Raw genomic sequence first — 121,896 nt, forward strand, 5'->3', positions numbered from 1 at the left:
AATAGCCTGGAGATAGACATGCTAGTTTTATCCAGGCCTTGTTCTTGCATACAAATGTTAGACTGTTTGGTCCAATGTGATTTACTGCAATTATTAACAGGGCCTCAAAATTGAAACTTTTCTTTTGCTGAAAGTGGGGGGTAAATTTGATATGAATCAAACATTTGCTTGAAAGCTAGCAATGCTTTTTTTCCCACTCTTTTATCTCCAGTTTTGCACTATATGGATACATGTCATCATGTACAAAACACAGCTATTCCTAAATACATTGCAGATTGTTTTTTGTACCTGATAGCTTGTCATCATGAGTTAACAGCCAATAATATTTTGGACACAAGAATGCACCATATACAATACTATAGGTCGATTTGCGGTGACACTTCTTTTGAAAACACAGCATCAAGTTTGGTTTAGGCCTGCACTTCAGAAATACCATCATGACCCATGCACTACTGCATGTGGAGCAGACTATCCATTTAATTAACAGCTTGACGCTTGCTTAGCATCCAATTTTTGCTCTTTCTAACAGCTGTACTCTGGTTTGCACTTCCTCAACATATTACATGATAATAATAATAATAATAATAATAATAATAATAATAATAATAATACGCTAATAAATGATACGTCATAAAGTGGTTCACAGAAAAAAAAATTGAAATGTGAAAAACACAAAGCACAAAAACCCATTAACAGGTTATGAGAATGAAATAAACAATGCATACAAGAATATCAAACATTCACATGTGGTTTCAGTGTGCATACTTCAACCAGAGTCTGTTTTCTACCCACAACTCCCTCAAGTTTTCTTTAATTAAAATTAAAATGTACTTTGCCAGAATGTCCCTCCTGTACCCATTCAACTCTGCTCAATTTTGGTTACACTATTGCCTTCCAAAAGAATGACAGCGTGGACAGTTTATTGGTTGATTTCCCCTCTATGTCTCGCTAGACTTGACTTAATTATAACCTCTTTTGATCCACAAACTCTGGCTCTCTCTCTAGTGTTTGTCTCTGGAGGTTAGCTGTCCCTCTCTTGTGCCTGCATATCATCGTTGTTGTGCGGAAACCTTGTATGTCCAAAACTGTTTTCAGGAAACGGAAAAAATAACATGTGTTCCAAAGGGTCCAATGTGTTATTATTTAGTCACAAGCTCGTGTTAATATTTTTCATCGGTTAAATATTTATAAAACCCACAGATAGACCATTTTCAACCATGTCATTAGGCTTTGTTGGCATGGTCTTCTGTGCAGATGCCTTTTTGCCTGCATAACACAAGCCTGCCCCAGAGAATCCACCACTTTCCATCTTTGTCATAGAGTTGCCTTCATAGTTGTGGTCTCTTACCTTAATGCCACCTCCCAGAGACGTGCTACCTGCATTGGCGCGTGAAATTGTGAAATTGCTAATGACATTTTCTTTGCATAATGGCATCCCCCGGAATGGTGCTTGAGGCTGCTGTTGATTTGATTGAGAACTTAAGGGGTGTAAAAACATGCTCAAGGAAGCATGGCCTCCATTTCTCCACTTCTCTGAAAACCCATATTTCCAAATGTGCTGAGCGAAGACTGCAAATCTAATCCAACACCGTCTGAGTGTGGCTTTCTTTAATGCCACCCGTTGGATTTATTCCTAACTGTCTGAAAAGCGTGCCGAGCAAAGACCATAAATCTGATAAGATGCCTATACGTATTTCTTTAATGCCAGCTTTTGTCATTTCATTGACTTTGGGCTCAATCTGTTTTCGTCAAATGAGTGATGTGTTCGTGTTCAAACACAAGGCCTGTCTGTATATTCAAACCTTTGTTCGTGTGTGTGTTGTTATTCATGCTTGTAGGTTTGTGTTGTGCACTGTGAATTTATTTCACTTACCAAATATAAAATGTTTCAAATTCTGCTTCTGAACATGAATAATTTAGATGAAAAGGAATGAAAATCATATCTTTGCGCTCCGCTATACTGAGATGGCAGCAAGGCTAACACACTCTGTTCATTGTAGACTAAAGTGTGTCTTGTGTACTGTAAGCGTCTGACCATGAACAAAGCACTGAAGAGAACTCAGCAAACCAAGCAGAAAAACACATTGGACCATAAAAGTTTCATTCACTTACAAAATTAACTGCTTCTATTTCAGTCCCTGTGTGTGTGTGTGTGTGTGTGTGTGTGTGTGTGTGTGTGTGTGTGTGTGTGTGTGTGTGTGTGTGTGTGTGTGTGTGTGTGTGTGTGTGTGTGTGTGTGTGTGTGTGTGTGTGTGTGTGTGTGTGTTCGTGCACATGCAGAAGAGCCCTGTTGTTTTTCCAGTGTTGTCGCGGTGGACCGTGGCCTTGCCTTGGGCCATGTCAGCGGTGGGTAGCCCGCTCAAAGAGAAGCCCCTCTTTACATGAATAATAATTAGAAAATTCTGTGCCAGTTGACGGAGAACTCGGCCATCTGGGTTCTGTGTGACCGGCTTCACACAGTTCCCGCAGTCTGTCAACTGTGTATTTGTCTGGTGTGCTATAGCAGCAGGGCAAAACATGTCCATAAGTGGGCTTTTTATAGACAGTCGAGCTTATTTTGGGAAACTTATTTTGATGGTTCAACATTATCTACTAAGTACAGACGGCTCTGTGTCAAGTAGAAAGGGGTCACAGTAAAGCTCAAACACGCAAGCACACTGAAGCACACATGCGAACGGGACAAATGCATGCATTACGAGCCCACACGCTGGCATCCATATTTTGGGCTCGTCTCATGCGAACCTCTTCAAACGTTTTCCAAAATTCTTGAAAACAAAAACAAAGCTAGAAGCTAGAACAGCTGATCTACAAGCTCACAGCATGTCACAATGTGACATGATGTGACACGTTGTGCGTTTGTACATCCCTGATTTTCGCTAGTTGTACGACAAAGTATTTACAGCAGGGCTTAAGAGTGGTTAAAGAGGGAAGTTGACAGGGAACGAAGCTATTTTTTGGTGTTATAAATAAACAGTTTCACAACCAACAGCAAGTGGTATGCCATCAATTACTATGGCAGTGGCTCGGGAAGTATAGAGCGGCCGCTTAGGAAACGGAAGGTTCCCAGTTCGATCCCGGGCTCCCCCAGAGTTGGTGTTGAAGTGTGCTTGCAAGACCCTGAACACTAATTGCTCCTAATGAGCAGGCTCCATCTGCTGTAAGTGTGAGAATGTGTGTGTGTGAATGGGCGAATGAAATGCACACTGTAAAGCACTTTGGATGCAGGCGCTCTATAAAATGCACCATTTACAACATTGTGACCTCACTGCTCTGTAGTGCTGACCTCATCATGTCTGACATGTCATGACAACTGGATGACAAGTGAGCCCAACACTCTGTAGTGCTGACGTCTGTGCAGTGGTGGACAAAGTATAGATACTCCTGGTCAAATAACAACTCATCTACAATTGAAAGTTGCTCTGTCAAATTTGGACTTGAGTTAAAATACTGAAGTATGCTTTTGATAATACTTAAGTATTAAAAAGTACAAATTGCAAAGTATTTTTAATTTTTTAATATCAATGCATTGCTTGACATTTATGACATTTTCAAAGGTTTTCCAGAAATCTTCCAGAAATATCAATAATGGTGAAAATAGCAGATCTGCAAGCTCACAAACACGCCGCATCGTAACACATTGTGAGCTCGTATCCAAAAATACAACTACTCAAGTAAAGTAAAGATACTCCAAAAATTGCAGTACTCAAGTAAATGTACTTTGTTGTTTTAGGCCAACTTCTTACTGCCCTCTGTATTCATGGCATACAGCCCCTGATTCAACCAATACACAGACAATTCCCCTGTGGAAGACATCTCAACCTTCTCTCTCCAAGAGGTCTTGACTGAAGACTCCCACTCTCTGCCTGATTAAAATTCACACCTGCTCTGTATTCGATCTGAATAAGGAGCGATAAATTACAACTGTAAGCCTTCCCTCTGTATTCATGCCATGCCTTGTTATTTAACTTCAGTAAAGTATCACCCCTGAAAGTGACAACCCGCTCTCTCGGAGAGGTCTTTCTTTATCTGTCCCAAGGAGACAGCAGTTGAGAATAATAATAGAGGACTATAAAAGTCATTCTTGGCTCGATTCATATTCACACGTTCAGGGAATTATTTTTATCAGGACATCAGTCGGAAACTGTGGGTCTGTGGACCTGGCAAATGAAGATAGAATGTGTTGCTGTTGGGCAGAAACCTTGTATCTCCACATTTCAACTTTTAATGTATTTTTCTTTCGTGAATTAATGCCCTACTTCTCCATACAAGAGAGTCACTCAAAAGTAGTGAAAATAGCAGATCTACAAGCTCACAACGCGTCGCATGAGCTTGTAGATTGGCTATTTTCGAAATGTTATAAAATGGTAAAAAAAAATAAAGGAACGATTTTGAACATAATCAACATATGAGGTTTCCACTCGACAGCGACAAATTATTTTGAGGTGACACAGTAGCAGAGTGCTGATTGGCTCCGTGCGGCTGTTGGACGTGATGGATAGAGACTGTTGGCACTTGGCAGTGGATGAACTGGATCAATGTGACAGTGATCCTGGTTTATAACGGCAATAAGCTGCCTCCCAATCACGATTTGCCGTCTCTCGCTCTCTGTCCTCCTGCTCGCACTCACACTTCTCTTCTCTTCTCTTCTCTTCTCTTCTCTTCTCTTCTCTTCTCTTCTCTTCTGTCTTGTTCTGTCCTCCTCTCCATGTGTGAATATTTTGTTCTCCCTCCTCTCTCACTCTCCATTGGTACCCCCCCCCCCCCCCCCCTCCCCTCTCTCTAATAAACAGGAACACCCCAGTAATGGACAGTCTGCCGCTTGTAAAGCCAGCAACAGCTCACACAAAAGGCTTCCAGTACAACACAGTATATACCATGACTCTCTATGGAGGAGTTTTGTGAACTAGTCTGTTAATTGCATCTTGTATTGTGATTCCATAATGTGAGAGCAGGATCTACAGTACATGTTTGAGCTAAAAATAAAGCCGTTTCACACAAGCATTTTGCTCACACAGAATATAAATTATGGATACATTTATTTATCACTTGGATCTCCCCAGGGCTTTACGGCGTATACTGTGTGTGTGTGTGTGTGTGTGTGTGTGTGTGTGTGTGTGTGTGTGTGTGTGTGTGTGTGTGTGTGTGTGTGTGTGTGTGTGTGTGTGTGTGTGTGTGTGTGTGTGTGTGTGTGTGTGTGTGTGTGTGTGTGTGTGTGTGTGTGTGTGTGTGTGTGTGTGTGTGTGTGCGCGTGCGCGCTTGTGTGTGTAGTGGTTTTAAACCACATGAACCCTAGCGTCCATATTCTGGTGGGAATATTCAGCAAAAATTGCATATCTATAAGCTCACAACATGTTGCCAACTGAAGATCTTTGCTGTAAAGGAAAAAAAAAGGAGGGGTCCTGGTATAAACCTGGTATAAACCCCTGGGGGGCTGTGTGTGTGTTTACAGTGGCTTTATTAACGCTTTAATCAGAGTGTCTAATAACGTGTGTGTGTGTGTGTGTGTGTGTGTGTGTGTGTGTGTGTTAGCCAAAGCAAGACAGTACAGTACGTGTGTGCATTCAGGCACTCTCCACCATTGCAGAATATCCATTGATGACATGTTGTGACGGGAACCATTCAGCTGGCAAGTCTCCAGCAGGACATTCATTACTGTTGGCATAATGTGCAACAATGCGGCCCCGTCTGCAACTGTTGTTTACATATAGGTTAACCTGCCATGCATGACAAATTATGTATTGTTGACCTCGAATGTTGGAGCTGAGGAAGTTGTTATGGAGACACGAGACACTATGTAATATCGTCTCTGTCGGGTGGAAACCTCATAATGTCCAAAACTGTTCCCTAACCCTTTTCAGGATTCAAATAAAAAAATTCAAACGCGTTGCTTCGCGCAGCGTTTCGAGCTTGTGGATCTGCTACTTTTGATGCTTTTGTGTGACACTATAGTATGTAGGGCATTAAAGGTAGGGTAAGTGATATTTTTTGGTTAAAAGGTTAAAGCACTATATTCTGATAGTAATCATTGCTATAGAGTGTTTGTTCAGTAACAGGAATCTCCATGTTTCTCCTGCTCTTTATTAAACAGACAATATATTTTCAGGTAGGTGACAACATGTCAGCCAATCAAGAGAGAGTACCCATTTATCAGCTTACATTTTTATAGTGTTCCAGTTTTAAAATTGTCTGCTAGTTTTTTTGTGTCATCACTTCCAATTTCACTTGTTTAATCTGTATCCTGACTGAGTTCTCTATCCTGATTAGATGAAATTGGTATCCTGACCAGAAAACGTATTTTCTGTTTAATATAGAGCTGGAGAGACATGGAGACCCTTGTTACTGAACAAACACTTTGGAGAAATGAGATCAGAATATAGAGCTATTTAACACTTATTTAACCAAAGAAAATCCCCTACCCTACCTTTAATTTACGAAAAAAACACAAAACGTTAGAATATGGAGATTTGTAGTTTCTGCGCGATAGCAACGATATACAGTATATATGTGTATAAATATATATATATATATATATATATATAAATACCATGCAATATAGTCTGTGTTGTATTGGGTGATGTAGAAAGGCCCCCAATTCCTCTGAGGCCTGTCTCTGATTTAAAGACCTGGCAGTATACATGCAGGACCACCACCTATTGGTGGTTTCAAAAGGTGCATAAATCACTCTGACTGTGCCCGCCATGGTCTTTTCACAGAAAACACCACGCATGCCTCAGGGAAATAACCTAGAGTCTAGAAACCCATATCAACATAAATTCACATGCATGTTCTACAGCAAGTAACACCAATCAAATGAACATTTAATTTAATGATATAATATAATATATAATTATGATATAGTCCACACTCCTTTGTGGTATTTGTCACTGTATATTTGCATATATAGTGAAAAGACGTATCTGCATTGAACCCATCCTAAGTATCAGGAGCAGTGGGCGCTACTGGGGCAGCGCCTCTGGGAGCAGTTTGGGGTCAAGTGTCTTGCTCAGAGACACTTCCGACACATTGCTGAGACCTCTGGCTTCCCAGGTGGGCTCTCTAACCATTCATTCATTCATTCTAACCTTGTAGTGTTCTCATGCAGTGTAGGGAACTGTCACTAAACACCAAGATAAACCGCAGCCAATGAAAACAGAGTCGAATTAAGATTTGACCATTTACTGTTGCTCTTCCTCATTAACATGACGGTGAAAACTGTAAAATAATAAAACAATACAAACATTCAGTGTCTCTGTTCTTAATTGACAGCATTGCAAACATTTCACAGTAAAAAGAAACCAGGTCATTTGCAAAATCACATACACACTGTAGCTAAATCACATAGACACACTTCAAAGTAATTAGCAAGATGACATACTTGTATTGTGATTTGTACTTCCATGTACTGTAACCATGTCTTTCTAAATAAAGTATTCAATCAATACACCTGTGCACTAGGCTACTATGCTCTGCAGACAGCAGCAAACATGGTTCAAGAATTAACTTTCCCAAATTCCAAATAAACATGTACAAAAACGTCACAAAGAGGTCACAGAAAGCTAACATACCGTATGTTATGTTAAAGTTAACATAAACACAAACTTCATATTTAATTCTGAGAGTATACTGTTTGTAACCAAACCAACCCGTTTTTAGAACCATAATAAGACCAATATATAGTTTACGGTAGTGGCTGCTGAACTAGCAGTCTCATATCCATAATATATGTTTATGGGTTTGGTAAGAACCTAGGCAGGAACTTAGCAAATGAGGTTGAGTGACCTCAATCTCCTGGAATTGAAGTTTGTTAGAAATAGGGTACCGGTTCAGCCTTATACTGAAAGAAAAGAACTCTATTTACACTGTGTGTGTGTGTGTGTGTGTGTGTGTGTGTGTGTGTGTGTGTGTGTGTGTGTGTGTGTGTGTGTGTGTGTGTGTGTGTGTGTGTGTGTGTGTGTGTGTGTGTGTGTGTGTGTGTGTGTGTGTGTGTGTGTGTGTGTGTCTCTGTCTCTGTCTCTGTCTCTGTCTGTCTCTCTCTCTCTCTGTGTCTGTCTGTCCTGAGTTCCAACATTGCTGCGTCGGTTCTACGATCATATCTGTGCTGTCGGCAGAGGAAGCAGTGCTTTAAGTGTATCTAATGTAGCAAAGGCACCCTGCGGTACCCCAGCATGACGCCATAGCTGGAGGGTGGATCTCTGCTTGCCAGCGACCCAGATGTTGCTACTATGAATCCCAGGATGAGAGACATGCCAGTTAGTTAATAGCCGGTTACAGCTTAGAGTTGCGGTTTTCTCTTCCTCCCATGGACTTGGCGTGGGATATTGTCGGTGTCTAAAATAAGCAATGCCTGTCAAGTAGGCCATAGGGAGCAAGCCTGTGTAGGGCATTCGGTCGGGGTCACTGTGCTGTAGAAGGGCGAGGAAATCCAGTCAAATGCGAGAGGACAAACCAGGAGGGCAGGCTGTTGTTGCGTGCTGTTCTGTTTATTTGCTTTAGTTAATGGTTCTTGCGGCTGTGTGCCTTACACGTGTCTGCACATTAAAAAGGCTGCTCCCTTAGGAGAATTGGTGCCCCGGTGCTTGGGTAGCGTATTTTGTTCTGCACTTCAGAGAGTCCCAGAGATTTTGAAAGAAGCCCAGTACACCACCACAGCAAATTATGGCCTACTATTAGCTCTGTGTCTTACTCTTATCAGGGCTAGTTGCCTGTGGTGCTTACTCCTTTTTCATCCTACACAGGAAAATCCTCAGTGTTAATCGATCTCTGAGAGTGTACGAATGTAACCAAATGGACCATGGGTCCATTTGGTTACATTCGTACACACTCAGAGTTACAAATGGATAGATTAGCACTGAGGATTTTACTGTGTAGATCATCTATGACCTTTTCTGTTCTCCTTTAATTACATCCTCGGGTCCATTCTCTATCCCACTGGGTAATAAAAACCTACATATGAGTTTGACGGTTTCTTTTTATATTTCACTTAATTGGACTTTTTTTTTTCTTCTTTCACAGATAATTGCTTTCATGGCGATTTAAAAGCCAAAATTGACAAAGATCTGGCAAGCATCCTCTCTTTGTGATCCAGTGAGGTCTGTCTTTGGAGAGGGCCAGACTGCAGCACGGCTTAGAATGTCCATAGCCATTTTGTTTATGCCTTCCCCGTGAAAGCTGTGATGTTATCAGGTTGTCCATCTGTACGTCTGTATGCACATCCCAACCTTGTGAACGTGATATCTCAAGAACACCTTGAGGGACTTTCTTCATGTTTTGCACAAACGGGATTAAGGATGAACTGATTAGAATTTGGTGATCAACGGCCGGCCATCAGTCAAGGTCACTGTGACCTTCACCACATATTCTATACTACTAGTGCGGTCGCCATAAGCTATGTGGAACTCCATATTTGGGCGAGACTGACATAATTTGATCTTCCTGGAATACTATGACATCATCGATATGATGTCAATCTAACTCATGATAACAGACTATTGTCACCTTGTTTCCATCAGTCCACTCAGTGGAGTGAGTGGAGTCTATATGGTCGTGACACTGGCAACAAATCAGACAGACAGACAGATTTGTGGAATTTACTGTATAGATAAATATATGAGGCTGGACAGACATGGATCAAAACTTCAACTAGTGTCGGATGCATACAATTACGATGCAGTGTTTCTAGTTTGAATCTTGTTGCAGTCGAGCTCTCTTGTGAGCCTCTTATTTTAGCATCTGTAAATAGAGGAAAAGAAACATGTTCTGCCAAAACCCTGGAAGGCATTTCACTGCAGATATAGGAACCTTGGTTTGACCTTAAATCTCTCATGTACATACAGTGTATTTAGGCACATATTGGGTCAAAGTACTGTAAGTCCTGTTGCTAACTGAGTATTGACTGATGTTTACTGTGGTTTTTTTTTTTTGTGTTTTAGCATGTAGTGTATTTAGCTTTTTAGATTTTCTGTGCAGCACTTTGGTAACCTTGCGTTGTAAAATGTGCTATATAAATAAAGTGGATTGGATTGATAGGTAATATCTTTCCAAGAATTTAAATTCTGAACCCTGATTTCCCTTCCTTTCTTCCTTTCCTGTGCTGTACTGTGAGGTTGGAACCATTAACATTTTTGTCAAAAGGCTTTCTGGTATTTGAAATTGGGGCATGAAAAGTCGGGGCATTACAAAGAGGATCTGCTTTTGCATTTTGATGTAAAAAGCAAAACTAGCCGCTCGCAACGCGTCGCGATGCGAGGCATTGTGAGCTTGTAGACCCCCCTCCCAGTTCTCATAACAGACCTGTGTCAATATGTCAGTTTTAATGAGACTAAAAATGCCTATTCGTTTTGGGTTTAGAAATTATTTTGGTCTATTTTAAGGCTCCCTTCCAGTTTAAGCTGATCTCGGTTTGGGATGTCGGTTCACCGGAATCCATTGGACAATGTCTTTGTAAGCTTATAGTGTCAGTGTGCCCATGTCCTGTATTGAAGCTGCTGTTTCTGCTTTCTCTGCAATATTTTCTATTATGCTTTCCCATCTGCTCTGGCCCTCTTCTTTACCTCTTTGTCTAGTGCACTGTATGACTTCTGCAGCTTGGCCTTCATTCTTTCTGACTTAGTGGTTAAAATCGTCTTTTTATTCTCTTGTTCCTCACTTCATATGGAAGATTTACCTCACGGCTGGATCTTTTAACTGCTACATTTAGTGGTGGTTCCCTTTGATCTATTTTCTTGGTCTTTCTAAGTTTTAACTTTATCTTTGCTATAACAAGTGCGTGGTCACTACCAAAATCTGCTCGTCTTACCACTACAACGTGAAGACTGCTTCTCCACCTGTTGTTAATAGTAATATGGTCTATCTGGTTCTTTGTTTTACCATCCGGGGATGTCCAGGTTAGTTCACGGATGCTCTTGTTGTTGGATCTAACCTTGGCATTTAGATCGCCCATGATGAGGAGCACATCGTGCAAAGGTGTTTCATCTACCAGTTCTTGCAGTTGGTCAAAGAAGGTGTCTTTTTCCATCTCTGGTGAATTCTGGCTTCTCCTCTATATGGTTGTCTGTTCTTCGATGTTATTTCCATCTCCTTCATTACTTGAGCTAACTTCCCTGTCTGGAAGAGTGTTCACACATTCCAGCAACAAACTCTACGTGCTATTTTAGGTCTGAGGATATCCACCCTTGAGATGCTAGCTTCCAGTTGGGTTTGGCTGTCATCTGTCATCATTTCAGTTTTGTGATGTACATCTATCCTCCTCCCAGCATCTGGTTCATTGGTTAGGATTTCTGTAGCAAGGTCTTTTACGTGGCAGGGTCGCTGGCCCTGTGCACAACCCTCCACCCTCCCACAACCTCCTAAAAAAGTTTTATTCTAAAAAGATGCATTATGTTAACAGTGTTGAGGTCAATTTGTTTAACTTGACTCCAATTAATAGTAATTCATATTTACCATTTTAGTAAATACCTGCATTCCATATTCCAGCCGTATGCACTCAAATGTTAAATGTTTATAATGTAACAGTGAATCAGTCTGCCGTGGCCCTTGAGTCCCTATTTATAACCTAATGCAATGTGTTTTATCAGCGACCTATGGAGTGGTGCATGTCAGACAACTAAATAATATATAAATGAATAGGCTAATTTAAAAGTTGATTGTTGTGGTTTGTTTTATCTAAGTAATTGTTTCATTGTAGCCTCAGAGTACACCAGAGTGACCCAGTACAGCTGTAAGAAAAAGCCAACATTTTGTACTAGAAAATGCTAATTGTGTTGTGAAGCAAGGACCCAAAAGAAATCAGTCTACAATGTTTTTTTCACAGGTTTCAAGTTTCTATTCAATTGTCCAATGTGTGGCCCTTCGCTCACTTTATATGCTGCCCACCCCAGCTCTAGGACAAGCTGCCCGGCACGTCAAGCCCAACCAACTCCTGTTACCATGTATGTGTTTTTTTGCTCCCAAGTTGGTGCAAAATTCCCACTACTGGCAACGTGAGACTGTCTTGGCTCGCTGGCAGCGTGCGGAAAAAGTGTGCACACACACGCACGCACACGCACGCACACACGCACAACACAGGGATTCACACAAAGCTCCGCCCTTGCTGTTTCGGCCAGGGATAACAAATCATAATCTGTTGTCGCTTATTACTGTCAATGAATAGATGGCGCGTGTCGAACTGTTGTATAAAAGTAATATCGCATTGGAGGTCATGCTGTCATACAGTATATCAGCACAGCTGTGATTACCTTCAGCACTGGGCATGTGGCCCCGTGCCGACGACCGAATGACAGCCGCGCTGGCAATAGCACTCCCTAATCCCTATTGCCTAATTAAAACATAGGCTACTACTTCAAATATGAGCTCTGATTTGGGTTAAATTCTCAATTTTTATATTCAGTTCATCCCCAACAATCCTGCAATGTTCCTTTGTCTGAATCTGTAAAACATAAACAGCTGCTCTCCCTATTGCTTTGGAACAATAATGTAATGTAATCAAATGTAACAAAAGGCCTTTTGCTCTCACTAATCTCTAGCCAGACCCGATTCCAGAATTTATTGCATTTGAATACCTGTTAGTTCAATGAGAGAAAGGAGAGAAATCTCTCCAGTGGGTGTGCAGGTGGCAGGCAATTGGGATCTGAATGGCGGGCCACAAGAGTAAGGGGGAGGAAAACATTGTTGCAGAATAACATTTCTAAGTCATCTTAGATGTTTATAATAAATACAAATATATATTGTAAATAATAATACAGCTGATCATTGCGCACACCATTAAGCGGTTGAAAGTATCCAGCACCTATTTTCAGTTAGACCTTTCAGATTCATTTATTTTTAAATGCATTAAAAAACAATAATTACATTCAAATAAAATAACTTTAAGTACATTATGTTTTGGAAAATGGTCAATAGTGACGTCAATAGTTGTATTCAGTGGGCTAAACATGCCAGACCATCAGGTCCTTTAAGATACTCAAACCTATCCTTTTTCCCCCATACTTTACTATTGTGTGTACTATAAAGTATGTATTTTTGGAGCTTAATTTAACCAGCCAAGATTCACTTCAGCCCACTAGGATAGTAGGAAATACAGACTTCGTTTAGAACACATATGTCTGAAATTCATGCTGTTGCCATGGAAATCAGAAGACTCATAGGTTGCAGAGAAGCCTTTGTTTTATTAAATGCCTGTGAGGAATGACAAAATGCAAGTGGGCGTTCGGCATGAAGGATGCTCGATTGGATTTTGATTTATTCACAGGGCTCTTGTTGAGGCACACTTTATAATGAAGATGAATTGCTATGAACAAGGAAGTACATTTACTTGAGTATTGTACTTAAGTAAAGCACAGATACAGAAAAAATAATACAAATACGTATGTATCCCAAAAATACAAATACTCCAAAGGCAAATATTGTACTTTTGACTCCACAGCATTTCTAGGAAGTACATTATGAATTAACCACTTAAAGGGATAGTTCATCCCCAAAATTACTTTTTTCTATCGATTAGTCACCCCATGGAGACTTGAATTCATGGATATTTTTGACTAATTGATAGGAAAAAAAGTAATTTTGGGGGTGAACTATCCCTTTAAGCTCTATTTTAAATATACAAAATAGCACATATACAAGCGCACTTGTAGATCTGCTTTTTTCACAATTATTGATATATTTTTTTAAGTTTCTGGAAAAACTTTGTAATTTCGAATTTTGAATACTTGAGTTGTTTTAAAAGCATGTACTTTTGATTACTTAAAGCAAGTAGCCTACGCAAGTGCTTTAACTCAAGTACATATTTGACAGAGCAACTTTCACTTGTAGTAGAGTAATATTTGACCAGGAGCGAGTATCTATACTTTGGGGTTGAGTACTTTTTCCACCACTGGTTGTTGTCTCCGCCAGGCCGAAAGGCATGGCGAGAGAGTATGTTTTACCCCCTGTCCGTCTGTCCGTCCGTGTGTCCGGTTGCTGCGAAACTGTGCACACACACTCCCTGGAAATTTTCACATGGGCCTGTTATAGCGCCACCAGGAGGCCGATTTGTGCAAAACCCATTTACTCCTACAGATTTTATCCAAACATCATGCAAATCGGTACACAGTATCTCTATAGTCATGTGATCAAGACGGATCTGTCCGATATTTCATATTCCATCCTGATTGGCTAAGGTTGGCTTCCAAAGTTTGCAGGATTGGTCCGTTTTGAACAAAATGTCTCAAATCATGAACAGAGCGTGCGAGGAAGAAATGCACCCTTTTCACATTGGCCTATTATAGCGCCACCAGGTGGCCACAATAACCTACCTGACCTGGCGGAGACCTGTGCTCCGAGGAGCACTTTTTCTAGTTTTGTATTGCTTCCTGAGATTCAGTTCTTTTTTGTTCTTTTTTAGACACAGTTGAGGTTTTGATGATCTAAAGTCAAGAAAAGTGAATGCCTCCCCGGGCATTTCTGCTTGCATTACATGGCTCGTCCACGCATTTGCCTGTGTCTTCTGCTGGAAACTAGAGCCATCTGTAATAGCCAAACCCCATCCACTTGTGTGCCTGTCAATAACTGTTTTGTCGTCCTCTGTGAATGAGAGACCAATTGTTTTTGTGCGGCGGCTGTGTGTGTTTGTTTTTGTGTTATCTAGGCTACAATGTGGCAGGGAAGGTACTTAACAGGGCAATTCAGAGGGAAAGAAAAAAGAAAAAAACTGCAGGCGTATTATGCAGTCTTTGTTCATTTTCCATTGATGTAAGAAAGAAATGGCAGATTCATTAGGGTAAGAGCCACCAATGCATGGTGCAGAGCAGTTAGTGCTAACTTCTGTCTGCTGTCTTTTTTTAAAGACATCATTTCAGGCATCAAGCCAGCCTCAGACTTAATCATTAGTATTAAGAGAGCCTTGTGAATGTTCATTGTGCCTAATTACTTATTCTCACTTTTCATAGACTGGTGCTTTTGGCTGTAGCAGTGAACGTCTGGGAAGGAGATGTTCATTAAAATAGTTTCAGTTAAAAAGTAAAGAAAAAGAACATTTTATCTGGAGACAGACAGTCATACTCCCTTTCCTACAGAGATAAACGCACTCTTTCATAGGAGCTCAAGGTCTCTTCTTAGATATGGAGAGAGAGTGTGAAGCACCTGCCTGTCATTCAATCTCAACATGGATAAAAGCATTTTTCAGGTGTGGGTAGATTCTCTGTGTAGACATTATAGCCGATATGTAGGACAGTCAGATATTGTCAATTATTTACTAAATCATTTGCTGGACCAGATAAATGTATTATCTCTGGCGGGCCAGTTCTGGCCCATGGGCCGCCTGTTCCCTACCACTCCTGTATAGGGCTAGCCTGACACTCAGCCTGAATTTTCATTTAGTTTCACTCCATTATTAGTGTGGTTGCCCGAATAGGGCAACCAGACTATAGTACTCTTCCGACTTTATTATTCTAAATACATTTTTTTCTGTCTCTCTATTTCTCCCACAGTTTATTTTTCCCACACTTGTGCCATATGTCAAATTGACCGGCTTCACCGAGTATAGACTGCTTGTACTTTGCTAAGAGATAGGTTGCATAGTTTAATTGATATTGATTTATTGGTGCATTAAATTTCCCCATTGACTTTTTTTTCTCGGAAACCGTAAGGGCTACAGTTACAAGACTTGGAGGGGAGGTTAATAGTTTATTACAAAATTATTTAAAAAAAGAATCACACCAGTCGGCCACATGGTGGTGCTATAACAGCCCACTTTACCTTTTGGCCTATAACTCTTGAACCGTAGGTCGTAGAATAAAAAATATTATATATATATTTTCCCCTGGATTCCTTGGGTCATGACGCAACTCCCCATATAGGCCACAATCGGTACACATGATCTATGGACCTATGCGATAAACATATCCAAGCGGAATTTTGATAGTCCATACCGTTCGTCCGTAATTGGATTCCAAAGTTAGCGGGAGGGGCCCGTTTTCTGAGGTGGGGGCGTGGCCAAAGTGTGACTCTTTGGCGATTGTTTCATACTGGATTATCCCGATCCCGATTCGTCGTACAGATTTTCAACCGAGAAACCCCCGCCTTCGACACCGTCACCAGACCCTGAATGCGAGGCAAGCGATTCAGGGGGTGGAGCCAGGCTAGTATAGGGCTTCTCTGATCATACACAGTACATTCTTCAGTGTTGATGTATCCATTTGTGACTCTGAAAGTGTACAAATGTTTAGGGGTCCATTTGGTTATATTTGTAGTCTCCCAGAGTCAAATTGTAAGCAGCACAGTACATTACTCTTTATAGTTCTCTGCCCTCATCAGAAGAACATGCAAAGGGGGAGGGGGGTTGATTGAAATGAAGGGCTCTGTCACCCTCTTGGCGTCTGGCTATGAACAGGCTATGAATAAAACATGCAAAAGCATGGTGTGTGGAATGAGAGCTGAGAGAGCTCACAGACAGACAGCATGGGGTGGAAGGAATGCAAACACACATACTGTGTATACAGTAGGTCTCCTCAACTTCATTCACCCAGCTAGATTGAGTCACACTAATTGCCAAGCCTAAAGAGTCATCACCGACAATGGTGTTAATGACTTGAACCTCATCCATATTCTGGGGGAACATTAGGCAAAATTAGCTGATCGCGTTGCGACACGTTCATTTGTACACTGAAAATTTGGTACAGTATAGACCTAAAAAAGTGGATCAAGTACAGAGCCAACTCAGGTCCAATTGATTAAGTCTAGAGGGTTTAAGTGGTTAAATCCTATATACTTAGTAGACTAAGGTGTATATGCTAGGCCCCCTCTTTTTCTCCCTCTACACCAAATATATTCGCTGAAAATATCTGATTTACAGGCTAAATGTTGGCCCCCAGTATAGGGATGCGAGAGTTCATGTGGTTAAATGACTTTGAATAGGTTATAATTGCTTATCTATCATGCAGATGACAACCGTTGTTAATGAGCTGTCATCCAAGTCCATATTCTTTGATCAATAGTATGATAATGAGTTATAATCATATCACACCATATGTACTTTGCTTGCTGTGTTCCAGTATGGAACACTTTCTGTAGAGGTGAACATTTTTATAACAATCATTGCTAATATCACATTCATTGCAGTATGTTTAGATAGGTCTAAGCACATGCACATCCGCGCGCGCGCGCACACACACACACACACACACACACACACACACACACACACACACACACACACACACACACACACACACACACACACACACACACACACACACACACACACACACACACACACACACACACACACACACACACTTGAAATATGTATTTATGTCCACATAATAAGAAGTACAGGATGTACAAAGGTCATAAACACTGCCAGTGCAGTCAGATGAAGGGAAAACAGCCAGTTACAAAGTGCATGTAAAGCAGAGCATTGTTACATACAAAACAAAATATGATATACTTGTCGAACACAGCGGACAACAATCATGGGTAAAGGAAGCAACGCCTCCTCCAAATTGAGCGGCTTCCTATAATAGCTGATATTGAGCAGTATCTTGCTAATTGTTTAGCCCTCCTTTTGGAGAGGCCGGCCATTTGCAGGCCCCTCACAACCGACTTGTGCACGTGTCCTAGACTACCAAAGATAAAAACCAAAAGTTTACATCTGTAGCCTAGCTGAGAGACGGTCTGCTCTAGCTGATGATATTTTAGCACTTTGGTTAGGAAGGCTTCCTCTAAGCTGTAATCAAAAGTACAGCCGACCTCGAGAATGAACACCTCCCTATGGTTTTCATTAACAACAATGACATCAGGGGTGTTAGCTGAAATGTTAGAGAACACAGAATCATCGTTACTCAGGTTAAACATGCTCGGCTTCACAGTAGAATGCTTCTACAGCATGATGGAGGACCTGAAAATAGAAGTGATGTCTTTAGATATCAAATCCACTATTCTGTCATGCCTACTTATGTAGAGTCCCCTGTATACATGGCACCCATTTAAGATGTGGGACATGGTTTCAGCTATTTGTTCATGACCATGATGTATACAGTGAGGAGCATGGTTGCCTGGAAACCAGATGGAGAGGTTAAGTTTAGATGGTAAAACCTTCAACCTCGCTTTCAGAGTAAAGACAACAATGCCACAAAATCATCCTGCACATCACTACATTAACGACGGTAGTTACGACGGGTGTGTTTAAGTTGCTATAAAAACAACATTAGCGTGTCACCGGTGCTTCACCTCCGTGTTCACACCACCTACTCCCAGCATGCCCCTGACACACACACACACACACACACACGCACACACACACACACACACGCACACACACACACACCTTTTGCCAGTGTCTCACCGGATGACATGACTTTGGAGAAAATCAGTCCAAATGCGTAAGCAAATAAGTGTGTGTGTGTCCACCATATTTACAGAGATTAGCTCTCCACCGGTAATGAGGTTTCTCTGCATGGGTGGGAGGTAAGCAGTGGCCTCAAACTCCAGATGAGAGAGGCAAACACCCACATGAAATCCCACATACGGTGTTGTTTCTCTGTAGACCTACACCGGGGTGATGCATTGCTATGCGCACGGTGTCCCTTGATTTTTAATTAACTGGGACCGCAATGGAACGCACCGCGCATTCAAACCCGCAATGAACTGCATCCCCTCCTCTCCTCCTCGCTGTCATCATGGCAAGAATGATGCAATTCATGCAATTTTATGATCCACTGAATGCAATTACTGGACCTGTCAGTGTTTTGGGGTCTTTTTGCCCGTGATGTATGCACTCTGCACACTCAGCCCCTCTGATGCACTGTTTACACTCTCAATCTCTCTCTCTCGCTTACTCACACACACATACATATAAACATGCACATACTGTACACAGATAAGGATATGCATATATACTGTAGTGTTGGTGAGGATGAAAATGAAAATCTACCCTCGCTAGCTTGCATTATTCATGTGCGACACATCTGTGCGCTGGTTAACATATGCTGAACAGTCTGTGTGTGTGTGTGTGTGTGTGTGTGTGTGTGTGTGTGTGCGTGTGTGCGTGTGTGCGTGTGTGCGTGTGTGCGCGTGTGTGTGTGTGTGTGTGTGTATGTATGTTTTCTTATGTATGGGCATTATAATCTCAATCTCAAGTATCTTAACTATATGCTGTGGACTTGACCTTGACCATGATGTGTACTTCACTCCTGTCAGTCGGTTTGTCAGTCAGTCAGTCTCTCTGTTCCGCATGGTTCTCCTCAGTGGATTGAGCAAATGATCTGATTCTGAACTTGCACACAGGCATTGACCATTAGCATATGCAGACAGTGACAAATACCGTTTTTCAACACTGGCGGAGACAACAAGTGAATTTGGAAGTGATGACTCAATTCAATACAATCTTAATTTCAGACCAAGGGAGATCCATATCACAATTGAAAACACAACACAATAAAATAACATAAAGGAAAAGAAAAAGAAAATGCAAATAGCCCACATTGTTCAGTTTCTGACATACAAACATGTACGCCAATGGTTCCACAGTCTAGAGGAGAACCTGACAGTGTAGGGTCTGTTAAGACAGCGATGATGTCATTTACTGACTCAGATGCCCTACACATAAACCTGTACATAAGGTTACGTAGCACAGCAGAGCAGGTGGGTATCCCGACACTAACAAACATCTGGCTTGCACTGGAGCTTTTTGGAGCTCTCAGCAGCAACCTCATTATAAGCCACTGTCTGTTGTCTGATGCAGTATACAGTGGTGTACAAAAAGATCCAAAGAGAGATCTTCACAGGTACTGAGCACATGCTAAATTTGCGACACAGCATGTTCGCTTGGGCATACAGCTTCCGCCGCTGTCTAGAGATGTCCTTGTCATCTGAAAGGTCATTGGAGATAATATGGCCCAAATAAGTCATCTCACACACACTAAGGGCAGTGCCAGCCAGATAGAAGCCAGGAATGGTTGATTGTCTGTCTTCCTTATTTCGGACAATCATGGCCTTACTCTTTTTAGCGTTGTATTTTAAATTAAAATCAAAGCCATATACTGAGGTGTACGTGAGCATATACTCAGAAGCTGTTGGAGACCAGCACTATACGGACTAAAGATGATCAAATCATCCGCATACATAAGGTGATTAATTAACGAGTCACCAACCCTACACCCTGTACCACATGCATTTAAAATCAATGATTAATCATGCATATAAACATCAAAAAGACAACACAACAACACAAAGAAATGAGCGGACAAAATTGGAACTAGCTAAATACCATACTTTCTCCTGATTGGCTGAAGATTGGCCACCCACCTTATTTTCTGTTTATTAAAGATCTGGAGAGACGCTGAGACCCCTGCTACTGAACATACTGTACACTCTATCAATGATTACTATCACAATATAGTGCTTTAACCTTTTAGCAAAAAACGTTTTGTTTTAACCCCAAAAATATACCCTACCTTTAAGTAAATGTTTTTGAGTATCTGTACCTTACTTGATTTTATTTTTTTGGGATACATGACTCTCACTCTACTACATTTAAAATGCCAAATACTTTTGACTTTTGACTCCACTACATTTCTAGGAAATGAAAAAGGACATTAACCACTCAAGCCCTAGTAGCCGATCTACAAGCTCACAACGCAATGCGATGCGTACAGCTGGGCAAAATAACTCCCAGACAGCGAGATAAAGATGAAAAAAGAGGAAAGTGTCCCGATCCAATATCTGCAGACTGACAGACGTGGGACAGCTGAGTCTTTTCCTCTTTCACACAATCCAAGGTGTGAACCTATTTGGAAACACAGTGGGTGGTGCTGTTGCCTACTGACGTTTTTATCCCCATCCTCTCCTCTCCTCTCCTCTCCTCTCCTCTCCTCTCCTCTCCTCTCCTCTCCTCTCCTCTCCTCTTCCTCTGGAAATGTGTACATCACCCAAGCAAAGGAAACAACGGGGGCGAAAGAAGTGGAAATAACAAGCTATATTGAACAGTCCATCTGAGAAGCAGTGTCAAGGGAGACAGAAAAAAAAGAAGAGAGAGAGTGTGGGAGGGGGTGCTATTCAGATAAAGAGAGAAATAAATTGATATGATTGGGGGAAAGTATATGACTATGAGGCTCAGAAATGGCACATTTAATGGAATATCCAAATAGTTGTTATTATTATTATCAATAGTGTAGTTTTTCTTGTCTTGTATTTGTTTTAGCATTGTGAATGTTTACCTGTTACTGTATATCAAGCACAAATAATTTAAATTGGAATTTAGGTGTGTGTGTGTGTGTGTGTGTGTGTGTGTGTGTGTGTGTGTGTGTGTGTGTGTGTGTGTGTGTGTGTGTGTGTGTGTGTGTGTGTGTGTGTGTGTGTGTGTGTGTGTGTGTGTGTGTGTGTGTGTGTGTGTGTGTGTGTGTGTGTGCGTGCGTGCGTGCGTGCGTGCGTGCGTGCGTGCGTGCGTGCGTGCGTGCGTGCGTGCGTGCGTGCGTGCGTGCGTGCGTGCGTGCGCGTGCGCGCGCATGTGTGGGTGGGACATATACAACGAGTCGGGGGGATTAAAGCTAGGAGGATATGGTGGATAGGCTTCATACTTCACTTTGGAGGGTTCCCACCAGTATAAGGTCTCAGTTCCCGGCAAAGAGGGTGAGTTAGTGTGGGTGGAGGACTGGAGAGGCAGGAGTACACCGCAGGTATCAAGTAACCAGGTGATGAAGTGGGCGGTGAGGAAAGACGGACCACTGTTTTGACCTGAAGTCATTATTCTGCATGCGTGTGTGCGTGTATTTGTGTGCACACGCAGGCTTGTGAGTCATAAGATGAGGACAAAAAAGGTGACGATGACAGTGTGCGCCCCTCGGCTTCACATTCTCCACAAGGAGCCCCCTCTATGATTCAGGAGACGTAGGCAGGAGATAGGGGAGGGGGACGCTGACTAAGAGAAGGGACTATTGTTAACATAAAGGCAACTGTCTGTCACTGAAACTAAATATGGCCCCGGCCATTAAGGGATAAGTCAGAGTTAAGTTGCACAGTGGAAGAAAGAATGCGACAGAAATTCACAACCAAGAGTGGAAAGCCGAGTCCAGATTAGTTTTTAAACCTGTATTGGAAACTGTTGAATGCATTTGCTGGCATCGTCACTTTTCACTATGGGCCCTGTGGCCTGGATTCATTTACAAACCTTACATGTTAAAAGAAAACAGCACATTAATCTGCCGCTTTTGCTGCTTACCTTGGCAACAAAAGCGCAACACTGAGAAATGAAGAAAACGTTTCCGTGTAGGCTGTATGCCAGTGTGTTTCTCTGTGTGTGCATTTGTAATTGTTGTGACAAAGGCAAAACTTTGACAGTTGATCTTGTGGCAGGTGACAGCCAAAGGCATGGCCTGTCAGCTTCTCATGTTTGCGCAGCGGCTCTGTTGGAAGATTATGCAGCGATATGGTTGGTGAACGACTGGCTTCCTCAAATAATGTGTGCGTGTGTGCTTGTGTGCGTGTGTGCGTGCGTGAGTGCGTGTGTGTGAGAGAGAGCGAGAGAGAGAGAGAGAGAAAGAAAGAGACTGTGTGTATCGCAGTGGTGTAAAGTAACTAAGTACATGTACTCAAGTACTGTACTTAAAGAGGTGGTGCCATGGTTTTGCACTTTTTCTGTTTTTCATGTGTCTATGAGGTTGATAGAACTTCATTAAGCACCCTGGTGGTGTTTTTTATGGTGTTTTATGTCTTCTCTGACTATTTTGAGTTTCTTCCTGGAGGCTGAAACCTTGAGGGTCAAACATGCCAATAGAAAAATAGCACTTTAATGACACAGTAAAATTATACCCTCCCCCTCATTATCATAACACAACAGGTGTGGGCATGAGGAGGAGGAGGGACTAGGACAGGTGGGTGGTGCTATGGTGGTGGAGGAGGTACTAAGGTGAGAACCAGGTATACTTAATGAACTGGAGGCGTGTCCACATAAAAACATAATTTTAACACTTTCTGTACACTTTTTTGAAAAAAATCTTCCTCCTAGTATAACCATAATACCTGATGATTATGTTTTAGTGGGGGGGAAATCACTGAAAATCACGGCACCCCGTCTTTAAGTAAAATATTGAGGTACTTTTACTTTACTTGAGTATTTCCAATTTCTATTCTTTTACTTCTACTCCACTACATCTCACAGGCAAATATTGTACTTTTACTCCACTACAATTATTTGAAATATTTTGATTATTATTACGAAACATACATTAACATAATATGTCTAATAATTAGACATATGACAACTTGTGAAATGGGACATTCCGCATAATGAGTACTTTTACTTTTGGTGCTTTAAGTATATTTTGATGCCAATACCTTTGTACTTTTACTCAAGTGAATTTTAAATACTGGACTTGTAACAGAGTGTTTCTACATTGCAGTATTGATACTTTTACTCAATTAAAAAAATAGAGTATTTTTTCCACCACTGGTGTATGGCGTGCACACGCATGCATGTTTGCGCGGTGTCGTGTCAACACCCACTGAGGGCAGACGGTTTGCGGCTATCGCTCAGACAGCCAGAGAGTCGGCACTGCAGTGCAAACACAGACACACCCTGAGGAAATCTGCCCCCTCACATCCTTCACGCCTGATTTATACCCGGCTGCGTGTCAGTGTCGCGCGCCTAAAATAGCGGATCTACAAACTCCCAACGTGTCGCAGGCGTGACACGTTGTGAGCTTGTAGATCTTCTATTTTAGGTGCACGACACCCATGCGCAACTAAGTATGTAATCAGGCCTCACTCGTTCACCGCACCCGGCTCATGTGTCACCGCCGGCCTGTCCACGTGTTGCCCAGTGTATGAGACTACAATAACAAACTGTAGACCGTGGGACTGTGACAATGTAATGTGTTTTGATATATACTGTGGGCAAAATGTTATGGCAAAAGAGGTCTGTTGGTGGGCAGTGCTGAAACCACACTGAGGTTTACTCATTTTAGCAGGACAGGTCAGAAATCAGAAATGCTCCGTTGCTATTTGTTTTGGCACTTTATGCAGAAATGATGAATGCAGGACTAACAACGTATGGATACAAGGTACACACATTTAGCGCAGCCCGACATTTTATACATCCCATCCCATCCCATCCTATCCTATCCAATATTGTCTACGTCTAACAAAAATAAACTTTTCACCCGTAGTACCAGATCATCTGACTTCCCACACCCACACAGACTGTGAAGATGAATATCCCTGAGGGCACAATAAAGACTATTATTATTATTACACTATTATTATTATCGTATCGTATCGTATCGTATCGTATCGTATCGTATCCTATCCTATCCTATCCTATCCTATGCTATCCTATGCTATCTTATCCTACTTACTAATTAGAGAGACCATTTTTTGTGTGAATTTGCGTGTTCCTGTTTATACTACAAACCAGTAGTCCAATTGCTTCCATACTCACCACAAATATTGGTCAGCGGTCAGGCCTTTGCACATGCTACCTCTTTCTCTTTCAATGTGCATATCATTCGTGCACTTTGCATAAACAGCCCATTATTGATCCGGACTAGGGCTGGAACGACGCATTGACATCATCGATTATGTAAGTATGTTGATTTGTGTGAAATGCGTCACTGTGTCACACTGTTTACTTGCTGAAAATTAGACTTTATCCCAAAAAGCCCGGACCCCACTTTGAGAACCACAGCTTTAAACAGAGACTTAATAAAATGGTGCTCAGCACGCCTTGCAAAAAGGCCTTGGAAATGGCCTAGCACAGCAGCATAAGTGCTATATGCACAAGCATCTCTAAAGAAAACATCCTGGGGCCTCTCTGACCTCTGTACGACGAGACAGCAAGCGCTAGTATAGTATTTGACCTATTACAGCAAGTTTTGTCTGATCATTGGTTGGTAGCCAATGCCTGGGAGTCGTTGTAGTATCTGTTGTGTTTCAGACAATAACTGAACAGAAATTCTCTAGAGCAGATACCAATGGCTGTTATGGCAGCATAATTTTGCAGAGCTTTTGCAAGTACTTTTAAAGTCATGAATCCCTGTATCACCCCGCTAATGCCCCTTTATTTCATCACTTACAGTGAAAGGATATTAAATCACTCCCATCCACGTAAAATAAAGCATGCAACATAAAACAGGAAGAATATTGTATGGGTTCAATCAGGTACGGCAACTTCTGGCAATAAAAACGCTATACACGTGACTACATATCCCAAAACCCCAAATGGAGAGTCATATGAGGGCATCAAAAGCAGAGCCATGGACTTCCTCCATCGCCATTAATATCAGGACACGCTTTCTGTCAAGGTGAAGATTTGCACTCCACTGAGTGAACCTTTCTAGTTTGACTGAACAAAGACAATACTGGAACGTTGTAACCACACATGGTATCAGAAATGATGAACAATTGGTAGATTTTGTTTTAATCTCCTTGGAGTATCCTATTGGCAAATATAACTGGGAAGTACAAGGAGAGATTCAATGCAAACTAGAAAAAGTGCTCCTCGGAGCACAGGTCTCCGCCAGGTCAGGTACGTTATTCTGGCCTCCTGGTGGCGCTATAATAGGCCAATGTGAAAAGGGTGCCAACCGTTCTTGCATTGACACTGCATTCATGATTTGATGCATTTTGTTCCAGAAATGTGTTTTGCTAAATTAGACCTGCTGGTGGCACTATAACAGGCCAATGTGAGAAGGGTGGCATTTCTTCCTCGGCCTAGTGGGAATGTGCGTGTGAAATTTCACGGAAATCGCAAGCTGTGCGTATACTTTGAGGCTTTTTGTTCAAAACGGACCAATCCTGCAAACTTTGGAAGCCAACCTTAGGCAATGAGGATGGAATATGGGAAATCGGAAATCTGTGTTTATCACATGACTATAGAGATACTGTGTACTGATTTGCATGACGTTTGGATAAAATTTGTAGGAGTAATATAAAAAAATGGGTTTTGCATAAATCGGCCTCCTGGTGCCGCTATAACAGGCCCATGTGAAATATTTGGGGCAGAGGTTCTGAATTGGCATCCAGGGAGTGTGTGTGCACAGTTTCGGAGCGACCGGGCCAACGGTGCCGGAGATTAGCTGGTGACAGACGGACACACACACACACACACACACACACGGACGGACGGACAGGGGGTAAAACTACTCTCTCGCCATGCCTTCGGCCTGGCGGAGACAATAAAATATGAATCACGTACACCTTCATGACTTGGGAAACTGGACCTGAGTTGGCTCTGTAGGCTACTTGGATTTTCCGTCTACACCAAATCTCACAACAAGGCTTCAAAACCTGGCTCTGGAGAAACGAATGGGTGACGCCATGGTCCCTTTGTCCATTTCTTTTTTTTACAGTCTATGGTTTGAACCACAACTAGCACAACTAGTATTTGATTTGGTCATTGATTTCACGCACCCACCCACACACACACACACACACACACACACCCCCCCCCCACACACACACACACACACACACACACACACACACACACACACACACACACACACACAGACACACAGACACACAGACACACAGACACACACGCACGCACGCACACACACCTCCTTATGGAGTGTTGATGACAGTATCTCCCTACATGACACACACACGCACTTCCTTGTGGAGAGTGTTGACAGTTTCTCCCTACGTGACCCTCATACCACCCGCCAAGTTGCAGCCCCCCTGCCTCAGCGCCCAGCACGTCCCCTCTCACACGCAATGCACAGTAATGATGTGAACTTTCACAAGGTCAGGCCTTGTAGTTGTACCTACAGGAACAAACTGTAGGAGGACACCATGAGACAAAACAGTTAAATGTGAGGTAATTAGCCAGGACCACCTGAACATGACAAGTGCCCATGTTGTACCACCCTGTCATTGTGTGGTTAAAACCGGGGAAGCGTCTGTGTCATTTTAGATTTTAGCTATATATATACTGTGTGTATATATATATATATATATATATATATATATATATATATATATATATATATATATATATATATATATATATATATATATATATATATATATAGCAACAAGTTTTTCTTAGGATTTAGAACATAAAGAACAATACACACCAATAGAGAACCTATAGAACAGCGCGGTTCTCAAAAATAGCAGATATACAAGCTCACAGCGCGTCACTTCGTGCCTTGCTGCGAGATTGTATATATCTGCTATCTTTGAATTTTTTTTTTTAAAGATCTTCTCTTCAGGGGGTCCCTGGCACAAAACAATTTCAGGTGGGGGGGGGTCCGCGGCCAAATACATTCCCACAAGGAACTATTGATTTAGAAGGCATTTGTAGAATCGGCCTTGGGTCTTTAATGTGTTAATAGCATATGTGCTTGTTTCTCTCTCCAATGCCTGTGCGTGCGTGCGTGCGTGCGTGCGTGCGTGCGTGCGTGCGTGCGTGCGTGCGTGCGTGCGTGCGTGCGTGCGTGCGTGCGTGCGTGCGTGCGTGCGTGCGTGCGTGCGTGCGTGCGTGCGTGCTCGTGTGTGTGTGTGTGTGTGTGTGCTGCATAGACACACACATAACACGCTGTGTGTGTCACGCAGATGGCACCCTGGATGAAAGAAACAGTCAAATACATGATGAAAGTCACAAATGTGGTGTGTGCTGTGGCTGTGGTATAATGACTATAATGATCATCATCAAACCTATGACCATATAGAGCATTATGCCCAGTGGGAGCACTTAAAAAGCAGAAATCAGGGGTTTATACTCTTGCCACTGTTTTCAGCCTCAATGGTCATGGTTGATTTATATTGGTAGTTTAGTTTGATTCATATTCTGCACAAACGCACATTGGACTTTCCATTTTGCGTGTATTGCCAAAAGATAGATAATACATCACCGGCTGTCTACGGTGCGAAGAAAGAAAGAAAGAAAGAAAGAAAGAAAGAAAGACAGAAAGAAAGAAGCAAAACAAAAGCGTGATGATGGTGTTAAGTGATAGCACGTTAAAAGGTCTAGTTTAACCCACAGAGAATACAGATCAGAATGAGGCCAGATGCATTCATCTGTGGAAAGTGAACCTACTGTAGACCATACCAAAGTAGACTTCACCATTGTAGTGGACAGAAGAGACATTGTGATTATGCCCTTTAGTCTTTTATTGAAGCTTATTATTAACGATACGTACTTATATTACACTCTACAAAGAAACAAAGTTTAAAGTAAATAATGCATTGAGGTCATGGATTTAATGTTTAACCACATGAACCCTATAGTGTCCCTAATAGTGTCCCTACTCACTATAGCGTCCCTACTAGTGTACCTACCCTACGTCATAACAGGCAAACATTCAGTGAAAATAGCCGATCTAAGTATACCCTGGGGACCCCTGTCAACGAAGTATATAGTGTAGAGTTCAATTGGTTAAGCTAAGCTAGGCATCAAGATTACAACTTGCCTTCTGCTGTCTTCCTTGTTCGACCTGGCTGTAAAGAATAGCCCTCATTGGGAAAACATTTGGTGAGTCAGAGCTAATGTACTCATAACAGCCCATCTGAGCTCTGACTAACGACCTCGGTTGCATCAGCATGTATGGTAATTACTTAATTGCACCTGAAACAGACGTTAAGTGAATGTCTAATTGCACTGCAGAAAATGTAATGTGTGCCAAGGTCCACGATACTTCACTCTGTTTGATTTGTATTGAATCTTTCTTTGCATGCAAGTTGAGCAACAGGCTGAATGGGCTTTAAGAGGATAAAAGAGCAACTAAACAGCCGGTGAAAGAGAAATGTAATGAATTGCAAGGTCAAAGACATTTAAGTGCTTAAATCAGACAACTCAGTTTCTTGGCGTGTATTGGACTGAAGGTTGGTGTGATAGCTTTGACCTTCTTTATAAATGTTACAGTTGAGTCTACTTCTACTTAATATGTTATTAGGGTCCGATTTGTGGGAAAATAGGGGATACATTTTCTCAACCACTTAAAGAAGCGCTTCACCCATTCCAATCCTATCTGTAATGCTTATAAGATGGCGCCATTTATGTTTACTCTCTCTCTCACAGTATTTTGTTTTAAATTGATGCCAGTACAATAGCTTCCCTTTCATCATGTAAACCTTCCAGGAAGAGAAAGGCTGCAGTGTCCAATAGCTTGCAATCCCCACCATGGTCATTGTTGGAGGAAGTTTTCTGAACAATGTGTGTTAATCATCAGTGAATACATGCTCTAAGGATGTCAATGTCGGTCAGTTCAAACAACAGAGGTTTCACATACTGTATATCTTCATATTTACAGTAATGTATTTTCTGCTAAATCATGTCTAATAGGTCCTGCTAACAAAATGTTGTTCTCTCTTCATTATCAAGATTTAGGTTGTGTGTTAATATGCATACTGTACATGAATTATTCAGATACCAACTGAAATGAAACAATAACTGAAAGCTAAATGTATTTAATCTAGATTAGACTGTATTTGACAAGGGTTGATATAGAGACGGTTTACAGACAGACACGCTCTCTGCCCTGGGAGAGCAGTGCTGTGCAGAATGGACACAAGGTTAATATCTGTTGACAGACTACGGTGCTCCAAGGCCATTTTCATTTCAACCCATAGAAAAGCTTCGAATTCTGTGTGATACTGACATTATTATTCCATACAAAGGCGAGAATGGCCTCATAAAAGCTACTTTCAGGGCTCATAAAAGCGCTGGCCTATGGGGCTTCGCGTGATGAGCTCCACAGTTAACTCAAGCAGCTGCATAATGCACCTTGAACTCTTTCCGTTGCCATCAAAGCAGCTAAGGATGCTCGGGATAATGATCCGATTAATATTCCCCAGGATTCTATGGCTTTTCCACTGCGGCCCCCCCACCCCACACACCCACCCACGCCCAGTGGGTGTGGTGTGACCCTCATATCAGCTCTTGCACTGTGGTTTAATTAGCCGCTAATGACGGTTGAAGGAACATCTCCGATCGCTCAGGCGCCTCAGGCCGCGTCCCTGCCTTATGAAGTTGTCCTCAATATGCACCGTAAAATCCTCTGTGTTCATTTAACTCTTGAGAGTTTACAGACAGAACCAATGGACCTCGCAACTATGAGTGAGTTCACTCACTGTGTTCACTTCACTCAGGGTTAAATTAGCACTCAGGTCTGTTGGGGTGCACAAAGGTTTGCGGCAATGACCTAGAACTGTTGATGGTTGTTGCAAACCCATGTTTTTGGTAATTAAAAGCTAAAGAAAGGGATGAAAGTAATTGTTTATAATTTTGCTGACTTAGTTTGTACTGTCATTGGTTGGTGACATGCAGGGATTCCTCACATCCTCACCAGTGCAGTGATAAATGCTAGACAAAAATAAAAGACCAGAATGTTCAAGCGACTTTGGGTACTTAGAAAAGCACTATATAAATTTGCGCTATTATTATTATTAATGTTGAGAGCTTTGGGGAAAGCCAAAACATATGGGCAAGGGTAGCAGAAGACTGCTGCACTGGAATCAACAGATGTGTTTTGGAAAGACAAGCTTCAGATAGAGGGATATGGAGTTACATTTGTGTCTTGAGCCTACTTTATGTCCCACCTTAAGTTGGGTAAGACCAGAGGTGGTAAAAGTCCTCACATTGTGTACTTAAAATAAAAGTATCAATACTGCTATGTAGAAATACTCTGTTACAAGAAAGAGTCCAGAATTCAAAATGTACTTTTATTGGCATCAAAATATACTTAAAGTACCAAAAGTAAAAGTACCCATTATGCAGAATGTCCCATTTCACAGGTTTAAGAGGTAGGGATGTTTGCGCTCTAAACTCAAGGCTTACTATCGGGCTGAAAACTGGTGCGAGAGGCCTGCATAAAAGTACATAAATAACAAAAAGGCTCGCACACTGAAAGGACAACTGAGGTTCTTTAGATGCAAAACATTTTCCTTTACTTACAAAAGTGCAAAAAGTCCATGTCGCCATGCAACGCGTTGTGAGCTTGTAGATCAGCTATTTTCAAATAGCCAAAGTTTCAACAGGGCTGAAGTGGTTCATGTATGTTTTGTAATAAAATCTACAAAGTAACTAGGAACTAAAGTTTTCTAATAACTGTAGTGGAGTAAAACGTACAATATTCAACTTTGAGGTGTAGTGGAGTAAAAGTAAAAGAATAACAAAATTGAAATACCTAAAAATGTTACACTACTTGAGTAAATGTACTTAGTTACTGTACTTTCCACCACTGGGCAAGAGCATATGTCTGGCACAGATTGAAGATGTGTGGACTCTAGCCAGTACCTCAAGCCACTCATCATCTGTTAAGCTGATAGCAAGATCTGCTTGCAGTGCCAGGCCTCTCCTAGTTTGTCACGGTGGGACACACACAGATAATAAAGAGGATAGCTCTATGTATAGATTGAATAGCATGCCCTTCAGGGCTGCATTTGAAGAGAATAGATGGAAGACATTCCTTTGTTCAGGGAGCAGAGGTAATGAGGAACATTTCTTGCAGACATGATCACAAACTTGCAGATATCTACAGAATAGTGTATAAAAGTGCATATTAGTTAAGTTAAATTTTGAAATTGACTCTAGAAAGGAAACAAAACCACCAACAATAAAACAATATTTGCGTGAAGTGATAACCCTAACCCTTGTCTTGCCATTGCCAAACTCTCTAAGGCATGGGTAAAATGCCCCCTCCCAGGCAAAAGTTTTTCAAGGCCCATCAAAACTGTCTCTTAAAAGTAGGTATGTAACACATTCTAATAAACAATATAATGATTATGAGCATCACTTTAAAAACAGACATTTCTCAATGCAGAATATTTAAAAGTTCACATTTAACTAAAACATTTACCCCATTAATTCTGTCAGTATGCAGTGTGCATTGCCTATAATGTTGCTGTACACAATTCTGTTGATAGAAATAAACTACTGACCTAATACTCGGGGACCACGCAAGTTGGGAACGATGCAAGTCAGCAACGATGAAAGTTGATAATGCATGCCCTACCACCCACCTAAACTGTGTTTTGGGCACGTTTGTGATGCCCACCGTCCACCGTCTAGCATCCACTGTACTCCTTTGTACAATAGATCTACAGTATAAGGTCACAATGTGTGCGACACGTTGTGAGCTTATAGATCTGCTATTTACTGTCTGCAACCTCGTCATACGACAAATTATAAATTTGGATTTACACAACTGGGGGTGGCAGTCGCTGGCTGGCGTATGGCCATCTGTCTGAGGAAGACCTTAAGACCTCAATTATACTGTCAATAAAAAAAAACTGATTTAACCCAGACAGCTAGCTAGTTAGCATGTTTGTGAGCAGCTACACTTACAGCTGGAGAATCGATATTGAAACCAATGATGTGTATTTGCCATTTTCTGTCACTGTTGGCGTTGGAGCAGCTTTGTACTTTGTTCTGTGGCACACAGTGGCAGGCAGTGTCAGCAGACACCTGAGATGCAGGTGGGCTTTTGTCAGAAAAGATGAGGCATTGTTTAAACTGAGACAGCTGCCAGGCTACATTGAATACCTGTCAAACATATTGGAACCGTTTTGGGAGTTTGTCATTTGCAAGCACGGTAACTGCGTAGGTGTGGTTTTGGTTTCTATAAATGTGTTTGTCCTATATGACACATAGCCTCTCCCCTCTATGATTCAACATGCTAAAATGCACTTTAAAAAACGTTGAACTGGTGGACACAGTAACAATACATTTACTTGAGTACTACTTAAATCAGGGTTTTTTTTATATCTGTACTTTGCTTGATTATTTGTTTATTTTTTTGGTAGCTGACTTTTACTCCACTACATTTAAAACAAATATTGTAGGCTACTTTTGACTAAATTTCTAGGAAGGAACTCCTAACTAGCTATTTTACATATAATGTTTGAAATGTATTAGAATTTTGAGGAAAATGTCTATATTTCAGTACAGAAATGCATTGATATTGAAAAGAAAATGTATTTTGTAATTGGTACTTTAAAACATGCACTTTTGAACTCATTGAGTGCCAATGACGTCTTTTGACGGCCGTTTTCAGTGTGCCATTAGTGCCAATGACGTCTTTTGACGTCACCTAAAAAAGTTTTTTTTTCAAAATATATATATATTTTTATTTTATTTTTTATCTCAAAGGAACTAGGAGAAAACGATTTTCAAAAAGTTAATGCTCCATCCACTTCAATGTTAAAATGTAAACGGAGCAAAAAATAACTTTTTTCCATTTTTCCTGCCTGTGGCACAGCACAGCGATCAACAAGCTTGAAATAAGCCTGGCAGTGAATGAGTTGTTAAGTAGTTTTTTTTAAAGCAAGTACTTCAGTAGCCTACATTAACTCGAGCACTAAGTTGACTTGAAGTTGAGTAATATTTGACCTGGAGTATCTATAATTTGACCTGACCTGGTTGTACTAAGTCCGTACAGTGGAGGGTTACAACAGATACTGAAAATTTGCTCTAAGTATGGCACTGACCATGACATTATATATAATGCAAAAAAAAGTAGTGTCATGATTGTGAGAAGTAAGGATGACAAGAAATTGGTTTTTCCAGCCTTTTCTTTAAGTAACAGTCCTTTATCATTGTGTCAGGAAATTAAGTATCTGGGCCACATCTTTACTGACAACCTCCAAGATGATAGAGATATCTCTAGGCAGTGCCGCATACTTTATGCCCAGGCCAATATGCTGCTTCGAATGTTCAGCATGTGTTCTGATCCTGTTAAATGTGCTCTATTTAAAGCATTTTGCACTCCCATGTATACAGCCTTCTTGTGGTGCTCTTACAAGAAGGGTAGTAGGCTCAAGGTAGCATACAATGATGCCTTGAGGATTCTACTTAAGGTCCCAGATGGCATAGTGCCAGTCACTTATTTGTGACATGTGGTATACACACACACCTGTGAGGCTCTCTTAAGGCACGCCACTCATGTCTCGCCTGGATGAGTCCAGGAATAGTATTATTGAGGATATAGTCAATCCTGGGAAAAGCTGTCTCCGGTACTCATCCAGGCTACGGAATCACTGGAGAAATAGTCTTTATGTGTAATTTGTATGTAATAGTATGCCCTTGTTTGTATGAAGTGTTTTTATCTATTTTAATTTTTTTACTTTCTTAAATATTTGTTTGTTTTTATCTGTATGAAATATGGACCCCCTGTGTGTCTGGAATAAAGTTTGAATTGAATTGAATATAATTTGCCTCAAGTATAGCTACTGGGGATGAGTAATTTTTCCACCACTACTTTGTTCAACATTGACGTACACATGGCCGCATTTCCCCCTACAGTTATAGTTCAACATTACAGCTCCTCCTGAGATTTATAAGCAAACTGCACCGTAGTCTACGTTTTAAAAATGTCATTGATACTGTAACTCTGGAGGCCAATACAAATCTGCTTTGGAGGAGGAAAAAACTCAATGCTGTTTTCCAATTACATGGTAAATCTCCTGAGAATTATACAAGCATGCAACTCAGCAGAAAGCCACCTGAAAGCAGCAATTTATGTACATGGTTCATGTGTTGTGTTGTGTTATGTTGTAGAGTGCTAAAGGCTGATTAGGTGAATTTCACACTTTTAATTGCCTCTAGATGCCTTGTGGACCCACGTATCTTTCGGGCTACAAGGAGGGCAAATAATGACATTAACCACTAATGCCTACACTGTATACTTTGGCGTACAACAAATAGCGAAAATAGTTGATATACAAGCTCACAGCATTGCAATGAAATGTTTTTTTGTTGTTGTAGTTTTTTTACCCCAAAATATGGACACCAGGTTTAATGTGGTTAAGAACAGGAGACTATGGTTTCATGAAAGAATGTGCAGGGAGGATATTGGTATAATTGGTATCCACAGGTCTCAAACACATGGCTGTACAAATATCCATGGGATTTCAAATTGGAAATAGCACTTAATAAAGACTGTGACTCGTGATAAGAAGTAATAACTCATGCACAGGTGGGAACATGAAGCCAGCATAGCTGGTACATCGGTCAGTAATTTGTATATATTACAATGCAGGCAGACGGAACTCGTCGTAACGCACATTATATAAAAGATTAGGCTGCGCTGCTATGTTCAGAGAGCAATATCTTCCATGTCTTCAAACCGGAGCTCGTACTGCAATTATATATTAGCCCACAGCACTATTGCGCTTGGCAATATTCAGAAGGAAATTGCAGCTGGAGGAGCTGTAACATGATAGAGCTTAAGGGACAAGCTGTATGCTGAGGGTCTTTCTTGCTCCTCTCTGGAGCTGGTAAAACAACAGTCCTGACTTCCTCTCTAACAAATATCACCACATGCATTGCGGAATGTTATTTTATTTATGTTTATTCTCTTCTCAGTCAAGTCCTTCACGAGAACCTCGTCCCCTGAACTCGCATCTATCTGCAATCAATTTGTCTCCAATATGAACAGACACCAAAAAAAAGCCCCACACACAGCTGCTGAGGATTAAGTCACCATCAACATTTCAAAAACGCTTTGAAATCACTGTTTATCTGATGTATAGTACATGGCTCAACATTTTCTCTCTTGCCTACTCTATTGAGCAAATTATACTTGTTTAGATGTGGAAAAAGGATGAAAAGCCTGTTGTAAACAACAGCACCCCTCCCACCCCATCTGCAGCATTCTGGCTTAACTGACCGCCACGCTGGGCACTGTGAGTACTGTCATCTGATTTTTAATTGCATCTGCAGTGGCTATAATCAGGTCTTATTGGAATGTGCCCAATGCAACATCAACACAGACGGTTTAGAATCTAGTCTGTGAGTGACAACCAGACATTGATTCAACCCCCCACCCCAGCCGCCCACCCACACTCAAATTATACAGGGGATTGATCCTGTCTCCGTCCCCATCAGAGGACAGAGACAGAGGATAAAGAGGATAGATCTATCCTCTATCAAAAGCAGAGGCGATCCATGCCTCTGCTTTTGACCGGACCCTCTGGTCATTCATGTTTAGGGCCGGTGGGGATATGTTATCCCTGCTAGTTTCTGGTCTGGTTTGATATTTATGTGTGATAATATCACAATTCAACATAAAAAAGGATAATGCATGTTAACCACATTAAAGGAGTAGTTCACCCAAAAAAAATACTTATTTCCGATCAATTACACACCATATTCTTTTGTTTTTGTCGCATTCCTAAGCCAATAATTTGATGATCAGCGGAGTCTCTGGTAGGAAACTCAAAGGTAGGAGACCCTACTTCATGCGGTGTGTAATTGATGGAAAATAAGATTTTTTTTGGGTGAACTACTTCTTTAACCACATTAACCCTGGTGTCCATATTTTGTGCAAATTTGTCAAACTAGACTGGTGCCTGGTTTCTTGGGGACCATGCAAGTCGGGAAAGTTGGGAATGCATGCCCCACCTGGTTATGCAATACCCGTTGTGTCTCTGTCCCTTTTATGCCCATACATGGAGATTTCAGTACTTGTCTGTCTGTGGTCCCTTTGTGTGCTTGTGATATCCAAGCCCCCAGAACCCAGTGGTTTCATTGAAGCCAATTGAACATGCTGGCCATTTGAGGTATTGCAGGTGTGGCCAATGTATGTGAACGAGCCCATGGGGCTTCAGTGACGTCACTGGAGCCCCAAATAGGCCGCGCCCATCACATTTTCCAATACGTTTCCAACCCGGAAGAAGGGTTCAATTGAGCCCATGCGCTGGGTGAGCAACTCAATGCAAGTGGATGGGAGGCGATATCCGGTGCCCTCTCTATTATTTTTAACTCTATGGTGATATCACAAAGAGATGTCAGAACATGACATCATCAGTGACACTAGCTAGATTTATATAACAAACTGTCCGAGCGCCAGAATAGTCTCCATATATGGGCATGTTATGTTTGTGACAGGGAGATTTTCAGGCCGCCGTTTGGGACATTCTCAGGCCACTTCACAGCATGAAAATCTTCTTTTGGGTCATGTTACAATACCCATTAAAAGCGGGAAAGCATCCGCGTCATTTTAGATTGAGCTAAAGCATTATTTTATACTTTGGCTATTCAAAAATAGCATATCTACAATCGCATAGCGCGTCACTTCATGCCGCGCTACAAGCTTGTAGATCTGCTAATTGTGCAAATCTTTGAATATATTCTTTTAAAGCGAACATTTTTAACTCCAAACTTTGCTTTTGGGGGTCCATTGAACAAAATATTTTGAGATGTGGGGCGGTCTTTGACTAGTTTGAGCACCACTGATATGTTTTTCAGAAAACTGATTTAGAAGACCTTTATAAAATCGGCCTAAGGCAATTTTAACATAGGATTCGTCAATTACATTTTTATTTGTATTCTTTCAAAAACAATTGTGAAAATAACAGACAAACAGCTATTCACGCTATTTGTCATACAGAGAAATATATAGGGTTTAAGTGGTTAAGAAATTGTCCCTCCCTCTGTGTTTTTTCACAAATCGAACCCTGGTGACAACAAGACATTTGAAACCCCCCCGGCCCCCCCACCCACCCAATTATACAGGGAATTGATAGAATTCTGTCGCCTTCTCTGCTCTCTCTTCCTTTCTGTCTGTCTCTCTCATGTTATCTCCCTGTTATCAGTTGTCACTCTAATGAGCTGCAGGATTTGGGGGAAGGGTTCTCCTCTCTGAGTCCGGCCGCGGGCACAACCCTGTGATTAACTGCCATTGATTAGTTGGCCAGCCGTCTCAGTCCGACAACTCAATTGCAGTGCAGTTCATGCTTTGATATTGGATGACAGCATAAGTAAATGTCCGCAGAAATAATGAGGTTGCCTCCGTTCTCCCTTTCGTCAGCACCATCTCCCAATCAATGTGAGTTGGTAAACACCCAGTAAAATGTGTGTGTGTGTGTGTGTGTGTGTGTGTGTGTGTGTGTGTGTGTGTGTGTGTGTGTGTGTGTGTGTGTGTGTGTGTGTGTGTGTGTGTGTGTGTGTGTGTGTGTGTGTGTGTGTGTGTGTGTGTGTGTGTGTGTGTGTGTGTGTGTGTGTGTATGAAAAGCTTTATCTATGCTTTGAGAAAGTGTCGCTCAAGAAGAATAACGTATATCTTCAACAGAAAAGGGTGCAGATGTTTTTTTCAAAAAAGAAAATTAGATGGGAGAGAGAGATTGTTTTATTTCACACTTGCTTTTGGCAATGTAAACATACATTTTCTCATGCCAATAAAGCCCCCTCTAGACAGAGAGAGGCGGGCGAGAGAGGCTAAATGAGAAGGTAGTAGGACATATCAAATTCTTTGCCACTGGCATAAAGATCTGTCTCCAGATGATCTGTAAACTTTGCTGAACTTCTGTCATCTCTGTGTCCCATATTCAAATATGGCTGACAGAGTTATCATCTGATATTTCTATCACACCCACTTGGATTCACAGCTTATAGGAAAGACAGAGATGGACTGATCGGTAAGCAATGTGGGGGGGGGGGAGTTGGTGCCTTGATTAATAACAACTGGTGCAAAGATATTAAAGTCCTGAACAGCCTCTGCTCACCAGACCTCAAACTTTTGACGATAGCCTGCAAGGGCTTAAAAGGGAGCCGGTCGTTGAGAAGGAGGTCCGAACCTGGTCTGAGGACACAGACACTATGCGACAATCCTGTTTTCACCTGACTGACTGGGGGATGTTTAAGGACGCCGCTGGGAATAATGTCAATGAACTCTCAGACTCAGACTCAGTCTTATTCTCTGTCTATAGTCTTATTAGTCTGGTTTTATCAGTAAATGCATAGTGCAAATGCAACTTCCAAAGTTTCATAGTTCCAAAAAAGACTTGTTGGATAGTTTGGATCTATCCGAATCAGAAACCGTGGATGGACAGCGTACGTGTACAGCTACATGAACGGGACGCTTGTCTCAGATCCGGCGACATGGCAATGCGCAACGCAACTTGCGTGGCCCTAAACAGTGCCATCAGGAAGGCGAAAAAGGCCTCCACTGCAAAGATGGAAGACCAATTCAGCAGTTGTGACGTCAGGGCATGTGGCAGGTGGTACACACCTTGACGGACGGCAAAAGCAAAAACCAGAAGTCAAGTGAACCCGCCTGTCTCCCTCCCCAGCGAACTGAACACGGCCGGTTCGAGACCAGCTTCAACCGCGGCAGCCAAGCGGGGCCATCAGCAGCACCAGCAGAGGAGACCAGCCCTCTAACCATCTCGGAGGACGACGTGCGCCTTCACACGGGTCAACATCCTGAATTCACCAGGATCTGATGACATCTTCAACCTCTTCCTCTCCCAGACTGTGGTCCCTGTAGGTTTCAAAATGTCAAACATTGTGCCCATCCCCAAAAAGGCCAAAGTGACATGCCTGAACACCTGGAGACCTGTTGCTCTCACCCCGATAGTCAGCAAATGCTTTGAGAAGCTGGTGAGGGAATACATCTGCTCCACGCTACCTGCCTCGCTGAACCCGTGGCAGTTTGCATACCTCAAAAACAGACCCACCGATGACGCTATTGCCATGGCTCTCCACACTGTCCTCTCGCACATGGATAACAAGCTGCTGAAGGACAAATATGTACGTATGCTGTTCGTGGGCTACAGCTCAGCATTCAACAGCTCGGAGACCTAGGGCTACACCCAAGCATATGCAACTGGATATAAGACTTCCTGTCAAACCGACATCAGGTGGTGAGAATGGGCAGCATCACATCTGACCCTCAACACTGGAGCACCGTGTTGAGTCCTCTCCTCTACTCCCTGTACACGTACTGTATGAGTGCACAGCCACACATGACTCCAGAGCTCCCCGCGCTCCAGGAACTATACAAAAAGCGGTGTGTAGTCCAAGCCCAGCGCATCATCAAGGAAAAGCACCACCCAAGTCACAAACTGTTCAACCCCCTACAACGACCACGGCCGGGCAAGGGGGCCTACCGCAGTATCAAGAGCAGCACCACCAGGTTCATGAACAGCTTCCACCTGGCTGCCGTCAGACCTGTGGATTATACCAGGGACAAGTGACTTGATTTTTTCCTTGCTCTTCCTCATTGACCTACTTGCGGATTATACCAGTGTCAATCTACTTTATGTGGATTATGCGGTCGACATTTTGCACCTTAATCCCATGTACAACGCACATACGTTTGTCTTTTTTTCTTATCCCACCTAACGTTCATAAGTATTTCATGCACAGTATACATCTGCTGCTATTCTCACACACCTTATATCTTATTCAGGTACAGTACTATGTGTAAATATGTAGATAATTTGTTTGTTTTCTTTGATTGATCTCCCCCCCTCTTCTTCTTCCCTTTCTGTTTTTTCTATAGAAATAACAACACGGTGGGAATTATGCACGAAAACGAATGTCACCCACTTTTTTACTTCTGTAAACCTGTGATGTGACAATAAAGCTGATTCTGATTCTCCCGGTTAATTAGGAAAACCATAGCGAGCGAAAATGCTCTTTATGAATCATAGCGGTTTCTTTCTTCATTATATTCAACACTGCATACTTTCAAGAGTGATTGTATTAATTACTATGGTTTCAGCCAAATGCATTTGCATTTAAAGGCTTTTCCTATTGCATTTGGGATTTCATATCTTCAGGGGATGAAAGATAAATCTTTTTTTAATACTTATTACTTGCCCTCATGTAATCTTCCTTTGAAGTCTATGGGGTATACTTGGTATTGTTAACCCTAGCCTAGGCCAACATGAGATTGTATTAAGTACCTTAAATATACACAGTATGCATTAGATATCAGCGGTGGAAAAAGTACTCAAATGTTTTACTTAAGTAAAAGTATCAATACTGCAATGTAGAAATACATTGCATACTAAATGTATAAAAATCTTTTGAAAATAGCATATCTACAAGCTTGTAGATCTGCTATTTTCAAATGGCCAAAATGTATATAGGCCTGAAGTGGTTGTATATTTTGTATTTTGTAAGTTTGTAAGTATTATTGATTGAATATTGATTGAATACTTTATCTAGAAAAGACATGGAAACAGTACAATTCACAATACAAGGTCCTCTAAACTGGATCGCTCATGGAAGCACAATGGCTTGACAATGGCTCACAATGGATTATTAACTAAAGTTTTCAAATAATTGTGGGGGAGTAAAAGTACAATATTTGCCTTTGAGATGTAGTGTAGCAGAAGTAAAAGTACTGAAAATTGGAAATACTCCAGTAAAGTCAAAATACCTCAAAATTGTACTTAAGTACAGTACTTGAGAAAATGTACTGTTCATCTTTTGCTTCTTTACAGAGCATGTCTTTATGATGCACTACATACTGTTTACAATATAATACATATTTTCTGACCTCTCTGACTTTACTGCTGTAGATATAATTAGAATGAACATTTCCATTCGTAGCAATACTTCAATGTCAAATCCAATGAATCTGAGTCTGTCTGCCTAAATCTGAGTGAAAAATAAGATCTAAATATCATATACAGTATATCGGCGTTGTCAAACTGGTGTTTCACGGGCCATTTCTTTATTTCTTTAAGTTTGGAGAAAAAATACTATTATATACCGAGTATATAATAGTTTTTTTTCTCCAAACTTAAAAAATAATAATACATATCTTTTTATTATATTTTTTCATTTTAAAATACAAGAAACTCTTTTACTGCCATGGACACTTTTTCGAGTCAATTGGGACTTGGTCCACATGGCCATTGACGCGTTAGACGCGTTTGGAAAAAAAAAAAAAAAAAAAAAAAAAAACCCTCAGTGATTTTTCACACAGAACCAGAGATAACGCGATCCGAAGATTTACTGCTCCATTCACTTCCTGGTTAACTTAATACTTAAAAATGCTGTATCTCGGCTCCTGTTTTTGTTTTTACTATGTATTTTTGGTCGAGACATAATATTTACAAGGCGGACAACAAATGTCAACGAGGTCGCGACGACCTCGTTGACATTTGTGAAACCACACAGTGAAACCCTCAGTGATTAGCAACCATCAGGGGATCGATCATACTGGAGATAAATATTCTGTGACTACTTGAAAAGGTTATAAAACACAAAAATCGCTGGCAGTGGGTGAGTTTATTAATGTATATACTGGCAGTTAAAGAGCTTGTAGATTGACTATTGTCGCAGAATAACAAAGATAATCGAAACCAGGCTTCCTTTTTTTTTTGTCTGTTACCTGGAGACCACTGTCTTACCAGCAAGGACATTCCCCCACCCACGCACACAACCAAACATCTATGACACCTGAACCCCCGGCTTACACACACATACACAGACACACACACACCCACACACAACCCATGCACACATACGAGCACCACACACCTGCACACTTACATGCACGCAAACACACACACACACACACACACACACACACACACACACACACACACACACACACACACACACACACACACACACACACACACACACACACACACACACACACACACACACACACACTGGGTGTTTACTTCAGTTTTAAGCACTTTCAACATGAATTCCCTGTTTTGGGCTTTTAAATGTTCAACAAAAAACTAAAATCAAATCATTTAAAATGTTGCTTTTTTATATAGCCAATCTACAAGCTCACAAACGATCACTTCGTGATGGGGGTGTGGTGTCAGCCTGGGGCTAATCTCGCAAATCGCTGGATCAATCACAATCAACAAATTACGTTAATGTGTTGTTGCTTTTCCTGTTAGTTTTTGGGCGGTGAAACCGCCCCTATAAGTGAGGTTTGGAAATTTGTACAATTATCCTGCGCTGTGATTGGCCAAAAATTTACCCGCCTAACCCTGCACCGTGATTGGCCAATCACAATCTATTCAGGACTGTGATTGGCCAGTGTCACATGACACATGTGCATAGCCCTATATAAGAAACCATAACTTTTAAAAAACCATAAATTGTTTTGGTTTCGTCCATCATAAAGAGTGTTTCAATAAATGTATTTATCTTTTGTACATGATTGGTTGACTCCATTCAGTATTGTGATTAGCTAGCAAGACACTGCCCACTTCACACAGGGTGTGATTTTTTTTAACTAATACACAAATACAGGTATTATGTTGTCAAGTCAACTTCCATCACATCCCTTCACATCCTCTCCGTACCCGCCCCTCGCTCGATCCCCTTGGGGTGACCGAGGCACGATTCTTGGCTCTGTAATCCAAGCGTCCTCGATCGAGCGGCTGACATTTTGTATTGTGCTGACCCTCCGTCCCCATGAGAGCTGGCCTTTGAGAAGGGAGGCCGGGCCGTCGCGAGCCGGGCGTTCCAGACTGCGCCGCCTGACAACCACGCTGTGAACTGTGAATGAATACTAAAGACGTCTGCAAAGTGTCACCTCCTGCCCCCCTGCAGCTCCCCGAGGCTCTCACCTTGCACTTTGCATTCTAAATACTCCCAGAAATTTGCCAGAGGTCATCTGTGCCAATGCTGGCTCTACAGCCCTGCTTATTGAAGCATTGGAATTGAGCCTATTTCGTATTTTGTCGTCCGGTGGTGTCACGCTGCGAAATTAGCTGATCTGACGGTGTATGACAAAACGGCGATCTTGACTTGTGAATATATGAATCAGGTTCATGTATGGCCATAGTCAGGCTAATAGACATCCAGACAGGGGAATATTCTATGTCAATGTGGACTTTATCATAAATATTGTTCTAGACTATGACTATACTATGACTATCTATCAAGAATTAACTGAAACTAGGGTGAGGCCCGTTGGGAACTCACGCTCCTCCTAGGACAGTTGGCTCTGTCTCGTCTCTGTGATCCTGAAGTTGGATCCCTCCTGACTCTGTAGGTGTCTGCAGCAGACGAGTCTCGTCTGAGTTGGAGATGTGCGGCTGAATCTTAAACAGACAATACCAATGAACTCCAGGTGGTCCTTGTGCACTTCCCATACAAATAGTGTGGGCTGTGGCCTAAGAACCTTAAGTTCTGAGGGGAAACTAGCACTGCAGCTCTCTCTATGGGTGGAAGACGAGAGCTGCATTTCCAAGAGCTTAATTTATTTTGTAATATCATCCAAACGACAGGATGAAGAACGTGAATGTATTGGCATGTGGTTGAACACTGAGTCGAGAAACACCACAAATGATTGAAAATGATCCGCAGAAATAAAAAATCTGTGCTCTTGAGGATGTTTTCACATAATAGGACAATTCACACTTGGACACTTCCGGAAGTGGATATGCACAATCTTTGTGCATTTGTGAACACGTGAAAAGAACCCAGACCCCTCTGAAGTGAACCATATTAAGACCACCTCGATAGGCGGTCTGAGTACGGTTCACTTCTAGTCCACTTTGTGTTCACAATACACAGGTTGAGCGAATCACAATATTGTGATTCGCTTAACCTGTGTATTGTGAATACAAAGTGGCCCAGGTACCCTTTACCATTGTATTTAAGCCCTCTAGGCTCGCCGTGGACAGATCACCTGCTGAGCCTACTCTAAAAAAAAAAAGGCTCTAGTTGTGAACAGAAAGTGGACTGAGGCCCCATCAGAGTTGACGTTGACCAGAAGAGAACCGAGTCCTCTTTCAAATGAACTGACAGTGTGAACGCATGTGAAAAGGCTCAAAACTGGAACAACAGAAAAGGGTCTCTTTTTGTGTTCACATTTAATTTAATTTGAAAGAGGACTGTTTTCTTTCTGGTCAACTTCAGCTCTGATGGGGCCTCAGTCCTCTTTCTGTTCACACTATAGTTCATTTTTAGGGTTGGCACTTTGTGTTCACAATGCACAGGTACTGATAAGTGAACCATAACGCGGACTAGAACCGTACTCAGACCACCTCCCAAGGTGGTCTGAGTACAGTTCACTTCAGAGGGGCCTGGGTTCTTTTGAAGAGTTCACATATGTTGCAAAGTTTGCTGAGTCATGGTCTAAGTCCATGTCAGAGGCTGAAAGGGCTCTGCAGAGCTGACGCATCAAAATGAAAGAGTGACTAGAAACGTTTGCTCCTCTGAGCACAGGTCTCTGCTAGGGTCATAGCCAATTAGAGTGGGATCTGAAATCAGAATCAACTTTATTGTCACATCAAAGGTTTACAGGTGTACAACAGTGGGGGAAATTCATTTTTGTGCAAGCTCCATCGTTTTGGTTATTTCCATAAGAACAAGGGAAGAAGAAGAAGGGGGGTCAAGGTGAAAGAGGGAGAGAGATCAATGAAAACAAACAAATGATCTACGTATTTACACATCGTATATATACGTACCGTATATCTATCAAGTGCGGTAAGTACCTGAGGTAAGACATAAGGGTGCGTGAGCATAGCAGCCAGCAGACATGTACATAATATGCTAAGGTGTGAGAAAAAGGACGGACAAAAGACTGCATAGTCCACATAAGGTAAATGGCACTGGACTATGTGGTCAACACGCACACTCGGGGGGGGGGGACACAGAGAGTGTGTGTGCGTGTGTGTGTGTGTGTGTGTGCGCGTGCGTGTGAGGGAGAGGGGGTGGGGGACGTGAAAGGGAGAGAGAGTACTTACAAAATCGGTGTCATGGTGGTAAAAGTTTGGTTGGAGGTTCTTCCATGGCCTACTGGGAGTGTGCGTCCAAAGTTTCATGCCGATCGGTCCAACGGTGCTGGAGATTAGCTGTTCACGGGCGGACACACACGCGCACACACACACACACACACCCACACACTCGGACGAACAGGGGCGAAAACATAGGCTCCGGCCTTCAGCAGTGTAGCCTTCGGCCGTCCGGCCTGGCGGAGACGATAATGAGTGATGTTTGAGGATTCCTGGCAGATCTGGTTAGGAGCTGAGGGCCATACCAGGGCATGGAGAGCAGACACACAGCTGTGTCCTCGTTATGCTCTGAGGCCTCTCTGTCTGCACTCTGTTGACTAACTGCTTCTCATCTCACTGAACAGGATAGTGGTGGAAGAAGTATTCTGATTTCAAGTAAAAGTAATACCACAACATAGAAATACTCTGTTACAAGTAAACGGTCCTGCATTCAAACCTTTACTTGAGTAAAAGTACAAAAGTATTGGCATCACAATATACTTATACTACCAAAGTAAAAGTACTGAAATTATAGATCTACAAGCTCACCATGTTCACTGAGCTTGTAGATCTGGTATTTTTGAAGTATAAAATAGAGTTTCAGTGGTTAATGCATGTCAATGATCTAGATCTACAAAGTAAGTTGTAACTAAATTATCAAATAACTGTAGTGGAGTAAAAAGTACAATATCTGAGATGTAGTGGAGTAGAAAAGTATCAAAAAGACTAAGTACCTCAAACTTGTACTTAAGTACAGTACTTGCGTAACTTGACTGTCTGCATGCATGTGTGTTTGTGTGCATGGGTGTGCAAACCTTTGTCTGCATGCATGACAGAATACGAAGTTATGTTCATGGCTCGTTGACTCAGCTGAATGGTACACTGCACTTCCACAGGGATACATATACTTTTGATATCCCCCCTCGCCCTCTGGTCATTCATTTTTGTGGCCGGTGAGCATATGTTTTATCTGCTTGGTTAAATACATGCATTCACTCTTGGAAAATGTAGACTGATATATTTTGATATTTAGGTTTGATAATAAAAGAAAATGCATGTTTGTCAAATTTGTCAAAATTTGACTTTTCATTTTTAATCAAACATTAGCGATAAGAATAATAATGATAGCAGATATACAAACTCACGACGTGATGCATTGTGAGCTTGTAGATTAGCTATTTGTAATATGGAGTACATAAGGCTTAAGTCATCACAGAAATGTCCCTTTTTCTTTTTCTTTTTTTAATCAAATGAACCCTGATGATGGTTATGCCAGAATCAAGGCATCCATATTACCATGCATGCTTGAAGCCTTGAATACTGAATGACAGATGGTACAGTGCACCCCCTAGTGCTCGAATTCAGTTATTTTATGCATATTTTCCCTAACTCTGACATTTGTTTTGCAGATTAATCTGATTTCAGATCAACGCTGAGTGCATCTCAATCCATGCCCGTCCATCTACATGTGACATGCAACACGTGTTATAGATATGCCTTTTCTTGTCTGCAACCATACATTTATTAAAGGTAGGGTAAGTGATATTCTTTGGGTTAAAAGAAGTTCTTAAAGCACTATATAATTTTTTCCCCTTTGTGTGAACATTGTGGATCTAGAAGTTCACAATGTGTCGCAGCGTGATGCGCTGTGAGCTTATATGTCACAGGTAAATTGGCATTCCAGGGAAATTGGAAGTGGAGCGCTTGTTTTTAGGCTCGGGGCGGGGCTGCGATGCGATGCGAGAATGAGGACGACAACATGGATATACAAACATATCGGCCTCAGTGGCGCACTTCGATAATCATTGGACTCCCCATCCACTATCACTGGGAGTCTGGGTTTGACTACCGCTTGGGACATTACTTTTTCAAACAACCGCGGACTACTTTGTTTTCGCAGATAAAGTATAGTTTTGGACCATGACGGAGGCGCGCACGCGCGCGCGTGTGTAGTGTGGGACTCATGTCTGGCTTGCATTGCCCTCTAGCGTTGGTTTTACAGAATTGCCTGGGGGGCGGTGAAAACAAGCGCTTCTTTTCCAATTTACCTGGAATGCCAATTTACCTGTAACATATACACTATTTTTGCTATTTTGGAAATGGGGCATAAAGGTAGGGTAAGTGACATTTTTTCATTAAATTGTTAAGTAGCTCTAAAAACAAAAACCTTTTGGTTTAACAAAAAAATATCTCTTACCCTTCCTTTAAGTGCTTATTTATTTTTGCCACCCTCAATTTTTTCTGGAATGACACCTCTCTCCTCTACATAAAACACAAAGAACTGAACTGGTATGTCACAGAGACATCAGCTATACATTCTATATATCAAAAATAACCTGTCTTCCATTGGATCCAGTGTAGTTATTATTTAGCCACAAGCTCTTGTTTATAATTGCAATTAGTTAAATATGTATAAAACCCACAGACAAGACTTAACCACTTTCAACTTGGCTTCCCTATTTTGGGCATGTCATTATAATTTTCTAAATGTTAAACAAATAGCACAAAATAAAAACCTTGATGTACACGTTCTGAGCTTGTAGATCGGCTCTTTTTGATATACAATACAGTATAAAATAGGGTATTCATTTATGAAAAAAACAACAGGTGCCCAACAGTGCCCAACAGCGACAATGTTATAAATGAGTTTCTAGCTGCTCATCTTTATATCTTCATATTGTTGCTCATCTTTATTTGTCAATTGTCAGTAGTTGAATAACTGAGATGTTTCTATATTCACTGTATGTATATATGCATCAACTTTGCCAAGACAAATTCCTCATATGTGCAAAAATGCCTAGCAATACAAATTATTGTGATTCTGATACTTGTCCTGTGTCCTGATGTCTCACTAACATTTCACCAATTAAACCTGGGGTCCCCTCCTCTATTATTTCCCTCTACACCAAATATTTTTTGTTTGCTATTATGACTTACCCAAAATAGGGATGCTGGGACGTTAATTCCAGGTTAGCTTGCTGTGCTGTCATTTTAAATGAAATTAGCTAAGTGTAGACAATGTGATAAATCAGAGAGAGATAGTATAACATTTTATTACATACTTATTTTTCCTGGGTGAGGGGGTAGAGAGGGTGATAAGCTTTGCGCTGATTGGTTAGCCCCTGTACCTTCTGTCTGGGTTATACAGCAGCTGGCCAATCGGTGCAAGCTGAAGCCATATCTTCAATGCAGTTCAAATTAAAACATAAAACACATAAAACACATAAAACATATGAACCGTATGAACTGTATGGACCGTAATGGTAATATATTAGCATTCAATTGTTGATAAAATGCCTAAATGTCAAACCATTCCTTTTTTGTTATTATATCAAAAACATTTAAAAGTAGTGAAAATAGCCGATCTACAATCTACGCGACGCGTCGTGAGCTTGTAGATCTCCTACTTTCACTACTTTTGTATGCTGTATGATGAACTATGGCATTTATTTACAAAAAAAACAAACAACACTTATAGTGGATATTTGATCCATTCAATAAAAAAAAAAGTCATACATCTATGATCTTTATTGGTTGAAAACACAAAATCTAAAAAAGGATTTCACAGACACAGTAACATCAATGATATGTTTATACTGTAGCCAGAGGATCTCAGCAAAGAAACGACAGAAATATAATCACAAAACGCTACTTGAAGTGATACATTGAGCACATTAATTCTACAATGGTGCATGACATTTGCCTTTTCAGATTGTCCTGTTTAACAGTCGTACAGTTTTGGGTTTCATTAAATGTGCAGTGTACTATGATTTAGTTGCCCTCTAAAATGAAATGTCTTGGTAAGAAACTGTCCTGCATTTTTGTCCATAACCGTATTAGTGACGTAAGCTTAGGCACGAGGGAGGAAAAACTAAAACATGATTTTAGATCACTGGTTCTCTTCTCAACGCGTGGTCCGGGGACTACCAGGTGTCCGAATGGACCCATACGGGTCTGTAACTCTGAGACTGTACAAATGGGTTCCATTTCACTGACGACACTCTCAGACTTAAATTAACACTGTAGATTGGGGTCCCAGAGATAAATAATGGGGGTCCGTGGCCTAGTGCATATCAAACTGGGGGTCGACTCAGATGAAAAGATTAGATTACAAAACGCTCTTCCAGCCGTCTCCATTATCTATGCGCTCACTTACAGTAGTTAGTAGATGCCCAGTTTGTCCCAGAAGTCACAGATATGGTCCCTGGTGCCCACCTGGGAGTGTGAGCGCACCGTCAGGTTCATCACCAGCCAGCTGCTGGTGTCAGAGTAGCGTGGCCAGGCCGGCGCACGCTGCTGCCTGCAGAAGGCCGTCTGCTGGACCCGCGACGAGGGGTCGCCCGCGTGGGCGAACGCGCCCCAGAAGCACAGCATTCGATTGGACAGCAGCTTCTCGGGCGGCGACAGCGTGAAGTTGGCCACGGAGGCGCTGTCGAACAGGAAGGGCAGCTCGGCGCCGTGGCAGGCGTGCTGGTAGCAGAAGGTGAGGCCCGACCAGACGCGGTGGTCCGACGCCACGTGGTCGAACACGTACATCCACACCGCGCTGCCGGTCGCTGTGCCCGCGCGGGCCGCTTTGCGGGAAGGACACAGGAAGACGTAGTCGGTGACAATCTGGGAAGGGCACAGGAATGGATGGCAGTGTACTAAATTAGTTACCCTGAATATTCTTTCATTGTTGCTGTTGTTGAATCGTTTCATTTATTTGGAAAGCACATTTTTTAACCAGACCGATACATTAGTTTGGCCGAATTATTGGCCATTATTTCACTTTTTTTGACGACCTTGTTATACTAGAGGTTCGGGCCGCTACACGACCCTCACATCCCCGTCGCATCGCCGATCCGACCAATATGTCTGAGTCATAGTGTCGGGGGCTTTGTCAGAGTATCTGTTGTACCCGTCTGTCTATGTCCCTTTTGTGCCCATATATGGAGATATCTGTATCTGTCTGTCTACCTGTGTCTCTGTTATGCCCATATTGAAGATCCCTGATGTCAGTATAATGCCCATACCCTGCATATTGGCATGCCCAATATATGGGCATAATGGTTGGATCAGCGGTTCTGGACAACTGGATATCCATATATGCCCATATATGGACATATCGGTCGGGTCGGCGGTTCTGGACAACCGCTTATCCGAACAACTGCATATCCGAACACACTCCCTCAAGTCCTTGCGCGTGTCGAGTTTGAAGTCGGTCGGTCCCACATGACCATATGCATAGCGGACGGATCTGTGGCTCTGGACAACTGAATCTCCATACGACGTAGGTGCGAAGGCCGCGTCTCGGCCCAAACCTCTAGTTGGGGAACGTTTTCAAAAGTTTACATTTTCTTTAAAAAAATAGCAGATCTACAAGCTCCCAGCGAGCGACGTTGTGACATGTTAAGAGCTTATAGATCATCTAGTTTAAAAACCAACAAACACCCCCCCAAAATGATTTTTTTTGTATACAAGTTATATGTTCTCAAATATACTTTTTGAGCGTCATGAAAAGACCGTCGTGAAAATTTGTCTTTCGCTGTACTGTGATTGGCTGACTCTATTCACACCCTTTGCTCAGTACTGTGATTGGCTAGCGAGACACATGATGAAATTAATAACCTATAAATAGCACCACGCACTTAAAATTTTTTTTTTAAGTGAGCTTCCATCACTGTGATGACCACTGTTGTTGCTAAATAACACCGCTCACTTCACACTGGGTGTGATTTTTATATATTTATTAGAATATATTGCACTTTTTGACAAAATATCGGTCAAACATCTGTCATCAGTGTCTAAAATCGTGATCAAATTCAGGCCTCGGTCGGGCTCTGGTACATTTGCACATACAGTAGGCTACCCAGAATGTGTCCTCTGCATTTGACCCATCCTAACTATTAGGAGCAGTGGGCAGCCAGTCAGCCACTGAGCAGCACTGGAGGATCAGCCAGTGCATTAGTCAAGGGCACTGGCAGGATGTCTTCTGATCTTTGGTGTTGTTTTGGTCGTTTAACATCAAACTAGGCTAAAACCAAAATATAACTGTCGACAGATAGGGGACAGCTGGTGTTGGCGGACAGGGTGACTGTCTGTTGATGAAACTCTTGAGTCTGAATTAAGCTAAATCCAGTACATAGTAGGACTGGGCGATATGGACAAAATCAAATATCACAATATTTTTGACGAAATACCTCTATTGATATAGTGATGATAATATTGTATTGCAATATCAATGTTCTTTTTAAAAATGTTCAAGTATAAAATAAGGCTTAAAGGTAGGGTAAGTGATTTTCTTTGGTTAAAATAAGTGTTAAATAGCTCCATATTCTGATAGTACTCATTGCTATAGAGTGTTTGTTCAGTAAAAGGAGTCTCCTTGTCTCTCCAGCTCTTTATAAAACAGAATATGCATTTTCGTTTCAGTTTCAGTTTCATTTCCAATTTTATCCAATCAGGATAGAGAACTCAATCAGGATATAGATTAAACAAGTGAAATTGGAAGTGATGACACTAAGAAATGAGCAGGCAAAATTGGAACTGGAACACTATAAAAATGAAGCTTAAAAATGGGTACTTTCTCCTGATTGGCTGAGATTTTGACACCTACCGGAAAATGTATTTTCTGTTTATTAAAGAGCTGGAGAGACGGGGAGACTCCTGTTACTGAACAAACACTCTATAGCAATGATTACTATCAGAATATAGTGCTTTAACCTTTTAACAAAATACTTTTTGTTTTAACCAAAAAATATCACTTTAAGTGATTAAAACCAAAAAAGACAACACTTTTGCCATATCACAATATTACGACATCTAGTCTTATATCAAAATGTCAATATAACAGACATATTGAACAGCCCTATCATCCAGTACATACTGTAGGATTGTTAGAATAAAAACTTTGCACAAAACGTGGGTGAATTCTCTCTCTCGCCGCCCTCTTTAGTATTCCTGCAATATTCGTTAATGTTATCAAGCAATCACCTCTGCTACGGTACAAGCAGAAACATTGTGGTATATTGTGGTTCTGTAGCAATTTTTTTTTGTGAAATATAAGCAGGGCTAATAATACCTTCTCCTTCCAATGACATGTCTTACCTGAGCCAGCATGTCCCTGCGGTCAGCTTCCACGTACATGGGCAGGTATTTGTGCAGGACGCGGAGGGCGTGTTGTTTGAAGATGGCTGTTGTGTACACTGTGCACTCCACTGCCGACACGGGTTTGGTGAAGACGCCATACACAAAGATCACCCCTTCTTCCGAGGTCGTACCTGAAAGCGATAAGAATGTAGGCCTGTCACAATTATTACATAATTGTCTAATCGCAATTATTTTATACAATCGCAATTATTTTTTGCATAATCGTCATAGTCAATTCCATGTTAAAACAAAAATTTGTTAAAAAAAATGTCAAAAATAGCTGAAATAGCAGATCATTAAATATGAAGTCGACCCGACCGATATGTCCATATATGGGCATATATGGATATCCAGTTGTCCAGAACCGCTAATATGAAGAATTAAATATAAAGTCATTAAATATGTGTTATTTGTCATATCTGCCCTGTGCAACTTTTGTTTACGAAGGCTAAAAGCCAAACAGAAATGTAATTTTTATTCATAATATTCCATAAATTTTCAACGACAGAAACACAATTAAATCGTTAATTGCAATTATTTGAGTGATAATTAATCGTCAACTTAAATTTGTAATCGTGACAGCCCTATAAGAATGTCTGCCTCGCTCAGGAGAACCAAGGGGATTTCTGCACTAAATATCTTAGGAACACTCACTGTGCACAATCTAAGTTTCAAGGCTTAACCACTTGAGCCCTAGCGTCCCAGGTGCTGGGGCAAACATTCATTGAAAGAAAATAGCAGATCAACAAGCTCACAACGTGTCGCAACGCAACAAGCTTGTAAATCTGCTATTTTCTGTAGAGGATGTTTGGTGTATTTGATGTGTCATACCGAGGAGTACAGATTTCTCCTTCTGCCAGTGGCCCTTTTGGAAGGCAGTGACAGCTTGTTCTTTAATCAGCTCTCCATCAATGTATGGTCCCCAGGTCTCAAATATCTCCAGAAACCTGAATGGGTTTATGATCTTGGAACCTGAGAGACAGGGGGGGAAGAGTATGGGAGACAAACCTTTTGAATGAGTGTATTACTTATACTGGAACTTACTATGACAAACATTCGTTTAAAATAGCCGATCTACAAGCGCATTGGCTATTTTCGGCAAAGAGATCAATCAATTACCGTATGTACTGTATAAACAGTAGCCGATCCCGATTTTGGAGTCCTAGATCACGCTTACCGATGCTTAACCAATATTTTGTCACTTATGAGGTGAGAGACCAATGCTCTTTCACCTCGTAGACAGACACTACACTATATCATGGATTGTTTGTGAAAAAGCAGCAAAATAATAGCCGACTAATTTTTCTCTTCATTTTTGTTCATTGAGCTGCTGAACCACTGTAACAAGCTGCGATATCTCCGAACACAAGACTCTCTGAATAAGTTAATGTCAATGCATCAATATCACTACTAGCTGGTACGTCATGCCACCTTGTGTCAGAAAATCCCACATTTTTTTTTTGTGACAACCACACATACAATATAAGTAAGTATACAGCATTGGGATTTTGGGAACCAATGATTTCTGAGCCATGTGGCCCATTAAAACAATTCCTAAACAAATAGCAAAAATAGCCGATCTACAAGCTCACAAAGCGTCGCAATTTGATGCATCGTGAGCTTTTAAGTTGTCTATTTTTGCTATTAACACAGGTATGCTTTGAGATTTTGACTTGCCCATTGGTGTCACATGGGCACTAAAAGGTTTGAAAGCCACTGGTCCTACAGTGTATTTTAGGTTTCTATTAGGCAGTGGGTGGTTGTCCTACTTGACTTTATCTGGGCAGCCAGGACAGCCTGGGGACTCAGAGACAGCAGGCACACGATGTCACTCACGGTGCAGTTGGCCTGTCTGGCAAAAGCCTTACCAAGCTTCAGGGCATCGTGCCTGGCAACAAAACGCACACACAACACATCTCTGGTCAGCTCTAACTAATCTCTAGGCCTATAATAAAGAAAACACTGTAGCATGGCTTGAATACAAATATTATGTGCATTTCTCAAACATTTAGACTTTTCAGGAATCAAAAGATGAGTTAATTTCCCACCCATTCATGTCATATAATAACTGAAAGACTTAAGTGCAATTGATTTTTTTTTTTAATGGGTTCAGGCTAATACTATAATTAACCCATACTGTACCTAAGTATCCGTTACAATTAAGTAGAAAGGAGGACAATTAAGAAACATTCTAGGGGCCTTCATCAGTGCCCAAACTTGAGATTGAGAAACCCCAGGCCAGCTGATAACAAGTGAGTTCCTCACCTGGTCTTGAGAGGGATGGAGAAAGGAAGGCTCTGGAAGATGGCTTGTTTAAACAGAGGTTTACTGCTCTGGATCATTAAATGGAGGCTCACAGACTGGGCCCCTGCGCTCTCCCCAAATATCGTTACCTGAGAGAGAAAAGATTATAAAATTTAATCAGAAACACCAGGGGCAATTTATTATGTTTTTTTTTTTTCAAACTTACACATTTGCTTTGCTTTGTCGGTCTTCAATCTTGTATTCTAAACTATTATAAACATCCCTACCTGCATTGATAATAAAGTAGACGGTAAGTAAACAGCACAGTTGACCCTTTTCATAGAGAAAAATGGCCTCAAAGATTTCTAACTTTGGATAATTAACAGCAGCACTGCAGAAATACTGCCAGTGATTACAGTACGTGCATTGCTGTAGCAAGTGGGACTTAGAGAGAGTGTGTGTGTGTGTGTGTGTGTGTGTGTAGGATATGTGGTTCCAGAATCGGGCTTCATAGTCATCTACAGTGGCATCGTCGCCAGCAAAGATAACCACTGACAAACTCATCACAACGCAAGGAAGCTACGTCATCTTCGACAACGATGGACTGCCAAGGAAGGAGGAAGGAGGTGTGTGTGTGTGTGTGTGTGTGTGTGTGTGTGTGTGTGTGTGTGTGTGTGTGTGTGTGTGTGTGTGTGTGTGTGTGTGTGTGTGTGTGTGTGTGTGTGTGTGTGTGTGTGTGTGTGTGTGTGTGTGTGTACACGTACCTTGCTGGGGTCACCTCCAAACATTGCAATGTTCCGTTGGACCCAAAGAAGAGCTGTTTGCTGGTCCAATATCCCATAGTTCCCTGCAGCCGAGGTTTTGGGATCCTTTCCCGAGACAAGGAACCCGAATGCACCTTTAATCATACATAAGTTAACATGATGAGTGAAGCATGAGGGGAAATTAGTCATTTTTGAACATGACATTATTGCTAATTTATCTTTGTCCTTGTCTTGTCTTTTGGGAGCGCTGAATCACTTGCATGTGGCAATTAAATTGCATGACATTGAGAACATGCATGCTCAGGTATTTGTCATAGTACAATGATCACATTCTAGCACATACATGAATGAACACACACACACACACACACACACACACACACACACACACACACACACACACACACACACACACACACACACACACACACACACACACACACACACCCCTTTGTATATCTATAATTGTGAGGACATAAACATTTTAACCCTAAAGCCTGAGTTATACTCCATTGCACGCCGGTATCACACACTGAAAATACCGGTAGTCGAACTACCAGCTTGTAGATCTTCTGATTCTGGAAGTCGAACTCCAAAAATATTTTTAAACTATAAAACAACACTTTATATAGTGAAGACCAGGAAAATTGTCCTCACAATGTGTAGTTCTCAAATTCTACTATAGACATTCGGCCAGCACAAGTGTAGTAATATACCAGTGCAGACATTCGGCCCGCACAAGTGTAGTAATACCAGTACACACAAGTATAGTAATACCAGTACACACAAGTATAGTAATACCAGTACACACAAGTTTAGTAATACCAGTACACACAAGTATAGTAATACCAGTACACGAGCGCACGCACGCACACACACGCACGCACGCACGCACGCACGCACACACACACACACACACACACACACACACACACACACACACACACACACACACACACACACACACACACACACACACACACACACACACACACACACACACACAATATGATGACATTATATGAACATCACTTATGACTTCCACGAGACCCCTGTTAGGCGCTCGCACACCCAGTCCCGTCCCCGCAGCATAGCAAAGCAAAGCCCCCTCCTCCTGCACACATTACAGCCTGCTGGTGAAACACAATGGAAACCTTCTTCTCTTACCCAGACGATACTCCATGTTCACAATCACAGTGTGGGTGAAGTTGCTGATGAAGCGTCCGTCGTACAGGGGCTTGGAGGCCGAGCCCACGATGAAGTCTCCGCCGTGAATCCACACCATCACGGGCAGGGGTCTCAGCAGCGGGGCGCTGAAGTTGACATCCAGAGGTACGAAGATGTTGAGATACAGACAGTCCTCGCTCACCTTTAAAGGGAACGATGAGAGAGAGCACAGTTTCAACTCTCAGGCAAGGACCCCGTGAATAAATTAAGACCAGCGGCGGATTCTACAAATTCCTTCTAAATCAGTAGTTCTCACACTTTCTCAAGATTTTTCAAAAATTTTCAAAAATAGCAGATGTTTGGGACGCCGTCGCCCGCTATGTGCCCGCTATGTGCCCGCTATGTGCCCGCTATGTGCCCGCTATGTGCACATAGCGGGCACTATGTGCACATAGTGGGCACTATGTATACCACATAGCGGTCCAGGCGCATACCACATGGATTACCACATATGCTGGTAATCCAGCTTGACAGCGTGTCGCGGGTTCGACTCCCGATCCCAACGACCTTTGGGATCGGGAGTGTGTCACCCCCCCATCTCTCTCCCCATTTCCTGTCAGCCTACTGTCCTGTCAAATAAAGGCATATATTTTTTTTTTAAATAGCAGATGTTCAAGCTCGTAGCGTGGCACAAAGTGACGCGCTGTGAGCTTGTATATCTGCTATTTTTTAATAGCCAATGCTAAAATCTAAAATGACACAGTTGTTTTTTTGTTGTTTATTTTTTAGTGTGTGGGGGTAATAAACACTGATCAAATACAGTATACTACCTAGGCTTTAATAGCCTCGGAAACCCATGCCTTTTTTTTGCTTACAAAAGAAAAAAAGTCTGGGGGAACCATGCAGGAACGGTGGTTTCGGAGTGGGAGTGAACCTTGTTATCTCCTAACCAATCAGAGTGCAGAGGGGCGTCGCTCTAAATTTGGTGACGTCAGCGTGTTCCGTGCACAGGCCGGGGGGGGAGGGGAGGGGAGGCGGGGACATAGATTGGTGAAGCAATAGGAAGCGGCGCTGGAATCCAACCGCCTGGGTTTGGATCCGCCCTTCAAGACCATCGATAGGGCTCGCTCTTTCAGGCTAAGGCTTTAATGATATGATGTTAGACATAATGACTCCTGCTGATCATCTGTCACTGACATAGGCCTATAAGCCTTAATCATAACAATCAACAATTCATAAGTGGTGGTCGTTTACGTGTGTCCAGCTATATCATAACATAATAACCTTATCTTTATTTGCATAGCACATTTTTAAAACAGTTACAAAGTGCATTACATAGCCTAAACAACAGAACAAATTTAACAATATCATAAATGTATAACAATTGTTAGAATGAGCAAAGGAATAGCAGAAATACAGCACTGCCACCCAAGTGTGGAATGCCCTGACCCCATTCCTTAAACAATGTGGATCACTGGCATCCTTTAAAACAGGCCTGAAAACAGGCCAGGCATCCTTTAAAACAGAACCCCCACACACTTTTACCCCCCCCCCCCTTTTCTACTCTGTACATGTGTTTTATATTTGTGATGACATTGTATTATAATAAGTTATGCTATGTTGATGAATTGAATACATAGGACCTCAATGGAAACAAGTCAGGACCTTTTTGTGTTATCCTTCTAGACCAAGTGTATGACTGTCACTGTACTTGCATTTCTGTGTAATAAGTATTCAATCAAACAATAAAGAACACAATACACTTGTAGAATGCTTAAAAAATAATAATAAAATGAAGATATATGCCCATTATAAGGCAGTGACATTCACGTGACGTGCCCTTAATTCCTTACCCTCTGCGGGCACTCATCCGAGATGGGCCCACTGCACCCCTGCATGCACGCTGCTCTGGGGAAGGTGGCATCATACACCCCGGGCCATGGGCTGAGGGGTCTGGGGGGCTTCCAGCGGTATGCTCCAACAGGAGGCTCCGCATAAGGTATCCCATAGAAGATGTTGGACTTCTCAGCAACTCGCCCCTTTATCACGCCGTCCTTGGTTAAGACTGTTGGACCCACATCAGGGATCCAATTTGGATCCGACTTCTCCCTGTTAGTTGAAAAGTCGACCTCCGAGTTGCCCCGTTTTTTGGAGAACTTCTCCTCGAAGGACGACACCATGTCCTGATTGATTACTTCTCTGGCGGGGAACCCCGGGGAGACACTTCTCAGGAAGCCGACGGGGTCGATCTCATTGTTGTCATTCGTCATCTCTCCAAAAGCCAGCGCAGAACAACGCGTAGAATGAAGCGTGCACAGCATCATCAGGAGCAAACACACACAACTCTCCATGTTAGATACTTGTAGAACTAGTAGACTAGACGTATATACAGTATGTCCCGGGGTATAGTCTTATCCGACCATTCTTTGACTTGAAATGTCTTCCAGACAGTCGAGAGAGAAATCTGCCGTCTGTCTCTGAGCCTGGATCCAGTTCTCTCCGCAGCCTGGACAGTACTTGTGACACCAATTTAGACCAATTGGACAAAGACAAAAACGTCCCTGTATGTCAGCCGATCTTGTGGCCTGGGACGGTAACCGGAAGACTCGCCCCAAAACACGCTCGCCCCCATTACAATACAAGAACCGCGGACCAGCGGCTTCTTTTATTCGTTTTACTGAGGATATGGTTAGAAATAAGTTAAATAACTTAACTTAACTTAACTTAAATAAGTAAAGTTTAGGGATAAGGTTGGGTTTATGCATAGTTCACTGAGGTGACGTTTAGGAATACCAGGTGAATACCGTCGGATTTGCCCCGGGGTGACTGTGTTTTGGGGCGAGCGTTTTGATATTCCACCACCTCTAATGGAAGACAAGTCGTCTTTCCTTTGCTTAATGAAATGATGAAGGGCTCCATAATATTGTGAGGGTCATTCTATGGGAAGTCACGCACCTATTCGCCCTACAACACAAGCACGCCTCAGTGGACATCATGGCCCCAAAAAGGAAAGTTTTGACTGTTCTCTATGCACAGCAGCAGCCACATTGGAAAGACATTGGGCCTCTTTCTTACTTCCTTCACAGGTGTTACAAACGATGCTAGTAAAGGCTCTGTTCCATTCAGGTCAAACAGAGTCAGGGTGTTGATATTTCGCATGTTGGCTCACTGGAAACTCTCTGCTACACCAGTGGGTCTCAAAGTGGGGTCCAGGGACCATCATGGTTCCTTGAGGGGGTTCCAAATGGATACAGGATAGGTGGGCACTAGGGACATCTGGGCACCTCGATGTAAAATTGGCTATTTTGTCCAAAATGTAAAACAAATTTAATATTTGAACAATGGTCTTAAGTAATGTAAAGTATACATGATGTGGTACATCATTATATCATATGAAAAATATCTTTCAACTTCTTGTCTATGCCCCAAAATGACTGGATAATGGATATACAGGTTTTGATCAATATTTTACATTTTGGACAAAATACAAATGCCAACTTTACATCGCGGTGACCAGATGTCCCTGGTGCCCACCTATCATGTTACCTTCCAAATGGCCCCTTATGGTAGTGTAGCCATGGTTCACATGACGCTTGTATACAAGCGTCATGGTGCCGAGTCCCCCTGGTCTAAAGTTGTGTTCGATTTTTTCACATTGCCATCTCTCACATAAACATAAACGTTCAGATTTCAAATATAAAGTGCTTACCACCGAGCCACGGATGTTACAAGGCGATGCGGACCGCGATGAGTACCCGTATCTCCCGTATTGTTCAATAAAAAGCATTTTAATCCCATCGCCGGCCATTTTCTCCAAATTGTCTCCGATACTTTCAACCATGCGACACTAATGGTTGGGAGGTGTATTGCACTCTGATACATTACAAAACAAAAAAAAACAAAAAAAGAAAATGGCCGGCGATGGGATTAAAATGCTTTTTATTGAACAATACGGGAGATACGGGTACTCATCGCGGTCCGCATCGCCTTGTAACATCCGTGGCTCGGTGGTAAGCACTTTATATTTGAAATCTGAACGTTTATGTTTATGTGAGAGATGGCAATGTGAAAAAATCGAACACAACTTTAGACCAGGGGGACTCGGCACCATGACTGTCATGGTATGACAGTCATGTTTCAGGGCTAATGGTAGTGTAACTATGAGGGTGTACAAATGGAACCAAATGGACCCTTAGTATCATTGGTAAGACCTGTTAAGGAAGTAAGGAATTAGAGGACCAATTTCTTTCCAATATCATATGGCTGCTGTAGTGTGCATAGAGCCTATAAGGTATTAGCCATGGATCACACGACGGTTGTCTGTCACGACCGTCATGGCGAAACTTCAACCTGGTGTTTGCATTTTCTCCACTTTTGATCCGTACATCTACATAAACGTACATATTTCAAATATAAAGTACTTACCCCATGGCCACGGATGTTAAAATACTGTACGGGCCCTCAAACAGTACCCGTATCTTCCGTATTGTTCAATAAAAAGCATTTTATTCAGATTGGTGGGCACTTTGTCAGTTTTTTTGCCATATGCTTTCAACTATGCGACCCTATTGGTTGGGAGGTGTATTGCACTCTGATACATTATAACTCTATGGGGAAATGGCCACCAATTGGATTAAAATGCTTTTTATTGAACAATATGGAATATAAGGGTACCTCTAAGGGGCCGTACATAATTTTAACATCTGTGAACATGAGTTAAGCAACTTTTTAATTTGAAATTGGAACGTTTATGTAGATGTACGGACCAAAGAGGGAGAAAGTGCAAACACCAGGTTGAAGCTTCGTCATCAGGGCTAATCAGATATTTACACACAGGGCGCACGGCACACCTGCAGCTCATTATTCCATCATTACCTCAGTTCGCCGACTTGAGTGTTTAGCTTACAAGCACACGAAGAAAATGTAGGTTAAAATGAAAACATTTCTTCTGTAGTAAATCGCCAATTTCAACAGTGTTTGTTAACTTTGTTTTGTTTTTTGTGCCTTTGTTTTCAGGGACCACTTTGCGTTTTCATGCATGTTCTTACTCTTGTCATGCAGTCTATCTGTTGGTGAGTATAGCCTGACCAACTGGTTCCCAAACTTATAGCCTGACCCACTGATTCCTAAACTTTTTAGCTCGAGACCCAAAAGAGAAATTTGATGTCTTCCCAGGACCCAAACTAGTGAAAATAGCAGCTCTAGGCTCTTTTCACTACTTCTGTAAACATTTGTTTTCCAATTTATGGATTTTTTAATGGATTTTTTATGTACATGAAACTCCTGAATTTGTTTCTAATTCATGGCAATTTCTTGTGTGGGCGATTTAAAAAAAAAGGAGGTGGGGGGGGGGAGTTTTTAACCCACTGTTTGGGAAACGATTACCTAAACCCCTAATGCCAATCTTTCATTGTTCATATCATTGATAGGCTATACATAGAGCCTTTTATCGATTCTGGAGTAATACAATGTATACTTTCACAACAGGTAGATGCAATAATTTATACTTCTCCATTTGCTGGATGTTCAGAGACGATTCTTTCCAAAGGTAGGCAGGCACCACCTTAATCTAACCAGTTTTTGGAAACATATGGCTATGTCTAGCCTATACTCAGTGGTGTAAAGTAACTAAGTACATTTAGTTAAGTACTTCACAAGTACAATCTTGAGGTGTTTGTTTTTACTTGAGTATTTCCAAGCTCACAAGTGACACATTGTGAGCTTGTATATCTGCTTTTTATACATGTGAAATGGGACATTAAGTACATTTTGATGCCAATACTTTTGTACTTTTACTTGTAACAGAGTATTTCTCATTGCAGTATTGATGCTTTTACTTAAGTAAAAGATATGAGTACTTTTTACACCACTGCCTATACTGTTCTCGTCTGTTTAATGTCTACTGCTTTTTCTAGGTCTGATTGGAATATATTGTTGAACGACATTGCTCTGCAATCCATTTCAAAAGAGGGTATATTTACCTCTGTGACAGTGTCCCCAAATTTCACCAACTCAGTTACCCTCAAATATCCAGACCATGTCTATAAATGGACATTCTCAATCCAAAGTGAGTTATGTTATTGTCTCTGTACATTTATATTTAGCCTGATAATCTAATTGTCTTTATTTATACCAAAGATTTACCAACTCAATCTCTCACATAAAGGTACAAAGTCTATAGAAGTGACGGGTGATAAGAAACCCCAAAGGCATCCATCCAAAACCACTCAGGTATGTTCTTGAAACGGCAAATCTTAAAATTTGCATCTTAAGAATGATCGCAGATATTTTCTTTTTGTCAGCTGTCGTATATATCCCACATTCTCTTAATACCCCTAACATTCGCTCTGTGTTAAATATTTCTTGTCAACCCTCTCACAGGAGACCATGGAGATGATTGCACCCAGTGAGGTGTTTGCCTGTGAAAATCGGACACTATTCTTTCATCAGGAAGAAAATCTGATTCTTGCCATTGGTGTGTGACTGAAAGAATCTGCAATGTGAAGCACTCATGATCAGAGTAACACACTGTGAATTAAAGATGCAGTATAGAGTACAGTTTGTAGCCTTAAAAGTTGGAAGTGAGTTTGGAATGATTCCCTGGGCAAAATGCCCTGTTTTTCTTATTTTTACCATAGGGTTTGATATTTTATGTAGAAAATAAGTTCTGTGGTTAACTTTAAGTCTGAGAAAGTTTCACCTTTTGTCCTACGACATACATTATGTCCATTAATATCTCAACCGTGAATTTTGAAGTTGTGAGGCCTATATTCATTTTGACTTCTCATAACAATTGGCTGTGTGAGTTCAAATATTTTAGTTTTTTAAAAAGTGTGTTGAAATATTGTTGAAGAAAACGTTTGGAATTAAGCTTTTGTTTCTACAGAGCTTATTTTCTTAAATTATACAAAACCCAATGCAACCATTCTAAATCTCTGGTGGGACGACATGGTGGCAGTAACGTCCATGTTTTGGCCTACCAGAAGACATCCTCCCTGTAGCACTCGCATCTCTCCCGGTCTCTTTTCTGACGTTGCTTTCTTCCCAGGATACACTTTGCGTCATCCTGTCAAGCTTGAGACTAGGAGCCCCTCCATGTTGTTGATCTCCTGGGAGGAGAACCCGTTGTCTGTCGAGGACCCCTACAGTACCCACGCTGTGACGCTCTACCAGCCCAAAGGAAGTTCCTATACAAGCCTTAGTGACGACGACGTCGCTGAAAATTACTATCGTTTCACACCCCTGGAGTCATGCAGCTCCTATCTGGCCTGTGTGGCGATAGCTGACACTCATTCGTTCACTTGTGTGTCCTCTATCACAGGTATGGAGGGGTGGATGGTTGGGTTCATCCTCAATTTTATATGTATATTTGTATGTGTACGTATTACCAGACTGGGGGTCAGAGAATCACCAGTTAATGTAACTCTTGAGTAAACAATTTACCCATGTATTGGTCCACTTTAAAAAAAACAAGAGTTTACTGTGCCCTTCCGGATTTACCAGACAGGAAATTCACATGCCATCAGATAAGTTGTCAGTTACAGAAAGGTGAATTCATGAATACACTTAAATTGTACAGTATGGGACCCAAAGGTGTTCTGTTGACTATACTCCATATGGGAAGTCGTAAATGACTGCATGGCATGCTTTGTAGATTTTTAGTTTTTTCTAGTATATCTCTAGAAAATGTTTACCCTGTTTGCCATTTCTGAGTTAAGTTTGTTCCTCTTTGTTCCTCCCTCAGAGCCAGTCAGCCCAAGAAACTTTCATATGAAGTCCTGGAATGATACCAGCATAACTGTGGGCTGGGAGTTCCCTGAGAACTTTTTTTCCCTCTTCCTCCTCACCGCTTTCTTCCTCAACGTCACAGACCACGTGGTGGAAGAGCAAGCTCTCTGGCACCGGGGGGCCAGTTTAGTGTTCACCTTGTCTGACCTTCCCCCATGCAGCAGAGTCAAGTTTGGCCTGCAATCTGTGTGCCAAGCAGGGACAGATTCCACCTACAGCGAGATGGTCCTGATGGATGGGAACTCGGGTAAGCGTCACTGAAAAGAGTAGAAAATAAATAACTGACCAATTATCCAAACGGTAGACTTCTGCCGATTCCAATAGACCCTTTATCAGACCGTCACGCAGGCAGGTTGTAAAATAACCCGAATGCTCTTAAGATGAATGGAAAATAAGTCACGTGCCACATAAACGCAATAGAATTCCCTTCGATAGAAGTTCGTTAATGTCTATTGCAGTCCCTGTTAAAGGAAATTTATAATACCAGATGAACTCGCACACGATAAAGATTCAGGGTTGACAAACTTGCTTCATGCAGATTTTAGAGGCCTTCTGTCAGAACTAGTTTAAATTGATTCCATCTTTGCTCTTCAGTACATTTCAATATCGAGAACCTACAACAGGCATTGTATGGTCCTGACAACTACACCTTATCCTGGAAGGCGAGGAGCACCTCCTCCAAATCCACGTTCAGAGTTTACCACCAGGATGCTCTCCAGGGCTCCACACCGATCACCAACTTTACAGTGAAAGGTCTACAACCCTGCCAAGGATACCTTGCAAGGGTCGAGGCCCGCTGTGGAGCAGACGACGTGCTTATGAGTGCTGAAACAGTCGTAGCCAGCACAGGTACAGCACACCCAGTGGTGGAAAGTAACTAAGTACATTTACTTAAGTACTGTACTTATGTACAATTTAGAAGTATTTGTACTTTACTTGAGTATTTCCAATTTCCAATATTTTCACTTCTACTCTACTACATCTCAGAGGCAAATATTGTACTTTTACTCCACTACAATTATTTGAAAACTTTAGTTACTAGTTACTTTTTAGATATAAATTATGATATTACAAAACATACATTAACCACTTTAGCCCTATTTTATACCTAGGCTATTTGAAAATAGCAGATCTACAAGCTCACAACGCGTCGCGTTGTGAGCTTGTAGATCTGCTATTTTCAAATATTTTAGTACTTTTACTTTTGGTACTTTAAGTACATTTTGATGCCAATACTTTTGTACTTTTACTCAAGTCAATTTTTTATTTTGGATTTTTACTTGTAACAGAGTATTTCTATATTGCAGTATTGGTACTTTTACTTAAGTAAAGAATTTGAGTACTTTTTCCACCACTGAGCACACCTATGCCATATCAAAATCCCAGACAATATCTAGTCTTGTATCAATATCGATATAATATCAACATTTGAAATGGCATCCGTGTTCATGTGCATGCATGTGTTTTTGTGTTTCTCCCAGGACCTCATGGCGTGTTAAACCTCACTTACCGTTCGCAGGACTCCACTGCTGTCTGGTGGACTCCTAGAACCATAGGCCCACCATTAGAGGGCTATCTGTATGAACTCTCCTTTGACAACGACACCGCAATCAGCAGTGGGCTAGTCTCTGAGCCACGGTTGCGTCTACCAGGGCTGGCAGGTGGCGAGGCGTATAAGCTTGTCGTCTGGGAGGAATGTGGCGGACAGTGGCAGTCGGACCCGGCCCTGTTGTGTTTTGTTGCGGTTAACGTGCCCGTTGGTCCCGTAGATGTCATGCCAGGTCAGTCTAATGTCGAAGGTCCTTTTGAGAAGAGTGTTTGGGGAGATTGGCTGTGCTTAACTACTTTCACCCTGGCGTCCCTATTTTAGGCATATGATCATCCGCCCGCATTATAAGCCATTTTTTTACAAGCTATTTTCGCTATTCATCATATGACAAAGTGTACTGTATTTGGTTTAAGTGGTTAAATTAGAGCATTGGCAATTGTTTTTAGACTCTTGCTAAGCATGTCACTTCTTTTCCTAATACAAATAAGGATGACAGACAGTAGTCATGTGATGTCATTCATTTCTAATAAGATGACCTAATATCGTTCTCCCATTTTATTGTTGCTATAGAACTTCAGTTTGACTTCTCTGGCCCATTTCTACTGATGGTTGTGCCATGGTCACTGTCAGGGACTCTACGGGACCCCACGTCGGAGCCAAGAGCCCAAATGGAGAAGATTGTGAAAGAGAAAGTGAGACCAAAGCCAGATTTGTATCTGATACCTACCGTCTTTGCAAACTGTTTCTGTAGTAGGGTGGAAACCTTGCATGTCAAAACTGTTACTTTTCAGTAAATGGGGGGTGGAGATGACCTTCATTCCAATGGAGCCAATGTATTTATTATTTAGTCAAGCTCTAGATACTTTTCATTGGTTAAAGGCTTTTAAAACCCACTGACAGACTTAAACCCTTTCAACCTGGTGTCCCCATTTTGAGCATGTCACTATAGGTGAAAATCTTCTCACAAATAAATAAAATACAAATCAAAATTGTTCAAAAGTAGCAAATATATAATCTATGCCACGAGTTTGTAGATTGTATATTTGTGCACGACCGGGTAGGCAACCCGACCTGGCGGGGACCTGCGCTCAGAGGAGTGCACTTTTATAGTTTGTTATATAATGGTGCGTATATATTTTATTGTTGAGATTTGTGTTGTGATTTTAACCGGCTACTAACTTGACTGGGGGTCTCATATTAAAAAAAAAACATTTTCTTTGTGCCCTATAGCTTGAGGGGCTGTTGAAAGGCTTCAATCCACAAGCCAGAGTGCACATTATTGACTTTGTGCCTCAAGACGATGAAGGAAAGACCAAAATCATGTTCGCCTCCATGACAGATGGAGATGTGTTACTACCTGTAGGAGACCAGCTACACTACATTCAGTCTCTGCATCGGTCCTACACAATCACAGAGGGCATTATATACTGGGATGGTAATGCTTAATTATTTTATTTATTTTTAAACATAAGTGCACTATGTATGCAGTGTTGGACACAGTAACAAAGTACATTTACACAAGTGCAGTTAAGTAAACCTGTTTTACTATCTGCACTGTGCAGTGCTTCAGTAGGCTATTCCTTTTTTCCTCCACTACATTTCAAAGACAAATATAGTACTTTTGACACCGCTACATTTCTAGGAAGAGACTCCAGGAACCCTCAATGTAACACGTTGTGAGATTGTAGATCGACTACTGTCACTATTGTTGAAATTGTCTGAAATTCTTTTGAATCTTTCAGAAAATGTCTGCATTTCAATACAATACACCCTGTGAAAATGCACTACTTTTGAAAACTTTAAAAAGCAAGTACTCCAGTTCTTAACCTCAACTACAAATCAACTTTGTTTTTTACCAGGAGTATCTATACTTTGCCTCAAGTACTGGGGTTGAGTACTTTGTCCATCACTGCATGATAGCTGCCAAAGTCTGGGTTTACCACTGATGCCAGTATTTCATTATTTATTTTCTTTGATCAGGTCCAGATGAATGTGCTCTCTCCAGCCGGCGCTGTCCCCCCAATTCTCTGTGCATCAACACTCTGGGCTCCTACACATGTGTGTGTCGACATGGCTACTATAATGTTGGTCCTGTCCTTATGCCTCCTGTAGTCTTGGCTGAACGTCCGGTGTGCAACGGTAAAGTGGTCTGCTTTGAGTGCTTTCTATGAAATATTAACCGTTATTATCCCCGCCAGGCCGGAACTGCCAAAAGGTCAAAGATCGGCCTTATGGTGGCGCTATAATGGGTCGCAACACAGCTCTGGGTAGGCATTAGGCAAAGAGGTCTGGCGGGGATCTGTGCTGAGAGGAGATAACATTTCTAGTTTTTATTATATATGTGTGTGTGCATACATGCACTTAAAAAAACAACAGCAATGGTTATGCCTATGATTTTGTTCTCTGATAATTTGAGAGATTATAATTGATGGTTGTAGATTACATTACAATGAGCAGTCGTGTCTGGGTTGTACAAGGAGGAGAATAAGATCCAGATTTACATTTTTTTAGTTTAACTGCTTTACAGAGAGAGGCCTTTTCAGCCAGCATCTGGACAAATTCCTTGCCAGCGGTATAGCAAAAGCCTACCTGACTACTCAGCTAGGAGGCAACGTCAAAGCGGTGCTAAATGACGGCCGGTGCAGTGTGAATGAGACGGATACGTTCTTCTACTTCCGTATTCCACGCAAATCCTCCCAATGTGGCACCAAGAGGCTGGTGAGTCATAAGCTGCACAGGTAGAGGATGAAGAGTCATAACATGCACAAGTAGAGCTGTTATGACTCATCATCAATGTACTGTTCGATGTGTGCATCATGAAATCATCAATCATGACCAGACATGCAAAAGTGTCACTTTTCAGCTACAGTCACCTTTTTGAACCCAAATAGGGCAATTGTGTGACACCTGACCCGAAAGAAAACAACATGTTGTCACCTTTTTCACCTCGGGGCTGTTTGCATGCCTGCATGACATTGTACAAAGTACTCTGTTCATATGAAATAACCATGCGTGAGAAAGTTTGTCTGTGTGTTTAGGTGAACGAAACGCACACCGAGTACCGGGTCACCATGTCGGTGACCTTGAGCAAAGCGCTAACCATCGTCCGACGTGAACACAAGATTGTGTGGAAGTTTGTCTATCCTCGCAAGTTAAAGGCCCAGGCCAACATGAAACCACAGTGGTGAGACCAGATCCAGTCTTTACCATGTTACTTGATTTGCATGATTTCTGGCAGATTAGTACACTGTAATATTTCTTTTTAATGCTTTTGATAAATGTTTGTGTGGTTTTAGTTAGATTTACAGGCAACACGGTGTTTTCTAGTTTTCTAATTTTAGTTTATTCGTTTTTGGTTATTAGATCACAGACACTTGTATACCATCAGTCGCTGTAGATTGCATTGAAACAGAATTGCTTGCTTTCTGATTAACAGTTTTATATACTGTGTGTTGAATATGATTGTGAATGAGCACACATCATTTTCAGTTTTCAACTCTTGTTCAGAAATGATCTACAAATGAGACCATTGTGAGGTCTTAAACGTGGAATTTCTCTGAAGGTCTTGAAATTGACACTTAAACCCACAGTCTCTTGTCATTCTAGGTTAAACATCTATTCGGTGGTGGAGTTCAACTCATCGCAGGTGCTGCGCTTGTCCCTGGCCTTGTATGCAGACTTGGCCTACACTCACCGCTTTAACGCTGTCACACACCTCTTTCCGAATGAAGTACTGTTCTTCCACTTGGCCCTAGATGTTAACGACACATTTGCTTCAGATGTCCTCCTGGAGGTGGTGTCATGTTGGTCCACAGAGAGCCCGGACCCTAACGACGAGATCCAAGGCACGCTCCTCCTTGACGGGTAGGCATTTGGCACAGTGATCCTCAACCTTTGGAATTACAAGGACCACCAGTTTGACATGTATTAGGCCACGGACCCCCAAATGATATTTGTAATAATTTTTTCAAGTAAATACTTATTTTGTGTACACTGAATTGCATTGGGAACCAATATCAACTGAAGACTGCACTTATGTATCCCTAGCTGCCCTGTTGACTCTACTTTCCATTGGCTCTCTGAAAATGGTCTGGCCCAGTGGACCAGGTTTTCCTTTCAAATGTTCTTCATGAACAAGAAGGCGGACGTGTACTTCCACTGCCTTGCCCGGATATGTGGACATGATGAAGACTGCACCACGGTAAACCAAAGTGCTTTCTATGTCATGTCAAGGAGCCACAAATTATGTATGGGCCCCCTTTTGAAAAAAAAAATTGTGTTAAGTACATTTGTCTAAAGGAAAAATGTTGTGCTCACGACCTGTTGTCACAACCGTTTATTTGATCACCACCATCATAGTATAACATAAGGAGCACAGTGTTCGCGTCATATTGTGAACAAACAATATACAGTAGTACTTTCTTTCTTTGAGAAAGCGAGCCTATACCCCAGGTTGGGAAACACCTTTTAGAGAATCTACTGTTGTTTGAGGCTGTCATGCTCAAAGTTGTTTCCTTTCTCAAAAATGGCTCGCTTCATTGTCTTCCTTGTAGAACTGCAACCCCAACAGCAGCCAGCCGCTGACCAGGAGCAAGAGGTCACTGAGCAAGAGGGACGTCCGTAGTGAACGAGAAACCGTTGTGTCAGTGGGACCTCTGTCATTCGGCACCTTGGCAAAATCACATGTCCAGCCATCTAGCTGTGAGTCAATAACATTTGGGGCAATAGTTCTCTTTTCCAGAAGGTTGCATAAACATTTCCTGTTCAAGATCAGTTTCCCAAAGCTTCATTTGATTGGCTCAGTCAGCAGCAGATTGAACCGTAAACACATAACGCCTTCATATGCGTTTCCGGTTCAAATCTGAAACTGACCCGGAACAGGAAATGTTTATGCCACTAGTACTAGAAAAGGGAGCTACAGTTATTCTGTTAGAGAGATTTAGGAACTGCAACTCTCGGTTCTTTTTTCTTTTGGTGATTATTCTATCGATTACTTTTTTAAACTGTATTTCTATATATCAATCATATATCTATCTTTATCCCTATCTCTCTCTCAGACAATGGTCTCATGAAGAATAGCAAAAATAGCAGATCTACAAGCTCACAATGCTTCGATGTGGTGTGACCTTATAGATCTGGTATTTCTTTTGTTTTTTAATCTATTTCAAATTCCCCCAAATAGGGATTGATTATTAATCGATTATTAGGCCTACATTTTTTTCTTTTGTTATAATCAAATTGATTAGTTCAATTAACCTCTAGAGAGATTTTAGAACTACAAAGATTTACCAGCACATAACAGTGATGATAGAATGAAAGCTGTCCTTGAAATGATGGTTTGATCAGATAAGGATTCAGGATTCGAATTGTAAAACAAACAAAAAAGCTAAGCAACAAGAAGTAGTATTTCAAGGAGCTCTACATTGGCTTGTGGAGAGTCCTTGGTTGTGTACTTAAGTTCAGATATTAAAATATACTATGGGAATTTTACAAGAAAGTATACTAAATTATCCTTATTTCATGGCCCTTCAGGATAGCTTGTTTTTATACTGTACTTAATGTTGAAGAAATAGTGCATTTCTTGTGCAATGTGGATACTGAATTAGTGTTCATTTCCTTGCAGGGACGGAGCATGTGGAAATGATTGCTGCTGTGGTGGGACCAGCAGGCTTCTTGCTGTTAGCAGTGCTTGGTGTGAGTGCCACTAAAGCAATAATGACTTATTATGAGAAGCTAAGACTTGAATAAAATGATTCAAACCATATGTATTCTTGTATGAATCAATTAAAGCTTTTTAATGTTTTGAAGAATGCCTATGTCTTTGTGATTTTATAACTTGTGCACAATGCATTATCAATATTACTGAGAAGGGGCCAAGCCAAGTACCTTGGAAGGTTAGGGGACAGGGGATTCACATGTTTGTTTGTTTTTGTCAAGTAACGCCCATTAAGACCTGAGGCCGATTGTACAAATGTCTTCTAAGTCCTAACAGTTTTCTGAAAAACGTATGTTGCCATCAGTGGTGGTCAAAACCTTTTCAAGGAATTATAGAGATGCTGGTGGACGGGCAGGTGTTTAAACACTTTAACCCTATATTTTTCATTGACTGGAGTTCCCGGGTTGTCTATCCATAGCCCCCCGATCTACAAGCTCAGAGCTCTCAACGTGAGGTTCTAGATCTGATTGATTGATTTTTGATTGAAATTTTTATTAGGCAAAAGAATGTAATACAACATAGTTACATTTATAATACTTTTGTCTAAAAGGTCCGACCAAAAAAGTCCTTGCAGACTTGGGGTCTGCTATTGTTGCTGAATGTTCACCTATTATGACATGCCCAGAACTGGGACCCTATAGGGGTTAAGTGGTTAAACTGGAGGAAACATCAATGGTAGTTGTGATTACTGCAACCAACATGTAATGTACATCTTTCTTGACCAAAGAGATTACAGAGATGGGTAAACTACTAACACTTTACCTACAAGTACAACAGGACTAGAAGAGAAAAGAGCCTGATTAGAACTAAGAGAGATTCTCCAAATACGGGGCAGATTATCAGTGCTACAAAGAAACATTCTAATAATTGTATACAGTAGTTCAGGGCTGTTTAAAATAAAACATTAAATGACGAATGGGCAGTCTGTGTTACAGATACTAACATTCACACTCCAGTCCAGAAGGTGGCGGTAAAGCAAAATAAATGGTTTGCTCTGTAAAACACAAGCGGTGTGGCGTCCAGGGTTGCCATGTCCCCTTATTATGAGCGACTTTGGGCTTTTTCTGTAAGTTGCTTGTAAAAAAAATGGTAGTTGTGTTTTTGTTGGTCTTGTTTCTACAGTGTACTTGCTTATTTAGGCTTGCTTCCAATTATTATTATTTTAAACCTGAGGTTCTCAAAATTCTTAATTAATTCTTTTTGTGCCAGCCTGGCTGCCAGGGAGCATGTGGTGTTAGAATGTTTCAAAAAGATATTCAAAATATTCCACATTTTATAGCAAGAGTTTTTGAAAATAGCGGATCTACAAGCTCAACACGTTGTGATGATGCGACGCGTTGTGAGCTTGTAGATCGGCTATTTTCATAGAACCGATTCCGAGGTTTAAAGTGCTCATGTGGCCTAAGTCTCAACCTTTTTAGGCCGTGACCCCCAAAAATAATCATATTTGAACTGGGGACCCCCCACCCTGACTAGCACTTGGAATGTAGCAGTTGAGGCATTACAATTTAGTTTGACTCGGTTCAACAGATATGGTGAAAAAAGAGCTATTTTCACAATGTTTGCCTCTTATTATTTAACAATTTGGCCATTGTTTGACCAGTTAGTTTGTTGATTACTTTGATTTTGATTAAATTGTCACTTCACTGTCATCTGGGGACCCTCCTGGTCCTGCGGGTTTCGACCCACAGGTTGAGAACCACTGGCCTAGGTTTGCTTCTTTTGGGCTTGCTTTCCTAGACCCGGTTGCTTCTTTCTCTCACGAAACCTGGCAACACTGGGTGTGACGTCACTACCTAAAATTTATTGTATCAACAATGGCGTCCTCCATGCATGAGGACGGCGTGAGTCTTGATCCACACGGTGGAAAGAGACAGAAAAAGGGCAAAAATCAAGGTAAACGCTGACAATACGTTAATGTCATGTTATGCAGTGTATCGTATACATCCTACCAAGCAACCTTTTGTTTAAAAAAAAAGAAGTATATGTTGCTATATAGGTTAAAAACTGTTGTAGAGTAAAAACCCTCTGTGATGATTTAATCATTTGTAACTAGTGGTGTAAAAAGCCGTAGCTCTCAAACTTGTCAAGGACCCCCAAAATGATATTTATTTGGCTGCGGACCCCCATCTCAAAAATATTTTGTTTCCAGGGATTTTTCAAAAATAGCAGATCTACAGGCTAATTCTGTTGGGGACCCCCTGGTACGTCCCCAAGGACCCCTGGGGGTCCCCGGACCCCACTTTGAGAACCAATGGTGTAAAGTAACTAAGTACATTTACTCAAGTAGGCCTACTGTACTGCAATTTTGAGGTATTTTTTACTTGTGTATTTTAAATTTCCAATAAAATGTTTTCTACTCCACTACATCTCAGAGGCAGATATTGTACGTTTTACTCCACTACAGTTATTTGAAAACTTTAGTTACTTGTTACTTTGTAGATTGGGATTGTTATTACAAAACATATATTAACCACTAAAGCCCTATATACATTTTGGCCATTTGAAAATAGCAGATCTACAATTGTGAGCTTGTAGATCTGCTATTTTCAAAAGATTTGTATTCATTTGAAAACTTGTCAATACTTATGTACTTTTACTCAAGTAAATGTTGAATTCCTGACTTTTACTTGTAACAGAGTATCTCTACACTGCGGTATTGCTACCTTTTATATGTCTTTGGCTATTCAAAAATAGCAGATATACAAGCTCGTAGCGCACCACTCGGGTGCCACGCTACAAGCTTGTAGATCTGCTATTTTTGAAAATTTGTGCAAACATTTGTAACTCAAATCTTTGCTTCTACAAATGTCTTCTAAATCCCACAGTTTTTCTGAATATGTGTTTCTATATCATATATAACTTATATATCAGTGGTGCTCAAACATTTTCATGTCAAGGACCCCCAAAATTATATGTATTTGGCCACAAAACCCCATCTGAAACTATTTTGTTCCAGGGACCCCCCTGAAGCAAAGATTTGAGTTACAAATGTTTGCAAAAAAATATACATATATTCAAAGATTTGCAAAAAAAAATCATGATTTAAAAAAAAATAGCAGATCTTCAAGCTCGTATGAGCTTGTATATCTGCTATTTTATAAGTTGACGATACATTGTCAACTGATTAATGAATTAATTGTGTTTTTGACATTGGATCAGTGGAGCATAAACAAACGTTACGCTTCTGTTTGCCTTTTAGGCTTCGTAAGCAAAAAGTATCTTACAGTTGACGAAGCAGAACTGCTAACTGTTCCTGATGGATGGAAGGAGCCAACGTTCAACAAAGACGACAACCCCAGGGGGATGCTGGAGGAGAGCAGCTTCGCCACTCTCTTTCCAAAGTACAGAGAAGCCTATTTGAAGGAGTGCTGGCCTCTAGTACAGAATGCCCTGGGAGAAGTGGTAAGCGACACACAGTTAATTTAACTCCATTTGGTACCATTTGTACACCCTTAAGAGTTACAGATGGATAAATGAACAATGAACACAGGATTTGACTGTGTATATTTTTGAACTGTTGAAATATTTTGTGTCTCAAAGTGCAGACATGCAAAAGTGTCACTTTTCAGCTACAGTCACCTTTTTGAACCCAAATAGGGCAATTGTGTGACACCTGACCCGAAAGAAAACAACATGTTGTAGGGGATTTATTCCTGAAGGACCAGTTTAACATATTTATGTAGATTTTTTTTTTTAAATTCTCAGTTGATGTAATAGACTGGTGACAGTTTAACTCAAGTTCTTAAACCGTATGCTTGCCCAACACATTGGTTTTGTCTAATATAAGGGGCTGTGTCCACAGAAAGCATTTTTTTAGCTGCCAGAGCCTTTCTGCCATGCATTTCCTATGTCAAAGATGTGGCCCCTTTGCAACGCAAATTGGGCGCAAGTGCCTCGAGTAGAATAGTTAAACTTTTGGAGAGTAGTGCCGCTTCATCACTGTCTCTTTCCTATGCGTAGTGTTGGAGCGACATGACCGCAAGCAGTGGAGTTGTCAATTTAATCGATTACATTAAAAAAAGATTAACGTTCCAAATATAGCAGATCTACAAGCTGAAATATGGAGATACAAGTTTTCTGCCCTACTGCAACAACAAAGAGCTCTGCCACTCCAATAAAAAAAGAAACGGCCCCCTTACACTTGGATTTTTCCCCCCCGCAGCACATCAAAGGATCCCTGGACTTGATTGAGGGTAGCATGACAGTTTGCACCACTAAGAAGACTTATGATCCCTACGCCATTCTGAGGTCGAGGGATCTCATCAAGCTGCTTGCGAGGAGCGTCCCATTTGAGCAGGTAATAAGTTGGCATAAAAGTAGTTCTGCACCCATCCATGTCAGTTCAGTAACATTTTGGCTTCACAACAGGATCACACTAGGTATTTGTTTGTCATGTCTTATGTTTGATTATTATGTTTAACTTGATTATGTTTAATGACTTGTTTATAATTGTTTAGATAATAACCCTTTTTAAGCCCTTTATGGGTTTCTTTTTCTCACCTGCACTTATTTCTGTATTGTTTTTTAATAATGTTACCTTTGTAATGTTTATTATTGTGCGAATAAATAAATCAAATCAGATCAGAAGATGATGTGAATCACAATTGAAAGCTACGTTATTATGCACCATTGTTTAAAAGTATGCCGTTGTAACTGGAAGTATTCTAATGGAATGTCACTCAGGGAACAAGGGACTGCACCAAAGACTAAACAATCTTTTTTCCAGTTAGCGATACATTTGTTTTGTTTACTCTTTGTTTTCTTGTTAGACATACCTCCCTCATCGTTCCTACTTATCATCGCAATTTTTATTCAGCAATTAAAAGTGAACTGACAACTTTTTTGGAAAAATAAAAATACCTGAGCTGGACTTATTTTCTTCTTTTTCCGTCTTTGTGTTTATTATTTGTTTTATATGCAGGCAGTTCGGATACTACAGGATGACATGGCATGTGACATAATCAAGGTTGGCACGCTGGTGAGGAACAGAGAGCGCTTTGTGAAGAGAAGACAGAGGCTTATTGGCCCCAAAGGCTCCACACTTAAAGTGAGTCCTTAACTGCAGGATTTCAAACATACAAGAAGGGGATTTCTCTCCTCAACTCAGGAATTATTGCACTCTGGATACACAGGTCAAATTTAATCCAATTTAAATTCCCACTTTCTCCCCGGGCCTATTCCATGTTTTGTAGTGTGAAGTTTGGGCTTATCATCACTAGGTGGCAGCACCGTACTCATCATGTGTCACTGTGTGTCTGTCATAATTGTTTACAACAATCCAAAGGGATTGTGAATGCAATCAACTGTGTTCAAGCTGACAGTTCTCTTCTTTCCAGGCACTGGAGTTGTTGACCAACTGCTACGTCATGGTGCAGGGCAACACAGTATCCGCCCTGGGTCCTTTCAATGGCCTTAAAGAGGTAAGTGCCTCTTAGCCCAGTCACACGTAGCCAGACGATCGGAGATCATCTCCGCCTACTGATCTGTTTTGTGACATCTAAATACAGTGAATGGGATAAAACTGGGTAGAAAGAATTCAGAGATTTAAGAAATAACAGCATGTAGTAGTTTTCTTTTGCCTGACACTGTAATATGGCCTCTGTCCAAATTCAAGCTTACATACCAACGTACCAAAGTAAAATAGAGTAGAAAATAATTGTCAATTGTAATAATCATGATATATATATATATTTTTTAAATTCGGTCTAGGCTGACGGCAACACGCTGTTGGGTTCCGCCACACCAGTGGAGATTTAACCTTTTCTAAGCCACAATGAGGCTAAACATGCAAAAACATTATGCATATTGCATAAAAAAAAAATTCCTGAATGCACCAAATTGCATGTTTTTTGCAAAGATTTCCTCGTCATTACTGGAAACCAATTTTTTTTGTAATAGTTCAGTCAGTCTAAAAATGTTATATGACGCATTGTAAGCTTGTAGATCTGCTGTTTTCACTATTTATATTTTTTAATAATTGTTCATTAATAGTAATCGAGGCAAAAATGGGAAATAACCGTTATATTGATTTGAAGTCATATTATGGCGGTCTAACGGGTGACATTTATTAATATGATGGACTCTAAAACTCGGTCTTCTGTTGTACAGGTGCGCAAAGTTGTCATGGACACCATGAAGAACATCCACCCAATCTATAACATCAAGGTAGGTCTTGAAATGTCCATTGATACTACAATATACAAATAAATGATCCACGATAATTATAAAAACTCAGGCTATCTGCTATGGTAAGCATTTTTGAGACTCTTTGACCTAGGTCAGGGTTGATTTCATGGACCATACAGATTTCAGGCATGCCCAATGAAGATTATCTCCATCCTTGTACTGATTGTCATGATTGACACAACTTTATATCTGGGTTTGTATGCCAGTGCTGGCATGACCTGGAGCTGAGGGCATGAGACATTTGTTTTGACTTAAATATTGCACAAATCTGATGCTTAATTAGCCATTTATACTTTGCACTCGACTAAAGAATCATGTCAATATTTTCACTGTTACTCCACCTTTTCGTTCCACAATACGGCGCTTGATGAAATGGTTCTCAATAAATGGCAGTTGCCAGAATATCCCATAGCAGTGTTACACTGTACATATATTAAGAGTACTGGGTTTTGTAAAAGCAATATGTCATAAATGGTGACCTTTGGGACCAATCAACAGACCCTGATGATCAAGCGGGAGCTGGCGAAGGACCCCGATCTTAAGACTCAGAACTGGGAACGCTTCCTGCCGAACTTCCGCCATAAGAACCTGTCCAAGCGCAAGGAACCCAAGAAGAAGAGCGTTAAGAAGCAGTACACACCATTCCCCCCGCAACAGCCAGACAGCAAGGTGAGTAGAGAGAGATAGAGACACCCATTCCCTAAGGCTTCTCATGTGGATTCTACAAGAATGAGACATGGCTGTTGTTTCCCAATAGTTCCCAATAGTCTTTAACTGGGTGGTAAACCTGGAGATTTTTATAAAGAAAAACATACACATTTGCATAAATATTGTATGAAGTTATATTTTCATAAATATATGAAAATGGGCAGACTTTTTTTCTGCTTGTTTTTTTTTTACTCAAAGTTGTATCTTTATTATTAATTGGGTTGTATCTTTCTCTAGGTTGACATGGAGCTGGCTACAGGAGAGTTCTTCCTACGAGAGAGGGATAAAAAGAAGAAACGTTTGGAAGAGATCAAGGTAGGCGCTTTAAAGCCAAATTCATCCTTCAGCGCCTGTAATTGCCGTCACAAATCTGTGGGCGGGGCCAATTTTTGTACAATAACGCCCTATGTCATAAATGCAAAATCATACCCACGTTGTTATCGCATGTTGAGGGACCTCTATAAATTGCACTGCTTTCACTTCTGCCCATAGGGGGCACCACAAATTCGAACAGCTGCACCGTCTGTCGTACAAACTATTTGCCCCCCCCCCGCAGCTTCCTCATGTCTTGACAGCTGCACCTTGAGACATGGCAGCACACCTTTAGGCACATTTTTGATTAGATGGTTCCTGTTATCCATTCTCTGCTTAGGTTAAACAAATAGAGAATGTGAATAAGAAGCAAGAGGAGCGAAGAAAAGACTTCATTCCACCCAAAGAGAAACCTCTCGCCAAGAAGACAAATAAAGGTACAGGAAAACCATTTTGTGTGATGTTGTAATGTCCTTCTATTTTACTGTCGATCCTCAAATGAGAAAGCATCATTTATGCTTTATTGCACCCTTTTGTCAAATGTTAACGAAAATATTGAACTGAACGGTGAACGGACCGACGAATAAATACAATCCACAGGGTTATAGACAATGTTTTATTGATGTCCAACACTTTCATTCACAGCTCCCTCAGAAGGCAAACTTGACATTGAGGCCATCAAAGACAAAGTTAAGAAAGCCAAGACCAAGAAGCTGGGAGCTCCACCGGTGAACACCGCCCCACCCATCAGCACCTCCACAAACAAGAAAAAGAAGAGCTAAAGCTGACAATATAGAGGAGTGATGATACGGACTAATAGTACTGTAAATATTCATACTGTTTCATGCGGTATTTAGAGGAGAAAGATATCGGGTGGAACGGAAACTCTGTGATCACAGATGATGGGATTTTAGGACATCAGATATCGTCACTGTTGGGCGGAAACCTTGAATATTCCTGTGTTCCAGTGTCGGATCCATTGGAACATGTTCTTTTTTTTTCATTCCTTGAAAATAAGTTGGTTATTATTTAGTCACAAGATCTTTTTACTACTAATCTGGGAATGGCGGGTGGAAAAAAGTCTCATAGCAAAAATGTATCTAGAAGCTCTCAATGTGGCGTGTTTTGCGTGACACAAGTATAAAATAGGGCTTTAATTGATGAAAAAACATAAAAAGAAAAAGTATAAATATAGAGAAGCAAGGTTTCTGTCAAACAGCAACAATATACATGATTGGCTGTTAACACCCGTTACCCCATGTAGAGAATCTTTGTATTTTAATACGGAGGCCGGTTGTGAATTCAAAATTACTTGCAATACAGTATAAGCAAGCTCGCAGCTGGAATGATAAGTCTTATTTCTGACCCGTACTCATATAAAAGTTCTGCTTTTTCACCGTTTTCCATGGTCGGTATTTATATTATTGCAGAATATATATTACTACTTTTGAGACATTTTACATTGGTTGTTCCAGAGGTAAGATCTGTACATGACGTGAAGAATAACTTCTGTACAGGTACAATGGACTTTGCTGTTGTGATGAAAATAAACATTTTCCTTTTTTTTTAATTTTTGGTCATTAATTACCTAGCATTGTAACCCATTAAGACTGGGAAGACATCTGTGTCATTTTAGATTTCTTTGGCTATTAAAAAAATATCAGATATACAAGCTCATAGCGCGGCGCTCTGTTATATTTTGAAAAATCGTGAAAATGTGTGCAAATCTTTGAATATATATATTTTTAAAGTGGACAATTTAACCTCGAATTGTGTAAAGTTTTTTCAAAAAAATGTTAGGATTTAGAAGACATTTGTAGAATCCACAGAAGCAAAGATTTGAGTTAAAATGTTGCAGATAAAAAGATTTGCACAAATTGTCACGATTTTTCAAAAATAGCAGATCTACAAGCTCATAGCACGGCACTCGGTGCCGCGCTATGAGCTTGTGTATATATGCTATTTTTTTTAATAGCCAAAGAAATCTTAAAATGACACAGATGCTTTCCCGGTTGGTTAATATCGTTCCCAAAACACAGTTAAATGTTAAAATGTTAGCCACTCATAGCAGAAGATACGATACGATAAAACTTTATTGTCAGTTCTCACTGAAATTTTCTTTGTGTCCATGACGTCACCGTTTCAAGATACAGACAGGACATACACAATACATTACAGGACACACATCACAGAAGCAGACAGAAACAAGAACAAAAGAACATATCCTCTTGGTTTACCGATTTTGGTTTAAAAGCAGAACAGACTGGTGTACAAAAGAATTCTTTAGCCTGTTTTTCTTATATTTTGGGACTCTAAACCGCATCATGGAGGGCAACAGTTGATATTCATAATTTAAAACGTGTAAGGGGTCAGAGGAGATGCTCTTCGCCAGTCTAAGCATGCTATTGATCTGGGCTTCTTTAAAGGAACGTAACACAACCTCAACTGGCCTACCAACAATTTTAGCGCAGATCTTAATTTGGCTATACAGTTTGTTCTTATATACCAATGGTAGGCTGTTAAACCAGGCCGAGCTACAGTACAACATCACAGTTTGAACAACAGACGTGTAGAAATGAGACAAGATCTGACTGCTAGCACCAAACGATCTAAGTCGGCGTAGGGAGTACATACGCTGCTGTATCCTCTTACAAATATAATCAATATGAGATGACCATGATAAGGTGGCATCTATCATCACCCCCAGATATTTGTAAGATGGGACTTGTTCAATAGCTGAACCATGGATTGTCACCGGTGGTGTCTTATCACCGGGAGCAGGACCAAATATAATTTCCTCAGTTTTCTTAGTGTTGACAATCAGATTATTTTTGTCACACCATTCCACAAGCCGGTCAACGCTACACTGGTACTGTTTCGGGTCATCACTGTCAGTCATCAGAGCTATTAGAGTAGAATCATCTGAATATTTCAGAAGAAACTGATTTGACTCGCAGTTGTTACAGTCTGCCGTGTAAAGAGTAAACAGGACAGGTGAGCTAATGCAACCTTGGGGTGCACCAACTCTGGTACTGATGGGAGAGGAGAGTGTCTTGTTTACCTTTACATACTGAATTCTGTCAGTGGGGAACTTAAAATAAAACTGAATAACAAAAGGATTAATGTGTAACTGAACCATTTTAGTGAGGATCAAGTCCGGCTGTATTGTGTTGAAAGCAGAAGAAAAATCTAGGAAAAGTCCTCTAGCATAGGATTTTGGTTTGTCAAGATGTTTGGAGATGAAGTGAACCAGTGTGACAACTCCATCCTCTGTACTACGACCCTGCTTGTAAGCGAATTGAAATGGATCCTGTGAGTTAAATATGGCATTGTTGAGATGATGAACCATATTTTTTTCCAGAGCTTTCATGATAACAGATGTGAGTGCTATTGGTCTATAATCATTGTGTTCTTTAGGGTTTGGCTTTTTTGGCAGTGGTTTAATGTGAGCAGTCAACCAAGCCTGTGGTATGGTAAGATGTTTGGGTAAAAGTGCTTCACAGTGTAGGCAGCGATGAAGGTACAGAGTAGAGCCAGTGGCCGGATGGCCAGCACAGCCAGACAGGAGGCGCCACAAGAAGACAGGGCAGGGTCCCAGTCAGGGCTCCAGTTGTAGCCTAGAGCAGAGGTCAGGTCAGATTGGTTCCCTCCAACATGTAGCATTGTTTGGCTGTTAGCTTATCTATTGATTATCTTTGTTCAATTATTGAACAAAGACAAATCTCTTAAAACACTTTTAGAATACTCGTGGATTTCAAACTGTTTGTGCCCAAGACACACCAATGGGCAAGTCAAAATATCTACAAGCTCACAACGTATCACTTTGGCGTTGTGAGCTTGTAGATCGGCTATTTTCACTATTATTAAAATGTGTGAAAAATGAATAAATCAATTCACATTTTCACCTATAATGAAATACCTAAAATAGGGATACCAGGTGTTTAGGTTATAGAATGTTTTTCTGTATTGGGTAAAGTAGGGTTTGGCTGTTTTAGTAAATTATTCATAACTTTTTGTATATATTGCAATAATGTGTGGTTGTCACAAAATCCCAAGGCACACCTAGACTTGTCTCATGGCACAGCAGTGTGCCTCGTCACACAGTTTGGGAACCACTGCCCTACCTTATTAATCCATTTTACCAGAATATAATGTGCCACAACAATGAATGTTATATTCTACTTACTTTGCTGTTCGTCTCGTGTTGGGTTGTCTGCAATGAGATTAAAAACACTAATATGGACTGATAACACCTTAAGTTGAGCAATATTGTGAATGGGTGAATGTAACACACATTGTAAAGTGTTTTGGATAAAAAACATAGAAATGCAGACCATGGGCTGCAGAGTTGCAGCTAGGAGCTTTTTTACTTGACAAACATGTCTGATGAAATCAGGCTATCTGGAGTTTGAGAAGAGTACTTACAGCAGAGCTTCCCTTTGCATTCACCCTCACATCCAGTGCATGTGTGTCCTGTTTTATATGGTCGTCCTCCATTCACATTACCCCTGTAGAAGAAGCATAAACTACATTTAACTAGATGACTTTTCTTCTTACTACTTTTTTTTAGAATAAAATCCAGAATGAAACATGCCTATGGGTATTAATTTGAAAGAAACAAAATCACTTAAATTATGTTTTTTGTTTATTTCCTGTATTATGAAGTTTGTGACATTTCGAGACACTTCTCTCTAATGTGGAAATAAGACTTACAGCCAAATACGTCTGGTTCCTCTTGTCTAAATTTGAGTCAGAACAGACCAGATGTCTGTTTTAATTGATTCCATGCAAGACGAGATTCGACAAGCAACCCCTTCTCCAGTCACCACTTGAACCCTAATCTCTCAAGACAGATTCTGCAGCAGAATTTTCCTCTTTTTTTTTTCCAAATGGGTCCCCAGATTACTTGAACCCTAGCATGTCATAATAGGTGAATATTCTGTGAAAATAGCAAATCTACAAGCTCACATGATGTCAAGTTGAGATGAGTAGAGGGAGAAAACAGTATGCCAAAGATAGACCCCTGGTGGACCCCGTTCAACGAAGTATATTGGGTTTAAGTGGTTAATTGGACACGTCGGATAGTTTTTTAGCATAATGTCAGAGCTATACTGTTACTGGAAATACATAGAGACATTGTGTTTTTTGCATATGCTAGGGTACTGAATTATCATTTTGAAGTCAGCTTCTTTATTAGTGTGTACTTGGTGAAATTCCACCACATTTTGTAAGCATATTTCAACTCACCCTGTGGCATAGTTGCACACAAAAAAGGCACTTTCTTCATCCGCAAAACTTGTACCTTTGACACCATCTGGGCAGACCTGGACTGTGCAGCCAACCTTGTAGCTGCTTGCCCATACAATCTAGGGACAGAACAGAAGAAATACCTTGTTGCACAAAGAAGACCAAATCTGTTGTATTCATCAGGTTCACTCGTTTAATATCCCTCCTTATAGACTCCTTGATTTCAACATGTACAGCTGAACTACAAACAATATATGGCATATAGTCATTTTAGCATGTGGAGATACCTGTGTATAGTTGCCGCAGACAGCAGTACATGCACTGGTGGTGTAAGAATAATGGTTCTTTTCAATGACCCATGAGTCTATGACATCTTTGACTGTAACCCTGGAGGGGGGGTAGCCTGCCCATATGTTCTCTCCCACAGAGGAGAAGACAGGATGCATTCGACGAACTTCTGAGAGGTGGATGTTGTGTATGAATTCACAGTTCCTCGCCCAGGCCCTTGCGGTGATGGCCAAGCCTTCATCCCATGTCTTGAGGAACATACAAATCAAACAGCTGCAGTTCAACATATCACAGTCTATTGAACCCTAATGTCCCTGTTCTGGGCATGTTATAATAGGTGAACATTTGGCGAAAATATTAGACCGGCCAGATAACAAAGTGTATAGGGTTTAACTGGTTACTTCATGCTGGCTCAGCAGTAACAGTGAGACTTTAATATCACCCACACAATTCATTCATATTATTCCATCATCTGCATTTACCTGTCAAAATGTCTGCCGTCGAAAACCTATTTCTTTTGATATCATGCTTACCATATGCAGCATGTCACTTGCAGGTGGCTGGACTGATGACCGTGCCTTATTGTGTATGTCTACACAATCCTTAATAAATGTTTCATCAGTGATTGCTGGCAGCTCCCCAGAAACCTCAGCAAGATGGGAGGATAACATCAAAATCCATGCAAACAGCAGCCAATCCAGTGCATACCCCATGCTTTACAATGATCATTCAGAATCTTCACAGGAGTGTAATGACTAAAAGATTGATGCATTATCTTCTCTCTGTCACAGCCACTTCTCTTTTGTCTTATTTTACAACATATACAGGAAGTTATCCCCTCAAAGGGAGGAGCATATACGATGACACTTCTGAAGTGGTATCTTCGTGATACCTTTTTAGTTTTTTCTCCAATTAAAAGCACATGGTAGAGAGGCAGTGGTATTTTGAAAATTAGGGTGCTCTGAGGTGTTTCATAAAAAACTGATTTGGTATTAATAGGCAAGGCAGGCAGATTTATTTAAATAACTTTTAAAAATAAGATTTTAGTTATATTTTCATAAATATCAGAAAATGGGAAGACTTTTTTCTGCTTGTTTTTTGTTATATTATTTTTTACTCAAAGTTGTATCTTTATTATTAATTGGGTTGTATCTTTCTCTAGGTTGACATGGAGCTGGCTACAGGAGAGTCCTTCCTACGAGAGAGGGATAAAAAGAAGAAAGGTTTTAAAGCCAAATTCATCCTTCAGCGCCAATATTCACTAAAGCCATTATAAACAGGGTTTTGACATTCCATACTGTCTGTAATTGCCGTCACAAATCTGTGGGCGGGGCCAATTTTTGTACAATAACACCCTATGTCATAAACGCAAAATAATACCCAAATTGTTATCGCATGTTGAGGGACCTCCATAAATTGCATTGCTTTCACTTCTGCCCATAGGGGGAACCACAAATTCAAACAGTTTGTCGTACAAACTATTTGCCCCCGCAGCTTCCTCATGTCTTGACAGCTGCACCGTGAGACGTTGCAGCACACCTTTAGGCACATTTATTGATTTGATGGTTCCTGTTATCCATTCTTTGCTTAGGTTAAACAAGCAGAGAATGTGAATAAGAAGCAAGAGGAGTGAAGACAGGGCCGGATACAGAAATTATTAACTGGGGGGGCATTAATAAATGTTGGGGGGGGGGCGGCTTCCTCGGCGCCGCGCGCGGGAAAAAATTTGGGGGGGCCCAAAACCATTTGGGGGGTTTTCGGGGGCCCCAAACCCCCCAAATGCGTAGGAAAATATGCATAGGAAAATTAGACCTATAAAACATATTTTTTTCAGTTTTTTCGGCTGTTTGTGTATCACTGCTTCCTATTGTTCTTTTGGGCTTGTTTTCCTAGGCTTCTTTCTCTCGCAATATCTGGCAACACTGCCCATGGAAAATCAGGAGAGGATTATTTGAATTGTGCAATGATACATGATGGAATATGATTAAGGATTATTTTGATTATGGTAAGCTCACATTTCATATCATGACATAAATGTAACTTTAAAAAAAAAAAATAAAAAAAAAGAATTTAAAGATTTTTTTTGGGGGGGCAGTCAGGGCATTTGGGGGGGCATTGCCCCCCCTTGCCCATGCCTATATCCGGCCCTGAGTGAAGAAAATATTTCATTCCACCCAAAGAGAAACCTCTCGCCAAGAAGACAAATAAAGGTACAGGAAAACCATTTTCTTGTTAAAATTTTGTGTGATGTTGTAATGTCCTATTTTACTGTCGATCCTCAAATGAGAAAGCATCATTTATGCTTTATTTCACCCTCTTGACAAATGTTAACGAAAATATTGAACTGAACGGACCGACGAATAAATACAATCCACAGGGTTATAGACAATGTTTTATTGATGTCCACCACTTTCATTCACAGCTCCCTCAGAAGGAAAACTTGACATTGAGGCCATCAAAGACAAAGTTAAGAAAGCCAAGACCAAGAAGCTGGGAGCTCCACCGGTGAACACCGCCCCAGCCATCAGCACCTCCACAAACAAGAAAAAGAAGAGCTAAGGCTGACAATACAGAGGAGTGATGATGATACGGACTAATAGTACTGTAAATATTCATACTGTTTCATGCGGTATTTAGAGGAGAATGATATCGGGTGGAACGGTAACTCTGTGAGCACAGATGATGGGATTTTAGGACATATCGTCACTGTTGGGCGGAAACCTTGAATATTCCTGTGTTCCAGTGTCGGATCCATTGGAACATGTTCTTTTTTTCCATTCCTTGAAAATAAGTTGGTTATTATTTAGTCACAAGATCTTTTTACTACTACTCTGGGAATGGCGGGTGGAAAAAAGTCTCATAGCAAAAATGTATCTAGAAGCTCACAATGTGTCGCGATGTGGCGTGTTTTACGTGACACAAGTATAAAATAGGGCTTTAATTGATGAAAAAACATAAAAAGATAGAAAAAGATAAATATGGAAATATAAGGTTTCTGTCAAACAACGACAATATACATGATTGGCTGTTAACACCTGTTACCCCAGCCAGCACGCCCACGTGGGTCCCATATGGGTTCAAGGTGGGCTAAACCATATGGGCCCCATGTCGGCATGTCAGCGGGATCCACTTGGGTCCCATCTGGGATGCCCATGTGGGCCTTACGTGGGTACTACCTGGGCCCCACATGGGCCCCATGTGGGCTTTTAGTTGGGTTCTACCTGGGCCCCACGTGGGCCCCATGTGGGCTTTAGGTGGGTACTACCTGGGCCCCACATGGGCCCCATGTGGGCTTTAGGTGGGTACTACCTGGGCCCCATGTGGGCTATAGGTGGGTACTACCTGGGCCCCACATGGGCCCCATGTGGGCTTTAGGTGGGTTCTACCTGGGCCCCACGTGGGCCCCAACCAGGCAAGTCTATATGGGACCAAGGTGGGTCCCAACTGGGATGCCCATGTGGGCTTTAGGTGGGTTCTACCTGGTCCCCACATGGGCCCCATGTGGGCTTTAGGTGGGTTCTACCTGGGCCCCACGTGGGCAACAACTAGGCAAGTCTATATGGGACCGAGGTGGGTCCCAACTGGGATGCCCATGTGGGCTTTAGGTGGGCTCTACCTGGGCCCCAGGTGGGCCCCAACTAAGCAAGTCTATATGGGACCGAGGTGGGTCCTAACTGAGTTTGTTTGTGCAATGGTTCCTTTGATTTCCAACGTGGGTCCTAATAAGATTTAAATATAAATAAAATAGATTAAGCAGAAAACATGAACCGTGTTAATTCTTGTAAGCACACCTAAAGTAAAAATTGGGTATAAGATTGTACACGTCTTCAGTTTTACCAGGATGAAAATAGACAATATATATTTTGACAAATTTATTCAAAACAATATTACAAGATAATGAAAATACAATGACAATAAAAATGGGAATAAAGATAGCAGCAGTGTAAAGGTGCAGGAAAAGAAGGCACACATCAAATGTGCAGGTGTACATACAGTATATACATACAAATTGTACGCTTAAAATGCAAAAACATATTCCCACAATGCTCCACGAAGGCTCTGCGTCCTCCTGGTGGGGGCTCCTCACTGGCAGGTGAGTCAGTAAGGGCGGTTTCAGACTGGATCCGTTTGAATCGAAGCGTTCCCGAGTACGCTTGGCTTCTCCCAGCTGGTCAGCATTCACACTGGCCAAAATCCTTTCGTACTCGACCATTTAGTTTAGCAGTAATGGTAAATATGTGCCTCATGGGGGCGCTGTTGACTATGGAGCTTTGGAAGAGAGAATTTCATTCACAGAAGAAAAGTAACTCTAGAGTGAATAATAAAGTTTGACTGTGTTCCTGACGTTGTCTTGAGTTACAATAACAACAGATCAACAATACACAGCCAAAGCAGTGTGTGCACTGGTCTTTGAAACCTCGAAATGTAACGTCGTCTGTTAATATGATATTGGCGTCACGGACGCATCCTTGGTATGACGTCACGGACTAACCCTTGGTGTATTTATCCTTATAAATACGTTCGCCACACATGTGTTTTTTGTTTATTATTTTTCACGGCTCGCGCTACTCAAACACTAGCGGGATTATTATTTCTTGTCAACATTCAAGTAGAACAATGAGAAGGTATAACCCAGCTAAAATAATGCGTCATTATAACAAATATATAAATGATATATGATTAGCAGTCCAGTCTGTCCACTTCCTTCTCTTGGTACGGATGGATTCACACTGCCGCGTTCCGTTCCTGACTCCGCAGCAATCGGACCCGAGACTACCTCCCCAGGTGGTTTCGAGCACGGTACGGTGATGCGTTACGGGGAACGGTTCGCTACGTTCACACTACCACAACATCTGCCAAGTGGTCTGGAGTGCGCACCCGGGACCCGAGTGTGAAACAGCTCTAAGATACAACAGCAGTGACAACACACAAATGTGTGTGGGGAGGAATCAATTGCCATAACAACTAAATTGGGGAGAAAAGGGTTACAAAATAATTGGCTCTAATTTAGGAAAAAAGAAAAAAAAAAAAAGCAGCAGTGTAATGTGCAGGAAGAGAAGGCAGACACATCAAATGTGCAGGTGTACAAACAGTATATACATAAAAAAGTGTACACTTAAAATGCAAAAAAATATTCTCACAATCCTCCACAGAGACTAATATCAAAATCTTCCATTGTCCATGTAACAGGGCCGAGGGATTCTGAGTCCAAGCAGTGCAATAAAAATGGTATAACAAAAAATAGTGCGCATCAAAATCTTCCATTGTCCATGTAACAGCTGAGGGATTCTGAGATCCAGTTTCATGTTGCAGATGAATCTGGGCCCTCTGTGCGTGTGGGTGTCACAGGGCAGCATTGTGCTGCCGAGGGGAGAAAAAGAGAGACAGAGACTTTGCCTACTGGGGTGGTGCATCATCCAGTTGTGGTAGCTGTGTCTGGGGTCTAACTCTTTTTCCACCTCTATTGCGAGCTCCACTGCACCACTTGGAGAGAGCCTTTTCTGCATCCTTGTGGTTGGTTTCTTGTGTGAGGGCATTTTCCTTTAGTCCCCCTAATAGAAATGACAAGAGGCCAACTGTTAGCAATTATAGTATTATGAAACTTTCCATTACTGTATATGCTGTGGCATGCCTTCTACTGGTATACATCAAATGTGTTGCCAAATTACATTTAAAGTTAGACAGATAAAGGAAAATTAATCACACACACACACACTCAATTCAATTCAATGGGCTTTATTGGCATGAGAAAACATACGTTTACATTGCCAAACGTTTACATTGACACACACACACACACACACACACACACACACACACACACACACACACACACACACACACACACACACACACACACAATGATTCACCAAGACAAGCAGGAAGAATGCCCAAACTGAGCAGCATAAAACAGCATGAAAATAAAGTTTAGCTTGAGAACAGAGTAATGCACAATCTACTACTTAAAGAGATCAGTACTGCATTTAAATATTTACTTACTTAGTTATGAAAGCAGAAATCCATCACAAGGCAATCCTCCTCTCTGCTTTGCTGTTTGCTCCTTGATTCCTTTGTCAGTTTAAATTAGAATTTAGTGGGCAAAAAGAGGGGGCCTTTAGGACCCAAAGCAACCAGGACCTTAAGCTGTCCTTAGAAATGCCTGAGCAAATAAACAATAAATAAATAACAATAAAATACTAACTGAAAACTAAATACAATGGCCTTGCCTGTCTTAAGTAAAGTGTGTAATACTGCATAAAAGCAAACATCACCAGCCTTTAACAACATAACCTGTGATGATGTAAACATTCGACTTTCTAAATGAACACCCGGGCTCTCTCTCTCTCACACACACACACACACACACACACACACACACACACACACACACACACACACACACACACACACACACACACACACACACACACACACACACACACACACACAGCTCTGTTTAACACAATGCTGTACCCCCTCCAACTGTATGTTTTAAAAAAAGACTCTCTGTCTTTCTAAAAGGAAGATATGTGTGTCCCCACTGCGGCCTAAGCCAAGAAACAAGGCTTTACAAAAAAATATAACTAACTGAAACAGGATTGTGTATTTTCAAAGGTAACTAAAACAATCTATCTGAAAAAGAGCTTGTAGATCGGCTATTTAAAAAAAAAACTTTTCTGACTAATCCATATTACAATAAAAATTTTAAACTAACCTTTAAAGAAATAAATAAACTAAACCACCCACCCCTCCAAACCCAAAATAGTCTGGCATGCCTTGAAGTGATAATTTGAATATCCATTGTTCCATTGTTGCTATCTGTGTGTGACCCCCACAGGGTCACACTCAGATAGGGCCATTGCCAGGCAGGCAGGGGGAGGGGATTTAGTCTGGACTTGACCAGGATAATACAAATGTGCTTTGACTTGAAGCAGCACATGTAACTGAAAGAAAGCAGAAAGCTCTGAATCCACAAGCTTATGAACAAATTGTATTATCATTCCTCCTTATCACAAACGACACATTTATACTTGTTAAAATCTAAGAAAAAGTGAGTTGGGCTTTAACCACTTAAACCCTTAGTAAACTTGTACTTGGTCTGCTCTTTTCCCCCCCTCTACACCAAACCTCTTTGCCAAAAATAGCCGCTCTACAAGCTTGAGCTTGTAGATTTGTTTATTAGCCAGGGATCCTTTTAATGGTTACCAGTTAAACGGTTAACAGTTAAACAGTTAACCTGCCATGGCCATCTCTAATACATAAAAACAAATACTTAAAAACTTAAAGTACAATGTAATGTCCAATCTGTATGGTAGAGTATGTTCATACAATATAACTTATACTATATATATAATTGGTTGCATTTAGTCTCCCTGCTCTTCTATTGAGACATTTCGATTGTGTCAAAGGTCATGTCTCACCTAGACACAGGATCTGACACAAATTCTGACCTGATTGTCAAGATTGAAATCATCCCCTGAGCAGGCAGGCTCTATCTTAATGGTAAAATATGTCAGCAATTGTGCAGGAAACTGGGTTAAAATCTGGGATAGAAGAGGAAGATATAGTACAACTTAAAATGGGGTTGAATATTTTGTCCATCTTTGTGAGCTTGTAAATTGGCTATTTTTGGCATTAGTGTTTAGTTTGGCAGTGGTAAAACAAAAAACAAAAACAAATCTGTTTACACATTATTCGATTTATAGTGAGTGAGTGAGTGTGCGCGCGTGTGTGTGTGTGTGTTCCAACCCATGCCCAGTTAGCCCATATGTACATGCCAGTTAGCCCACATGTGCACCAAGTGGGAATCACATGGGCTTCCCCGCTTCCAACCCATGCCGGTTAGCCCACATGCAGCCCACGCGGGAACCACGTGGGCTTGCCCGCTTCCAACCCATGCCGGTTAGCCCACATGCAGCCCACGCAGGAACCACGTGGGCTTGCCCACTTCCAACCCATGCCGGTTAGCCCACATGCAGCCCAATCGGGAACCACGTGGGCTTGCCCGTTTCCAACCCATGCCGGTTAGCCCACATGCAGCCCATGTGGTTCCCGCGTGGGCTTGCCCGCTTCCAACCCATGCCGGGTAGCCCATATGCAGCCCACGCGGGAACCACGTGGGCTTGCCAGCTTCCAACCCATGCCGGTTAGCCCACATGCAGCCCACGCGGGAACCACGTGGGCTTGCCCGCTTCCAACCCATGCCGGTTAGCCCACATGCAGCCCACGCGGGAACCACGTGGGCTTGCCCGCTTCCAACCCACGCCCAGTTAGCCCACATGCAGCCCACGCAGGAACCACGTGGGCTTGCCCGCTTCCAACCCACGCCCAGTTAGCCCACATGCAGCCCACTTGGGACCCTCATAATTTGCCCAGTTCAAGCCCATGCCCACTTGGTACCCAAGTAGCCCGCATTAAACCCATATGGGTCCCACTTGGGCGTGCTGGCTGGGACCCCATGTAGAGAATCTTTGTATTTTAATACGGAGGCCGGTTGTGAATTCAATATTTCTTGCAATACAGTATAAGCAGGCTAGCAGCTGGAATGATAAGTCTTATTTCTGACCCGTACTCATATAAAAGTTTTACTTTTTCACCATTTTCTTTTTCTATGGTCGGTATTTATATTATTGCAGAGGCTGTTCCAGAGGTAAGATCTGTACATGACATGAAGAATAGCTTCTGTACTGGTACAATGGACTTTGCTGGTGTGATGAAAATAAAAATAAACATTTTCCTTTTTTTATTCCCTCTTTTTTGGTCATTAATTACCTAGCGTCGTAACCCATTAAGACCGGGAATGCATCTGTGTCATTTTAGATTTATTTGGCTATTCGAAAAATAGCAGATCTACAAGCTCATATGAGCTCATATACTGTACGCTATGAGCGTGTAGATCTGCAAATCTTTGAATATATACATATTTTGAAATAAAAAATGTTTAACTCAAATTGAACCACTGATATTAAAACAAAAGTGTTTTAAAAAAAACTGTTAGGATTTAGAAGACATTTGTAGAATCCCCAGAAGCAAAGATTTGAGTTAAAATGTTCGCTTTAAAAATATGCATAATCAAAGATTTGCACAAATTAATTTTTTTTTCTAAAATAGCAGATCTACATATTAAATAGATCTACATATAAATAGCAAATATATTTGCTCTTTTTTGAATTGCCAAAGAAATCTAAAATGACTTTCCCGGTCTTAATGGCTTTAATATTGTTCACAAAACACAGTGAAATGTTAGCTACTCATAGCAGAAGATGTTGGGGAAAAAGTGCTTCACAGTGTAGGCAGCGATGAAGGTACAGAGTACAGCCAGTGGCCGGATGGCCAGCACAGCCAGACAGGAGGCGCCACAAGAAGACAGGGCAGGGTCCCAGTCAGGGCTCCAGTTGTAGCCTAGAGCAGAGTTCAGGTCAGAATGGTTCCCTTAAACATTGTAACATTGTTTGGCTATTAGTTTATTTATTGATTAATCTCTTAAAGGAGTAATTCACCCAAAAAACTACTTATTTTCTATCAATTATACAACCCATGAAGCCTTGAATTCATGGATTTTTTTTTCTCGCATTCCTAAGCCAATAATTTGATTACCGGCGGAAAGATGCTAATGTATCCGGTAGGAGACACAAAGTAGACTCTTTGAGTCTCCTACCGGAAATACACCCGCTCATTAAATTATTGTCTCAGAAATGTGACAAAAACAAAAACAAATCCATGAATTCAAGGCTTCATGGGGTGTGTAATTGATAGAAAATAAGTAATTTTTGGGGTGAACTACTCCTTTAAAACACTTTTGGAATATTCAGTGGATTTCAAACTGTTTGTGCCCAAGACACACCAATGGGCAAGTCAAAATATCTCACCTGTATTCATAGCGAAAATAGCCAGTCTACAAGCTCACAACGTATCGCATTGTGCGGTGTTGTGAGCTTGTAGATCGGCTATTTTCATTATAATTAAAATGAGTGAAAAATGAATACATCAATAATTCACATTTTCACGTATAATGAAATGCCCAAAATAGTTATACCAGGTTTTTAGGTTATAGAATCTTTTTTCTGTATTGGGTAAAGTAGGGTCTAGCTGTTTTTGTAAAAGATTCATAACTTTTTGTATCGCAATAATGTGTGGTTGTCACAAAATCCCAAGGCACACCTGGACTTCTCATGGCACAGCAGTGTGCCTCGTCACACAGTTTGGGAACCACTGCCCTACCTAATTAAAGGTAGGGTAAGTTATACTTTTTGGTTAAAACAAAAAAAGCACTATATTCTGATAGTAATCATTGTTATAGAGTGTTTGTTCAGTAACAGGAGTCTCCATGTCTCTCCAGCTCTTTATTAAACAGAAAATAAATTTTCCGGTAGGTGTCAAAATCTCAGCCAATCAGGAGAAAGTACCAATTTTTAAGCTTCATTTTTATAGTGTTCCAGTTCCAATTTTGCCTGCTCATTTCTTTGTGTCATCACTTCCAATTTCACTTCTTTAATCTATATCCTGATGGAATTCTCTATCCTGATTGGATAAAATTGGAAATGAAACTGAAACTGAAACGAAAATGCACTTTCTGTTTTATAAAGAGCTCGAGAGACAAGGAGACTCCTTTTACTGAACAAACACTCTATAGCAATGAGTACTATCAGAATATAGAGCTACTTAACACTTATTTTAACCAAAGAAAATCACGTACCCTACCTTTAATCAATTTTACCAGAATATAATGTGCCACAACAATGAATGTTATATTCTACTTACTTTGCTGTTCGTCTCGTGTTGGGTTGTCTGCAATGAGATTAAAAACACTAATATGGACTGATAACACCTTAAATTGAGCAATATTATGAATGGGTGAATGTAACACACATTGTAAAGTGTTTTGGATAAAAACATAGAAATGCAGACCATGGGCTGCAGAGTTGCAGCTAGGAGCTTTTTTACTTAAATCTCTTGTCACCTGACAAACATGTCTGATGAAATCAGGCTATCTGGAGTTTGTGAAGAGTACTTACAGCAGAGCTTCTCTTTGCATTCACCCTCACATCCAGTGCATGTGTTTCCTGTTTTATATGGTCGTCCTCCATTCACATTACCCCTGTAGAAGAAGCATAAACTAAATTTAATTAGATTACTTTTCTTCTTACTACTCTTTTAGAATAAAATCCAGAATGAAACATGCCTATGGGTATTAATTTGAAAGAAACAAAATCACCTAAATTATGTTTTTTGTTTATTTCCTGTATTATGAAGTTTGTGACATTTCGAGACACTTCTCTCTGATGTAGAAATAAGACTTACAGCCAAATACGTCGTCTGGTTCCTCTTGTCTAAATTTGAGTCAGGACAGACCAGATGTCTGTTTTAATTTATTCCATGCGAGACGAGATTCAACAAACAACCCCTTCACCAGTCACCACTTGAACCCTAATCTCTCAAGATTCTGCAGCAGAACTTTCCTTTTTTTTTTACCAAATGGGTCCCCAGATTACTTGAACCCTAGCATGTCATAATATATTCTGTGAAAATAGCAAATCTACAAGCTCACATGATGTCAAGTTGAGAAGAGTAGAGGGAGAAAACAGTATGCCAAAGATAGACCCCTGGGGGACCCCAGGGGTCTACCCCAATATACGAAGTATATTGGGTTTAAGTGGTGCATATGTCAGAGCTATAAGAGTATAAGAGTTATTATCATTTTGAAGTCAGCGTCTTTATTAGTGTGTACTTGGGGAAATTTCACCACATTTTGTAAGCATATTTCAACTCACCCTGTGGCATAGTTGCACACAAAAAAGGCACCTTCTTGATCCGCAAAACTTGTACCTTTGACACCATTTGGGCAGACCTGGACTGCGCAGCCAACCTTGTAGCTGCTTGCCCATACAACCTAGGGACAGAAGAAATACCTTGTTGCACAAAGAAGACCAAATATGTTGTAATCATCAGGTTCACTCTTTTAATATCCCTCCTTAAAGACTCATTGATTTCAACATGGACAGCTGAACTACAAACAATATATGGCATATAGTCATTTTAGCATACCTGTGTATAGTGGCCGCAGACAGCAGTACATGTGTTGGGAGTGTAAGAATAATCGTTCTTTTCATCGACCCATGGGTCTATGGCAAGTTTGACTGTAAACCTGGAGGGGTGGGAGCCTGCCCATATGTTCTCTCCCACAGAGGAGAAGACAGGATGCACTCGACGAACTTCTGAGAGGTGGATGTTGTGTATGAATTCACAGTTCCTCGCCCAGGCCCTTGCGGTGATGGCCAAGCCTTCGTCCCATGTCTTGAGGAACATACAAATCAAACAGCTGCAGATCAACATATCACAGTCTATTGAGCCCTAATGTCCCTGTTCTGGGAATGTTATAATAGGTGAACATTCGGTTGAAAGGATTAGCTATTTGCGCCCAGATAACAAAGTGTATAGGGTTTAACGGGTTACTTCATGCTGGCTTAGCAGTAACAGTGAGACTTTAATATCACCACAATTAATTTTATTAGTATCATCTGCATTTACCTGTCAAAATGTCTGCTGTCAAAATCACATTGTTTTGATATCATGCTTACCATATGCAGCATGTCACTTGCAGGTGGCTGGACTGATGACCGTGCCTTATTGTGTATGTCTACACAATCCTTAATAAACGTTTCATTAGTGATTGCTGGCAGCTCCCCAGAAACCTCAACAAGATGGGAGGATAACATCAAAATCCTTGCAAACGTCAGCCAATCCAGTGCATACCCCATGCTTTACAATGATCATTCAGAATCTTCACAGGGGTGGAATGCCTGAAAGATTGATGCATTATCTTCTCTCTGTCACAGCCACTTCCTTTTTGTCTGATTTTACAACATATACAGGAAGTTACACCCTAAAAGGGAAGAGCACACAATGACACTTCTGAAGTGGTATCTTCGTTATACCTTCCTTTTTTGGTTGTTTCTCAAATCAAGAGCACATGGTAGAGAGGCAGTGGTATTTTGAAAATTAGGGTGCTCTGAGTTGTTTCATAAAAAACTGATTTGGTATTAATAGGCAAGGCAGATTTATTTAAATAACTCCTGCCATACACAAAGATAATTCAATGTGCTTTGCATTAAGGATAAAAAATACCCAATTTTCAATTCATTCTGATTATGTTCTCTTATGCGCACAACATCAAAGTTTTTTTATTGGATATTTAAACTAACTCATGACAGGCCATGGCACTGTATATGGTTATTATACCACATCTACTGTATCAACAAATCATTTGTGCCAACCTGTTTTATAAACAATAATGTTGAAGTGTACCTACATGTTCATTTTGCTGCACAGTGCACACCCCCCCCCCCCCCCTCCAGACTTAGGCTTTTTTTTTTTTTTTTATGCCTATTTTGGCCTAAGTCACACTGGGGAGATAGGCCATTATACTAAAAGGGGAGGGAAGAGCATGATCCTTTTCAATTAGGAGACCAGAAGGTGGCCAGTGTCATGAGGAGCTGACTTAGGCAAAAACATAATTTTCCTCAAAAAATGACTTAGGCCATTAGTTTAGCAAGGTTTGTTGATTACTTTTGATGCAGTAATGGTCTTTTTCTTTTCTTTCTTTCTTCTTTTTTTGAGGTATTAAAAAGGTCTAAAAAGTATTTAAATTGTCACTTCACTGTCATCTGGGGACCCCCCCCAAAATCATGTGGGGACGGGCCCCCCTGGGGGTTCCGACTGACAGGTTGAGAACCACTGTCCTTAGTGTCCTATGGCACCTCCAGGACTTTGTGCTGCGGTGAGAGGGACACTGGGACAGCACCCAGTGGGGATGTGTATAGCACCCCAGACTGTTGGCGTCTATTTATTATTGTTTTATTGTTTTACTGTTCTATTGTTGTGTTGTTGTGCTATTTACTTAGATATATGGACCCTTATTGATTGAAATTCAGTTGTCATAGCAGCAGCACACACACACACACACACACACACACACACACACACACACACACACACACACACACACACACACACACACACACACACACACACACACACACACACACACACACACACACACACACACACACACACACACTCATAAATATGGACAGTCAAGTGAGCACAATGTGACGCATTGTGAGCTTGTAGATCTGCTCATTTCGAAATGTATATAAGGCTGAAGTGGTTATTGTATGTTTTGTAATAACGGCAGAGTAACTAGTAACTAAAGTTTTCAAATAATTGTAGTGGAGTAAAAGTATAATATTTGCCTCTGAGATGTAGTGAAGTAGAAGTAAAAGTACTGAAAATTGGAAATACTCCAGTAAAGTACAAATACCTCAAAACTTAACAGCACTTGAGAATAAATGCAGTTACTCAGAGACTGGGAGATGGTTGGAATATAATATAATATTAAGGTGAAGGTTGATGGAGGTAAAGAGCTGTGATGATGGGTATAAAGCAGGGGTCTTCAACCTTTTCAGGCCAGGGACCCCCAAACTGATGGGGAGATGGAGCAGGGACCCCCCACCTCGTAGGGTAGGGGGGGCTACCACATACATTTTATGTATGCAATTGTGTTTTATATTGCCTGCTCCTACGCACCTGCCCCAGTAGGTGTGCAAAATAAAAAATCTCTACAAAATATGTATAAACATACCATGTTATTGTGCATTGTGCCTCCATTTATCTGTTTGCTATGGATTCATGTTATGTTTAAAGACAATTTGACATTTTGGGGGAAAAAAATTAAAAAAAAGTTATTATTTTTTTCAATCAAAAATATTGTTTAATCAAACAACAATTTCGCGGACCCCCTGCAGTACCTCCGCGGACCCCCTAGGGGTCGCGGACCCCCTGTTGAAGACCTCTGGTATAAAGGGATCCCCTCTTAATTTAGTTTTCTTTTTTTCCCTTTAGTATGTTATTGTTCACTCCTTTACTTCCTTTTCTACCCTGAAGCCCCTATCCAGTGGTGGAAAAGTACTCAAATATGTTACTTAAGTAAAAGTATCAATACTGCAATGCAGGAATACTCTGTTATAAGTAAAAGTCCGGTATTCAAAATGTACTTGAGTAAAAGTATACAGGTGGTGGTAAATGTAATTAAATTATTCCTTCAATTTAACAGAAAGAAGAATTAACGTGTAATTCCCAAAGCGAACTGTGGGAGGCAGTATTACGCACTAGATCCGTCTTACACTGCCGGAAATATTATCAGGCTGTTAGAAGAAGAAGCCAGGTCCTCAACCACAGTGTTGCCATGTCCGCTTATTATAAGCGACTTTGGGCTGATTTTTCTGTAAAGTTGATTGTAAATATTGATAAAATACTACTTTGTATGTGAATTGTTTGGGGGGAAAATGGACTTAATGAGGTATTGCCTTAACATGTTTTGACTCAATTAAAGTAAAACTAATTAAAAGAAAAGAAAAAGTTGCTTATTTTGGGCTTGTTTTCCTAGACCTGGCTGCTTGTTTCTCTCTCAAAACCTGGCAACACTGGTCCACAACCATCATTTCGACGTCGTGCAACAGCTGTTTGGCTCTCTCTAGAACCTGGCTGAGATTGAGATCTTTTCTTTTCTATCTTCTTTGATCGTCGTTATTCGGATTGAGGCGACCTGCCCCGGCCGTATCATACCAGCCACAATAGGCATCATTTCTCTCTAAGGGCGGTAGTACAACAACTAAGTCACGATAAGTGAGTGGTTGTTTTGTGTGGTTGTTGCTCTGCAGCAGAGCAGAGGATGGTGCTGTCAACATCACAACAAGCCGTCATCGGCTTCACGGCCGTTCTCTTCACGTTCGTCGTCCTGCCCAGGATGTTCGGCGTCGGGATTCAAGGCACCGGCGGCGCCACCAAGGACACCAGATTTGACTCACGCTTCAATAATAGAAAGGGTAACGGTAAATATCATCATTATTATTATAATTATTATTGTTATTATTGTTATTTATTATTATTGTTGTTGTTATTAATTACTATTATTGTTATTTTCATTATGTATTATTATTATTACTAATATTACCATTATGATTATGATGATGATTATTATTATTTTGTTATTTATTACTATTATTATTTATTATAATTTTTCTTAACCACTTAAATTCCATAATGGGTCTCTGGAGTCCCTTAGGGTTCAATACTAGTGTATTTTGTGTTGAAAGCTTTTGCTGAAAATAGACTTGGATCAAGACTATATACCATAGATGTATTTTTTTTATAGCTTGAAAGCAAAAGTCAGACTCGATCAAAATACATTCATGATAGTCTTTCTTGATCCAAGGCTAATACAGTGTTGAAAATAAATGTACATGAATGCAGTGGTTCGCAAACTTATTCATGTCATACAGTCATATGATGATGGACCCCGTAATTGATATGTATTTGGCTGTGTATGCCATTTACAATTACAATTGAGACATTTGGCAGACACTCTTACCCAGAGTGACCATGTCTAGTAAATGGCTTGAACCCTAGTCAACAAACAACATGGTCAAGTATGGAGTACAAAGGAATCAGTTTGGTGCTACAAAGTACTGTAGGATTCCAGGTAAACATCAAACCTACTTAACATCTGTCTAAACTATCTACAGTAAATAACTTGGCATTTGTGGGCACGCAAACAGTAGGATAGTAGTGTGTCGTCTATCTAAATGGGTGAAGTGATACAAGGATCTGAAGAGGTAAGCAGTGCTAGGGGGTGATCTGAGTTGTCAGACTGCGGTGGAACATGGGGAGTGAGTCTGCAGTCCTGACGGAGGGGTGGAGGTCATTCCACAGCTTGGGAGCCAGGAGGGAGAAGAGGTTAGGATGCTCAGAGTGAAGGGAAGGGAGCAGCAGACATCCTGTGTTAGTGTTACGCCCGGGATTCAAACCCGGTTCTCCCGTGTGGAAAGCCAACAGCTTAACCACTAGCCTAAAGGTTAACCCCTTCAGAGGAAGGGGTCTAGGAGGGATCATGTCCTGAAGGTAGAGAAGTGCCATATATGCCCTTGATTGCCTTGTAGGTCATCATTAGTGTTTTGAATTGGATACGCCCTGCAAAACTGGAAGCCAGTGAAGGGAAAACAAAAAAGACATGGAAATCTAAGGAATTAATTAAGTCTCCTTTCAGATGTCTCATCTATGTACAGTTAGGATTGTCCAGTGTTAGTGCCCACTGCAGTATGTCAAATTCAGAAATATAAGAGAAAATCTGGTCCCCATCCATCAATCTATGGACAAATGTACAGCTCCAGATTGAATACAGATTGACTGTAAACTCGGGGCTCTCCATAATGTTCAGTCACTACAGGTATAGCTGTGCATAACACACATCCTAGCATTGCCTTTTCATAACAAAGCAGCATCATCAGTCATCAGTCATTTATTTTTGGCAGTTGGCCCAGGTGCAGTGAGAGGTCAGCCCGTCGGCATGAATGCCCCCGGCTCGGCACAAACCCTGGAGAACATGCAGCACATGAAGATGATGATGGAGCAGGAGATGAAGAGTGAAAAATTCAAGCCCAACGGCAACAAGGGCTACGTGTTCACGCTGATGCCGCTCTATGCGATTGGAGTGGGTGTGTTCGCGGCCTACAAGTTTCTGAAGGTACTACTAACCACATTAACCGCTTAACTCCACAAAATGCCTTCTAAATCAGTAGTTCTCACACTATCAAGATTTTCCAAAAATGTTCAAAAATAGCAGATGTACAAGTTCGCGGCGCGGCACGGAGTGCTATGAGCTTGTATATCTGCTATTTTTGAATAGCCAACGCCAAAATCTAAAATGACACGTATGCTTTCCCGGTTTTAATGGGTTAAAAACCTTTATACTTTACACTTGTAAATCAGCGATTTTCTCTGCATGTTCGCCCCCAGCATAGGGAGGCTAGGGTTAAAGTGGTTAATCATGGCGTCCCTATTTTTTGGCATGTTGCAGATCTATATACTCAATCACATTGCATCGTGACCCATTGTGAGCTTGTGTGGATTGGCTATTTTCGTTGTACGACGATGTCGGGCTTAAGTTGCTAACCAAGAAAAAACCCGCCATCGTGCACAGAAGGATAGGCTGGAGACACATATATGTATCTACTGTTGATGAACCTTATAAAAGTCTAGGAATTTCAAATGTGGTCTAATGGTCCGTCATTGACCTTGTGTTTTTAGGAAATAAGAAAAATAATGTCATGGGATTGATTGATTGATTACTTTATTAACAGTTTGCAAAAAGGGTACAGTGGTACGGATTTATACAAAAGGTGCTAATAGGATAACACAAAAAGCCAAAAGGGCTTATTTCCATTATGGTCCTACAATTCATCGAGACATTTAAAGACATTTCTGGTGATAAGCGTAGACTTTTACAGGGACTCTAGATGTGATTGTGTGTGGGAGAGCTGTGGCCCCATAACTCTTAAAATATTCCTGAATAATATAGTAGTTTGACTCCTCCATGAACCAATAAAACTAATGTTTCTGTGCCATGGTTTGATGTACACAGTGGTTGTTGAAGTTCTAGACTGGGCATTCTGCCTGCTATCCTGCCTTGATTCATGCTCTTGTCTAAGCCAAATCCCCTTTCTGGCTTTACTAGCTAGAAAAGTATTGCCAGAAAGGAGTGCATTGGTGGCTTGACATCTACAGTAAGGCCTTTTTTTTCTTCTTTTTTTTTTTACTCCAATCGATTTCTCAATGTACTGTAAATCAAATAACCCACCGCACGTGTAAAGAACATTTTGGCCATTTGTTTGTCCAAAATCAAACCCTATTTGCTTTGAATCTGCAGATTAAGTCTGCGGACAACTCTCAACCTCAAAAGAGCAAGGTCGTGAAGGGGGCCAAAAAGTCAGCTGAGGCAGGTGTGTATGGACTGCGGTGGCTTTCTATTTGCATGCCTATATTTTCTTTGAGCCCACTGATATTTGCTTACCACTAGGAGATGATGATTTTATTTCCCCCTCTGCCTTTTCTACAGAAAATCAGCTCAATGAGCTGGAACAAAGGCTCGCACAAACAGAGAGGATGCTCAATTCAATACTCACCCAGCTGGACCCACTGACAAACAGGTGAGGGATTGCTGTCAACATTTACTTGCTCAGACATCCCACTCTGTGTAAACATTTGTGCTTATGAAACAAGAGCTCCATTTTATTGACCCATATCCGCCCCTTAGAGAAATCATGACTTGATTAATGACTAAAAGCTTTGATTTACCAGACAAACGTGCATGAACAGATCCACACACACATAAGCCTTATTTTGTGCTGTCCTGATCACTTCCCTGTTAACCACTTTAACCCTGGTGTCCCTATTTTGATTTGGTCATTGTAGGCGAAAATATTCAGAGACATTTATACATTTATTATTATTATAAATGTATACTTAAAAAAAAAGAAATGCATAGAAATACCTTTTTTTTATATTGCTAAAATAGGCAATCTACAAGCTCACAACATGCAACACGTTACCTTGTAAATCGACAATTTTTGCTATTGGTCGTACGATGAAGTATATAATAGGACTTAAGTGGTTGAACAGCTCTCAGGACATGAGTAGCATCTCGTGTCAATGTGGTGTTGCCTTTCTTTTCTGCATTCTTCAGTGTAAAGACGGTGGCACAGGAGCAGAAAAATGAGATCATGTCTCAACTCCAGACCATCCGTCACCTCATGAAGAAGAGGGGGATGGACTGCCCACCCGTCAACATCCAAGGTGAGGTTTTGGCCTCTCTTTGCATCCCTAACCCCTTTTTCCCCCACATTTACATACGCTTTACGTGAGCGTGTGTTGTGTTTAATTTGGCAGGGAGAGCGCGTACAGTAAATTATATTACACCACCACATGAGCAAAACACAAAGCAAATCTCCATCTGTAGACCCTGGGTGGGATGTAGGCTACATTGTCCTACAATGTTTTAGGATGTATGAATGTTCTACTGTCTTTTATGAACTAATCTTGCGTGGCCAAAAGATCTGAAATCTCTGCCTACTGATACATCTGGTGACATCTAACTTCAATGTAGTTGCCACCCCATGCCCACACAATAAACAAGAAATAAGAATTTAGTTGAATTCCCAACCTAATTGGCTCCTACTGTTGTACATTATCGACTACTATATCTACACAGCAAAATATTTAGTGTTAATTTAACCATTTGTAACTCTGTGTAGTGTACAAATGGAATGTGTCCATCTAATAATACAAGTCGCTAATTCAGCGCTTCCTGTTATGTGCTGTTATCACGGTCCTCTTTCTTTTCATTGTTTAGCCATGTTCTACCACAAGAATTTCCAGACAAGGTTCGCCACAACGTCCATGATAGATATGGGCTTTGTTTTTCGTCTACTTTTAATTGTTCACTATACATTTGGCTCTTTGGAGCATATTTATTTTCTTTCAGCAATATTTCGGCTCAGTTGACAGGTTTTCTTATAATGATAATTATAATAATAATTTAATTAATAATCATATAATGAATCATCATATATTCTATTAATAATATAATAAAATAATAATAATCCAAAAACCCAACATGAAAAATTCATTGTGATACGATCGTGGATCGTAATTTTTACCAAAAAAAAACATAATATGATATATTCGCCTATTGCCCAGCCCTATGAATAGTTATATCAGCATGCCCATATATGGGCAATTGGGCATATACCGATGACATCACGGATATCCATATATGGGAATAAAAGGGACAAGGACTGACAAATACAGAGATCTCCATATATGGCCATAAAAGGGACAAGGACTGACAGACACACAGATCTCCATATATGGGCATATCAGTCACATCGGTGGCACCTAGGTGTCGAACTCTGTGAGTAGCGGCCCGAACTTCTAGTTTGGCTATATTTGTACACTCTCAGAGTTCAATTTACCCTGAGGATTTTACTGTGTATTATAGGGGGTGGCACGGTGCCTCAGTGGTTTTACTGTTGCCTCCGAGCTTTCTGTGTGGAATTTCATTTAGACATTCCTCCTGCCGGTGAGCCCCCACCAGGAGGACATACATTGTTGTTCATATATAGACACATAGATCCAGTGGTGGACAGGTATTTTACCTCTGCGCCACCTGAGTGCCCAACATTTTTTAATTCATACTGCGTAACATTCATTTTGGTAGTCTAAACTAAAGAACCCATGATAGAACAACCTTTCTTTTTTTTCCACAGAGTCGTCCTGCGACCGCAACCTGGATGACCTCATTAAATCTCTGGCAGCCCACGAAACTTTGGCATCCGATGCTGCACAAGGAGGAGGCCAAAACGGCGCCGCAAGAGATGCAGAGGAGTCCCAGCAAGTGTGCGACGAGTATCACAAACCCAACGAGGATGAAACGACGGATGCTGAGGAGACGGAGGGGCAGACTTTGGACGAGTGTAAGAGGGAGGTGAAGAAAGGTGATGATGAGGAGCAGGAGGAGGAGGGGGGTAGGCATGAAGACGAAGAGGAGGTACATGAAGGTGACCTCTTGCCCTCCCCTGAAGACTCCAATGAGACAAACATTGAGGACATTGGTGCACTGCAGCATGGTCCTGAACAACACGCAAGTGGTCTCCGGCGAAGAAACCGGCCTGAATAAGCCAACGCTTATGAACTGCACTGGAATGCAATATATTAATTCTTGTTTTTACATTGTTAAAAGCACTGCAGTCATTTTAAAATGTGCACCTCTTTTTAAGTTAACCACTTAAACCCCATACACTTTGTTGACCGGGGTCCCCCGGGGATTAGTACTTGGTCCCCTCCTTTTCCTTCTATGCCGAATCTCTTTGCTGAACATATGTGATCTGAAACATTGCAACGCAACACCTTGTGAGCTTTTATATCTGCTATTTCAGCTAAATGTTTGCCTATCATGACATGCCCAGAGTATGAATGATAGGGTTCATATGGTTAAAGTCAAAAGACCTGTGAAATCCATATGATCCATGTGAAAGCGTTAAGGCGGTTACACACCGGCGAATATGCGAATATACGCAAAATTCGGACTCGTTCCGAATAATTAAAAGACGCTTTTTTCGCTCCGCGAAACTGGTGTGGAAGCTTGCATTGACTTTATAAGGTTTTAAAAAAAAACGTATTATTCGCATGAAAAAAATCGCCCCGGTGTGTAAGGACCTTTATGCTGTCTATGGCCCATGTCTAGGTTACAAGTCTGTCTTATCTGCTTTACGCATTCCTTGTCAACGTCTTGGAAGGTGTGGTTGATGGTGAAATGTGGGAAAAACATGCTTTCAGAATTGCTGTCAGCATAGGAAGAATACACTGTTAATATTAAACAGGCCCAGGTTACATGTTTGCTAGTGTTGGGTGAAAATCTGTTTAATTGAAAATATTATTTGTTATGGCAATTATTGTCTTCCATTGAATCAACAATAATAATGAATGATTTCACTACTGACTGAAACATCTGAACATGTCAGAAATGCCTAGTTTTCTATTAGTAGGTTTTTTATCCCTTATTTTCTGTATTGTAAATGTTTGGGCCTATTTGTAAAAGGAACTTTAAAATGACAGAAGATCCCAATTTAAATAGAAGTGTACTTTGCCTTGTGGCATGTTTTGATATTTCAGAAGATGGCAGTGCATGTTTCTTTTATTAGATCTTTATTTTCCTACCAAGTTCCACATGTGACGGCATTGTTTTATTTATGTATTTATTTACAGGACTGATGATGATGATAATCAAATTAGACAATCTAGTAATATATAAGCAGTGAATTTGCTTTTTGAAGAATTGGTAAACAATCTTGTTTTAGTATTTCAAATTTCTTTTAAGTACAATCTCGGCACTTTTTTCATTAGGCAGATAACGGATCTTACTCCTAGTCTCTTACTGTGTATTGAGGGCACTGGGATGGGACCTCAAGGTTGTGTGGGTTTTGTCTGCTGTCGGCAGACTCTGCATCTTTTCCGCCCATTTTCCATTTCAGTTGTATTGTGATGTACGTCTGTCCTCTGATGTCAGTCTTTGGCTATCATTATCTATTCACTACATTACCATTCACCAGTGGCAGAATAATATCGGAACAGATACAATTGTGCACCAAGACACATAGAAGGTAATTTGTTATCTTCTGTGTGGAAATACTACTACTCGAAGACTATATAACGCCCTGTGAGTCATTAACTGTAACAGCTGTAATCTTTAGAAAGTAGACATGATATAAGCTATTTAATACCACGTGTACATTTTAGAAACCAGAAACATGATACAATATATATTCTTGTGATACCTTCTAAAGCCTTAATTATCTTTTTTGTATATGTATCCCCTTTATACATCATTTGACCTTTCTGTCTTGAATATTGTGTATCACATTGAACTTCGTAGAATGAGCTAACACACCATGCCTTAGAAGAAAATAAAAATGTGATATGGCTGCCACTCTTGCTCGTCTGACATGTGTAAATGCAAATGGGTCAACAATGTAGGTTTTAAAACTAGCAAAAAGACAAATTAAATGGCAATTGTCATTTCTGAAGTTGCTCTGGAGCACTTGATTTTAAGTATTGCAAATACAAATACTTAAGTATTGGAAAGTAGAAATTACAAAGAACATTTTATTTTTAAAATCTAGAGTTTGGGCCGCTACGCAGCCCTCACACCGCCAAGCTGACCGATATGCCCATATAGAGATCTCTGTATCAATCATTCCTTGTCCCTTTTATGCCTATATATGGAGATCCTTGATGTCATCAGTATATGCCCATATATTGGCATGTGACAGGGTTATGCCTGAGTCATAGTGACGGGCTGCCCTCCCATTAGCCACTTTTAATATCTAGGATAGTGAAAATAGATCTACAAGCTCACAACATGACAATGAATGTGGATAAAGAAAATGTGTAACTGCCACATTCCACCTGTAGATGGTGGTAGATAACATGCAGCCAAAATGAACAGTAATTATTATTATAGAAGTAGTGTAAACATGTAACTTTCCTCTTCTACAACGGATTTGAACCTGGTTTCCTGCGCAAGTGCTGTTTTTTTTTTTTACCATTGAGCTAATAGAGCCTGCCTGCTTGCTCAGGGGATAAATTGAATCTTGACCCATCAGGTCAAAATTCATGTCAGATCCTGTGTCTAGGTGAGACATGACCTTTGACACGATCTAAATGTTTCAATTGAAGAGCAGGGAGACCAAATATAACCACCCCGATTGTATAAGTTATATTGTATTAACATACTCTACCATAGAGATTGGACAAAATTACATCAGAGTGCCGCTTTAAATTGAGTTTAAATGAGTTCTCCAACATTACATCTTCATAAGAAAGTGTTTTTCTCCTAAATCTTTTGTAATAAGCATGCAGAGTAGGTAAGAAAAAGAAAAAAAATTACTTTCTCATGAACTTTCTCTATCAGGAATGACCTTTACAATGTCTAGGAGAACTAGATATCTTCCAGAGAACATGTTATGACAAATAGAAGACCAAATGGACATATTACTAGATGAAAAAGCCTTATCAAGTATACTGCATGACAGACTGCCCTAAGAATGCCATTAACCCCGCAGTTCAGAGCAGAACGTGGGATTACTTACACACAAATGATGGGCCTTTACTATGTGAAGCAATGATGGATGACAACACCATTGTTGTTTCTCTTTCCTCTTCCTCTTAGGACATATGACCACGTGTGCCTTATGTCTTGCAAATGTCAGCTCACGACAAAAGCAGAAGCAAAGGCAGCAGACTGACCTAAATCACCCCCGCCACCAGTGGTGGAAAAAGTACTTATAGCCTATGTATAAAATCGGTCTGAAGTGGTTAATGTATGTTTCATTATATCATAATTTATATCTGAAAAGTAACTAGTAACTAAAGTTTTCAAATAATTGTAGTGGAGTAAAAGTACAAAATTTGCCTCTGAGATGTAGTGGAGTAGAAGTAAAAGTATTGGAAATTGGAAATACTCAAGTAAAGTACAAATACCTCAAAATTGTACTTAAGTACAGTACTTAGTAATGTACTTCGTTACTTTCCACCACTGCCCGCCACCCACCCAACCTACCGTGAACCCCACTGACAGCTTCTCTTCATAGGTCTGTTTCCCTAAATGTTTTGGCTCATACTGACCAACAGTGTACCAACAGTACCAACAATACCAACAATTAGTCTTCCCCTGTCATCCCCCTCCGGCCCTTAGATAAAACGTGGTTCCATTATGTCGGCCTGTGCGCTATCGTCCAAGATCACAAAGCACTGGATTGCTTTTGTCCCAGTCTTGCCCAATTGAACACTTATCTACTTGGTTGACCGGGGTACCCCAGGGATCTGTACTTGGCCCTCTCCTCTTTTCCCTCTACACCAGATCTCTTCGCTGAAAATAAGGAGGCTCACAAAGTGCTGCGAGCTTGTAGATCTGCTTTTTTTGCTGAATGGTCGCCTATTATTATATGTCCAGAATAGGGATGCTATGGTTCATGTGGTTAAAATGCTTCGGCATTGCACATGTCCCATATTAGTCTCACATGTCAGTAAGAATATGGGTCAATGGCCTACTGCATGCTGAATGTTCTGTTGACCTTCAATTATTCCAAGTCTTTTTGCCAGACCCAGGGGGTCGGCCTACATGAGGCTTTGTCGGTCTGTCCCTCTTTTCCTCGGTTTCATCGGTTTTCCTGTCCCTCTTTTCCATTGGCCAAGCTTCGCGTGACGTAGTGCTCTGATCTTCAGATTTCAACCACTAGGGGTCTGGCAGTGCTCCGAGGAGCACTTTTCCTTTTTTTGTGAGATTAAGTTAAAGTAAATCGTGTAAAAGGCTGTTGGCCAAAACAATCCACTTGTATATAAATACATTCAAGTATAAAATGGGGTGCCGTGCCGTCTTGTGTACTTTCTGGATTTTTTCCCCCCAAGATATTTGGCCCGCTACGCAGCCCTCACATCTACAGTTTGGGCCGCTACGGTCGACCAGTTCTTAGACTAGGAGGCAATCAACGTAAACGATAGAAAAGCTTGTTACTGTGGAGTGTGATGCTCTGCTCCATCAAACTCCCTGACAAAGTGACAGAACTAAGCCTGTTGAAGAGCATCCTGTAGCCTACTTTCTTGACAAAGTCCCTTATCTCATGTAGGTTGGATGTAGCCGTTTATCAGTGTCATAACGTTCACATTTAGAATAATATGCAATGTGAATATAAAGATTAGAATGAATTATCCTAGATGGGTAATTCAAGGTGTCTTGTTGCTTTGTATGGTTCTGTAGCGATTATACATTTTTATTGAAGGTATAAATGTGATACTTGCATCTCCTACTGCTATAATTGAAATTACCTCCAAAAGTTTGTCCGGGGTAAAAGTACGTACGATCGCTCCACTTGCCTCCAAACTTGCCACAGACTGTTGATCAGTGCTCTGGCTAATATTTAGGCTTCTTTCCCCGCTTTCAATGTACTTACATATATTGTACAATTGATATAAAACTACATTTTAACATTTTAGCCACAGCAACTTTCCTTCTTTTTGGCTGCAGCAGCTTTTTATTCGATTAGTCGATTACCATGATCAGTCATAACCTTAAGGACTTTCCAATGCAGCTACCACTGCCAAATATGGACTGTGATGGACTGTGATACGATCGGGCCTAGATGTGAGGGCCGCCGAACCTCTAGTGTTATTAATTGCTGATCAATAAAGAGATCATTACATGTGTTATTTTGCACATCCTCATACCAGTGTCGACAGGGGTCTGGGTCTGCTAATGCTGTTCCTCCACTTCTGCACTACATATCAAACACAGCAGGGGGCAGCAGCAGGTCTGCTCAGAACTCTACAGTACACACTAGATTTGTCCTGCTCCTCCTCTGTGGACCTGTCAAAGCAAACAGCAGGCGGTGGCCCTGTCTCTGACTGCCACAGACTGCAGGGCAATCTCTACTGCCCTGAGACACAGCAGCCAGGTTTCACACAGCTCATCCTAATAGACTGTGAGGTTTTGGACAGCGGGCTGGACTCTGGTCCATAGCGTTAGAAGGAGGTTAAGAACTCCTTCTAACGCTAATGGACCAGAGCTAGGCTGGACCTGTTCCTCAACAGAGTGCATCTTAGGTGAGAAAGAAGGTTAACACTTTGCTGCCTGCTGTTGCTTTTTCCTAACTGGTGTTACTGTGATCCCTTGTCATAACTGTTCACAAAATGATTACAATCTAGGACGAAGCTGGTTAACAAACTCATTCATCTCAAAGTGTTCTGCTCGTTGTTCTGAATTTCCTCTCCAGATCCAGCAAATCCCTCCTGATCACTGGGTGCAGAGCTGGACCTCAGTGAGATCAGACTGGATCGGATGGCCTGTAGATGTTTGGCCCTGGTTCTGAAACACTCTGAAGGATCGACAGAACTGGACCTCAGTCACTGTCACCTCACTGACCAGCTACCAGAGTTTCTGATCCCCTGTGTAGTTAAGGTGTGTCTCATTGGAATGAGGAATACCCATACTTCCCACTTTGTTGGACTATCCAGCACAAGATGACTGGTAGTAAACACATTTGTCTTCCTTATGCACCCATGGGTGTGCCCAGCTGTACAGAATAAGTCTGACTGCACCACTAATATCACCACAACATATTTCTCATCTCAGAGTCATACTACTGATGACACTGACTTCTGAATAAGGAAGACGTTTTGTTTGTGTGAAAGGAGAGCTTAGTTAAGACAATAAGACATTTATTCTGTGTTGTGGTGGTCAAATCATTCCAGGAAGCAGGACTTTTACTTTGTGTTGTTCATCCTGGTTGATAGGGCAAGCTACAGGGTCATTCCTGACCGCTGTATAGACCAGACTCTAAAGTCGCTGAGAAGCTGGTCTTCCACACATTGGCCATAAGCACTTCATGCTTTCCTCACTTTATGATCTTGCTCTGTCGAGTTGACCCACAAGCCTATGATAATGGGTATTGACTGCACGACTATGGGTACAACAGGTATTGCATAACCGAGGGGCATCGCCCTAGTGTAAAAAAAAAAGTCATTAAGAATGCCCTATTCGCATTCTGAGGAAAAGTACAAATAGATTGACTTTCAATCTAGCCCCTAGTTCCCTCACAAAAAATAAATGTAAAGCCCAAACAATGATACTTTGATATAGATCTCTACATACTGTAACATATCACTTTTAACCACTTAAGCCCCAAAGGAAACAAGACCGCAAGGACTTTTTTTGTGTTATGCTTTTAGACAAAGTGTTTGACTGTACTTTTGCTGTTTTTACATTTCTGTCTAATAAGAATATTCAATCAATCAATCAATCGGTGCACTTGTGGCCCCATGACAGGACCCCTTGGCCCCTGGGGGGGGTCTGCCTTGACTATTGTCAAGGCAGACCCCTGAACAGTGTGCCACCTGGGGGGGTCCCTGGCTATTCTCATGGCGGTACCCAAAACAGGGTTTGTGCCAAGTCTGGTGCAGATCGGAGCAATGGTGCGCCTCGCAAGTCCGACCCACCCTAGGCAATTGTAATATAAGGATTCCAGGGTGAAAGTAAGTAGGTTAAAGGCATGGACATTTCCTGGACATCACTGATCATTCACCATGTGTCCTGACTTGAGTGAGGTACCAAGTCACCAAGTCACACAGGCTAGTCCCGGTGGACCAATACATAAAGACCCACCATAAAAAGAACAGTGTAACAGCATTTGGGGTAGTCATGTTTTTTAAAAGTAAACATTCCAATGTATGGCACAAATCCCCGGACTCTCCCCATCACGTCTTTTTTCTCCAGCCAGAGTTGCCCTGGTTTGTACAGTCCTAGGTCATCCACTGAATTGTTGTCCCCTTTGGTCAACAATTTAATGTCTCCATTTTCCTTTTCGTGAACCTTAACCACTCTGTGTACTATGGGGATGTCCTTGCCTTCTATCCTGAAGATGACAATCTCTCCTACTCTGATGGGGTCCTCTACCCTGTTGGTCAGAAACAGGACGTCTCCTGCGTGGAAAGCTGGCTCCATGCTCCCACTGATAACGACGACCGCAGGGCTCTCACTGCCCGTCACAAGCACCAGTCCCTTCCAGAACATCATCACTGAAAACACCGTCAGACCTAAGTTCATCAACTGGTTATAGAGCTGCCGCTTATTCATGCGACGCACATCGCCAAGAAAAGAGCCAAGAAAAGACAACATTGTGATGACTGCTCGTAATAGAACTCTGGAGAATAACCTGGAAAGGCGTTCTTTTGGGTGTGTTGAGCCTGCACAAGCTTATATTGGCGGTGTGACATCAGAGTTTGTTCTGACCTGGCATTGTGATTGGCTGAAGGGCATTGTCGATGTTTCCAAATATAGAAATATAGAACTCAAAGCACATACGTACTTACTTACCTTACCTGTATCCTAGCAACGGCTGCTGCCTACGATTAGTGAGACTAGTTCAACTAATTCTACAGTTCAAATCAGAATACAAAACAAAAAATATTTTCATTGGCTGGTTTCTCTCTGAACCTTGTTCTTGCGCGCTATTTATTCTTGTATCATGGCTAAGTAGGTGGAGTTGCTAGTGGAAGGCATGCACCTTGATATAGTTATCCATTATACAGTATGGTAGGCTCTTTCCCACAGTGATGCAACAAGTTGTGTGCCCTGTTAATTGTGTGTGCTTGTTCAATCCGCCAGGCCGGACTGCCGAAGGGCAGACGATGGCCGAAGGCAGGAGACTATGTTTTCCCTGTCCGTCTGTGAACAATTCATCTTCGGCACCGTTGGACCGATCAGCGTGAAACTTTGCACACACACCCCATGGAGGACAAGGAAGAACCTCTGTCCCAACATTTTCACATAGGCCTGTTTTAGCGCCACCAACATTTTGCATACTTTTTTATATTACTCCTACAGATTTGTGGGAGTAGCTCATTTTGCACAAAATGTCACAAATCATGAACGTCTGATTGCCGTGAAACTTTGCACGCATATTTCCACTATAGGCCATCGTGTATTTTTTTAAGTCGCTTATTTGGGCTTGCTTCCTAATGTTTTTTAAACCAAGTGGTTCCCACATTTCTTTCATGTGAAGGACCCCCAGATTAATGAAAGAAGCAGCAGAAAAGGGCAATGGCGCCGTCAGGGAAAATACTATTGGGATGGTTGTATTTTGTCTCCCTGCTCTTCTACTGACACAAAGGTGTCAAAGGTCATGTCTCACCTAGCAAAGCAAAGCAAAGCAAAGCAAAGCAAAGCAAAGCAAAGCAAAGCAAAGCAAAGCAAAGCAAAGCAAGCAAAGCAAAGTTAGACACAGGATCTGAAACGAATTTTGACCTGATGGTCAAGATTAAATTTATCCCCTGAGCAAGCTGGCATGCAGGCTCTATTAGCTCAATGGTAAAATGTCAGCACTTGCGCAGGAAACCAGGTTCAAATCCAAGGTAGAAATGGAAAGCTACATAGTGCTGCTTTGAGTTTCCTATCAATTAGATTTTCCATCATCATCGTTGTCTGTCACCACCGTTGCCTTGATGACAATCATTATGTACACATGCACTGCAAACGCTAATGATCCTAAAAAGGACATGAACACATCTGCACATGATGTTAAATGTTCTAAACATCATGTGCATACCTACTACTACACACACTATCTGTAGGCCTACATATCTTTGATTATTTGACTTGATGTGTTCTTTTTTGTTTTTGCTACTTACCTCTACTGCTCTAGCTACCCTATACCTTTCTATAACAAAAAACTATGATTATTATGGTTCTGATTAATAATTCCATTGATCTTGTCTTTATAGTTCAACCCAAAGTGTAAATGCAAGGCTACACTGAATATAATATTTTAATTAAAAACATATGAATAGATGGGTAGTGTGCGAGAGAGAGAGAGAGAGAGAGAGAGAGAGAGAGAGAGAGAGAGAGAGAGAGAGAGTGTGGCCTCTTATTCAATAAGATTATCAAATAATGTTTCATATGAATTGCTCCCCTGTTAAACATTAACTAGCTCATTAAATCACTGCTAGCTATTTGACACCAGTGTAGAATTAATACCATCCATTAGGAATAGGGGTGAACACGCCTGTAAATTGAACAAACCGAAAGACAAGCCAAGTCAACCTCAATGACTCTGAAGTGGAAGTGCTAAAATCACACAGTCAGAAGAGTAGTGTCCTTAATGCACTACCTATTTGTAACTTACTTGCTTGCTTGTCCATCGAATCCGATGAAAACTTGTGAAATGGGACATTCTGCATGAGTACTTTTACTTTTGGTACTTACATTTTGATACCAATACTTTTGTACTTCTACTCAAGTAAATCTGGAATTCCGGACTTTTACTTAACAGAGTATTTCTACAGTGCAGTGTCGATTTTACTTAGGTAAAACATTTGAGTACTAGCTCCATTGGTGAGATGTTTGGTGGCTGAATAGCCCTATCCTGGACCTACAAGTCCTATTGCAGGTGGGACATGTAAATGTAGCGGTAGTGTTTGTGGCAACCGTGGGTGTGTTCCTCCTGAGTCTCCTCTCCTGTCTCCTGACTCCATACGGGTCCCATCCATGAACAGCTGACGCCATGTAAGGTCCAGATACTGTTCACGGTGGTCACCATGCGCAAGGACATTTTTAAGTGCCATAGGCAAGGCAAGGTAATTTTTATTTCACCACGATGTATTGGGACAAATGACGAATGTACTCGTCAATGGCAGTCAATGAGTTAACAGGTAGCAAAGGTCAACCCGAGAGGAAGTGACATCAAGTGTGATAGAACACTGAGGAAAAGGAAAATAAATAAACAAATAAATGTGTGCGTGCGTGCGTGTGCGTGCGTGCGTGTGTGTGTGTGTGTGTGTGTGTGTGTGTGTGTGTGTGTGTGTGTGTGTGTGTGTGTGTGTGTGTGTGTGTGTGTGTGTGTGTGTGTGTGTGTGTGTGTGGTAGTCCAAGCAAGCGGGAGGCTTTGATGTCCCCATACAAACCAAGTGTCTGCTCACAGCTGATAACAACAACAAACAAAATTGCGAAGTACCCCGCACTCCTTTTTTCAATCTGACTGGTTTTCCAATAATACTGTAACACACATATATATATATATATATATATATATATATATATATATATATATATATATATATATATATATACATATATATATATATATACATATATATATATATATATATATATATATATATATATATATATATATATATATATATATATATATATATATATATATATAATGCAATTCATAAGATTACAATTTCAACCTCTGCGCTTAGTGTTTTGCACTGAGGTTATAGACCTTCAAGAAATGTATCCAAGCAATTGAGGAAAACTGTAAGACAATCTGACTTTGTACTGTAGCAGCTACTAAATAAGAATTATTTCCAAAGTGTTTTTCTCCATGGACTGAAGTAGTTGCAATAACAAACAAAAGTTGCATCTTTACTACAGCTTGAATAATTCAATACATTCCTCCTGTGTTTATGTAATGTAAAAGTTGCGCTTGATAAATTCATTTAATTCCCCCATGCATAACAGAGAGGGGATTGTAAATATTCATAATGCATAAATCTCCATCAAAAATACATATCCCGAGGCAACCAGAGGGTTTTGGTCATATTTGTCTGAGGTGAAATGATCACTCAGAGCTCAATGCTATATCAACACCTATCTGGGTTTATTTAATTACCTTTTATGGCTGTCATGTAATCAGCCAGTGAATCATTCACCTAAGTCAAGCCCTAATAATCAATTTACAATGACAATTTACTAGGCATTTAGCCAATCAGTACTGTATTGTTGCTGTCAGGCAGAAACCTTGTATCTCATGTTTTTATATAATGCTCTATGGACCCCCTGAGTGTCCGAAAAAAAGTTTGAATTGAATATCTTTTTCCATAAATGAATGCCTTATTTTATACTTTGTCGCATATGTCATGCAAAAGTACTAGAAAACAGCTGATCTTCAAGCTCACAATGCGTGTGTTCTTTTGTTCATATTTACCATGCAGGACAAATGTGCCTTACCGACCATTGCCTTGATATTTTAACAATCCATGTATTATGTAGCTATTGTGTAATACAGTATGTTCTATTTTCCCACAAATTGCCTTTGGTAAATTGTTCCTTTTTAAGGGGAGTTGGTCATATTACACCGTGTTGAACATTCTAAGGTTCAGGGGTTCCTCCTGCCCCCTCCACAAGCGGGAGGTGGCGTAATCAGGCATATTATTAATTCCACTTACTACTGTACATAATGTTTTAGGATGTACTTGTCATTTGGAGAGCCATTGAGATGTGTAAATGAACTTGCAAATTAATCTAGTTGAATGATTCCCTTGCATCAAGGTCACTATGTATGTTACCCTTACATACATACAGATACAGTATAGGCTAGGTCTGAATCAGTATCATGGTCAGTATCATGGTCAGTATCATGTCAGTATCATCAGTGGTGGAAAAAGTACTCAAATTCTCTACTTAAGTAAAAGTACCAATACTGCAATATAAAAATACTAAACTGTGTCAGTGCCAGTTACAAGTAAAAGTCCAGAATTCAAAATTTACTTGAGTAAAAGTACAAAGGTATTGGCATCAAAATGTACTTAAAGTACCAAAAGTAAAAGTACTAAATATTTGAAGTTAAAGTGGTTAACGTGTGTTTCATTATATCATAACCCAAGTGAAAAAAATATATACTAAATATATTTTTCAGAAGTATACTTAATATACTATTTTTGTACTTTTTATAAATTACATTTAAATTGTCTTATTTTGGAAAGACTTAAGTAGTACTTAGTATATTAAAAGTTGAACTAAATATATGCTAAAACATATCTTTAATATACTTTTATGTACTTTCCCCCCCCAAAAAAATACAATTTAATTACAAATGTACTTATCTGAAGTACAATTGCTGAAGTATACTTTCATTACATTTATAGTGCATTACAAATACATATCAAGTACTAAATAAATATATATAGAGTATATAGCAATTATACTTAAAATATACAATCAATGTATTACAAATGTACTTGGAGTATAAAATAAATGAATGTGAAGTATACTTTTAATAGTTTCAAGTATACTATCAATTTAATAATAAAGTATTTAAACTACAATCCAAATGTGCTAAAATATACTTTCAATGTAATAATAATGTATTTAAACTACAACTCAATTTAACTAAATGTACAGTTAGTTAATTTAAAATATACTATTATTACATTGAAAGTATATTTTAAGCATAATTGCTATGTACTCTATATTTATTTATTTAGTACTTGATATGTATTGGTAATACACTATAAATTGAATGATAGTACACTTTAATGACATCAGCAAAACTGTACTTCAGATACTATAAGTATATTTGTAATTAAATTGTATTTTTTTGGGAGGGGAAAGTACATAAAAGTATATTACAGATATGTTTCAGAATATCTTTAGTTCAACTTTTAATATACTAAGTACAACTTAAGTCTTTCCAAAATAACACAATTTAAATTTGGGATAATGCATTTAAACTCAAATTAACTAAAAGTACACAGTTAGTGAATGTAAAATATACTATTATTACGTCGAAAGTATATTTTAGCACATTATTGTCATAGTTTAACTACATTATTATTACATTAATAATGTACTTGAAACTTTTAAAATTATACTTAAAATTCATTGTTTTAACACTCCAAATATATTTGTAATAAATTGATAGTATACTTGAAACTATTAAAAGCATACTTAAAAGTAATTTATTGTATACTCCAATTATATTTGTAATACATTGATAGTATACTTGAAACTATTACAATTATACTTCAAATTCATTGTTTTAACACTCCAAATATATTTGTAATAAATTGATAGTATACTTGAAACTATTAAAAGCATACTTCAAATGAATTTATTGTATACTCCAATTATATTTGTAATACATTGATAGTATACTTGAAACTTTAAAAAAATATACTTCAAATTCATTGTTTTAACACTCCAAGTATATTTGTAATAAATTGATAGCATACTTGCAACTATTAAAAGCATACTTCAAATGCATGTATTTAATACTCCAATTATATGTGTAATACATTGATAGTATACTTGAAACTATTAAAATTATACTTCAAATTCATTGTTTTAACACTCCAAATATATTTGTAATAAATTGATAGTATACTTGCAACTATTAAAAGCATACTTCAAATGCATGTATTTAATGCTCCAATTATATGTGTAATACATTGATAGTATACTTGAAACTATTAAAAGCATACTTCAAATTAATTGTTTTAACACTCCAAGTATATTTGAAATAAATTGATAGTATACTTGAAACTATTAAAAACATACTTCAAATTCATTTATTTTATACTCCAAATATTTTTGTAATACATTGATAGTATATTTTAAACATAATTTCTATATACTCAGTATATAGTTATTTAGTAATCGATATGTATTGGTATTGCACTATAAATGTAATGATAGTATACTTTAATGATCATCAGCAAAAGTGTACTTGAGATACTGTAAGTATATTTGTAATTAAATTGTATTTTTTGGGGGGCAAAAGTACATAAAAGTATATTAATGATATGTTTTAGCATATCTTTAGTGCAACTTTTAGTATATTAAGTACAACTTAAATGTTTCCAAACAACATCATTTAAATTGAATTTTATAAAAAGTACAAATGAGTATATTCAATATACTTCTGAGAAATGAAATTTAATATGTTTTCAAAATTAACCTACACGAATGGAAGAGCAATGTAACGTGGAGGCTTGTGGTTTAGTTGTCTGTAAGAGCCATGACAATTCTCGGTTGGTGGAACCATCAACAACACACTCACGTTATATGCAAGGATGGGAAAAGGGGAGAGAGACTGACTAAACAAACAGACATTTACACTCATGGTTTTACTAACAAATTACATAAAATACCATAAATCACCAAATAGCACCACAACAAAACACTAAAATCAATGACCCATAGCATAACCCCACTACGCATTCCCATATTCAAATAATAACACAAATAGGAACAATAACACACATTTCCCAGCTTGCACTGGGGCGCATGCTGGGAAATGGACTTCCTCTAGCCACCATAAATGTAATGATAGTATACTTTAATGACATCAGCAAAAGTGTACTTCAGATACTGTAAGTATTGTAATTAAAGTATATATATATGTATATTTGATTAAATTAAAATGTGCTTTTCAAAAGTGTATTCATATAATGTTTAATTTTTGTTTAACTTAAGTACATTTAATGTTAAATATATTTTAAATTATTATAGTATATGTGCTTTTACAGTATATTTATAGTAGATTATCCTCAATATGCATTTATTTTAAGATATACTATAATATGCTTATTAAAAGTATACTTTTCACAAAAACTATTTAAAATATGTTCAAGTATATATTTTTGTAAGTATGTTAAAGTCTATTTTATTGAAGTTTCACTTAAGTACTACTTCCTAAAAGTACACTTTTCTTTAGTGCATTTATAGTATAAGGCTGAAAGAATATACCGAAAAAGCATTATACTTAAAGTTTGCTTTAGTATACTTTTTAAGTATACTATTTTGAATATGTTCCTGGATGCTATTAGTAATATACTTCTTAATATTATACTTGTAATATACTTGTTTTAAAGTGCATTCAATATATATTTCTACAAAGCACATTAAATACTAACATAAATTAATTTGTAATTTAGCACATTTCTTTTTAAGTTTACTAATGTGCTTTGTAGAAATATATATTAAATGCACTTTAAAACAAGTATATTACAAGTATAATGTTAAGAAGTATATTACTAATAGCATCCAGGAGTAATGTACTTCTTAATATTATACTTGTAATATACTTGTTTTAAAGTGCATTCAAAATGTATTAGCACATTAGTGAACTTGTTTTTTTAAATGCTAAATTACAAATTAATTTATGTTAGTATTTAATGTGCTTTGTATAAATATATATTGAATGCACTTTAAAACAAGTATATTACAAGTATAATGTTAAGAAGTATATTACTAATAGCATCCAGGAGTAATGTACTTCTTAATATTATACTTGTAATATACTTGTTTTAAAGTGCATTCAAAATGTATTAGCACATTAGTGAACTTGTTTTTTTAAATGCTAAATTACAAATTAATTTATGTTAGTATTTAATGTGCTTTGTATAAATATATATTGAATGCACTTTAAAACAAGTATATTACAAGTATAATGTTAAGAAGTATATTACTAATAGCATCCGAGAACATATTCATAAATAGTATACTTATAAAGTATACTAAAGCAAACTTTAAGTATAATGCCTTTTTCAGTATATTTTTTCAGCCTTATACTATAAATACACTGATGAAAATTGTACTTTTACGAAGTAGTACTTAAGTGAAACTTCAATAAAATAGGCATTAACATACTTACAAA

At 40.5% G+C, this 121,896-nt stretch overlaps 6 protein-coding genes across 8 annotated transcripts; 2 read left to right on the forward strand and 4 right to left on the reverse strand.

Annotated features, from left to right (window-relative positions):
* Positions 1-48,912: 48,912 nt before the first annotated feature.
* LOC308079539 (crystal protein) lies at positions 48,913-58,981 on the reverse strand (the record flags this gene model as incomplete). The annotated part of the gene is made up of 8 exons (XM_080421088.1): positions 48,913-50,019; positions 52,495-52,667; positions 53,368-53,508; positions 54,306-54,424; positions 54,802-54,929; positions 55,545-55,678; positions 56,712-56,913; positions 58,565-58,981. The coding sequence occupies 8 exons, from the start codon at positions 58,979-58,981 to the stop codon at positions 49,567-49,569; spliced, it is 1,767 nt and encodes a 588-aa protein (XP_080277214.1). The 3' UTR covers positions 48,913-49,566.
* Positions 58,982-73,581: 14,600 nt separating this feature from the next.
* Positions 73,582-80,539, forward strand: krr1 (KRR1 small subunit processome component homolog; the record flags this gene model as incomplete). Its single annotated transcript, XM_080421013.1, has 10 exons — positions 73,582-73,660; positions 74,967-75,169; positions 75,930-76,064; positions 76,689-76,814; positions 77,104-77,187; positions 77,876-77,932; positions 78,452-78,622; positions 78,899-78,976; positions 79,314-79,410; positions 79,619-80,539. The coding sequence occupies 10 exons, from the start codon at positions 73,582-73,584 to the stop codon at positions 79,753-79,755; spliced, it is 1,167 nt and encodes a 388-aa protein (XP_080277139.1). The 3' UTR covers positions 79,756-80,539.
* Positions 80,540-80,640: 101 nt separating this feature from the next.
* Positions 80,641-85,256, reverse strand: glipr1a (GLI pathogenesis-related 1a). Of its 2 annotated transcripts, none has more exons than XM_080421015.1 (6): positions 85,042-85,256; positions 84,508-84,756; positions 84,221-84,339; positions 83,399-83,481; positions 83,160-83,186; positions 80,641-82,590 (listed from the first exon to the last, which is right to left on the reverse strand). In XM_080421015.1, the coding sequence occupies exons 1-6, from the start codon at positions 85,219-85,221 to the stop codon at positions 82,427-82,429; spliced, it is 822 nt and encodes a 273-aa protein (XP_080277141.1). In that variant the 5' UTR covers positions 85,222-85,256; the 3' UTR covers positions 80,641-82,426. The 2 variants fall into 2 exon arrangements, with proteins under 2 accessions (XP_080277141.1, XP_080277140.1); XM_080421014.1 differs by having other exon boundaries at positions 80,641-82,620.
* Positions 85,257-92,962: 7,706 nt separating this feature from the next.
* Positions 92,963-97,323, reverse strand: LOC308079493 (GLIPR1-like protein 1). The gene is made up of 6 exons (XM_080421016.1): positions 97,087-97,323; positions 96,554-96,802; positions 96,280-96,398; positions 95,524-95,606; positions 95,270-95,296; positions 92,963-93,910 (listed from the first exon to the last, which is right to left on the reverse strand). Exons 1-6 carry the CDS (start codon positions 97,264-97,266, stop codon positions 93,756-93,758), a joined length of 813 nt encoding a protein of 270 aa, XP_080277142.1. The 5' UTR covers positions 97,267-97,323; the 3' UTR covers positions 92,963-93,755.
* A 2,697-nt stretch (positions 97,324-100,020) lies between these two features.
* LOC308079797 (uncharacterized protein) lies at positions 100,021-107,888 on the forward strand. Of its 2 annotated transcripts, none has more exons than XM_080421394.1 (6): positions 100,021-100,398; positions 101,878-102,089; positions 103,272-103,344; positions 103,461-103,551; positions 104,088-104,197; positions 105,670-107,888. In XM_080421394.1, the coding sequence occupies exons 1-6, from the start codon at positions 100,239-100,241 to the stop codon at positions 106,077-106,079; spliced, it is 1,056 nt and encodes a 351-aa protein (XP_080277520.1). In that variant the 5' UTR covers positions 100,021-100,238; the 3' UTR covers positions 106,080-107,888. The 2 variants fall into 2 exon arrangements, with proteins under 2 accessions (XP_080277520.1, XP_080277521.1); XM_080421395.1 differs by having other exon boundaries at positions 100,021-100,392.
* Positions 107,889-113,084: 5,196 nt separating this feature from the next.
* Positions 113,085-113,630, reverse strand: LOC308079540 (signal peptidase complex catalytic subunit SEC11A-like; the record flags this gene model as incomplete). Its single annotated transcript, XM_080421089.1, has 1 exon — positions 113,085-113,630. One exon carries the CDS (start codon positions 113,628-113,630, stop codon positions 113,085-113,087), a length of 546 nt encoding a protein of 181 aa, XP_080277215.1.
* Positions 113,631-121,896: the final 8,266 nt, after the last annotated feature.

Source organism: Gymnoscopelus braueri (assembly GCF_963280865.1).
Source record: "Gymnoscopelus braueri genome assembly, chromosome: 23".
In the NCBI taxonomy this organism is placed as follows: Eukaryota; Metazoa; Chordata; class Actinopteri; order Myctophiformes; family Myctophidae; genus Gymnoscopelus; species Gymnoscopelus braueri.

What these genes read in the sequence shown, in the direction of transcription:
- glipr1a (XM_080421014.1), bottom strand. Translation starts at nt 85,221, where the DNA reads ATGGGGTATGCACTGGATTGGCTGCTGTTTGCATGGATTTTGATGTTA. An exon ending in CAAGTGACATGCTGCATATG is followed by an intron (nt 84,757 to 85,041) that starts GTAAGCATGATA and finishes ATGTTCCTCAAG; the next exon opens with ACATGGGATGAAGGCTTGGC. An exon ending in ATGCAAAGGGAAGCTCTGCT is followed by an intron (nt 83,187 to 83,398) that starts GTAAGTACTCTT and finishes ATCTCATTGCAG; the next exon opens with ACAACCCAACACGAGACGAA.
- LOC308079493 (XM_080421016.1), bottom strand. Translation starts at nt 97,266, where the DNA reads ATGGGGTATGCACTGGATTGGCTGACGTTTGCAAGGATTTTGATGTTA. An exon ending in TCTGCGGCCACTATACACAG is followed by an intron (nt 96,399 to 96,553) that starts GTATGCTAAAAT and finishes TTCTGTCCCTAG; the next exon opens with GTTGTATGGGCAAGCAGCTA. An exon ending in ATGCAAAGAGAAGCTCTGCT is followed by an intron (nt 95,297 to 95,523) that starts GTAAGTACTCTT and finishes ATCTCATTGCAG; the next exon opens with ACAACCCAACACGAGACGAA.
- LOC308079797 (XM_080421394.1), top strand. Translation starts at nt 100,239, where the DNA reads ATGGTGCTGTCAACATCACAACAAGCCGTCATCGGCTTCACGGCCGTT. An exon ending in CTGGACCCACTGACAAACAG is followed by an intron (nt 103,552 to 104,087) that starts GTGAGGGATTGC and finishes TGCATTCTTCAG; the next exon opens with TGTAAAGACGGTGGCACAGG. An exon ending in CCCACCCGTCAACATCCAAG is followed by an intron (nt 104,198 to 105,669) that starts GTGAGGTTTTGG and finishes TTTTTTCCACAG; the next exon opens with AGTCGTCCTGCGACCGCAAC.